General features: G+C 49.1%; 1 protein-coding gene across 7 annotated transcripts; it reads right to left on the bottom strand.

Moving 5' to 3' along the window:
* Positions 1-26,567: 26,567 nt before the first annotated feature.
* On the bottom strand, positions 26,568-106,290 carry UXS1 (UDP-glucuronate decarboxylase 1). 7 transcript variants are annotated; one of them, XM_059942363.1, is made up of 17 exons: positions 106,120-106,209; positions 99,702-99,828; positions 98,922-99,059; positions 90,041-90,068; positions 88,660-88,723; positions 87,560-87,603; positions 77,148-77,208; positions 59,163-59,343; positions 48,059-48,163; positions 45,229-45,288; positions 42,317-42,438; positions 36,112-36,231; positions 35,631-35,674; positions 32,111-32,171; positions 30,019-30,076; positions 28,318-28,421; positions 26,568-27,396 (listed from the first exon to the last, which is right to left on the bottom strand). In XM_059942363.1, the coding sequence occupies exons 3-17, from the start codon at positions 99,028-99,030 to the stop codon at positions 27,265-27,267; spliced, it is 1,293 nt and encodes a 430-aa protein (XP_059798346.1). In that variant the 5' UTR covers positions 99,031-99,059; positions 99,702-99,828; positions 106,120-106,209; the 3' UTR covers positions 26,568-27,264. The 7 variants fall into 7 exon arrangements, with proteins under 7 accessions (XP_059798346.1, XP_059798348.1, XP_059798347.1 ...); XM_059942365.1 differs by lacking the exon at positions 106,120-106,209 and having other exon boundaries at positions 88,660-88,708; positions 99,702-99,795; XM_059942364.1 differs by lacking the exons at positions 98,922-99,059; positions 99,702-99,828 and having other exon boundaries at positions 106,120-106,290.
* Positions 106,291-144,179: the final 37,889 nt, after the last annotated feature.

Here is a 144,179-nt window from a genome sequence, read left to right as displayed (position 1 = left end):
TAGTGATTCTCAAACTTGAGAGTGCATCAAAATACTTGGAGGGCTTGTTAAAACACAGCAGGCGAGGGAGTGAGATGGGGTATTCCCAGAGGTTTTGATTGAGTAAGTCTTCGGGGTGTGAGAACTTACATTTGGTGGGATGTTATAATTTTCTTTTCTAGCATGCTCTTACGTGATATTCATGCTGCTGGTCTGAATACCACACTATGAAAACCACTGCTCCAGTTCTTTGGTCCTTAAACTTGGTGTCTTATTGAAACTACCTAGAGAGATTTAACATTACCACCCCTTCACCTCTCCCTTCCCACTCTAACCCAAGTCCCTGAGATTCTGAATGGTACAGGGTGTGGCCTGGTCATAGGAATTTTTCATGCAGGTGATTCATATTTGCAGGTATGATCACTAGCCTCTGAGGGGTCATTTTAGATAGAGATGAGGAAATCCATCTCAGGAGCTGAACAACAGGGACGGGATATGACTCAAAGCTATCAAGAGTATTCTACACTGGTAGCTTGCTTATTTCTGTGCCACATCAGCAAAGCTCTTTGTGGGGCAGTAAAAACTCCTAAAGAAAATCACACTATCTGTATGAAATGGTTACTGCTAATATTTTTTTAAAAATCTTTACATCCTCTAGTAAAACCAAACATATAGTCATCATCTGAGCAGGAATTCATAGAACCAAGTTTCTTTAGATTAGTACTTCTCTTACCTAGAGGTCTTGTTAAAACAGAGTCCTATCCCCAGAGTTCCTGGGAGTGGGGGCCATGAATTTCATTTCTATTTCTAAAAGTTCCCAGGGGATGATGGCCAGGTACCATACTCTAAGGAGAATTACTTTGGAAATGAGAAGTTTAGCAAGACCCACAGTAAAAAGGCAGTTCTTGATATGTCAAAAACTAGACAAGTCATCTTGGCGATCTTACCCAATTGGCTTCTGGTGAACCAGGAATCATTAGTGAAGGTCACAGGGATGTATGTAGATAAGATAGAGACATTGTATACTAATACAATACATTGTATTAACTAACTATGAGCTTATTAAAAGCTGACAGTTATATATTACATACTAAAGTTTTTCTTTTAAATTATTGGCACAAAAAAACATAATATCATATATATTGAATAATTTGATGAATTTGAATTTAACTCAGATCCCTTTCTTAACTCTTAGAAATGATCTGGATTCCTAGTCTAAGGAAGGTAAGATGTCTAATGGCTAAGTTTTTACTACTGTCATGCTACCAAATCAGCAGTAGATCTTTTTGGATATCTAATATTGAAATATCTAATTTTTTTCAATAAATAAATGCTGAAATCTTTGAGTAGCCCCAAATTGGAGAACTGCTCTTTAGCGCATAATTCACCCATTCATTACTCAATGAACCAGACAATTCTGCTAGTCATTAATGATAAACTTGTCAATTAAAACCAGAAGACACTATGCCTGTCTTCATGGAAGTTAATGGGGAAGATAGGCATTAATCAAGTAATTCACTAAGCATATCATTGCAAACTGTGATATTGTGATGAGAAAGGTTTATAAGTAATTTACACGTTATGGGGAGTATTTGAAAACACACAAAACCACCCTGCGTTATCAAAGCTGGATAATGTTAAGGATATAACTAACACACCAAGAGGCACATTCTGTGCTTGAGTGACTGGCACATCAGGCCAAGAAGGTTCAAATCTCTGTCTCAACAAAATTATAAATCAATATGTGTCACTGACCTTCGGGGAATATTTCTAGTGATTGCAACTATGGATATTAAAGCCGCATATGGCAAGGGTCTACTGTGCTTGGCCAAGGTGATTTTTAAAGGGATATTTGCAATCTTTGTTAAAACTGTCTTTCATCAGTGAGAAATCTCAGGCCAAGTTTTTATTTTGGGGGGCGGGATTTTTTTCTTTAACATCTTTATTGGAGTATAATTGCTGCAATGGTGTGTTAGTTTCTGCTCTATAACAAAGTGAATCAGTTATACATATACATATGTTCCCATATCTCTTCCCTCTTGCATCTCCCCACAGGCCAAGTTTTATCAATCAAAATCAATACATGTGATAGTGACATTTTAGCAACAATCATGACTAATTTAGGTTGATTAGTTTTAATCCAACAGGTTATATTAATATTTGTACTCTAAATATGGTCGAGGATCCCAAGACATATGTTGTCAAGTAATTCATTATTGAATACAGCAATGACTATTATTGGGTAATGTATAATGACAGGCTTCACCATTTTTGTGTGTCTAGGAAATCTCTTCTAAGAATAATGCTTTTTAATACATAAAATACACAAGATTAAAAATGAAAGCAGCTATATTGGAAAAGATATCAACACTTTATTTTTTTATTTATTTAATGCATCCAAGGCATCTTCTTTGGGAAAATTATGAATAACACAGGTGATTGTGTGACAGACGTTTCTCCAGCTGGACGGGGAACCCAGGATGCGGATCACCACAGTCTGTGCCATGAAGTCCTCAGAGCCGCACACAGAGCCTGTTGGACCATCCGCTCTAGAAGGTGTGCGGGGTGGAGCCTGAGGGCACCCGGAAAGAAACAGGTGACGTAGTCTCACGTTTCCACGTGAGGACAATGGACAGAGGGGTAGATTGTCGCCTCCTAGACACAACGTGAGTTAGGAACAAAACGGGACCTATAGCTCACATTAGGTGGTCCTGCCCACACCATTTAATCTGCCACCCTCCCCGGGATAATCACCACCCTCTTACCTTCTCCATGGCCCCTGACCCCCACATGATAGGTTCCACCTCCTCCCTGCCGCCCACTGACCCCCCATAACAGGGTCCACTTCCTCCTTGGGCCCCTCTGACACCACATAACAGGGTCCACCTCCTCCCTGACCCCTCTTACCTCCACAATGACAAGGTCCAACTCCTCCGTGCCCCCTCTTAAATCCACTATGACAGGGTCCACCTCCTCCCTGCCCCCTCTTACCTCCACACTGACAGAGTCCACCTTCTCCGTGCCACGTCTTACCTACACAATGACAGGGTCCACCTGCTCCCTGCCCCTTCTTACCTCGACAATGACAGGGTCCATATCCTCCGTGCCCCCTCTTATCTACACAATGATAGGGTCCACCTCCTCCGTGCCCCTTCTTACCTACAAAATGACAGGGTCCTCCTCCTCCGTGCCCCCTCTTACCTCCACAGTGACAGGGTCTACCTCCTCCGTGCCCCTTCTTACCTACACACTGACAGGGTCCACCTCCTCGGTGCCCCCTCTTTCCTCCACAATGACAGGGTCCTCCTCCTCCGTGCCCCCTCTTACCGCCACAATGACAGGGTCCACCTCCTCCGTGCCCCCTCTTACGTCCACTATGACAGGGTCTATCTCCTCCGTGCCCGCTCTTACCTCCACAATGACAAGGTCCACCCTCTCCGTGCCCCTTGTTTCCTCCACAATAACAGGGTCCACTTCCTCCGTGCCCCCTCTTATCTTCACAATGTCAGGGTCCACCTCCTCCCTGCCCCCTGTTACCTCCACTATAACAGGGTCCCCCTCCTCCGTGCCCCCTCTTACCTCCATTATGACAGGGTCCACCTTCTCCGAGCCCCCTCTTACCTCCACAATGACAGGGTCCACCTCCTCCGTGCCCCCTCTTACCTCCACAATGACAGGGTCCCCCTCCTCCGTGCCCCCTCTTACCTCCACTATGATAGGGTCCACCTCCTCTGTGCCCCCTCTATCTACACAATGATACGGTCCACCTCCTCCGTACCCCTTCTTACCTACAAAATGACAGGGTCCTCCTCCTCCGTGCCCCCTCTTACCTCAACAGTGACAGAGTCTACCACCTCCGTGCCCCCTCTAACTTCCACAATGACACGATCCACCTCTTCCGTGCCCCTTCTTACCTCCACACTGAGAGGGTCCACCTCCTCCGTGCCCCCTCTTACCTCCACAATAACAGGGTCCACCTCCTCCGTGCCCCCTCTTACCTCCACAATGAAAGGGTCCACCTCCTCCGTTCCCCCTCTTAACTCCACTATGACAGGGTCCACCTCTTCCGTGCCCCTTTTTACCTCCACAATAAGAGGGTCCACCTCCTCACTGCCCTTCTCTGACTTCCCATGACAGGGTCCACCTGCTCCCTGACCCCTATTACCTCTACAATGACAGGGTCCACCTCCTCCCTGGCCACTCTTAACTCTACAATGACAGGGTCCACTTCCTCCGTGCCCCCTCTAACCTCCACACTGACAGGGTCCACCTTCTCCGTGCTGCCTCTTACCTACACAATGACAGGGTCCACCTCCTCCGTGCCCCCTCTTACCTCCACAATGACAGATCCACCTCCTCCGTATCCCCTCTTACCTCCACAATGACAGGGTCCACCTCCTCCGTGCCCCCTCTTACCTCCACAATGACAGGGTCCACCTCCTCCGTGCCCCCTCGTACCTCCACAAAGACAGCGTCCACCTCCTCCGTGCCCCTTCTTACCTCCACAATGACTGTATCCTTCTCTTCCGTGCCCCCTCTTACCTCCACAGTGACAGCGTCCACCTCCTCCATGCCCCCACTTAACTGCAAAATGACAGGGTCCACCTCCTCCGTGCCCCGTGTTACCTCAACAATGACAGGATCCACCTCCTCCATGCCCCCTCTTACCTCCACTATGACAGTGTCCACCTCCTACATGCCCCCTCTTACCTCCACTATAACAGGGTTCACCTCCTCCCTGACCCCCTCTTACCCCCCATGACATGGTCCATCGCCTCTGGGCCCCTTCTTACCTTCATTATGACAGGGTCCACCTCCTCCCTGACCCCTGTTACCTCCACTATGACAGGGTCCACCTCGTCCGAGACCCATCTTACCTCCACAATGACAGGGTCCACCTCCTCCGTGCCCCCTCTTACCTCCACAATGACAGGGTCCACCTTCTCCGTGCTGCCTCTTCCCTACACAATGACAGGGTCCACCTCCTCCGTGCCCCCTCTTACCTCCACAATGACAGGTCCATCTCCTCCGTGTTCCCTCTTACCTCCACAATGACAGGGTCCACCTCCTCCGTGCCCCCTCTTACCTCCACAATGACAGGGTCCACCTCCTCCGTGCCCCTTTTTACCTCCACAAAGATAGGGTCCACCTCCTCCGTTCTCCTTCTTCCCTCCACAATGACAGGGTCCACCTCCTCCGTGCCCCTTTTTACCTCCACAATGACAGGGTCCACCTCCTTCGTGCCCCCTCTTACCTCCACAATGACAGGGTCCACCTCCTCCGTGCCCCTTTTTACCTCCACAAAGATAGGGTCCACATCCTCCGTTCTCCTTCTTACCTCCACAATGACTGGAACCACCTCCTCCTTGCCCCCTCTTACCTCCACAATGACAGGGTCCACCTCCTCCTTGCCGCCTCTTACCTACACAATGAGAGGGTCCACCTCCTCCGTGCCCCCTCTTACCTCCACAATGACAGGACCACCTCCTCCGTGCCCCCTCTTACCTCCACAATGACAGAGTCCACCTCCTCCGTGCCCCCTCTTACCTCCACAATGACAGGGTCCACCTCCTCCGTGCCCCCTCTTACCTCCACAATGATATGGTCCACCTCCTCCGTGCCCCCTCTTACCTCCACAGTGACAGGGTCCACCTCCTCCGTGCCCCCTCTTACTTCCACAGTGACAGGGTCCACCTCCTCCGTGCCCCCTGTTACCTCCACAATGACAGGATCCATATCCTCCGTGCCCCCTCTTACTTCCACAGTGACAGGATCCACCTCCTCTGTGCCCCCTCTTACCTCCACAATGGCAGGATCCACCTCCTCCGTGCCCCCTCTTAACCTCCACTATAACAGGGTCCACCTCCTCCCTGCCCCCCTCTTACCCGCCATAACAGGGTCCACCTCCTCCGTGCCCCTTCTTACCTTCATTATGACAGGGTCCACCTCCTCCCTAAACCCTCTTACCCGCCCATAACAGGGTCCACCTCCTCCATTCACCCGTGTATCCCCACATAACGGATTCCACCTCCTCCCTGCCCCCTAGGACCCCACATAACAATGTCCACCTCCTCCGTGCCCCTTCTTACCTCCACAATGACAGGGTCCACCTCCTCCTTACCCCTTCTTACTTCTACAATGACAGGGTCCACTTTCTCGTTGCTCCTCTTACCTCCACTATGATAGGGTCCACCTCCTACGTTCCCCCTCTTACCTGAACAATGACAGGGTCCACCTCCTCCGTGCCCCTTCTTACCTGCACACTGACAGGGTCCACCTCTTCCGAGCCCCGTCTTACCTCCACAATGACTGGATCCACCTCCTTCCTGCCCCCTCTTACCTCCACAATGACAGGGTCCACCTCCTCCGTTCCCCCTCTTTCCTCCACAATGACAGTGTCCTCCTCCTCCGTGCCCCCTCTTACCTCCAAAATGACAGGGTCCACCTCCTCAGTGCCCCTTCTTACCTCCACAATGACTGGATTCTCCTCCTCCGTGCCCCGTCTTACCTGCAGAATGACAGGGTCCACCTTCTCCGTTCCCCATCTTTCCTCCACAATGACAGGGTCCTCCTCCTCCGTGCCCCCTACTATCTCCAAAATAACAGGGTCCACCTCCTCGGTGCACCCTCTTACCTCCATTATGACAGGGTCTACGTCCTCCGTGCCCCCTCTTACCACCGCAATGGCACGGTGCACCTCCTCCGTGCCCCTTCTTACCTCCACAAAGATAGGGTCCACCTCCTCCGTGCTCCTTCTTCCCTCCACAATGACAGGGTCCACCTCCTCCGTGCCCCTTCTTACCTCCACAGTGACAGGGTCCACCTCCTCCGTGCCCCCTCTTTCCTCCACAAAGACAGGGTCCTCCTCCTCCATGCCCCCTCTTACCTCCACAATGACAGGGTCCACCTCCTCCGTGTCCCCTCTTACGTCCATTATGACAGGGTCTACCTCCTCCGTGCCCGCTCTTACCTCAACAGTGACAGGGTCCACCCTCTCCGTGCCGCCTGTTTCCTCCAAAATAACAGGGTCCACCTCCTCCGTGCCCCCTCTTATCTTCACAATGTCAGGGTCCACCTCCTCCCTGCACCCTGTTACCTCCACTATAACAGGGTCCACCTCCTCCGTGCCCCCTCTTACCTCAACAATGACAGGCTCTACCTCCTCCCTGGCCCCTCTTACCTCCACAATGACAGGGTCCACCTCCTGTGTGCTCCCTCTCACCTCCAGTATGACAGGGTCCACCTCCTCCCTGCCCTGCTCCATGCCCCCTCTTACCTCCAGTATAACGTGGTCCACCTCCTCCCTGCCCCCTCTCACCTCCACAATGACAGGGTCCTCCTCCTCCGTGCCCCCTCTTACCTCCAAAATGACAGGGTCCACCTCTTCCGTGCCCCTTCTTACCTCCACAATGAATGGATTCTCCTCCTCCGTGCCCCGTCTTACCTCCACAATGACAGGGTCCGTCTCCTCCGTTCCCCCTCTTTCCTCCACAATGACAGGGTCCACCTCCTCCGTGCCCCCTCTTACCTCCAAAATGAGAGGGTCCACCTCCTCCGTGCCCCCTCTTACCTCCACACTGACAGGGTTCACCTTCTCCGTGCCGCCTCTTACCTACACAATGACAGGGTCCACCTCCTCCATGCCCCCTCTTACCTCCAAAATGAGAGGGTCCACCTCCTCCGTGCCCCCTCTTACCTCCACACTGACAGGGTTCACCTTCTCCGTGCCGCCTCTTACCTACACAATGACAGGGTCCACCTCCTCCGTGCCCCCTCTTACCTACACAATGACAGGTCCACCTCCTCCGTGTCCCCTCTTACCTCCACAATGACAGGGTCCACCTCCTCCGTGCCCCCTCTTACCTCCACAATGACAGGGTCCACCTCCTCCGTGCCCCTTTTTACCTCCACAATGACAGGATCCACCTCCTCCGTGCCCGCTCTTACCACCACAATGGCACGGTCCACCTCCTCCGTGCCCCCTCTTAGCTCCACAAAGATAGGGTCCACCTCCTCCCTTCTCCTTCTTCCCCCCACAATGACAGGGTCCACCTCCTCCGTGCCCCCTGTTACCTCAACAATGACAGGATCCACCTCCTCCATGCCCCCTCTTACCTCCAGTATGACAGGGTCCACCTCCTCCGTGCTCCCTGTTACTTCCACAATGACAGGTTCCACTTCCTCTCTGCCCCTTCTTACGTCCACAAAGACAGGGTCCACCTCCTCCGTACCCCATCATACCTCTACAATGACAGGGTACACCTCCACCCTGCCCCCTGTTACCTCCACTATGACAAGGTCCACCTCCTCTGTGTCCCCTCTTACCTCCACAATGACAGGATCCACCTCCTCCGTGCCCCCTCTTACCTTCACAATGACAGGTCCACATCCTCCGTGCCACCTCTTACCTCCACAGTAACAGGGTACACCTCCTCCCTGGCCCTTCTTACTTCCTCAGTGACAGGGTCCACCTACTCCGTGCCCCCTCTTACCTCAAAAATGACTGCGTCCACCTCCTCCGTACCCCCTCTTACCTCCACAATAACAGGGTCCACCTCCTCCGTGCCCCCTCTTACCTCCACAATGACAGGGTCCACCTCCTCCGTGCCCCCTCTTACCTCCACTATGACAGGGTCCACCTCTTCCTTGCCCCTTTTTACCTCCACAGTGAGAGGGTTCACCTCTTCACTGCCCTTCTCGGACCTCCCATGACAGGGTCCACCTCCTCCCTGCCCCCTCTTAACTCCACAATGACAGGTCCACCTCCTGCGTGCCCCCTCTTACCTCCACAATGACAGGGTCCACCTCCTCCGTGCCCCCTCTTACCTCCACTATGACAGGGTCCACCTCTTCCTTGCCCCTTTTTACCTCCACAGTGAGAGGGTTCACCTCTTCACTGCCCTTCTCGGACCTCCCATGACAGGGTCCACCTCCTCCCTGCCCCCTCTTAACTCCACAATGACAGGTCCACCTCCTGCGTGCCCCCTCTTACCTCCACAATGACAGGGTCCACCTCCTCCGTGCCCCCTCTTACCTCCACAATGACAGGGTCCACCTTCTCCATGCCCCTTTTTACCTCCACAATGACAGGGTCCACCTCCTCCCTGGCCCTTCTTACCTCCACAGTGACAAGGTCCACCTCCTCCCTGGCCCTTCTTACCTCCACAATGACAGGGTCCACCACCTCCGTGCCCGCTCTTACCTCCACAATGACAGGGTCCACCTCTTCCGTGCCCCCTCTTACCTCCACAATGACAGGGTCCACCTCCTCCCTGGCCCCTCTTACATCCACTATGACAGTGTCCACCTCCTCCGTGCCCCCTCTTACCTCCGCAATGACAGGGTCCACCTCCTCCGTGCACCCTCCTACATCAACAATGACAGGGTCCACCTCCTCTGTGCCCCCTCTTTCCTCCACAGTGACAGGGTCCACCTCCTCCGTGCCCCCTCGTACATCCACAGTGACAGGGTCCACCTCCTCCATGCCCCCTGTTACCTCAACAATGACAGGATCCACCTCCTCCGTGCCCCCATCTTAACCCCCATAACAGGGTCAACCTCCTGTCTGCCCTCCTCTGACCTCCAGTAACGTGTTCCACCTCCTCCTTGCCCACTCTTATCTCCACTATCACAGGGTCCACCTCCTCCATGCCCCCTGTTACCTCAACAATGACAGGGTCCACCTTCTCCGTTCCCCCTCTTACCTCCATTATGACAGGGTCTACCTCCTCCGTGCCCCCTCTTACCAAAACAATGACAGGGTCCACCTCCTCCGTGCCCCGTCTTAACTTCACAATGACAGGTTCCACCTCCTCCCTGCCCCCTGATACCTCCACAATGACATGTTCCACCTCCTCTGTGCCCCTTCTTACCTCCAAAAACACAGGGTCCACCTCCTCCGTACCCCATCATACCTCCACAATGAGAGGGTCCACCTCCACCCTGCCCCCTGTTACCTCCACTATGACAGGGTCCACCTCCTCTGTGTCCCCTCTTACCTCCACAAAGATAGGGTCCACCTCCTCCGTTCTCCTTCTTCCCTCCACAATGACAGGGTCCACCTCCGTACCCCTTCTTACCTCCACAATGACTGGAACCACCTCCTCCTTACACCCTCTTACCTCCACAATGACAGGGTCCACCTCCTCCATGCCCCCTGTTACCTCAACAATGACAGGGTCCCCCTCCTCCGTGCCACCTCTTACCTACACAATGACAGGGTCCTCCTCCTCGGTACCCCCTCTTACCTCCACAACGACAGGGTCCACCACCTCCATACCTGTTCTTACCTCCACAATGACTGGAACCACCTCCTCCTTGCCCCCTCTTACCTACACAATGACAGGGTCCACCTCCTCCGTGCCCCCTCTTACCTCCACAAAGACAGGGTCCACCTCCTCCGTTCCCCTTCTTACCTCCACAATGACTGTATCCTTCTCCTCCGTGCCCCCACTTAACCTCCACAATGACAGAGTCCACCTCCTCCTTGCCCCCACTTATCTCCAAAATGACAGTGTCCACCTCCTCCTTGCCCCCTGTTACCTCAACAATGACAGGATCCACCTCCTCCGTGCCCCCTCTTACCTCAACAATGACAGTGTCCACCTCCTACATGCCCCCTCTTACCTCCACAGTGACAGGGTCCACCTCCTCCGTGCCACCTCTCACCTACACAATGACAGGGTCCACCTCCTCCGTGCCCCTTCTTACCTTCATTATGACAGGGTCCACCTCCTCCCTAACCCCTCTTACCCGCCCATAACAGGGTCCACCTCCTCCATTCACCCGTCTATCCCCACATAACGGGTTCCACCTCCTCCCTGACCCTATGACCCCCCCATAACATTGTCCACCTCCTCCGTGCCCCCTCTTACCTCCACAATGACAGGGTCCACCTCCTCCATGCCACCTCTCACCTACACAATGACAGGGTCCACCTCCTCCGTGCTCCCTCTTACCTCCACAGTGAGAGGATCCACCTCCTCCGTGCCCCCTCTTACCTCCACTATAACAGGGTCCACCTCCTCCCTTCCCCCCTCTTACCTCCATTATGACAGTGTCTACTTCCTCCGTGCCCCATCTTACCTCAACAATGACAGTTTCCACCTTCTCCGTGCCCCCTCTTTCCTCCACAGTGACAGGATCCACCTCCTCCGTTTCCCCTCTTACCTACACAGTGACAGTGTCCACCTCCTCCGTGCCTCCTCTTACCTCCACAATGACAGGGTCCACCTACTTCCTGCCCCCTTTTACGTCGACAATGACTGAGTCCACCTCCTCCCTGCCCCCTCATACCTCCACTATGACAGGGTCCACCTCCTCCGTGGCCCCTCTTGCCTCAACAATGACAGGGTCCACCTCCTTCGTGCCCTCTCTTAACTACACAATGACAGGGTCCTCCTCCTCCGTGCCCCTCTTACCTCCACAATGACTGGATCTTCCTCCTCCGTGCCCCCTCTAACTTCCACAATGAAAGGGTCCACCTCCTCCTTGCCCCCTCACCTCCACTATGACAGGGTCCACCTCCTCCCTGCCCCCTCTTACCTCCACTATGACAGGGTCCACCTCCTCCGTGGCCCCTCTTGCCTCAACAATGACAGGGTCCACCTCCTCCGTGCCCTCTCTTAACTACACAATGACAGGGCCCACCTCCTCCGTGCCCCCTCTTACCTCCACTATGACAGGATCCACCTCCTCCGTGCCCCCTCTTACCTCCACAAAGACAGGGTCCACCTCCTCCGTGCCCCCTCTTACCTCTACAGTGAGTGGGACCTTTTCCGTTCCCCCTCTTACCTCCACAATGACAGCGTCCACCTCCTCCGTGTCCCCTGTTTCCTCCACAATGACAAGGTCCTCCTCCTCTGTGCCCCCTCTTACCTCCACAATGACAGGGTCCACATCCTCTATGCCACTTCTTACCTCCACAATGCCTGGATCCACCTCTTTCCTGCCCCCTCTTAACTGCACAATGAGAGGTTCCACCTCCTCCGTTCCCCCTCTTACCTCCACTATGACATGGTCTGCCTCCTCCCTGCCCCCTCTTACCTCCACTATGAGAGGGTCCGCCTACTCCCTGCTCCGTCTTACCTCCACTAAGACAGGGTCCACCTCCTCCATGCCCCCTCTTACCTCCACAATGACAGGGTCCACCTCCTCCGTGCCCCCTCTTACCTCCACTAAGACAGGGTCCACCTCCTCCCTGCCCCCTCTTACCTCCACTATGAGAGGGTCCGCCTACTCCCTGCTCCGTCTTACCTCCACTAAGACAGGGTCCACCTCCTCCATGCCCCCTCTTACCTCCACAATGACAGGGTCCACCTCCTCCGTGCCCCCTCTTACCTCCACTATGACAGAGTCCACCTCTCCGTGCCCCCTCTTACCTCAACAATGACATTGTCCACCTCTCCGTGCCCTCTCTTGACTCTACAATGACAGGGTCCACCTCCTGCGTGACCCCTCTTACCTCCACAATGACAGTGTCCACCCCCTCCATGCGCCCTCTTACCTCCACAATGACAGGGTCCACCTCCTCCGTTCCCCCTCTTACGTACACAATGACAGGGTCCTCCTCCTCCGTGCCCCTCTTACCTCCACAATGACTGGATCTTCCTCCTCCGTGCCCCCTCTAACTTCCACAATGAAAGGGTCCACCTCCTCCTTGCCCCCTCACCTCCACTATGACAGGGTCCACCTCCTCCCTGCCCCCTCTTACCTCCACTATGACAGGGTCCACCTCCTCCGTGGCCCCTCTTGCCTCAACAATGACAGGGTCCACCTCCTCCGTGCCCTTTCTTAACTACACAATGACAGGGTCCTCCTCCTCCGTGCCCCTCTTACCTCCACAATGACTGGATCTTCCTCCTCCGTGCCCCCTCTAACTTCCACAATGAAAGGGTCCACCTCCTCCTTGCCCCCTCACCTCCACTATGACAGGGTCCACCTCCTCCCTGCCCCCTCTTACCTCCACTATGACAGGGTCCACCTCCTCCGTGGCCCCTCTTGCCTCAACAATGACAGGGTCCACCTCCTCCGTGCCCTCTCTTAACTACACAATGACAGGGTCCACCTCCTCCGTGCCCCCTCTTACCTCCACTATGACAGGGTCCACCTCCTCCGTGCCCTTTCTTACCTCCACAATGATTGGATCCACCTCCTCCCTGCTCCCTCTTACCTCCACAATGACAGGGTCCACCTCTTCCGTACCCCCTCTTTCCTCCACAATGAGAGGGTCCACCTCCTCCTTGCCCCGTCTTACCTCAACTATGACAGGGTCCACCTCCTCCGTGCCCCCTCTTACCTACACAATGACAGGATTCCCCTCCTCCGTGCCCCCTCTTACCTCCACAATGACAGGGTCCACCTCCTCCGTGCCCCCTCTTACCTGCACAACGACTGGATCCTCCTCCTCCTTCCCCCCTCTAACTTCCACAGTGACTGGGTCCACCTCCACCGTGTCCCCTCACCTCCACTATGAGAGTGTCCACCTCCTCCGTGCCCCCTCTTACCTCCACTATGACAGGGTCCACCTCCTCCTTACCCCGTCTTACCTCAACTATGACAGGGTCCACCTCCTCCGTGCCCCCTCTTACCTACACAATGACGGGATTCCCCTCCTCCGTGCCCCCTCTTACCTCCACAATGACTGGGTCCTCCTCCTCCGTGCCCCTTCTTACCTCTAGAGTTAGTGGGACCTTTTCCGTGCCCCTTCTTACCTCCACAAAGACAGGTTTCATCTCCTCCGTGCCCCCTCTTACCTCCTCTATGACAGGTTCCACCTCCTCCCTGCCCCCTGTAACCTACACTATGACAGGGTCCAGCTCCTCCCTGCCCCCTGATACCCCAACTATGAAAGGGTCCACCTCCTCCTTGCCCCCTCTTACCTCCACAGTGACAGCGTCCACCTACTCAGTGCCCCCTCTTTCCTCCACAATCACAGGGTCCACCTCCTCCGTGCCCTTTCTTACCTCCACAATGACTGGATCCACCTCCTCCCTGCTCCCTCTTACCTCCACAATGACAGGGTCCACCTCTTCCGTACCCCCTCTTTCCTCCACAATGAGAGGATCCTCCTCCTCCGTGTCCCCTCTTACCTACAAAATGACAGGGTCCACCTCCTCCGTTCCCCCTCTTACGTACACAATGACAGGGTCCTCCTCCTCCGTGCCCCTCTTAACTCCACAATGACTGGATCTTCCTCCTCCGTGCCCCCTCTAACTTCCACAATGAAAGGGTCCACCTCCTCCTTGCCCCCTCACCTCCACTATGACAGGGTCCACCTCCTCCCTGCCCCCTCTTACCTCCACTATGACAGGGTCCACCTCCTCCGTGGCCCCTCTTGCCTCAACAATGACAGGGTCCACCTCCTCCGTGCCCTCTCTTAACTACACAATGACGGGTCCACCTCCTCCGTGCCCCCTCTTACCTCCACTATGACAGGGTCCACCTCCTCCGTGCCCCCTCTTACCTCCACAAGGACAGGGTCCACCTCCTCCGTGCCCCCTCTTACCTCTACAGTGAGTGGGACCTTTTCCGTTCCCCCTCTTACCTCCACAATAACAGCGTCCACCTCCTCCGTGTCCCCTGTTTCCTCCACAATGACAAGGTCCTCCTCCTCTGTGCCCCCTCTTACCTCCACAATGACAGGGTCCACCTCCTCTATGCCACTTCTTACCTCCACAATGCCTGGATCCACCTCTTTCCTGCCCCCTCTTAACTGCACAATGAGAGGTTCCACCTCCTCCGTGCCCCCTCTTACCTCCACTATGACATGGTCTACCTCCTCCCTGCCCCCTCTTACCTCCACTATGAGAGGGTCCGCCTACTCCCTGCCCCGTCTTACCTCCACTAAGACAGGGTCCACCTCCTCCCTGCCCCCTCTTACCTCCACTATGACAGGGTCCACCTCCTCCGTGCACCCACTTACCTCCACAATGACAGGGTCCACCTCCTCCGTGCCCCCTCTTACCTCCACTATGACAGGGTCCACCTCCTCCCTGCCGCCCTCTTACCCCCCATAACAGGGTCCACCTCCTCTCTGTCCCCCTCTGACTTCACATAACGTGGTCCACCTCCTCCTTGCCCCCTCTTACCTCCACAAAGACAGGGTCCACCGCCTCCGTGTCCCCCTCTGACCACCCATAACGTGTTCCACCTCTTCCCTGTCCCCTCTGACCCCCCCATAACATGGTGCACCTCCTCTTTGCCCACTCTTACTCCACAATCATTGGGTCCTCCTCCTACGTGCCCCCTCTTAACTCCACAGTGACTGGGACATCCCCTGTGCCGCCTCTTAGCTCCACAATGACAGGATCCACCTCCTCCGTGCCCCCTCGTTTCTCCACAAAGACAGAGTCTTCCTCCTCCGTGCCCCCTCTTAGCTCCACAATGACAGGGTCCACCTCCACCGTGCCCCCTCTTACCTGCACTATGACAGGGTCCACCTCCTCCGTGCCCCCTCTTACCTCCACTATGACTGGGTCCACCTCCTCCCTGCCCCCTCTTGCCTCCACTATGACCGAGTCGACCTCCTCCCTGCCCCCTCTTACCTCCACTAAGACAGGGTCCACCTCCTCCGTTCCCCCTCTTACCTCCACTATGAGAGTCCACCTCCTCCGTGCCCCCTCTTACCCCCCATAAAAGGGTCCACCTCCTCTCTGCCCTCCTCTGACCTCCCATAACCTGGTCCACCTCCTCTTTGCCCCCTCTTACCTCCACAATGACAGGGTTCACCTCCTCCGTGCCCCCTCTTACCTCCACAAAGACAGGGACCACCTCCGCCGTGCCCCCTCTTACCTCCTCTATGACAGGTTCCACCTCCTCCCTGCCCCATCTAACCTACTCTATGACAGGGTCCACCTCCTCCCTGCCCCCTGCTACCCCCACTATGAAAGGGTCCACCTCCTCAATGCCCCCTCTTTCCTCCACAGTGACAGGGTCCTCCTCCTCCGTGCCCCTCTTACCTCCACAATGACTGGATCTTCCTCCTCCGTGCCCCCTCTAACTTCCACAATGAAAGGGTCCACCTCCTCCTTGCCCCCTCACCTCCACTATGACAGGGTCCACCTCCTCCCTGCCCCCTCTTACCTCCACTATGACAGGGTCCACCTCCTCCGTGGCCCCTCTTGCCTCAACAATGACAGGGTCCACCTCCTCCGTGCCCTCTCTTAACTACACAATGACAGGGTCCTCCTCCTCCGTGCCCCTCTTACCTCCACAATGACTGGATCTTCCTCCTCCGTGCCCTCTCTAACTTCCACAATGAAAGGGTCCACCTCCTCCTTGCCCCCTCACCTCCACTATGACAGGGTCCACCTCCTCCCTGCCCCCTCTTACCTCCACTATGACAGGGTCCACCTCCTCCGTGGCCCCTCTTGCCTCAACAATGACAGGGTCTACCTCCTCCGTGCCCTCTCTTAACTACACAATGACATGGTCCACCTCCTCCGTGGCCCCTCTTGCCTCAACAATGACAGGTTCCACCTCCTCCGTGTCCCACTCTGAGCACCCATAACGTTTTCCACCTCTTCCCTGCCCACTCTGACCCCCTCATAACATGGTCCACCTCCTCCGTGCCCCCTCTTACCTCCACAATGACAGGGTCCACCTCCTCCGTGCCCCCCCTTAACTACAGAATGACAGGGTCCACCTCTCCGTGCATCCTCTTACCTACACAAGACAGGGTCCTCCTACTCGATACCCACTCTTACTTCCACAATGATTGTGTCCTCCTCCTCCGTGCCCGCTCTTACCTCCACAGTGACTGGGACCTACACCGTGCCCTCTATTACCTCCACAATGACAGAGTCCACCTCCTCCGTGCCCCCTCTTACCTCCTCTATGACAGGTTCCACCTCCTCCCTGCCCCCTCTAACCTACACTATGACAGGGTCCACATCCTCCCTGCCCCCTCATACCCCCACTATGAAAGGGTCCCCCTCCTCCTTGCCCCCTCTTACTACCACAATGACAGCGTCCACCTATTCAGTGCCCCCTCTTTCCTCCACAATGACAGGGTCCTCCTCCTCCGTGCCCCCTCTTACCTCAACAATGACATTGTCCACCTCTCCGTGCCCTCTCTTTTCTCTACAATGACAGGGTCCACCTCCACCGTGACCCCTCTTACGTCCACAATGAAAGGGTCCACCTCCTCCGTGCCCCCTCTTACCTCCACAATGACAGGGTCCACCTTCTCCGTTTCCCCTCTTACCTACACAATGACAGGATTCTCCTCCTCTGTGCCCCCTGTTACCTCCACAATGACTGGGTTCTCCTCCTCCGTGCCCCCTCTTACCTCTACAGTGAGTGGGACCTTTTCCGTGCCCCCTCTTACCTCCACAATGACAGGGTCCACCTTCTCCGTGCCCCCTCTTACCTCCACTATGACGGTGTTCTCCTCCTCCCTGCTCCCTCTTACCTCCACTATGACAGTGTCCACCTCCTCCGTTCCCCTTCTTACCTCAACAATGACACGTTCCTCCTCCTTCGTGCCCCCTCTTACCTCCACAATGACAGGGTCCACCTCTTCCCTGTCCACCTCTAACCCCACATAAGAGGGTCCACCCTCTCCCTGCCCCCTCTTACCCGCCCATGACAGGGTCCACCTCCTCCCTGCCCTCCTCTGACCCCCCATAACAGGGTCCACCTCATCTCTGCCCCCCTCTTACCTCCCATAACGTGGTCCACCTCCTCCGTGCCCCCTCTTACCTCCACTAAGACAGGGTCCACCTCCTCCCTGCCCCTCTTACCTCCACTAAGACAGTGTCCACCTCCTCCCTGCCCCCTCTCACCTCCACTATGACAGTGTCCACCTCCTCGCTGCCCTCCTCTAATCCCCCATAACAGGGTCCACCTCCTCCCTGCCCCCTCTTCCCTCCACTATGACAGGGTCCACCTCCTCCCTGCCCCCCTCTGACCCCCCATAACAGGGTCCACCTCCTCCCTGCCCCCGTCTGACCTCCCATAACAGGGTCCACCTCTGCCGTGCCCCCTCTGTCCTTCCATAACATGGTCCACCTCCGCCGTTCCCCCGTCTGACCCCCCAGAACAGGGTCCACCTCTGCCGTGCCCCCCTCTGAACTCATATACAGGGTCCACTTCTGCCGTGGCCCCCTCTGACCTCCCATAACATTGTCCACCTCCTCCTTTCCCCCTTCCCCCCCCCCCCATGGCAGGATTCACCTCCCCCTCAATGTATGCCTCATGGGCCTGCAGTTTCATGAGCCTGTACTGAGCCTGGAAATAGCAAAGTAGTGTTTCCTCTTGACATTGCACTGACGGTCAGCTGCCTTCTGGCAGGAGCTCCCCATGTCTAGATGAGTACTTGAGCTCCCATTAGGTGGAATATTCTCTAAGTTTGGTCAGTGGCCCTGGGCCAAGTGCTTTCCGAATCACACCACCTGGTCCTCCAAGCATCCCCTTTAAGTCAAGAAATACTGTCTTCCTCTATGGATCAGAATTACTTTCCTGGATTTTATACCAACCATTTTCATATAAAGCTTCAATAAGGGACAGAAGTTCCCATTGGAAGAAGATACTGACCAAGAGCTTTATTAATTTTTATTGGAGTGTATTTGCTTTACAATATTGTGTTATTTTCTGCTGTACAGAAAGTGAATCAGCTATACCTATACATGTATCTACTCTTTTTTGGATTTCCTTCCCATTTTGGTCACTTCAGAGCACTGAGTAGAGTTCCCTCAAGAGCTTTAACTCTTAAATTGGGCATGGGAGGATGGCATGGCCTAGACACTGCTGCTTCCTCCTCCTCCTCTTTTTTTAAAAATTGAAGTCTAGTTGATTTATAATGTCGTGTTACTTTCAGGTGTACCGCAAAGTGATTCAGTTATACACATATATCTTTATTCTTTGTCAGATTCTTTTTCCTTTTAGTTTATTACAAAATGTTGAGTATAGTTCCCTGGGCTATACAGTAGGTCCTTGGTAGTTATCTATTTTATATATAGTAGTGTGTACCTGTTACTACTAATTTATCCCTCCCCATCCTTTCCCCTTTGGTAACCATAATTTTTTTTTCTATGTCTGTGAGTCTGTTTCTGTTTTGTAAATAAGTTCCTTTCTATCATTTTTTCAGATTCCACATGTAAGTGATATCATGGTATTTGTCTTTCTCTATCTGACTTACTTCACTTAGTATGATAATGTCTCAGGTCTATCCATGTTGCTGCAAATGGTGTTATTTCATTCTTTTTTATGGCTGAGTACTATTTCGTTGTATATATGTACCGCATCTTCTTTATCCATTCATCTGTTGATTGACATTTAGGTTGTTTCTACGTCTTGGCTATTGTAAAAGTACTGCAGTGGACACTGAGGTGCATGTATCTTTATGAATTAGAGTTTTTATCTTTTCCAGATATATGCCCAGGAGTGGGATTGCTGGGTCATATGGTAGTTCTATTTTTAGTTTTTTAAGGAACCTCCATACAGTTCTCCATAGTGGCTGCACCAATTTACATTCCCACCAACAGTGTAGAAGAGTTCCCTTTTCTCCACACCCTCACCAGCATTTATTATTTGTAGACTTTTTGATGATGGCCCTTCTGACTGGAGTGAGGTGATACCTCATTGTAGTTTTGATTTGCATTTCTCTGATAATTAGTGATACTGAGCATATGCCTGTTGGACATCCTTTGGCTTCTTTGGAGAAATGTCTATTTAGAACTTCTGTCAATTTTTTAATTGGGTTATTATTATTATTATTATTGCAATTGAGCTGTATAAGCTGTTGATATATCAGTATTTTGGAAATTAATCCATTGTTGGTTACATCATTTGCAAATGATGATGATATTTGCAAATATTTCTCACATTCTGTAGGGTTTTTTTTGTTTATGTTTTCCTTTGCTGTGCAAAAGCTTTTAATTAGGTCCCGTTTGTTTTTGTTTTCATTACTTTAGGAGGTGGATCCAAAAAGATACTCTGCTCTTTATGTCCTCTATAAAGTATCCAGTCTTACATTTAGGTCTTTAATCTATTTTGAGTTTATTTTTGTATATGGTGGTAGAGAATGTTGTAATTTCATTCTTTTACATGTAGCTGTCCAGTTTTCCCAGCACCATTTATTGAAGAGGCTGTCTTTTCTCCATTGTATGCTCTTGCGTCCTTTGTCATAGATTAGGTGACCATACGTGCATGGGTTTATCTCTGGGATTTCTATCCTGTTCCATTGATCTGTATTTCTGTTTTTGTGCCAGTACCATACTGTCTTGATTACTGTAGCTTGGTAGTATAGTCTGAAGTCAGGGAGCCTGATTCCTCCAGCTCCGTTTTTCTTAAGATTGCTTTGGCTATTCAGGGTCTTTTGTGTCTCCATATAAGCTAAAACTTTTTTGTTCTAGTTCTGTGAAAAATGCCATTGGTAATTTGATAGAGATTGCACTGAATCTGTAGATTGCCTTGGATAGTATAGTCATTTTGACAATATTGACAATATTGACTCTTCCAATCCAAGAACATAGTATATCTTTCCATCTGTTTATGTCGTCTTTGATTTCTTTCATCAGCATCTCACAGTTTTCAGAGTACAGGACTATTTCCTCCTTAGGTAGGTTTATTCCTAGGTATTTCATTCACTTGGATGCCATGGTAAATGGGATTGTTTCCTTAATTTCTCCTTGTGATCTTCTGTCATTAAGTGTATAGAAATGCAACAGATTTCTGTGTATTAATTTTGTATCTGCAACTTTACTGAATTCATTGATGAACTGTAGTAGTTTTCTGGTTGCACCTTTAGGATTTTCTATGTATAGTATCATGTCATCTGCAAACAGTGACAGATTTACTTCTTCTTCCCCAATTTGGATTCCCTTTTTCTTCTCTGATTGCCATGGCTAGGACTTCCAAAACTATGTTGAAGAAAAGTGGCGAGCGTGGACATCCTTGTCTTGTTCCCAATCTTAGAGGAAATGCTTTCAGCTTTTCACTGTTGACTGTGATGTTTGCTGTGGGTGTGTCATATATGGCCTTTATTATGTTGAGGTAGGTTCCAAGCTCACTTTCTGGAGAGTTGTTATCATCAATGGGTGTTGAATTTTGTCGAAAGCTTTTTCTGCATCTATTGAGATGATCATGTGGTTTTTATTCTTCAATTTGTTGTGGTGTATCACACTGATTTGTGGATACTGAAAAATCCTGCAGCCTTGGGATAAATCCCACTTGATTACGGTGTATGATCCTTTTAATGTGTTGTTGGATTCGGTTTGCTAGTATTTTGCTGAGTATTTCTGCATCTATGTTCATCAGTGATATTCACCTGTAATTTTCTCTTTTTTGTGGTATCTTTGTCTGGTTTTGGTATCAGGGTGATGGTGGCCTCATATAATGAGTTTGGGAGTGTTCCTTCCTCTGCAATTTTTGGAAGAGTTTCTGAAGGATACGTGTTAACTCTTCTCTAAATGTTTGATAGAATTTGGCTGTGAAGCCATCTGGTCATGGACTTTTGTTTGTTTGGAGTTTTTTAATCAGTTTCAATTTCAGTACTTGTGATTGGTCTGTTCATATTTTCTATTTCTTCCTGGTTTAGTCTTGCGAGATTGTACCTTTCTAAGAATTTGTCCATTTCTTCTAGGATGTCCATTTCTAGGTTGTCCATTTTATTGGCACATAGTTGCTTGTAGTAGTCTCTTACGATCCTCTGTATTTCTGTGGTATCCATTGTAACTTCTCCCTTTTCATTTCTAATTTTATTGATTTGAGCCCTCTCCCTTTTTCTTGATGAGCCTGGCTAACGGGTTATCAATTTTATCTTCTCAAAGAACCAGCTTTTTAGTTTCATTGATCTTTTCTGTTGTTTTCTTAGTCTCTATGTCATTTATTTCTATTCCAATCTTTATGATTTCTTTCCTTCTACTAACTTTAGGTTTTGTTTGTTCTTCTTTCTCTAGGTGCTTTAGGTGTAAGGTTAGGTTGTTTGAGATTGTTCTTCTTTCCTGAGGTAAGATTGTATTGCTATAAACTTCCCTCTTAGAACTGTTTGCTGTCTCAGGTTTTGGATCATCGTGTTTTCATTGTCATTTGTCTCTAGGTATTTCTTGATTTCCTCTTTGATTTCTTCAGTGATCCATTGGTAGTTTAGTAACACATTGTTTAGCCTCCATGTGTTTGTGTTTTTTAGCTTTTTTTCTTGTAGTAGATTTCTAATCCCATAAGTGTTGTGGTCGGAAAAGATGCTTGATATGATTTCGATTTTCTTAAATTTACTGAGGCTCGCTTTGTGGCCCAGCATGTGATCAATCCTGGAAAATGTTCTGTGCGCACTTGAGAAGAAAGTGTATTCTGCTTTCAGATGGAAGTTCTATAAACATCAATTAAGTACATCTGGTCTAATGTGTCATTTAAGGTCTCTGTTTCCTTAATTTTCTGTCTGGATGATCTATCTGTTGATGAAAGCAGGGTGTTAAAGTCCCCCACTCTTATCGTGTTACTGTCAATTTCTCCTTTTATGGCTGTTAGCATTTGCCTTATATATTAAGGTGCTCCTGTGCTGTCTGCATATATATTTACAGTTGTTATGTCTTCTTCTTGGATTAATCCCTTGATCATTATGTAGTGTCCTTCCTTGTCTCTGGTAACATTCTTTGTTTTAAAGTCTATTTTATCTGATATGAGTATTGCTACTCCAGCTTTCTTTTGATTTCCATTTGCATGGAATGCCTTTTTTCATCCCCTCACTCTCAGTCTGTATTTATCCCTAGATCTGAAGTGGGTCTCTTGTAGGCAGCACATATATGGGTCTTGTTTTTGTACCCATTCAGCCAATCTATTTCTTTTGGTTGGAGAATTTAATCTGTTTACTTTTAAGGTGATTATCAGTATATATGTTCTTATTGCCATTTTGTTAATTGTTTTGGCTTTGTTTTTGGAGGTGTTTTTTTCTTCCCTTCCTCTTTTGTTCTCTTGTGATTTGATGACCAACTTTAGTGTTGTGTTTGGATTCCTTTTTCTTTTTTGTGTGTATCATCTATTATAGATTTTCGGTTTGCAGTTACTATGAGATTTTGATATAGCAGTCTGTAGATAAACAGGATTGTTTTAAGTTGCTGGTCTTTTAATTTCAGATGCATCTCTAATATCCTGTATTTGTGGTCTCCTCTTGTCACAATTGCTAGTTTTGATATATTTGTGTGTGGATGATTTCCTACCTGTAGTGTATGTTTGCCTTTACCAGTGAACTTTTCCATTCATAGTTTTGTTTCTAGTTGTGTCCTTTTCTTTTGTGCCTAGAGAACTTCCTTTAGCATTTGTTGCAAAGCTGGTCTGGTGGTCCTGAATTCTCTTAGCTTTGACTTGTCTGTAAAGCTTTTGATTTCTCTGTTTAATCTGAATGAGAGCCTTGCTGGGTAGAGTATTCTTGGTTTAGGTTCTTCCCTTTCATCACTTTAAATATATCATGCCACTCCTTTCTGGTATGCAGCGTTTCTGAGAAATCAGCTGATATAACTGATAACCTTATAGGAATTCCCTTGTATGTTACTTGTTGCTTTTACCTTGCTTTTTTCTTTTAATTTTTATGTATTATTTGTTATTTATTTTTGGCTGTGTTGGGTCTTCGTTTCTGTGCGAGGGCTTTCTCTAGTTGCGGCAAGCGGGGGCCACTCTTCATCGCGGTGCGCGGGCCTCTCACTACCGCGGCCTCTCTTGTTGCGGGGCACAGGCTCCAGACGCGCAGGCTCAGTAGTTGTGGCTCACGGGCCCAGTTGCTCCACGGCATGTGGGATCTTCCCGGACCGGGGCTCGAACCCGTGTCCCCTGCATTGGCAGGCAGATTCTCAACCACTGCGCCACCAGGGGAGCCCTACCTTGTTGCTTTTAATATTTTTCCTTTGTCTTTAATTTCTGTCACTTTGATTACTACGTGTCTCGGCGTGTTTCCTCCCTGGGCTTATCCTGCCTGGGACTCCCTGCGCTTCCTGGACTCGGATGACTGTTTCCTTTCCCATGTTAGAGAATTTTTCAGCTATTACCGCTTCAAATATTTTCTCAGGTCCTCCCTCTCTTCTCCTGGGACCTCTAAATGCAAATGTTGGTACATTTAATGTTGTCCCAGAGGTGTCTTATTAAACTGTCCTCATTTTTTTTCATTCTTTTTTCTTTATTCTGTTCTGCAGCACTGATTTCCACCATTCTGTCTTCCAGCTCACTTACCCATTCTTCTGCCTCAGTTATTTGCTATTGATTCCTTCTAGTGTATTTTTCATTTCAGTTATTGTACTGTTCGTCTCTGTTTTTTAGTTCTTCTAGGTTTGTCATACATTTCTTGTCTCTTCTCAATCATCTGTGCCTCCCATTCTTTTTCCGAGATCTTGGATCATCTTTACTATCATTTCTTTGACTTCTTTTTCAGGTAGATGGCCTACTTCCTCTAGTTGTTCTTCTGGGGTTTTATCTTGTTCCTTCATCTGGGACATATTTCTCTGCCATCTCATTTTGTCTAATTTTGTGTGATTGTGGTTTCCGTTCTGCAGGCTGTAGGGTTGTAGTTCTTGCTTCTGCTGTCTGCCCCATGGTGGAGGAGGCTGTCTAAGAGGCTTCTGCAGGTTCCTGGTGGGAGGGACTGTTGCCTCCATTTATATTTAATGTATTATGTTAAGGCTTAAATGTGCCACTTTACTTTTTGTTTTCTGCTTGTCTTTTGTTTCTATTTTTTCCTCCCTTCACGTAGTTTAAATTAAAAAAATAATTTTTCTTTTCTTTTTTTTTTAGAATTCTATTTGGGCATTTGTACAGATTTTTAGTGGATGCTCCAGGTATTACAGTATATATACACATAACTTCTCAAAATCTACTGGTGTCAAGTTTTACCAGTTTGGAAACATTACTTTCTTTTACCCTCCCGTATCTATAATATAGTTATTTTATTTCATTTATATACATTGAAAACCATAAAACTTATACAATTTTTGCTTCAACCATCAAACGTAATTTAGAAAACTTTGAGAGGAGAAAGAAAACCCATTATATTTACCCATATTTTTGCTCTTTCCTTGTTTCTTTCCTTCCTGATGTCCCAAGTTTCCATATTTTATTGTTTCCTTTTTGTTTAGGGAATTTTACTTTAGTCATACTTCTAAGGTAGGTCTGCTGGTGAAAACTTTTCAGTTTTACTTCATGTGAGAATGTCTGTCTTGATTTCCCCTCCATTTCTGAAGGATATTTTCATGGGATATAGAATTCTGGATTGAGAGTTCTTTCAGCCCATGAAAAATGTGGCCACGTACTTCTGGGGCCCTGGTTTCTGAGGAACTTGCTGCCATTCTGATTGTTTTGAACCTGGAGGTGATGTGTCATTTCCCTCTGGCTACTTTTGAGATTCTTTTCTTATGGCTTTAAGTTTTGAGTTTGACTATGACATCTTGGTGTGGATTTCTTTGGTTTTATCTCATTTGGGGTTCACTCAGCATTTTGAATCTGAACCTTTATGTTGCTTTGCCAAATTCAGCAAACGGTCAGCCCTTTTCCTAGGAATATTTTTTTCAGCTCCCCCCTCTCTTCCTTGTTCCATGAGTATATTTGATGAAAACTGTGGGGAAGAAAGTCGAAGGAATGAATCTCATAAAGGAATTCTAGATATTCCTATATTCTAGATATAGCAAGTAACGAGGTAAGAGAATTCTGGAGCCTGGGGCTTTGGGGCTCTCCCTACCTGCACTGCACAGCTGAGCTCCACCAAACTCCCTCCATGCCTACACTCTTTCCTCAGTGCCTGGCCGTCACTGTTTGTTAGTGGCTCCCAAACAAGTTTCTGTTCACCCCCTCTCAGTAAATGGTGTCACTTAGTTCAGGCCCAAATAATGACAAGTAAATATAAGAAGGCATCCTGAGTCCTCTCCTTCTCACACCATGTCCACTCTCTAGCATCGACCTTCAGTTCCAGAATCTTTTGGGGACCTTAGCACAACAAATAAAACAAAACCACAGCTTCCTTGGTCTGACCCCAGAGATTCTGACTGATTGGAAAAACATGCCCAATTAAAAAAACAGATATCCTTAGGAGATTTAGAAGGACAGACAGGCAAGCCTAGTTTACCCTGGTTAGTATGGAGATGAGCGCAGTGCCCCTGCTTGATGCTTTTATCCCCTTGGTGTCCTTGCAGCATTTGTCACTACCACATGGAGCCAACTGACTCGAAAATGTGTAGCTTTAACTAACTTTCTATGTGTTCTTCCATTTGTTATAAAAGGAATTAAAAAACCCTACCAGTAAGCCCTACCACTAAATCTTGGAAGAATTCTTCTTAGTGAAAATGAAATGAAAGCTCTCAGTTTCTACTCCACAGGCCACTAATGACATTTCCTTTTCTCCATCTGCTCCATGCTTCCAGGGAAGGACACACAATGATTCTAACCCTGGGTGAGACCTGAAAATCTCTCCACACTGCAGTGAACACCGTTTGCACAGATTCAGCCCCAGCAGCACAGAAATGTTTCCACTGTCCACTCATCATCAAGTTACATATTATACCAACCTGGATAGTTACAGAATTTTCTTTAAAATTAAATTCTCCAATATTTTTCTTAGCCATCTGATGATGCACAATGCAAAGCAGAAAGCCAACCTTTAAAACTGAGAGTGAGTTTCAATATTTTATTAAAATAGCATATTTAACCACTGTTAACCAAGAATATGTTAACTCCCCACCCCCACCATATGCAGCACAACACAGTAGTGATTGATTTCAAATATCCTGGATTGTGATAACCAACAGAAACATTTCAAAGTCAAGTCTGCAACTAAAAACTAGACGTTGGAAAAATTCTGAATTAGAAGAAACATAAAGCTCTCAAACAGAATTTTTTTATCTGCCCGAGAATTAATGCGGTACGCCACCCACCTACCTGACAATACTGCTGGTCTGCTTTTTCTCCTCTGTGCATAGTATAACGTCTCATTTATAAGTACCCACTTTATAAATAAATCAGCATTTAATCACCCCATTTAATGTTCCTTTTCAGCTTCACAAAGAAACCAGTAAATAAAACTGTCGATGACAGTCACGACATAGGCTCTCACGGCAAGGTAAAAAATTTGAAAATACGCAGAGATGCAGCAATGCTATTTTACATAAAAAGACAGATTTAAAAAGTGCAAGGCAAAATCTGCAGTTTTTTTAGGGGAGTTTTTAGGCACATCCATTTCTTAAAGCAAGCTTCAGAATGAATTCCAGTTTGTTCTTCATGATACCTGTTTAAGTCTTTCTTTTAAAAAAAAGAAAAACACATCTCGTCAAGTGTGAAACAGGGCATCTCCCGTCCCAAAAGGCAAGGTTTTCAGTTATGGCGCGTCCGTCCTTTTTTTATTCTTGCGGGCTTTGGTTTGGGGATGTACTGATTATTCGCCTGGTACTCGAGTTCTTTCCGGAAGTAGTGAATTGCTTTGTTTAACCCTTCCTCCAGCGGGACCTATTTAAAGAGAGAGCAAGAATGAGGGGCGCGGCCGGGTCCCCCGAGGCTGTCTGCGCCTGTGCTGTGCACCCTGACAGACTGCACTTGAACGAGCTGCAGCCCCAGAGACCCACACTTCCTCCTGCCGGTTGGGAGTCTGTTCCAGTTTGAATCAGTCACAAAAGGCACCCTTAGAATAATGCCCACGTGCGCCCTTCTCTCAGAAGTCTCCGCGGAGGAAGAGGCTTGGAAGCATCCGTATCCAATCCACATGCCTGATTCTCTGGGTGACACTTACTTACTCTCTGTACTTTCACCCCTGGGGACCTACAAGGGACCCATGACCTGGGAAGCCTCATAGTTTAGAGCTGCCCTGCAGCAAACAGGAAACAGAAACCGAATCAGCTGCCCATGTCCTCTCTGCGGACATGACCTCTCAACTGAGACCTGAAAGAAAGGAATGCAGCAGCCACGCCCAGCCCCGGGGACCGTCAGCCTGGGGGACAGGCATCCCGGGCCTGGCGAGGCCACACCCACCAGGCTGATGGACTCTAAGCGTAACAGAAAGGTGGGGAGGCCCGTGGTCTCCCCCCTCCAGCCCCTCACACTCCCACCCGGCTCCGCCTGCATGGGAACCGGGGTGGATGAGCTCGCCCACGTCGCGGGCATCATGGCCAGCCCTGCACGTCCATGACACCCTGGCTGAGTGGACGGAGGCCAAGCAGGGCTACCTGGGGCCAAGCCATTCCCCGTAACAGAGGACGAGGGGCACAGGCTACAAGCCCCGTGTGGGCCTGGAGAAGACACTGCTGGGGCCACCCCGACCCCCAAGCCCCCAGGCCGCCCCACACAGCAGCACCCCCAAGGAACAGACACGGCGCGGGGGTGGGAGGCCTTCTCCACAGGGCAGTGGGACCCCCCCCCCCAACCACCACTTACCACGGGCTCCCACCCCAGCATCAGCTTCGCTTTCTTGATGTCTGGTTTCCTTTTCTGGGGGTCATCCTGGGCTTCGGAGAGAAACTGAATTTCACTCCCACTGCCTGTAGTATTGAAAAAAAAAAAAATGTCAGAAGAGAATCAGGAACCACTGGGACGCGACTCACCACACACACCAAAGGCCCGCCAGCCAGGTACACAGGTGCAGATGGAGTACTGTGTCCCAAGTCACCTCGGGCCCCCACCAGGGGACTGTGCCGCTGGCCACACGGCGCTTGCCGAGGGCAGGACACCGGCCTGAGCCACCCCGAGGGGAAGGAGGGGGCAGGCCCCGCGCACACCACCCCCCTCAGCAACACAGCCGCGTGCCCGCTGCCGCCAGGGGGGCTGTGACCCTGACGCCCCGATGAGCCACCCCCAGGCGTTCACACCCTGCGGGGAGCCCCTCACCTGCAGCCAGGCTCCCTTCAGCCCGTCTAACGGGCAGAGTGCCGGGGAGTGACCATCGGCCAGCCCAGGCTGACACCTTCCGAGGGCCTGCCACCTACGCCCTGCCAGAGCCACCCTGAGCCAACAAAAGATGTCCAGCCACCCTGCCGGACAGACCTCAAGCAGAAGGACAGAAGCCCGGGCGGTCCAGCTTCCTAGGACCAACAGAACGAAGCCAGCCCAGTGACCACTGGCCAGGCCTGATCACAGAATCCGGAGCGAATAAAACAGCTGCTGTCTGAAGCCAGTGGTCTGGGTCGATGTGTTACACAGCCATCCACCCAGGCTTCAGACAAGCTTCTCAACTTCAACGTGAGCACGACCACCCGAGGAGTCTGGCAAAACGCAGATTCTGATCCGGGAGACCCGAGCAGGGTGTGTGACTCCGCATTTCTAACAAGTGCCTGACGGTGGTGAAGATGCTGTGGTTTTCATCTCAGGAGGACCATCCCCTGTCCTGTCCGACTGTCCAGTGCCAGGAAGGACAACTGCAGCGAATCCAGCCTGCTAAGCGTAGGGTCTAGACGGGCCCACATCACGCTCGCCTGGTCTAGCCAACCCCACTCCAATCTGGTTGTGTCTGGACTCTGATGTCTTGATCAACCCCTGGGAAGCAGACAACCCCCAACCCGAGCCCCAGGAACCTGACCCTGTGACCAAGGGCACAGCCCGTAGACACCGGCAGCCCACGGCTGGCTGAAAACGCACAGACTTCTCATGGCTTAAGAGCACGCCCTCTCGGGGGCCTGGCCCAGTGTCCACACCGCCTGAGACACCCCGCAGCCAGGCTGGCCAGAACTGCACGTGGAACCTGAAACTCGCCACCAGATTCCACCAGAGTCACACAAGCCCCGGTGTCGCTCTCCTGCTCCCTGAAACCCTGTGCTCGGCCCAGCTGGCGTCTGGAACCAGACAGTGGTCACCGGGGCAGAACTGCCGACCACAATCACGTCTTGAGCACAGAGGACAGACGTACCATTTCTGCTCCACACAGGCCTTCTGTCACAAGGGCGCACAAAGCTGGCCCCCTCCCCGCACCCCTTCACCTTTCCGTCGCTTAGAATTACGAAGCGGTGAGGCGCTCCTGAGCAAGTTCTGCTTCTCTTCCAATTCAATTAGCGTGTATTCATTACCCACCGTCCAGGCGAGGCGTTATTAACCGACAGGGTAAGCGCGGCCGCTCACACGCAGGAAGGCCTCTGTCCTACTTACCAACGAGGTTTTTAATTAGCTGAGCGAATTCCAGGATCGTATGTTCTTCCGGGTTCCCCTAAGGAAGAAAGGTCTCTGGTTAGAGGTGTAAACGCAACGGCGACGGCACGCCCTCCCGCCCCACGCGCACGCCGTCCCCGACGCCGGGGGCTGGGCAGGGTCAGCAGACGCCCGCCCGTGTAGCGGCGCATCAGGGCGCTGCGTCCCCTGGCCCAGGTACGGGACGGTTTCCAGACGCAAAGGTACTGTTGGCTCGGTGTCGCTCTGCAGGAAAGCCTGGTTCTGCGAGCTTAGCTCTCCCAGGACACTCTTGCTTCCCACTCGGGGCGCCCTGCTTGCCCCCTCGGTAATGAAGACGCGTGAGCCTGGCCAGGAGTCCCAACGGACGCGAAGCGCGCTCGCAGGGGGGGCCCTGGGCAGCCGGTGCGAGACCCAGGATGTGGCTCTACGGCGGGCTTACTTTGGGGGCCTCTGAACGCCCCTCCGCCTCTTCCTGCCGCCCTACCTTCCAGCAGCCGCGGCCCAGCCCCTCCCCGAGCCTGCTCGTCCCGTCGGGAGAGAGCACCGTGAAGTCTGGCAACTGTACGTCCCAACACTCTTCATCCCCAATCTCCTGGTTTCGTCTGAGACCAAAGGTAAAAGAGGCAGGAAGGGACCTCAGGCCTAATTATGAGCACCCCGGGGCTACCGGCAGACACGCCCCTAAACAAGACAGGTTTCTACAGGAGTCGGACACTCCAGCACGGCTCTGTGCCGAGGGGCAAGAAGGACGCGACACTAACGCGGGGAGTGGCTGCTTGGGGCGACCACTGGTTAAGACGCACACTTGGAAGGGCGAGAAGTGAAAACACAGGGTAAGGGCGGTGAAGGCTCAAGATGAAGTGAGGATCACGAGACACGGCTTATGCTATTTAACTGCCTGTTTCTTCGAAAATGCATGACAACAGCGCTGGCTGGGTGCTTGCGGCCGCCGGTACCCATGAATTGGTCAAAGGTCCCACAGGGAGTGGACCTCTCCAGGGCCCGTCCTTCGCCGTTGGTAGGAACTCCCGCCCAACCCAGGAGAAATGAACGTTCCAGAGCGTGCTTCAGACTGCTGGTCATGAAGAAAAGTACACGGAACGGTTTGCGAGTGAAGTGCTTTCAAGAAATGAGCAAGCACGTCCACACCTGTGAGCTTAGCCCCTCCCAGGGAGGGGAGGGGGCCGAGGTGGTGAGAGGGGCGGGGCTCCCCCAATGCGGGGAGGGGGGGTACGGGGGCTCGGGTCAGCTGCCATCGGCAGAAGCGGACCGTCTAGAATGACGGGCAGTCTACACTGGACACCTCACATTTTAAACGGGATGGAATGAAACCATTCAGGAGACTGGGACCAAAAGGGTCAGAGGGCTCTAGCCCAGCCTGATCCCTGGAAGAGCTGGAGAGGAGACTGGGGAAGTCCTGGGGAAGCTGTCACATCACAGCGGCATAGACCAGCTCTGGGGGGTCCCCACGGAGAAGGCAGGCCCGTGGGCAGGCACACAGAGGACGAGGTTTTACCTCTAAACAGAAGGAAAAACGTTCTGCCAGTGAGAACCGGCCAAGGACAGGACAAACTGCTCTGCAGAGAAACACATCCTCCAGCACTAAGAGTGAGCGAGGCTGGATCAGAGATCAGGCGGAACCAGCTCCCCATCCCTCCCGGGAGCGTCTGGGCTGCAGGAAGTGAGGGAGGAAGCGGCACGAAGGGGGTCTGGGCGCTCACAGACATGACAGTGAGGGAAACTCTCCTAGCCACTCCATCTTCTACAGCCCCGGAAAGCAAGCCTGATCGAGACCAACTGCACATTCAGTGATGGACAAAGGACACACAGAATGTCACCTACAACCACCAAAGGCTCCACGAATTTCTAGACCTGGCCCTTCCGGTGGACGGAGCGGGGTTAGTTTATCCCAGATCTTACTTCTCTGTGGACTGCCGTTTTGTTCTATTCCGTCTATCTTCCTCTAGTACTGGGCAAGCAGCAGACTGGCACGTGCCCTGAGCGTGCTGACGGAGCGAGCGAAGCGGGAACCGGCCTGCCGGGGAGGGAGTGGGCGGGGGGAGGGACTCACCAGGTTGACGGGGCTGCTGACGTTGCTGTTCATGAGCGCCACGAGGCCGTTCACCAGGTCGCTGGAAGAGAGGCGCGGCCGCTCAGCTGCCCGCCGGGGCCCGCAGGCGCCGAGCACCGGGCACGAGCCGCCCACCTCCCGGAAGGAAACCAAAACCCCCGTGGGGGACTGGACGTCAGAATGAAACCCTGCGCGTAAGAGGGCGCAGAGGACGCTCAAGTGTTCGCGGCTGGGATGGCGTGGCGGCTGGGATCCGCCTTCCGCGGGCGGGCGTCGGCACGCGGCTGAGCAGGACGCAAGCTCAGTGATGGGGCTGAGCTCCCTGCTTTGTGTATTTCTGAAACCCTTCAGCAATTAAAAAATGAAAGTAAGGTAGGCACACACCCAAAAAAAGATGGCGTTTATGCAAGTTTCTGAGGAAAGTCCATGTTTAACGGGAACCCAGGTAGTCGGCCCATATGGAAAAGCAGACGGTTTTTTAAAAAATAAGGTCTCCTGCAATGAAAGAACTCCAGTATGTAAGTCTCATACTGGCAACTCACAGAGAAAGCCAGACAACCCTGAGTGTTGAAACCAGCTCCCTGGACGTCTGGCCCCTCACCTCCCCCCAGGAACCCCAGCACCCGGATGGGACGGGCGGGGGCGTCTGGGTGTTGCAGACGGATGGCGAGCGAGCGGGCCGTGAGGGTGACGGTCAAGAGGCGAACTTCCGCTTACCAAGGTTTGGTTCTTATTTTCAGAAACGTTAAAGGGTGGTTCTGTCAAAAACAAGTGACTTCGGACACATGACACCTCGCTGCTACACGAGCACTTTTACTAGGTCACTTTCACCAGCTGTGCCTCACGAGGCTGTGAGGGCGCTGCTCCGGGGATGCAAAGGCGGCCGCCTGGAACGCTCTCCCCTCCTCCGCCGTAACCAGCAAGGAGCAGGTTACTGTGCTAAACTTCCAAAAGGAAACCTCAGGTTTTGCTTTCCTTTTCACTGAAAAACAATTTGGGGGGGGGGGTAATTTAGCAAACAAATGATTTTCTGGGTTTTTGCTTACAGCCAATGGGCATTTTGCAGGAACACGCCTAAAGTCCGTTCTGCTCTCACGGATCAAGCACAGATGCAAAGAACCGCTGACTTTAGATGATTCCTCGCTTCTAGAAACTGGCAAAAAGTCCCTTCATCACTATGGCCGTTAACGACCACATCCCAACGCGTCCTCTGACAGCACACATCTCTGCATGTTTGGAAAAGACGTTAAAATGTGCCATTCGGTAGCATCCACAAACATTTTTAATGGGGGGGGGTCCATATTAAGCTGGAAGGTGACGGACACTTATGTAATCATCCTGGGGGGAGGGGCATGCATCTTTTATGCAAAAAACTGGCAACTTTTAAGGCCCAAAGTGCACAGATCACATCCAATTTAACCTGAAGCTCTTTAAAAGTGTCATTTTGACAAAGTGACTTTTTAAGACAACACAGCATGCTCCGTGATGGGGTGAGGATGTAACCTGGCCACGAGAGCACCAAGCACAGTCACGCCAGGATGTCAGCGCACACGCCACCCAGACACCGCAACGGTCACCCAGAAACGGTGCAACGCTGCCGCAGGGCAACCGTGGATTTTGGAAATGGGTAATTTAGTTCAGTAACTACAGATCCAAACGTTGTGCATTTTTAACTGTGAAGTAAAAGAGCCTCAGTTTCTACAAAATAGCTTCTTTAAAACAGCCCAGCGTTGGTAAGTTAACTCTCTCAGCCAAGCCTTGAACAATGGAGAGCGAAAGCCAGGAAAGCTCCTTCCCCGAGTCTGGTGAAGTCAGGGAACCTCAGCACGTCAGAGCCCACTAACTCAAGATGTGAGACCAGCAGACGGCATGGCCTCACGAAGAAAGGGTTTGCCCGAAGGGCCCCCAACACCACTTTTAGTGACACCACTGAGGTCCCTTCCAGGGCGCACCCTGGTGTCTGGGTCGGTGACGGGGCGCGTGGACCGCACAGGCCGGCCAGCGAGGCACGTCCTGTCGGGGATGGAGTGCAGCTCGTGCGTCACTCGATGCTTAAAAGGTTTCAACCAGCAGCAAAAACAAGCACCTGAGAGGCTACTTGAAATGAATTTTCTATCTGACGCCTTTGAAATAGCAAGAACGGGTTGTAACTGATGCCCCTTTCACTGCACAGTCTCTGGAATACTCCACGAGGTGGTACGGCTGGAGGAGTCTGGGGGCCTTGATGAGGCTGTTGGAGGAGATTCAACGTGACTGAGACGTCAAGACCCCCCCACCTCGAGAAAGTGCGCAGACGGGGGCCGGGGGAGGGCAGGCGGGCTGGACACGTGTCACGATGAGGAGACGGTACCCGAGCGCAGGATCCCAGGAGCACGGTCCCCACACAGACACGGGCCGCCATCACTTCCTTGCAGCGCACGGCTCCCGGGTTAAGTGCTCTGACATGAGAACAGGCCAGCTAGCTCCTGGCTGAATCCCTTCTTAGACTATTTGGGCAACAAAGTGGGCCAGTGACGTGATGGTCCCAGGCTTTTGCCCTGCTGGGCAAGATACTAACTGATGGGGAGAGAAAAACCACTGTTCATTATAAGACACTTACTCAGCTTTCTTTTGGACTAAATGTGAAAATTCACAAACACTTGCAGGGAAAAAAAAAAATCTACAGTGGTTGTGTTTTTTTTTTCTTCTTTTAAACCAGGCAAAAATCGTGTGGTTGCTCGGGCCGAGGTGGGGTGGGAGCCCCCCAAGACCTGCCACCACTTCGCCTGACAGCATCCCTGGGGTGGCCGCAGGCACCAGGGACAGCATTTTCTGATGGACAGGCAGTCCAGGGTATTTGTACTGAAAAGTGCAAGTATACGGTCCCAAAACATACAGCTAGATTTTCCAATGACTGAGGACACCGCAAACCTGTGCAGAATTCACTATCACTGTGCCACGTGGGAAAATATTTCGGTAGATGTTAACTGCTCATACAATAACTCTTCTCTCAGAACCCAAACCGCACTTTAAAACTTGCCACCAACCGAACTGGCCGACAAAAAACTAGATTGAGGAGCACTACCAAGAAAACAGTAAATATGACCGAGTGAGACTGTTCAACAAAGTTCTTAAAATATTTTTATCTGCATTTAGTTTGGGCACAAAATTTATCAACATTAGGCCTCTTGACCTTCTTAATGATGACGACCTCGTCCACCCCAGAAGGCACGTCTAAAGGGTCTGATTTCGGCATCTGCAGGTATGCTGGATGCCTGAGGCCATCACCTCACTGGCCTGAACTGGAAGCCCTGGGTGACCCTCGGGGCTGGCAGGTTGGCCGACAAGACACTAGGTGGCAGCAGGAGACCAGCACATCCGACCTCTATTGGCAGAGAACCGGGAGCGGGGGGTGGGGGGGGGCCGCCCACAGGAAGGGCAGAACTAACGTCAACCCAGCTGCTTCACCGGAATGAACACAGCACAACGAGCAAGTGACCCAGACGTGACTGGACGGTCCTCGCCCGCCTGGGGGTCTTACCTGACGTACTGGAAGGCCCTTGTCTGCAACCCGGATCCGTACACCTGGGGGGAGACCACACTGAGGGTCCCGGAACCGCGGACTACACGGGAGCCTTCAACCACCAGGGGCGTAGCCTGACCTCAGCCCTGACAACCCCAGGGTCCGGCCGTGCCAGGCCCTCCACCAGGCCCGGGGCCTCACCCAGGGGCACCCTGAGGCACCCTGTGGACAGAGACGCCCCTGGGCACAGTCATGGGCCAAGAGCACGGCGGGAGAGGCCTTTGCAGGCAGGCCCTGAGCCCGAGGCACCAGGGTGTCTGCAGCTCAGGGAGCAGGGTGACCTGAGCCCCGTCCAGGGTCACGGCTCCCGTGTGTTCCCTCCACGCACCGCCCCCTCCCTCTCTCCCTCCAAGGGCAGCGGGGACTCCTGACTTCAGGGCAGGCACCCGCCCCACACACCCGATCGGACGCACTCCCCCCGCGCCCGCCCGCCACCCACCGTGAGCGGCTCCCCCTGCAGCGCCTGCAGGATGAAGTTGCTGACCACCCGGCCGTCGTTCATGTGCATTCGGGGTCCGAAGGTGTTGAAGATCCTGGCCACGCGCACCTCCACGCCTTCCTGCAACACAGAAGAGGGTGAGCCCTGCGGCCCCGGCGCCCCACAGATACCTCTGCTCTTCCTTCCAGACACAGGCGCTTTTCCGTCCAGATGAGATGCTGTGTTCCCTGTAATCAAATCTGGAGGCTGCGAGTTACACCAAACTCACATGAGCCCCGGTTCCCACCACCTTGAGGCCCCCGGCATGAAACGTGCTGCAGAAACCTGAGAGACAGCTAAAGCAGTGCAAGGGGTAAATGATGGGTATACATTTCTTCCCCAGTAAATAAATATCTACTTTCTTAACTAGGACCAGGCTATGCATCTCTTTCATCATCTCTTTCACGTAATATTCTGTATGACTTTATCACTCAACAGAGATTTAAATGTTCGTGAATGTTTAATAGCTGATCTGAAGAAAAACAAGAGAGCACTTTGTCCTGGGAAAGGAGGGGCAGGTGAGCGTTCCGAAAGGGCTTCATTGTACCTACTACATCCCCAATCTGTTCTGCTGGAAAACTCATCCGTTCAGTGAAAAACCAAAGACAATCTGGCACCTGATACAGGCTATATATAGCTAAACAGCCTGGGAAGATGCCAACGTACATTGTTTACAAAAACGGGTGTTCCAGACCTTCACAGACTTTCCCGCTTGTACTTTTAATGTTTCTATTTTTATTACGATAAACATCTCTTACTTTTGTAATTGGGGAAAGCATATTTTCAAACATGTAATCAAGGAAAGTATATTTTTTTAAACCCCAAAAGCCTTCTGCGAACTATCTCGTTTAATTATCAATTTCACAGACTACTTCGTCAGTGATAAAAAGTTAAATGTTTCTATCACACTCTGACTCAGCGGACTCTTACAGCAATCCATCACCCATCAGACAACAGATGTGCATTTCCGGGTGTCAGAGGGCTGGTGGGGTGGGCTTGAGCCCCAGGGCTCAGTGGCCAGGCCGCGCTGTCTGTCTCTCCTCGCCGGGGAAGCGGGAGAGGGCGGGGCTCGTGTACAAGTCAGCCTCAGCACAGGCCCAGTGATGACAGCTTAGCTGCTGCCGGGGTCCTGCTGGTCGACACAGTTCTTTCCTGACTCTATGTATCAGAGCCGGTACAGGCTGGGACCTGAGGGACCCGTGGCTGATGGGGCTGAGTTAGCACAGAATTTCTCCACCAGAAGTACGGCGAGTGAACGGCCATGGGCTGCGGCATCCCTAGGGCCCCACCAGGCCTCCCAGTGGCTGGAGCTGCCAGCCACCTCCGCCCGCAGTGGTCTCATCCAGGTCTCCACGTGTGCCGACGTGCAGTGGCTGGCAGGCGTGGACCCAGCCCAGGTAGCTTTCAGAAACCGGAGCTGCCACATCTCTGCTAAGCCCCAGCAATACACCGTCAAGCCTTCCCATGGGCATTCAGACTCCTAGGACTACGATGTGAGCTGTAATTCCAGGTCCAGGAATAAACCAACCCTGTTCTCCTCTGAACTGACCAGGGAGCATGTCAAACACGGGGGGTGGCGTAGGGAGGAGCAGAGACGCTGCTCTCACTAGAAAACAGCTCCCAAGTATCCACCTGCAGTCACTTGTTAAGACGACAAAATCCGAAGTGAGTGAAGGTGGCTTTATTCCAAGGAGAGAGGAAAAGCTCAGCACATTCACAGCGGTCAGGCCGCGTGCCGGCAGGGCGCCTGGGGGGCTGTGCTTTGCTCCCCGCCCCCCTCCCCCAGGAGCGTTGGGCTCTGCACACATGAGCTGCAGCGCAGAGGGACCTGCCTCTTGTGACCTGTCCACCTGGGTCCGGGACCTCAGGGGACAGGCAGCTCCTCCCGACTATCAGGTGCGGCTGACACGGGCTTCCCAGGAGCCCCGGCTCTCACGCTCGTTCACACCCTCTCCGCTGTGCCAGGTCTGCCCTGAGGGAGGCGCCCAGGACACGTTCGCCTGCAGGGAGCAGGACACACAGAGAGCGGAAGCCCCCAGAGACGGCAGGCCCCCAGGAGAAGGACATGCCATCCCTAAAGTAAGGGGGTCACGGGGGGTTCAGCCCCGAAGGCTGAACCACACGATTCCCCCCGGCCTCTCATAAACATAGCTTCGTGGGGTCTGCTCCCCGCCTGGGGACGAGACCGAGGCCATTACAGAAGGCAGAGCTCAGCTGCTGAGCAAGATGCCCGAAGGTGCAGAAGAGTTCCCGTTCACGCTGGGTGGTGGCAGAGGGAGGCCACACAGGTTTGGGGACAGCGGGATGCCTGCCTGGCAATTGCCCTCAACGGTCCCGCCAGACCCTTAACATTCAGGCCAGAGCGGTCACTAGGCCCAGGCCACGGCCAGCGGGGAGTGGGCACCAGAAACAGGCCTGCACTGGGGGTTCCAGGCCATGGGCTTAATTAGCCCCTTGGGGTGAACCCCGCTCACTGGACATTTGACGTCTTCTAGCTGGTTGCTGAACACTTTTGTTAACTAAAGTATAATACGCATACCAGGCATTTAATTTTAAGTATTCTGATGCCAGAAAATAAAACAAAACCATACCCTCAAGGCCCTGGACGAGAGGGTTTCTGAGTTTCCTTTCTTTCTGCTCTGCGGTCTGTGGTTTTAGGAATGGCGGCCTGTTTCGCAGACCCAGCCCCGTAGGTCGGGCTTAGACCCCTGAGGGTCAGACGCAGGCGGGGCCACGAGCTCCAAAGCACACAAGCGCTGACTGCAGCCTTCTGGACAAGTCCGCACGTTTATGAAACCAGCACGTCCAAGGGCACGGACGAGCCCAATGTAACTTCTCTGACAAGTTCAAAGTGTTCTTGAAAGATGCGATGCCCTTTGATCCCAACTGGCAGCTCAACCCATCCCCTGGAGGAAGACTCAAGGGAGCCCCTCTTTATGTAAGAAACGTGCCCTGAAATGTACCTGCGATAGATTTTTCTGGGAAATCAAATTCTACTTTGAAAACATTTTAGGATATTTAATTCACTACAACAAACCCAGAAGAGAATCCTTTAAAATCTTTTATAAAATGTGTATTCATCCCTGGATTTATCTTGTTTATATTCTCAATCCTTATATATTAAATTTAGTCAGAGAAAGATACATCCACATACCATATGTGGTCTTTTCAATAAAATGATGATTTATACTTAAGAGGGAACATGCCTTTATGTATTAAAAAAATTTTTAATTATTAAAATAATTAACTAAAAATAGGCCAAAGGCATTCTATTCCACATGGTTCATCATTTTACTGGCCATTATTTTTTCATTTGCCTCCAGATAGCAAAAACTAACACCCAAAGTTTTGAAGCAGGAGAGCTGGAATACTGAAAATCAGTCGCTCTGCTGTTTGAACTCCAAAGATGGTCTGATCTGCCCCAAACTGGGCTGTGCCCACAGGGGCCAGCCCAGTGTGGCAGGAGGGACTCTGACTCACCCCCTGCCGCAGCTAATATAAAATCCCAAGTGAAAGAATTGCCCTATTTTTCCCTTCCGTTTATCTCTGAATGGGACCGCGGGTGGTAGTATTTTTTCCTTCTTGCTTATCTGTGTTTTCTTATTTCCTATCCTGGCAAAGCAACCTGCAGTACGAGAATCCCAACACCCCTCAGCTGTGTGGTGTCTGGCCCTGTGGACAGAGAGAGAAGATGCCCACGGTTCCCCCCCTCAGCACGACTCGGACAAACGAGGGACAGCGAGTGCAGGGGCACGGCTTAGCCCCAGCTGTGGTCACAGTCTTGGGCCCACAGCTCCCCCTAGAAGGGGACACAGTACGTGCAACATGAATAACAAGGCATGCGAGGTGTGAAGCTCACGCTGGGCCTTCTTCAAGGCCACTCGGAAGCGGGCGAGACCACAGGGACCTCCACCCAGGCCCAGGCGCCCAGCCCTGCTGTCCTGCATCAGCCTGTTGGCCTTGCAGCCACCGGAACCAGAGAGGACTCCGCCAGCCACAGGGCCAGAGACACGGTCACTCCTGGACCTAAGGGCCAGCCAGCAGGAGTGGGGTTGGGACTGTGGGGAGAGCGGGACCCACACCTGCCTCCAAGGCCACAGGGGCAGGCCTTCCACGGTGCATTTCCAGATGCCCGGACGGCACTGCTGCCCTGGGCAGACGGGAGTCCTGGGGCAGGTGTGCCGAGCAGAACCCACAGGTCACACGGTGCTGCTGGCCTAGAGCCGAGCTTCACAAAAGGTGCTGAGCCCGCGTCCGAAAGCAACCCTCGGCCCTGACACCGTGACGGGGAGCAGTCTGTGCACTGTCCTCAGTGAGAAGCCCACTGTCACCCTAACCACCAGGTGACTTCTGCACACAGGTGACATCATCTGCTGGGGCCCCTGCAGCAGAGGCGTTCTGCAGCGGGCGACACCCTCCCGCCGGCCACCGCCGGCCGGCCGCACACGGGGCTCCTAGAGGATACCTTACGGGGAGCACCACCTGTGCGAGCAGAAATGCAAACGCTGACAGTCCCCGGGTGTGGAGGGAGCTGTGATCCTGCGCTCACGAGCTGGACGGCGCTTACAGATCCCGGGTCAGCACGTGTGCAGTGGAACCCACACCCCGGGTCCTGGCATCCAGTCAGTGCTCAGTAAATGTTGGCTACGCTGTTACTAAACACCATAGGTATCATGAGCTCATACCTTAAGGTAACATGAATACTTACATTATTAAGTTACACTACTCATCATTTAACAAGAACTAAAAGTTCAATGAAAATGTCCTACTTGCCCACCAGCTTTACCTACACAAAAACTCACTATGAAACACACCCACAGACTGAAAGCGAAACAGCCGAGAACCCTATTGATTTATGTCCCCTCACACACTCGAGTTAGTTTTCTTAGGCACCAACATACACAGAGGTTGTTCTGTGTACCTGGGAGACCATCTTATTAAACTTTTGGGTCAAGATATTCTGGGCTCCAAAATGATATAGTTTGTCTTTTCTAAAACTGATTAAAATAAATGGATACTACAAGCCAACTGCCCAAAGTGGCTTAGAAAACAATCAGTTCTGCTCCTGGCCAAGAAATAAGGCAGAAAAACCTAAATAACAATACCTACCTCAGCACAAGATTATTTTGTGGGTCGTCAATATTGGTATTTCATTAAAAATATAAGAGAAAAAAGTCTCTGCCACCTGCCCTCCAAAAAACAAACAAGGCGCGCAGTGCCCCCAGCCCAGCCGTGAGCTCTCAGCACCGGGTACCCAGGCAGGGTCCCCCATCACACAAAGCCCGTGGCCAGCTGACCTCCGAGTGGGCCGGCAGGAGGAACCCTTGGCCTGAGAAGGCTTCTCCAGGATGGACACTTGCTCGTCTCTGAGTCCCGGAGTGTGGCCACCACGCCTCTGTCAGCAGCCTGTCCTGGAACCACCCCCGTCCACGGTTATTCACCTACACGTCCCTCCAAGGGCATGTCTGTGAGGGTCCCAGAGCTGGTCAAGCACAATGGATGGCCTAGCTGGGCCCCATCTGGACGTCTGATCGGCCCCTGCACAGCCCTCAGGCAGGCAGGACAGGGCCCTGTGACCAATGGGTCACGTCTCCGGAGTAGACAGTGGGGATCCAGGTGGGAACCCAGACCCCCGCCTCTCGGCTGTAGGCTCTACCTGCTCCAGCGTGGAGGTGAGCAAATCTGGAACTTGGAAAGATCCACAGGCAAGCCCCAGCACGGCCATGATTAAGGAAGCAGGGAATCAGAGTAAGTATAAATAACCATCCCTGAAGAGACCCATATTAAAGCCAGAATGAATTACACCCATTAGAAAACAGAAAGAAAGGTAAAAAGAAAAGTAAAAAAAAAAAAAAAAAAATTCCACCGATTGGGAGGCTTTGGGAAAACAGAGGCTCTCATTAACTGCTGGTGGGTGATGAGGAATAAGGCTGACCCCAGTCACTCGAATCGAGGGTGTTCCAAACCTAAGGCTTCATGCCTGGAAATCATTTTTCAAAAAAGGAGACACATGGGGAAAGCTGCTGATGGCACCACTGATTTATGACAGTGGGAAACTGGGGAAACACCCACCCCCGGGCAGGGTCAGTCACGGTGCTTTATTCCAGCACAGTCCTGGTCTACAAAGCTGTGTGTACACCGCCAGCCCCAGAGCCGCGTTGGATACCTGCTTCATGTAGGCATAGCACATGGTCTCGGCGACGCGCTTGCCTTCGTCGTAGCAGGCTCGGGGTCCGATGGGATTCACGTGGCCCCAGTAATCCTCGGTTTGAGGGTGGACTTCAGGGTCTGCGGGGGCGGGGAAACAATAAAGAAGTGCTTTCAGAGTCTCCCTTTGTTCCCGTTCATAGCCGCTACGAACAATGGATACTGACAGTGCAAAAGGGAGCTTGGGAAAGACCAAGGTGAACATCTCACCTGGAGAGACACCTACCAGAGGAGCACCTTCAGCACCCCTCGGTCCACCTCTAACGAGTCCAGAGGGATGCGCTATTCTGACCGCTCGTATCAGTGATGACAGTTTTTACAGGAAAAAAATTAATTCAAAGAGCAAAGTCTCTCAATTTTAAGTCTCCCCACTCCCGTAAACTGTTCTTAACTTCTAGATTACTATACAGACTAAATTAAACATCTATGTGAAAAGACATAGGGTCCAATTTCACATTTATAAAATATAGAATTTTATAAAGCATGGACTTACTGAAAATATTTTAAGAGCCTCTCTCTGGAACACAATGGCTTTCACCTGTGCTGTCACCAGAACTACCTGACAGCCTCAGTGACACACCTGAGGACCTGGTCGGCCCTGGTCCTCTAAGCACAAGCATGCAATGCAAAGAGCTCTTTCCCCAGCACGCATTGTGTACTTCCCAACGCCTGTTTTTTTGGTGTGTAAATCAATCACACTTTAAGATGTACCAGAGGAGTGGACTATGTAAAGAAACCTAGTCACAAATTATTATTTTTAAAAATATTATCTTGACTTTTTTTTTCTTTATTTTTGGCTGCGTTGGGTCTTCGTTGCTGCGTATGGGCTTTCTCTGGTTGCGGCAAGCGGGGGTTACTCTTCGTTGCGGTGCACGGGCTTCTCATCGTGGTGGCTTCTCTTGTTGCAGAGCACGGACTCTAGGCGCGTGGGCTTCAGTAGTTGTGGCACGTGAGCTCAGCAGTTGTGGCACGTGAGCTCAGCAGTTGTGGCTCACGGGCTCTAGAGCGCAGGCTCAGTAGTTGTGGCGCACGGGCTTAGTTGCTCCGTGGCATGTGGGATCTTCCCGGACCAGGGCTCGAACCGACGTCCCCTGCACTGGCAGGCGGATTCCTAACCACTGCGCCACCAGGGAAGTCCCTAGTCACAAATTCTTTTTAACACAAGTGCATTTTTGGAATCAATTAATACCTGATTTATCCGGTACAGCAGGAATTTTACACAACTATGCTATAAAATGCATAAATCTTTGCCAAGAAACCTGAATAAGGTTCACAATTCCTTTCTGCTTATGTCGGAGCTGAAGCTCGTGGGCATGACGGGACGTGAGCCGGGACAGGACGGGACCCAGACCTCTACAGTTGCTGCTGTGCTTAAAGTTCCCTGAGGAGAACAGCTCAGAGGCAAACAGGCCCTGAGAGAAGAAAACCAGCGACGGGACTTCACGTGGATGTGCTGATGACGCGAGACCTCTTCAGGGATTTCTGCCGAGGGCTGGGCAAGCTGGACTCCCAGAGAGAGACCCTGAACGTGGCAAAGGACCAGAAAGAGAAGAGTGGGCACAGGCACCGCCCCTCGACTGGTACCGTCCAGGCGGACAAGCCCGAGGCTCAGGACACACAAAACCACCTTGCTACGACAGAAGCGAGGGTGCAGAGGGACACCTCGTCTGGACTCTGTGTCCCCTGTTCAGCATCGGGGAGGCTGGCAGACCAGGCACGGAACCCACAGGAGGCGGGTGCCTGCAGACCGGGGCAGGGGGGCCTCCGTGAGTTTCCCTGACGTCACTCACAAGCCCTGAAGACCGCGAGCTGCCGTCAGAGATGCAAAGCTGAGGGGGGGGGGGGGGGGCGGGGGAAAGACATCAGGGGCCTGGACGGGTGCCGTCAGCACTCTGAGACGGTGACAAGGACGCAGCCCCGACGGCGTCGGCACCAATGCTGCTGGGACACGTGACGCGATGGGCCACCCGGTGCCACTCGGGTACCTGATGGGCCTCTGCAGAGGCTGGAAGCGGGGAGCACGGGGACGGGGAAGAAAGGTCCCCCTGCCTGCCCCACTCCCAGAGCCGGGGGCGGTGGGTGCTTTGCCTTCCCACTGGGGTGGCAAAGAGCAGAACTGCGTCAGTAGAATTGCTGCCTCTATGGGTTTTTCCATCTGGTTCCCTTATTATTATTATCTTTTAAAAAGTCATCTCTTCCCATGTTGCCTTCTCACTTCCTTTCCGCGACAGTAATGCAAGGAGAAAATTGCATCGCATTAGCACGTGGCTTCTGCTGCGTCAACTAAGCAGTTCTCCAGAACCCTGCGCCCAGCTGGCGGGGCCGAGCAGGAAGCCCCATGAGAGGACAGGTGGCCCTCAGCCCTCTCCGGACGCTCACTTCCTCAAGGCCTGTGGAGGGCAAAGCAGGCGCCTGGGTTTTCTGGCTCCACCTACTTAAGACTCTTCCAGAACCCATCCTCCTACAGGTGAGGCAACCAGCGCACGTCTCCCCACCGAGCAGGCTCTAAAGCCGACCCCTGAGCTCCCGGTGGGCTGGGCGGACCCTGCTCTCACTGGAGCAAATGCTCCCGCTAAACTGGCGAAGTCCCCAGGGACCTGACTTCTGGGGCACCTGTGGCGCAAAGACACTCTTGTGGATCGGTAAGTGGTGGGTGCTCGCGGGCAAAGTGACACGACACCGTCCTCAGGGCGTGGTCGTTCAGCAGGAGAGAAAGGCTCGCCCCAGCCGGAGGAGGGAGCCCCTTGCTGCCACCTGCTGGAGAGCAAGAGCCAGCCGGGCCTTCCCGGAAATGGAGTGCAGACTCACTGGTCCCTTCTCCGCCTGAGATGGGATGCAACCGTCCAGGGGGCCGGAGCGACACCCACTCACCTCCGTACACCTCCGAGGTGGAGGCCAGGAGCAGACGGGCTCCGACTCGCTTTGCCAGCCCTGCAGAGAGACACACACCAGGACACCGTCACCTTCAGGGAACAAGGAAAACACGCGTGCACACGCTCATTTCCGTAGCCAATTTAAGCAATTTTTTAGTATTAACTGTATCTGATCATCCATGCATCTTCCGTTACCCACTCTTATTGCATCTACTTTGGAACCAAAATTAAAATAGTAAGGAAAGGAAGCACGAATGAACCTCCAGAAGCACAGTATTTAGCTGGACACTTGTGACTGAAAGCAGGGCCAAATGCAGAGTCTGTGGGTTTGTTGTAAGTCACGACTTGAGTAGTTTCATAAAGATTCCTTGGCCCGAACGTACCACCCGGTATTTCATCAGGTAACTCCCCCCCACCCCCGCAGGGAGAACGCAAGGCCCCTCGAGCCTTAGCCCCCCCCCACTGTCCCCCTCAATGGTCGGCCGCCTGCCCCCGCTCCCCACACGCCCCAGGCGTCTCCCACTGCCCCCGAGCCCGTCTCCTGTCCGGGCACCTCCGCCCCGCACCCTCCCTCCTTTGAGGTCCGGCTTCCAGAGCATCTTCTCCAGAGCAACTGGCCACATCCTCGTGCTGCTCTGAACCCTTCCCGGGTTCGCCCCACTCCATGCAGAACGGACTAGAGCATCGTCACCTGCAGTGCCCAGGTAAGTCCTCCAGATGCTCCCACAGTCCCAACACAGCAGGCCCTGCCCCAGGGAAACCCACCGCCTGCACTCAACCCCCTGCTTCCCAAACGACTCCCCCACGGAGCCTCTGTGCACAGACGCCACGGGATGAAGGGCCGGCCGTGCCACTCGCCGGGCGCTGCTCAGGGCAGAGGGCCAACTCGGGCCGTCAGGTGCACCGGAGGGAGAGGCTCAGGGCGCACGCCAGCTGCGGGCATCCCGGGGGTGTCGGGGGGCGAGACAGAAGGGTCCCAGCGTGAGTGTGTAGGAGCATCTGGCGGAGCCCTGAGGATGACTGCAAGAACAGAGACCAGCGCTGGTGAAGGTGCAGACGCCACGACGAGCTCGAGGAAGACAACGGCAAACGGGCTGCAGCTGAAGTGGAATCTATAAGCTCACGGCACTGCAGGCCCACCTCCCATGTTCCCACCCCACAGACGCCGGCCAGGTGGACCCCGCCAGACCCACTGCTGCACAGGGACGGTGGGAGTCACGAAGGATCCTGAGGTCTTTTTTTTTTTTTTTAAATTAAACTTCCAGTGTAGAAAAGCGTAGGTTCAAATGCAGTTGTTACAAGTAATCCAGACAGATGCCCTTCGCCCGGCTTCCCCAACAGTAACAATGTGCAAGACCAGCACACCATCACAGCCAGGATACTGACAGGGATACAGTCACAGAACACCCCTCACCACGCGGCCCCCTCCTGGGGCGAGGCCGGTGTTTGCACTGAAACTGGACGAGGTTTCACCAAGACGCAGCCGCGCTCAGCGCCGGCAGGGGGTGACGCCACAGAGGGAGGGCCCCCCAGGCTCAGAGCACCCGCCCCGAGTGCGGAAGAGCTAGTGACACTGCACCCCGCTCAGAAAACCAAGTCCCACTGAGTCTCCTTCCAGCCTGGCCACTGTCCCCCTGCAGCCTCTGTCCATGTCGCCCCTGGAAGACCCTTCCCCACACCCGCTTCAGTCCTCCAGGCTGCCTTCACTCGTGGTTCCAGCCCCAGCCCGAGCCTTCCCCCCGGAGCTCTAAGGGCACTTCAGGGCGCCTGCTCTGGGAACCTGTCCGTCCCCCATGGTCGCCAAGCCCGAGTGTAATCCTCATCTGAGCGCCCCCAGTGGACGGGACGGGGGGGAGGCAAGTCGTCTTTCTGAACAACTCCGTGCACATGAGGCTGTTCCCGCACTGCCTCTGGCTCTGTGTGGAGGAGGGGCTGGGCGGCTGGAGAGAGGGGGCAGGCGCTTGCAGCGCTGAGAACGGGGGATCTCCACCAGGCGCGCCTGTGAGCAGGGTCGGGCTCTGTTCCGTCCGCAGGCCGACGCCCTCTCTGGGTCAGAGGAATCACCCTTCACTTCCTGCACAGCCTGCTCCCCCGAGGGCTTCGTGTAAGAGGCGGAGCGCCCAGCCCCACCGCCCTTCACGCCCGTCTCCCAGCTTCGCTCAAACTAAAATGCAGCGCTATTTCCCAAACCCATTTACGGAACCTGTCTTAAATGTTCCATAATTAAATCCACTTTTTACTTGACATTTAACGAAGTGGTTCCTCTCTTCCACTTTGCACCTAACCAAAAGCCCTGGTTTTCTAAACCTGTGGGAACTGAAGCGCCTGATTTCAACCATCCACGTGCACACGGCCCAGACTCCGGGTCTCAGGCCAGCTGTCCGTGGATTCACACGTGCGGCCACCTGGGACGGTGCTCTTGCTCTCACCTCCCGCTTCCAGGGCGAGTCCTGCGGTCAGTCCAGGGCCAAGAGCTCAGCTTCCACCACCCCACGAGGGGCGCTCTCCCCATCCTCCCAGGGCCACCACCCAAACCGCGTGGGCTCAGTCCACCCACCCCATCTCGGATCAGAGCCGCCGAGGCACACATGCCACAAGTCCCGGAAAGCGCAGGAGGGGAGGGCGGCCGCTCGGGGGCCAGGGGATGTCACTACTGACCCCCATGACAAGTTCTGATGGCAAATCAAGTCACACCAAGGGCACGGACGGAGACGGGGGGTGTGGGGCGCCGGCTGAAGACCAAGATCAAACTGAAACAGAGCAGTCAGTGACCGACGCTGGACCAAGACAGCCCGACAGCAGCTGCAGAATAAGGGAGGCCGACTCACCCAGCATGTTGAGGGTGCCGATGGTGTTGGTCTTCAGCGTCTTGATGGGGTTGTACATGTAGTTGGGGGGCGAGGCTGGAGAGGCCAGGTGGTAGATCTGGTCCACTGTGGGGGGCAAAACCACGTCTGTTACGTCCACGGAAAACACTGAACACCTGAACCCCTAAGAATCAGACCGTATCATACGGGTGTTCGTGTGTCTTCCGCTGAAATTCTAGTTGTCACGTTTCCTTCTTCCTACAAACTAGTTTACATTTGCGATGGGAAGAACTTTAAACAAAAATAGAAAGTCTCATTAATCTGGAACAAAAACGTGCTGGCCCCTGACGTGGGCTGTTCTCCTCTAATCAGAAACGGTCTGATTACCAAGCTGATTGCTTTCTGAGAAGATCTGTCCCAAATAAAGCATTCAAATCGGAAGGCAGACTGATTCTTCAGACAGAGTTAAGCATGAATATTAAAATAAACAACATTTTAAACTTATAAAACAAAGCTGACACAAGGGGCACAAATGTGTGGGAGAAGAGAGCCTTTTGCTCTGTTTTTATTTATCCTGCGTATAAACAACAGACCCAGAGGTGACAGTCGGAGGGTGGTTTTTAAGGCCACGAACGGGGAAATGTCTGGATTCCGCACGACCTGAGGAATGTCACCACCTGCGACCCACCCTCACTCCCCCAGGGTCAGGCGACCCCTGCCCCACAGCAGAGGCCGGCAGGGCCGTGTCCCCTGGGGGAGCCACCCCTGCAGACACACCGTCTGTGATGCCACCCACTGCACTACAGTCAAGGGAAACCACCCCCGCCGAGGCCAGCCGGGGGACGGGGTCCGAGACACCACTGCCAGTGGGAGCCTCCCTCCCACACGGCTCGGCCCCGACATGAGCGCCTGCAGGGACCCTGCCCCTGCACCCCTTGTCCCCTTGCCCCCCCATCCTCTTCCCAGCCAGGACCACTGCTGTCCTTTGAGGTCAGGGCACCTCAGAGGCCAGGTTTCAGAAATGATGGGTGGAACAGGCAAACTTGAAAAAAAAGGTCCCCATGATGAATTCTGCAGTATGACGTTCTCAGAGAGCAGCCCCCGTCCAAACAGTGCCCAACCTGCCCACATCACACACCCCTTGCCCCCCTGAAAGTCTTCTGTCACCCCCGGGGCGGCGTGGGCACCACTGCAGTGCTGTCTGGGACCCGGGGCTGTTTCCCGACACATCCACCCCAGGGTGAGCAGTGGATGATGCTTTCTCATCCTCAGACCAGGAGAGCCTGGTATTCTAGGCAGGGGGCTTGGTCCCACTCAACTCACCCCAATGATCATGGTCTTTCAAGCCCTAGGGCGTCTGGGGGACAGAGGACACGTGAGCCACCAGGACCCGGATGGTTCTGTGCACACGGCATCTTTGGGAAGGGGTTCTAGGTGAAGACAGACTCATGGTATAACCTGGTAACCACGGTTTTTCCTATACCAGGACCATACACCAAGGGAGGCAAGAACTACGTGTGCAAGGCTGCAGGTCCTGTCTTCTGGGTGTTTACTGACGTGGCTTCTTGCTTTGCTAAGAGCTTTCCAGCAAACTCCTGATGGGATTTTTATTTTTTAAAGTCTTCTTATTTTAAAACCAATACTCTGCAATATCATCTCCATCAAAATCTCAACAGCATTTTTTTTGCAGAAACAGAAAAAAATTCATCCTAAAATTCATATGGAATCTCAAGAGTCCAAATAATCAAAACAATTTTGAAAAAAAAAAAAAAGTTGGAGGACTCCTATTTCCTGATTTCAAAACATATTACAAAGCTACAGTAACAAAACAGTGTGTTACTGGCATCAAGACATAAAGACCAATGGAACAGAATAGACAGCCCACAAACAAACCCTTCTGTGTATGATCACACAATCTCTGACAAGGGTGCTGAACCAATGGAGAAATGACAGTCTCTTTAGCAAACGGTGTTGGGAAAACTAGATATCCACATGCAAAAGAATGAGACTGGACCCTTATCTTACACCCCACACAAAAATCAACTCAAAATGGATTAAGAACCTAAGTATAAGACCTAAAGTAATAAAACTCCTAGAAGAAAACATAGCGGGAAAGCTGCATGACACTGAATTTGGCAAAGATTTCTTGGATGTGACACCAAAAGCAAAGGCAACAAATGCAAAAACAGACAAATGAGACTACATCAAACTTAACTTTTCTACCAAGATCAAAGGACACGATCAACAAAGCAAAAAGGCAACCTACAGAATGGGAGAAAATACTTGCAAATCACATATGTGATAAGCTAATATCCAGAATATATAAAGAACTCCTACAAATGAACAAAAAATAAATAACCAAATTTAAAAATGGCAAAGCACTGAATATACAGTTCTTCAAAGATGATATACAAAAGGCCAACAAGCGTATGAAAAAATGCTCAATGTCACTTATCAGAAACATGCAAATCAAAACCACAATGGGTATTATTACCTCACACCCATCAGATGACTACTTCAAAAAAACAAAACAGGAACAGAAAGTAACAAACGTTGTTGTCAAGGATGTGGAGAAATTGGAACCCCTGTGCGCTGCCGGTGGGAATGTAAATGCTGCAGCCACTGTGGAAGACAGTATGACATTTCCTCAAAATATTAAAAATAGAATTAACATATGATAAGACATTCCGCTTCTGGGTACATAGCCAAAGGAATTAAAAAGCAGAGTCTCTAAGAGATACTTGCACACCCATGTTCACGACAGCATCATTCACAATAGCCAAGACATGGAAGCCGCCCAAGTGTCCACAGGCAGATGGACCAATAAACAAAATGAGGTAAATCCAAACAGTGGAATATTATTCAGTCTTAAAGTGGAAGAAAATTCTGACACGTGTTACAGGACAAATGAACTTTAAGGACATTACTCCAAGTGAAATAAGACAAACGCTCTGTGATTCTATTATGCACGTGAGGTCCCTAGAGCAGTGAGATTCAGAGAGACAGCAAGCACCAACAATTTGCCAGGGGCTGGGGGAGGGCCTTACTGTTTGGTGGGTACAGGGTTTCAGTTTTGCAAGATGAAAAAGTTCTGGAGCTCTAGTTCACAACAACATACTTCACACTGCTGGTTAGTGCACTTAAACTTGGTGACGATGGTAAAAACAGAAAAAGAGGCTTAGGAGCAGTGAAAGCAAATGCAAAGAAGAGGATCAGTGCCTTTACCAAAGCGGAGGTGGAAATGAGTAGTTGTGGTTTGTGCATTTGTTCCCCTCCCTTTCTACCCCCCACCCTGCCAGCCTGCAGAGGGTTCTCCTCAGTCCTCGCTCTGCAATCAGAGCCCCCCCAAGGAAGCTTCTGAATAAAAGGGGCCCGCACCCCTGGCATCCTGCCGCAGACACTCCAGGCGGGGAGACTCTGGACCTTTACTTACATGTGTATATTTATGTATTTTGTAAAACCACGTTTTAAAACTACTGGGTTGATTTAAAAATGGAACCCATGCTGTTCAAAGAATAATCCTTTTTCAAGAGACTAAAAAAACACAAAACCTTTTAAAATGGTTTACAGTCTGTCGATATGGGAATTCATTGAAGGGGTCAATCTAATTAAGAGGAAAATCCTGTGAGTGCTTTCTGACCCCCAGAAGTTCTTCGGAGTTGACACACAGATAAAAATTAAAAAAAACAGAAGTTCTATGGAAATTGTAAATTAACAAGATAGTTCTCACAGAACCCCGTCAACCTCAGCTGACTGACAGCTCCATAGGTAAGAGGCTGGATCAGCTCCCGCCCGCCTGCTAAGAGGCCCGGGGGCTGCATGCAGGGGGCCCCAGCAGCCCAGGGACAGGTCATCACTCCCCGCTGCTGCGCGAGCGAGCGAGTGGGGCAGCGCTGGGCTCCAGATGGGCTGCAGAGCGAGGGCCACGGCGTGGGGCCTGCTCGGCGTCCCTCCCGGTTCACAGGCCCCCAGCAGGGCTGCAGACGGCGTCAGTCGAGGCGTACGGGCTGCGACCTCCTGGCACAAATCATTCACCACTGGTTTCACACTGGAGGCGACAACATATACAGTGAAAAAAAAAGGAAACGGCATCAAAGACAGAGGAAAAGGGCCACTTCAGAGAGCGAAGTTCAAACGCGAGCCTCCGCGCGTGCACCCTCTTCCTCACCCACGCTGGCGCGATCCAGGCGTCAGGGCGTGCGTGCGGTCAGGACCTCACATGTCACCGCTGGCGGCCTGGACCTCGGGTTCCCAATCCCTCCTCCTGCCTCAGCGAGGGCTCCACACACGTCCTTCCTCACGATTTATCCGCACATGGCCCCGCTCTCTGCAGGACGGCAGACTAGAGCACGTGCAAATGTAGATTCCCGGGCAGACCCAGGAAACCTGCAACTGGAAACATCCCCTGCACGGCGGGGCTGACGTGGGAGCAGTGCTCAGTGGGGTCAGCCAGTGTCGAGATGGGCTGCACACTGGGGGTTATTTCATCCGAAGGCCGTTCCATCTGGTTTGTCGCGTTCTCCATCATCTGACAGCTTAGCCCAGCGGCTGTCCCCACCCACCGCAGCTGGAAGGACTAAGACACGCCCCGTAAGACCATTCCTTGCATTGATTTAAGCAGCGCCTCTTTCCTACGAGGCTGTCCTGCCTGCAACAGTAAGGACAGCAGCTCCAGCGCCCGTCCCAGGAGGACACAGCGCCAGTCCCTGACAGAGTCTTCTGGAAGGAATTACGAGGAGGAGAGCGGGGCAACTTCAGAACAAGCGTAAATGATCAGCCACGAGAGGTGCTCGGAAAATACGAAGAAACGTTAACAACAGAGCAGCAGGGTGAGCCCTCACAGCCCAGGAAAAAAGCCCTCAAAGCCTGCCAACTGCACGGCACAAACTGCACCAAACATGAGCGCGGCGTTCAAGCGTCCCAGCTGGGGGAGGAAGAACGGCACGGCCATTCGTGCTGGCCGTCGGCCGCCAAGCAACCCTCCAGAGGCCCTGTCCCATTTACAAGGCTGAGTGCAGGAACCACAGCTGGGGCAAGAGGAACCTTGAGAAATGAGTCTGAAAGAGCTCAAATTAACGAGAGACTAAACAGAAAAGCAAAGGCGTGTTCTCCTTTTTCACATAATTTCCTTAAATAGGTTCAAAGCAGCATCCTGGCAGGTCTGGGCATGTTATTTTTATGTTGGGGAGAGGATGGGCCCGGGGTGGGGTGGCCGCAGCACACTGGCCCCCCTGTGAATTCTGATACAGAAAGATCACCGGGATACAAAAAGCAGAAAATCAACAAGATTCAGAGCAATATAGAAATTGCTACTTTCTCTACCCACAGGGGAGAATTATGAATACCTAGATGTGTTAAGTGGGTCACATAAACTGCAGATGAACAAAGAAATGCTAAGAGCAGTTTCTTGAAGGTGAGTTGCGACCTGGGAAGACTGGAGACGGAGGCAAGAGAAAGACTCTTTACGGAATATCTTTTTAAATTTTTTTAAAAATAATTGAACCATATAATTATACTGCCTATTAAGCATATGTTTAATCTAAAAAAGATCACATTTAAAGAAATGATTGGATGTTAACAAGAACAGAGTATTTCTGGGTATTCCTCCTCTAAAATTCTCTTCTTTTTTATCCTTTTCCAAATTTTCTGTAGCATGCATGTATAACTTTTATCATCAGGAAACAATCGTCTTTCGAAAAGAGAAAAAAATTAAGATTCTCTTCCATGTTATTCTTTATCAAATACATAAACACAAAACCCAGTTCTTTCATTTAGTTCACAATATATTTAAATTTCTCTTGAGATTTCTTCTTTGACTCATGTTATTTAGAAGTATGTTGTTTACTCTCCAAATACTTTGTGGTTTTCCGTCTATCTTTCTGTTACTGATTTCTAGTTTAATTCCATTGTGATCTGAAAGTACATTTATATAATTTCTATTCAATTGTTTTCTACTCTAGTAACAAACTTAAAAGGTTGTCAAGGTGTACTTTCTGGGCCAGAACGTGGTCAATCTTGGTAGACGCTCCATGTAGCTCGAGAAGAATGTGTTCTCTGTTGTTGGATGAACTAGTCTGTACACGTCCATCACAAGCTGTTGATCAACGGTGTTGCGAGAAGCCATGTCCTCACTGATCTTCTGCCTGCTGGACCCGTCCTTTCTGACGGGCGTGTCCAAGTCCCCAGCTATGACGGTGGTTCATCCCCTCCTCCGTTCATTCCATCAGTTCCGAGCTCTGTGAAGTGCACATACAGGGAGGTCCGTGACGTCCTCCTGGAGAACTGACCCTACGTCAGGATGCGCTGGCTTTACCGTGGTAACTCGCCTTGCTCTGCGGTCCAGTTGGTCTGAAGTGAAGACACTGACCTCAGCTTTCTTCTGATTCGTGTCAGCATGCTTCACCTCTCTCCATCCCTTTAATCTATCTCTATCTTTATATACAGTGTGGGTTTCCTGCAGAAAACAGAGAGTTGGGTCTTGTTGTTTTTTAACCTCTATGACGATCTGTTTTTCAACTGGCGTATTTAGAGCATTCATATTTAAAGTGATTATCAATAGACCTGGATTAATATCTACTATATTTCTAGCTATTTTCTACTCATTTCCTTGTTCTTGTCTTCCACTCCTCTTCTGCCTTCTCTCGTTTTATCTGAGCATTGCCTATGATCCCGTTTTCTCTCATCTTTTGGCATATCAATTATACCTTTTAAAAAATCCCTTTAGTGGTTGTCCTATAATTTACCACATGTGACTGACCTACAGGCAATCAGGTGCCTCATATAAACAGAGTATCCCCAACTCCTCCTCCGTCTCTGGTGACACTGCTGTCATTCTTTCATTTATCATGAGCAGTAATCACCCGAGAGCTATTATTATTTTGAACAAACTGTTACCTGTTAGATTAAGAAAAAGAAAAATGGAAGTTTTAATTTTACCATCACATTCCTCCTCTGAAAATCCTTCTTTCTTTATGCAGATCCGAGTTTCAGATCTGCATCATTTTCCTTCTCTAAAGGACTTCTTGGAACACTTCCTGCAAAGCAGGTCTACAGGGGACAGATCCCTCAAAGTCTTTATTTCTCCTTCACACGCGAAGGACAAATTCACAGGATAGCGAATTCCAGGTTGGTGGGTTTTTCTTTCAATTATGTAAATATCTCCCTCCACTCTGCACGCTTCCTGAAGAGAGTCTGCGTGACCCTCAGCCTTGTTCTTCTACGGGTGAGGTGTGACCCGCACCCCGTCTCAGCGTCTTTCAAGGTTTTCTGTTCATCAGTCATTTTCTACAAGTTCAATGCGTAGATTTTGGGGGTGTATCCTGCCTGGTGTTCTCCAAGCTCCCTCAGCCTCCGGCGTAGTCCGTGTCACTAACTTTGGAAGATTCTCAGCCGTCCTTACGTCACACGTTTCTCCCGTTCTTTCCTTTCTTCTCCTCTGGGAATCTCCCTGTGTGTACGTTACACCTTCTGTAATGTGCCCACAGCTCTTGGATAGTCCGCTCTGGATTTTTATTCTTTTTTCTCTCTGTTCTTGACTTCGGGAAGTTTTCACTGACACACCTTCAAGCTCCCTGTCCTTCTCCTGGGCTGAGACGAGCCCATCGAAGGCCCTCTTCATTTCTGGCACAATGCTTTTTATTTTGGGCATTACCCTTTGATTCTGAGAGTTTCCACCTCTCAGCTTCCATGACCCACCTATCCCTGCAGAGTCCGTTTTTCCCACCAGCATCCTTTGCACGTTGACCATAGTTACTGAACCAGCCCTCGTGGTGACTCCAAGTCTCTGCCACGTCTGTCCGGGTCTGATGTTTGCTCCGCCTCTTCAGACTGTGCTCGTGCCCCGGAACACGCCTGCAGTTCTTCGCTGAAAGGCACACACGCTGCACCAGGGGCGGCGGTAACGGGCCTCGGCACGAGGTCCGAGCTCGCTTGCTGCCCTGCAGCCCTCGGGGTCGGAGGCTGTACCTCCACCCCGTGCCCCTGCTTGATGTCCCCGCTGTCCCCGGCTTTCCCTAGAGACCCCTCCTTACCTGGGCCTGGGCCCGTGCCTCCTCTGCTTCTTGTCACCCTCGGGGTCTCCACTGAGCGCCGGAGCCCCCCAGTCCCAGGCCCGCATCTCCTCTTCGTCGGTCAGGCCCTGGGGGAAGTCCCCCTGCGAGGCCTTTGGGGGAAAACAGGGCGCTCTGGGCGGATTTCAGGAAGGCTCGTTTCCCCTCCCCCAGCTGGAAGGCTGATCGTCACTGAGAACCTCGTGGGGGTCCTGGAGGTGAAGCTCACCACACAGCCCCCGACCCCCAGAACCGGGGCCCGGACTCGCGGCCCGTCCACGCTGTCCCTGCCCGCGGGCAGCTCCCACTCGCCTGCAGCCGCTTCTGCCCCAGTCAGGGTTCTGCGTCCACCGCCATCTCCAGCTCCCAGGCGGCAGCCTGCCCTGGGACCCTGTCCCCTGCTGGAGCCGAGAAGGGCCACGGGCCATCAGCTTGCTCATCTTCCCTGTTGTGAGGACGGGAGGGACTGTTCCGGGGTCCCGACAGGTCAGACCAGAAACCTGAAGTCCATCCAGCCGCCCGCGAAGACGAAGACGAAGACGAAGATGGCTCCTCCCCGCTACGTGGTGCTCCCTGCTCCCTTCTGCAGTGTCCCGTCAGCCCTTACAGCCCGGTCACTGCCCGCTGTCCTGTGCTTCCCCGGGGCCCCCTCCCCAGACAGACGCCCGCCCGCGTCCACGGAGCTGTCCTGGGCCACAGCTCTGCGATCACCACCGTCCCAACGGCCTGGCGTCCACCCCCCAGACCACACACACCCTCTACCCGACACTGGCTTCTCAGAAACCTCCCGGCGTCCTGAATGGGTGGGTGGGAAGAAGAGTTAACTTTATCCCTTCCAGAGCCAGTTCGCAGGGTGGAGTCAACATCTGGAACTTAAACGCTGTGGTGGGTAAAATCCAGAGCTCTTTTAAAGCAACAGGAAATCCGATTAAGTTATCTCAATGATGACTTATGATTCCTTCCGAAGCAACGATTTTCTCCCCCAAACATCTAACCCACACAACGCAGAGGCCTCCGTCGTAAGCCGCGTGACAACAGTGCTTCCTGTCTGATCGTTTCATAGTTAAGTACACGAGGGGGCCCCCGGGGTCGCGGTGCCACCTCGGCTCCGACGTGAGTTACCGCGCTCACAGCTAACCTTCCACATCGACCACCCCACCCTGAGCCCAGACAACAGTTACTTTCCCACTGGACATACGGAAAGAGAATAAACCACGATGGTTACACTTTGAAAATAACAAGAGGAGGAAGCGTGTGCTGAGGAGAACTTAGTGAAGCTCTGCTGGGACGCTGCCAGGTCAGGCGACGCCACTGCTGCCACGTTAAAGCCCACACCTGTCAGCCCGGGAAACAGACAGACCAACACGATCCCGCGAAACACCTGCCAAAGCAGGAGGACATTCCTGCTATGCTGTAAATATCAGATCAACTAAGGCTGCTTCTATTAGGAAAAAGGTACCCACAGAGAGTAAACACCGAGTGTTTGTACTTTGTTACACACTCTCACCACGCAAAGCAGGGGGGCGGGGAGTGAATAATTCATGCCATGGAGCTAAGTTCAGCTGGTTAAATTCCTGCTGTGACTGGGACCTCAGTGGGTAGGAGGGATCACCACCTTTGAAAAGCACAACTGTCCCCGAACCATGGCCCTTCCACGCGAGGACCTCAGAGCCCGGTGGGCATCGTGGGACAGAGTGAGGAGGCGGCCGGGACGGCTGGGAGCGACCTGGCACTTGGAAGAAGCCCGTGCGCTACAGGGGGCGGGAGAGCGAGGGGCAGGGAGAGTCCATGCAGAGAGAGAGAGTGTGTGTGAGTGTGTGTGTGTGTGTGTGTGTGTGAGAGAGAGAGAGAGAGAGAGAGTGAGTGTGTGTGTGTGGGGGGGCCCTCTACGTGGAGTCCAGCGCCAGAAGCGGCAGAAATGGCCTAGAACAGCTGTGGTGTCAGAGCTCAAAGCAGACAACTGAGTTACCACTGTTACTCAATTTGGTTGTCTACCTAAAAGGCAAAAGCCAGAAGGGGGCGGCGGTTTACTAAACAGGCACCAAAGGAGTTACATCCTTATGATGAAGAACTATTTGGATTTCCTCTGGGAATTAACACATTAGAAAGTCTAACCTTTTTAGTAACCAAAAAAATGTACACCAAACCATGGGTTTTCTACCAAATTAACAAACTATTTTTGTTAGTAGTTTTTTAAGGTAACACTCAAGGCTACTAATGTATTAGTGAAAAAGACACCACCAAACAACGAAGCAGACTCCTTAGTGCTGAGCACAATTCACGTTTGGACTCTTTACCAAGGATGTAAAATTCGAAGATATTTATAATGAAGCACTGGAGACCTTTAAATAAGGGAACATTTACATAAACCGCGGCGTACCTGCACAAGAGCACTGCTCAGTGATTACACGAGCTCTTCAAGGTTCCCCTTATGGACGGGGAGGAGGCCCATGATGGGGGGACCACGGGAAAAGCAGAGCCAGCTACCCCTGCAGTGTGTGTGCGGCCTCACCAGCCCCACAGCTGGGCAGCCCCCTGGCTCCAGGTTGCATGCACCAAGTACAGGTGGGTGCAGCCTCCCACCCTCAGGGCTGCAGCCAGAGCAAGTGAGGACGCATGTGAGGTGCACATCTTTTGGGGACCACCATCCAACCCACCACCGTCCCCCAAACCTAACTCCTTCAGGGTGGCAGAGTTACCGGAGGGCTCTGAACTCTGACACGGGGCGTCTCGTTATGAGCCCAGCATCCTCCATCAGCCAGCTCCCTGCAGGACAGAAGTGACTCCCCCCAGCCGGCAGGCATCAGACTGTGAGGCCACCAGGACCGGGGGTGCCCTGATCGAGCCCCCTCAACAGCCCACGAGGCTCGAACGCAGGGCTGCCACGTGACAGCGAATCCAGACTCCCCCGTCCCGGCTGTTCTCCATCGCAGGGGCCAGGGTGGTGCCTGGGACGCGGTGAGACCATTTCCAAAACAAGACAGGGACTCAGCCGAGTCAGCCGGCGCCCCAGGGCTGCCACCCCGTCAAGCCTGCCCGCCCGCCTGCCCGCCTGGCACGGGGCGACCCTCGCTCACCTTCGATGTACAGGGGCTCCACCACGTCGTGGTTGATGAGCTCGAAGTTCTCGTGGCCGATCCAGTGCTCCACGTTCCTCTTCCTGCCCGTGAAGAAGTTGTCCACCACGGTCACCTCGTGCCCGTCCATCATGAGCTTGTCCGTGAGGTGGGAACCCACGAAGCCCGCGCCTCCGGTGACCTGCGTGCGGACAGCAGGGGAGGGTGCGGTGACCACCCGTGCGAGCGATGGGTCCCGGTGCGGTCGCCACGGAACACAGGAGGGGGCGGGAAGGGGGACTGGGAAGGTTTCAAAGCGCGTCTCTTCTCACTCCAGAGGAGGGAGCCGAACCTTCCGAAACTTCTAAGCAGCCTGAAAATCTAAACCGCTGCCACTAAATAACACAGGAAAAGAGTAGTTACGAGTTTCAAAATCTGACATTATTAAAAGGTCCTTGTTTTACAGTGGATGGGATACTGAGCATCACTTACGTGGTTCTAATACTTTTAGAATCACTTTTTAAAAAACTGATCAGCAACACGCATCTATTTGGTGAACTACCAAAAAAAAAGGATGTGATACTGAAACTGGACTCAAAACACCTCATGAAGGGGTGGGAGGGAGACGCAAGAGGGAAGAGATGTGGGGATATGTGTATGTGTATAGCTGATTCACTTTGTTATACAGCAGAAACTAACACACCATTGTAAAGCAATTATACCCCAATAAAGATGTTAAAAAATAAAACTAAAAAAAAATTTAAAATAAAATGGGGAAATGATGAGTAAAACAGAAAAAAAAAAAACACCTCATGAAAAACTAGTATCTTCCAGACTGTTTATAAGAACAAATTAATAAGCAGCAGACACCGTGTGCAGACCAAGGCCCTAAATGATTCAGTTCTACTCTTTGGTTACCTAGTGTCAGCGACCCAGCCAAACAGAAGGCAGGCAGCTCTGAGGGGCCCAAGAGGGGAAGGAGATCACCACTAATGTGCTTCTAAAACTTAAACCCTCCAAACGCGTAATGGCAATTATGACTGGGAAAAAATTAAACTAATAAAAAGACTTTATTCAAATTAAATAGTGTCAGTGGAGGGGGCTAGATAAAGCGTATTTTGTTTTTGGAGGATAGGAGCGAAAAGAATAAACCCAGAAGACAGCCGTGGGATGGGAAACTATATTCTCTGCCTGTCCTGCCCTCCCCTCCCCTCTGCTCCTTCAAACTTCACATTCACATCACCCTCCTGTTCCAAACGGAAAGAATTAACAGCAGAAAAAACACCCACTCCTTTTAACCTAAAGAAAAAGCACCTTAACCTCTAGGTCTACGGTTTTAAAACATTTAATCTGCCACGAAGTCCTCTGTTCACATAAAATCTGATGTGTAATTCCCATGTTCATGGCAGGCAGGAGCAGAGCAGCCTGGGGGAGAAAAGGCAGACGGGGGGAGGGGGCGGGTAAGACCAGCCCAAGAAGAGCCATCCGTCCACCACCACCGAGAGATGTGGGTGCTCGGATGAAAAGACAAATACAAACACTTAGAACGTGCACGGCTGAGAAGCCCTGATGCCCGACAGTTTCCTATCAGCTGCGTCCATTCCTTATCGGGAGCCCCATTTTCTAAACCCCTTTGCTTTAGGGATGTGAACTGACATCTGGGGGGGTGGAGTTTTGGACCAAGATCCCCAGATCACCGGAATGACGCAATCAGCCCGGTCATCCTCATTTCATATTCTCTCCACCACCTGTCGACTTGTCTGGTGTGTGTCTTATCTTAGCACTCCTACACTTTACCTGGACGCCTGAATGATGATTTGAAAAAATAATTTTCTGGGAAAATAACTGGATTTCCAATCTGGCTCACCACTAGTGTTTAGCTCACGGGGCGAGATTTCATTTTATCTTACCTTTGTTTTACTGCATTTTCCCCCAGTTTTTAAATCAGAAAAATTACATCTTTTTTTTCTTACAAATTTTATTTTGTATGTCTCAAATTGTGGATGTTATATGAATATTTCTGCAAAAAATTACATCTTTTTAGAAGAAATTTAACCCCTCTTAATGTAACTCTATATCTATATGCAAATGTTTTCTAAAATAAGATGTTCTGTAGCTTGCTAACTTTATCTCTGCACCTAAAATAACCGGTAAGGCCTGGGAGCCAGCAGAAACGCAGGGCATTAAATCATACGCGATGGCTGGCAACACTTCACTAGTCTCAGTGGTGACATAAAATTGCTGGAAGCACCTTAGCCTTTCTTAAAATAAATTTAAAAAATTCTTTTTTCTTGAATAATTCCTTTCTATCTAAAATACTTAAGATTTATGTAACCTAGCTGGGTGGTTATAATATGTTTCTTGGGCTTCCCTGGTGGTGCAGTGGTTAAGAATCCACCTGCCAATGCAGGGGACACGGGTTCGAGCCCTGGTCCGGGAAGATCCCACATGCCGCGGAGCAACTAAGCCCGTGCACCACAACTACTGAGCCTGCGCTCTAGAGCCCGCGTGCCACAACTACTGAGCCCATGTGCCGCAACTACTGAAGCCCGCACACCTAGAGCCCGTGCTCCGCAAAAAGAGGAGCCACCGCAATGAGAAGCCCGCGCACCGCAATGAAGAGTAGCCCCCGCTCGCCACAACTAGAGAAAGCCTGCACACAGCAATGAAGACCCAATGCAGGTGAAAATGAAAGGATAAGCAAATAAATTTTTAAAAATTAAAAAAGTAAAAACAAAATAAAATAAAATGTTTCTCCTAATCAATTTCATCCCTTTAGGAAAGCATTTCAAACAGAAACAAAACGGGCAGAAGCTTAGCACTCAGGTAGCCTCCCCAGGAAAATAACCGCTGAACGCAGGCCTTTGAGTAACAGGGAGCGGATGGTGGGAAGAGGAGACACAGGCCTCGTGCACGGAACAGATCAGGCCGTGCACAGCTTTGCTTGGCTCTGCAGTCCGTGACCTCTGCCCCGTGCGCTGCTTGCTCTTGTCGGGGCCAACAGGCAGCTAGCGGGTCCAGCTCAGGGCAGCACGCAATCTCATGCCGCCCCGTCCATCAGCAAAAAAAAAAAGAAAGAAAAGAAAAAAGGATGTCTTTCAGAACAAAACTCTTCTTTGTGCGAAGGCTTCAACAATTACTGAAAAGGCTTTAAGTTTTAGCAACCATATGCCAGCCTTGGGCACCAAATGACTCGGAGATGTGACTTAACCTATGAGGCGGCAGATGAGTCAAAAACACTAGGCTCATGGATTGTGGTTATGCGTGAAGTGAAAAAAATACGACAGTGCCCGGCATCACAGGAAAACCATCCCACGTGGAAATGACGAGAACCCTAGCAAGGCCGTGCAGGGCTCATACATTTGCGCAGAGCCTCAGATTTTCTGATCACTCTGACGTGTGGCCGCAGGGAGATTAGGAAAACCAGCTTTTCTCCTCACTGATATATTTCTCAATTCATGCCTGAATACTTATACGTTTTTGATGTGATGGAAATAACCCAAAAGATGGGTGTACAACTGGCTTTACAGTCTACTCAGGGTGAGGTATAGCAGCCACCCAAAAAAGGCAAGAGACTGCCTGTAACTTCTAGAAGAAAAGGGAGATTTTGTACAGGCAACAGTTTAACACTGATTCACAAGTGTTATTCTGGTGTTTGGGATGCACGGTCTTACACTGGAGATGATGGCCAGGAACAGACACCCCTGTGTCCTAACCACTGATATGCCAAGGTCACAGATATACCAGGAGCTCCACAGACCTGGTGAAACAAGACAACCACAACAGGAGAAAATTAATTCAAAAGCCAATATTTAAGTCTCTGGATTTTGCCCTAAGGGCATACAGCAGATACGGAAACATTTATCCATGAAAATCTGGCAAAATTTAATAAGAACCGTGAGAGTCTGGACAACCGAGCCCCGGCTCACTCCGTCCTTCCACCCTCCACCCGGTGCAGAGCCGGTGAGAGTGTCAGGCGTGGCCAAAACCAGGGGCTCCCAGGGAAAGACGTAGCATCTCCCCAGGAAGGGCAGGGCCCCCGCATTTCACATTTCTCGTCCCCTTCGGCCTGGACTCCTGACCCCCAAGCCTGCTGGTCGAGCGCTCCCTTCCCCCAACCAGCTCCCACCCCCGACTCGGAGCAGAAGCTCCGCCCCAGGCATGGAAGTCTGCAACTGATCAGGCGTTACTGATCTCCCTAAAGGAACTGACTTGACTTGGAAGAGACAGTGGGGAAGTTCAAGCATAAGGGAGATGGCGGTGGCAAGCCGTGAGGAGGAGGCTGGCAGCTCTAGGAGAATAGCTGGCTTAGCAGACGGGACCAGGGAGAGACCCAAGAGCCTTCCCGGGTCAGAACAAGCCTCCAAGACTGCGCTCCAATCTCCCTCTGCAAAGGGGCCAGAATTTAATTAGGTAAAAGTGAGGAGCAATTTATAATGCAAAGCTCTGACGAAAGGACAGATCACCCCACCGGCCAGTTATCAGAGCCTACCACACAAGGCAGACAGCTCAACAGAGCAATCAGGGAAGGAGACCGTGACAAGGGCCCTGCTGGAACCACCGTCATCCAGGTGACCGTGTCCACTCCCGAGGCTGCAGCCTCTGAGGAGTGGCCACCAGACCTTCACACTCCAGGGGAAACAGACGTCACCAAAGTAAACCAGCCAGGCCTCCAAACAAATAAATAAGCACACCAAAGTAAAAACACGCCTCGGGGAAGGGGGGAATCAGGATCCAGAGCTGCTGCAATGAACTACCCAAAATGTCTAGTTTTCTACCAAAAATGTCGAGATGTGCAAAGCAACAGTTGCATGTGACTCATGCACAGGAAAGCAACCAGGCAACAAAACTGCCTGTGGGACGCAGGCGACGGACTCGACAGTCTCCAAAGCAGCCACCACAAATATACTCAAAAGAACTGGAGGAAACCAGATTAAGGAAGTAAAGAGAGACGAAAAAGAGAAAAGTTATAAGACAGAAACAGATGGAAATTCTATGTTGACAAGCACAGAAACCAAAAAGAAAAGTGGGCCAGAGAGATTCGACAATCTTCTGGATCTGGCAGAAGCACAAATTGGCCAACTTGACGCTGGACCAAGGGGGCTTCTGCACCGTGAAGAAGAGAGAGAAAGGGCTTCCCTGGTGGCGCAGTGGTTAAGAATCTGCCTGCCAACGCAGGGGACACGGGTTTGAGCCCTGGTCTGGGAAGATCCCACATGCCACGGAGCAACTAAGCCCATGCACCACAACTACTGAAGCCCGTGCACCTAGAGCCTGCGAGCCACAACTACTGAGCCTGCGTGCCAGAACTACTGAAGCCCGCGCACCTAGAGCCTGCGAGCCACAACAAGAGAAGCCACCACAGTGAGAAACCCACGCACTGCAAGGAAGAGTAGCCCCCGCTCACCACAGCTAGAGAAAGCCTGTGTGCAGCAACGAAGACCCAACGCAGCCAAAAATAAATAATTTTAAAAAAAACAGAGAGAAAATAAGGGAGAGTGAACAGAGCCTCTGACAAACATGAGACGCCAATAACCACCCCAACATGCATGTAATGGGAAAAAGGAAGAAAGAGGAACAGAAAAATGCTCAAGGAAATAAAGGCTGAAACTCCCCCAAACTGGCGAAACACAGTAATCTATACTTCAAGAAGCTCCACTAACTCCATGTAGGAAAATGTAAACACAGGTAGATGCACGCAGACACGTCACACTAAAAATGATGAAAACCAGAGACAAAGATGAAGTCTGAAAGCAGGTGCACTGGGTTGAATACTGTCCTGCAAAATGTATGTCCTTCTGGGAACCTCAGAACGTGACCTTATTTGGAAGTGGGGCTACTGCAGGTGTAATTAGTTCAGGTGAGGTCAGAGTGGACCCGGGTGGACCGTGAGTCCAGCGTGAGACATGGGGAGAGCAGCGCTTGGTGATGGAGGCAAAGGCTGGGGTGATGCCCCACAAGGCAGGGCTTCAGGGACTACTGGCCGCACCAGAGTGCAGAGAAAGGCTGGGAACGACTCCCGCCAGAGCCTCCAGACAGAGCAGAGCAAAGCCCGGCCGACAACTTGGATTTACACTTCCAGCGTCCAGAATTGGGAGCTCCTGTTGTTCTGAGCTACGGGGTTGGTGGAATTATTACAGCAGCCGCAGGAAACTGAACAAGAGGAAAAGAGAATGACCCCTGAAGTGCAGGAAACCCCAATGTGACTCACAGCTGATGTTTCATAACAAATGATGGAGAAAGCAGTAGAGAGAAACTACAGCCGAGAATCTTACAGACACCAAAGGTAACTTTTAGAGATAAAAAACAGAGAGGTAAGAAGTGAGAGAATTCATTGCTATCAGACCTGCCATACAAGAAATACTAAATTCTTCAGGCAGAAGGCAGATGATACTGGGGGGTGGGGGGAGAATAAAGTAATTGAGTAACTATAAAAGGCAATATAATTGCATTTTTTTCCTTTTCCTCTTAATTGCTTTAAAGACCAAACTACTTAGCACAACAATGTGGACACACTTAAATAAAGCCAAAGAACTATACGCTTAACAATGATTAAAATAATAAATTTTATGTTATATATATATTTTACCACAACAAAAAAGAAAAAGCCACTTGAACAAAATAATATATATAATAATATTATTTATCCTTATAAAATACAGAAATATATTTGACAACAATAGTGCAAAGAAGGTAGGTGAGAGCTAAGTTGTTTGCAGTAAGGAAATGACACCAAAGTTAACTCAAACCCACAGGAACAAATGAAGGTAGATAAAAACGTTATAAAAAGGTTAATGTAACAAATTCCATAAATATATCCTTTCTCTGCTTTATTCACTCAGCTTATTTAAAAGATATAAACTTGTATAAAGTAATAATCATAACAATGTGTTGGGTTTGTAACATGGATAGAAGTAATACACAGAACTAATGCGGGGGGCATTTCTACACCTCACTGGACCACAGTATAAACCTGGCGCAGAGTCATGAGTCAGGGCATATGTGGTGAGCACTAGAGCAACCAGGAACAAAATAAATTTTTGAAATACTGTAAAAAAAAAAAAAAAAATCTTTAAAGGAATTTGAATGTTATACAAGAGAAGATTCACTTAATGCAAAAGAAAACAGTAATGGAGAACAGAGGAACAAAGATGTGAGGCAAACAGAAAACAAAATGAAGTGGCGAAAATAAAAATCAACTATGTCAAAAATAACATTAAATGTGAATGGATTAAACAATTACTCAAAAGGCAGAACACTAGAAAAAATAAGATCCAACCACTGTCTAACGAGGACACTGTCGACTCAAAGATAGAATGGGCTGAATGTGAAAATATAAAACACAGCATAGAAACAACAATAAGAAAGACAGAGTGGCTACAATGCTATCAGACATAATAAACTTTAAAACAAAAAATGTTCACAGATAAAGAGGGGGCATTTTATAAGGATAAAAGGGTCAATCCATCAAGTGGATAAAACAGTTACAAACATTTATGCACCTACAACAGAGACCCAAAATACATGAAGTGAAGTTGAAAGAATCAGAGGGGGAAACAGAATTCAACAACAAAAACAGCAAACATCAATACCTCATCCTCGATACTGGACAGAACTATGCAGCAGATTAACAAGGGAATAAAACATTTGAAAAGCATGATAAGCCACCTGGACCGAACAGATGCCTATGGAACACTCCACTCAACAGCAGCATAATACACAGTCCTTTTAAGAGCACATGAAATATTCTCCAGGAGAGACTATATCCTAGGCCATAAAACAAGCCTTAACAAATTTAAAAGGATTCAGATCATACAAGGTATGTTCTCTGACTACAACGGAATGAAATTAGATATCAATAACAAAGATATCTGAGAAATTCACAAGTATGTAGAAATTAAATGACACACTCCCAAGTAACTAATGGATCAAAGAATGAATTATAAGGGAAATTAGAAAATACTTTGAAATGAATGACAATGAAGAAACAGCATTCCGAAAACTTAGGGTATGCAGCTAAAGCAGTGAAATTCCTAGAAAGATACAAACTACCAAAACTAACTCAAGAAGAAACAGAAAACGGCACAGGTTTGTAACAAGAGATTGAATTAAGCCTGAGTGCAGATGGCTTCTCTGGTGAACTTCACCAAACATTTAAAGAAGACTTACAGTTGACCTTCAAACAACTCAGGGGCCAGGGGTGCCAAACAATCACACGGTGGGAAATCCAAGATACCTTTACAGTCAGTCCTCCACATCTGTGGTTCCACATCTGCAGATTCAACCAACCACAGATCATGCAGTACGGACTGCAGTGTGTCTTTTTTTTTTTTTTTTGATTAAATTTATGTATTTATTTATTTATTTTTCTTGGTTGCACTGGGTTTTCGTTGCTGCATGTTGGCTTTCTCTAGTTGTGGCGAGCGGGGGCTACTCTTCATTGCGGTGCGCAGGCTTCTCATTGCAGTGGCTTCTCTTGTTGTGGAGCATGGGCTCCAGGTGTGTGGGTTTCAGCAGTTGTGGCACGCGGGCTCAGCAGCTGTGTCTCGTGGGCTCTAGAGTGCAGGCTCAGTAGTTGCGGTACATGGGCTTACTTGCTCTGCGGCATGTGGCATCTTCCCAGACCAGGGCTCGAACCCGTGTCCCATGCATTGGCAGGTGGACTCTTAACCACTGCGCCACCAGGGAAGCCCCTGTAGTGTGTCTTTACTGAAACAAATCCAAATATAAGTGCACCAGCACCATTAAAACCCATGTTGTTCAAGGGTCAACTGTAATGTCAAATCTTCAAAGTCTTCCCAAAGAGTAGAAGAGGAAAAAACACTGCCCCACTTATCCTACGAGGCCATTATTACTGATACAAAAACCAGAAGAAGACCTCATAAGAAAGGTAAATTCTATACCAATATCTCTTATAAACATAGACATAAAAATCCTCAACAAAATACTAGCAAATCAAATCCAGCAATATACGAAAAAGGATTATACATGGTAATCAGCTGGGATTTATTACAGATATGCAAGGTTGGTTGCAAAATGAACAAACTAGGAAGAGAAGGGAACTTCCTCAACCTGATGAAAGGCATTTCTGAAAACCCACAGCTAACATGGCCCTTGATGGTGAAAGGCTGAAACCTTTCCCCTGAGATCAGGAACAAGACAAGGACGTCTGCTCCTCCCACTTCTATTCAACACTGTATTAGAGGTTAGAGCAAAGACAATTAGGCAAGAAGGTGAAATACAAAGCATCCACATTGAAAAGGCAGAAGCTAAACCACCTATAATTACAGATAACACGACCTGCATGAAAATCCTAAGGAACCCACTTAAAACTATTAGAACTCACCAACGAGTTGAGCAAGGTTGCAGGACATTAAGACAAAAATCAATTGTGGGGCTTCCCTGGTGGTGCAGTGGTTAGGAATACGCCTGCCAATGCAGGGGACACGGGTTCGTGCCCCGGTCCGGGAAGATCCCACATGCCACGGAGCAACTAGGCCCGTGAGCCACAACTACTGAGCCTGCGCGTCTGGAGCCTGTGCTCCGCAACAGGAGAGGCCGCGACAGTGAGAGGCCTGCGCACCGCGATGAAGAGTGGCCCCCACTTGCCACAACTGGAGAAAGCCCTCACACAGAAACGAAGACCCAACATAGCCAAAAATAAAGAAATAAATAAATTTAAAAAATAAAAAAAAGAAGTGACTCTCATTAAAAAAAAAAAAAATTAATTGTGTTTCTATTTACCAAGAGAATATGCAATATAAAAATGGAACTGGCGACAGAAAGATAGACAAGATGAAAAGGCAGAGGGCTACATACCAGATGAAGGAACAAGATAAAACCCCAGAAAAACAACTAAATGAAGTGGAGATAGGCAACCTTCCAGAAAAAGAATTCAGAATAATGATAGTGAAGATGATCCAGGACCTCGGAATAAGAACAGAGGCAAAGATCGAGAAGATGCAAGAAATGTTTAACAAAGACCTAGAAGAATTAAAGGACAAACAAACAGAGATGAACAATACAATAACTGAAATGAAAAATACACTAGAAGGAATCAACAGCAGAATAACTGAGGCAGAAGAACGGATAAGTGACCTGGAAGACAGAATGGTGGAATTCACTGCTGCGGAACAGACTAAAGGAAAAAGAATGAAAAGAAATGAAGACAGCCTAAGAGACCTCTGGGACAACATTAAACGCAACAACATTCGCATTATAGGGGTCCCAGAAGGAGAAGAGAGAGAGAAAGGACCCGAGAAAATATCTGAAGAGATTATAATCGAAAACTTCCCTAACATGGGAAAGGAAATAGCCACCCAAGTCCAGGAAGCGCAGAGTCCCATACAGGATAAACCCAAGGAGAAACACGCCGAGACACATAGTAATCAAAATGGCAAAAATTAAAGACAAAGAAAAATTATTGAAAGCAGCAAGGGAAAAACGACAAATAACATACAAGGGAACTCCCATAAGGTTAACAGCTGATTTCTCAGCAGAAACTCTACAAGCCAGAAGGGAGTGGCATGATATACTTAAAGTGATGAAAGGGAAGAACCTACAACCAAGATTACTCTACCCAGCAAGGATCTCATTCAGATTTGATGGAGAAATCAAAAGCTTTACAGACAAGAAAAAGCTAAGAGAATTCAGCACCACCAAACCAGCTCTACAACAAATGCTAAAGGAACTTCTCTAAGTGGGAAACACAAGAGAAGAAAAGGACCTACAAAAGCAAACCCAAAACAATTAAGAAAATGGTCATAGGAACATACATATCAATAATTACCTTAAACGTGAATGGATTAAATGCTCCAACCAAAAGACACAGGCTTGCTGAATGGATACAAAGACAAGACCCATATATATGCTGTCTACAAGAGACCCACTTCAGACCTAGGGACACATACAGACTGAAAGTGAGGGGATGGAAAAAGATATTCCATGCAAATGGAAATCAAAAGAAAGCTGGAGTAGCTATACTCATATCAGATAAAATAAACTTTAAAATAAAGAATGTTACAAGAGACAAGGAAGGACACTACATAATGATCAAGGGATCAATCCAAGAAGATATAACAATTATAAATATACATGCACCCAACATAGGAGCACCTCAATACATAAGGCAACTGCTAACAGCTATAAAAGAGGAAATCGACAGTAACACAATAATAGTGGGGGACTTTAACACCTCACTTACACCAATGGACAGATCATCCAAAATGAAAATAAATAAGGAAACAGAACCTTTAAATGACACAATAGACCAGATAGATTTAATTGATATTTATAGGACATTCCATCCAAAAACAGCAGATTACACTTTCTTCTCAAGTGTGCACGGAACATTCTCCAGGATAGATCACATCTTGGGTCACAAATCAAGCCTCAGTAAATTTAAGAAAATCGAAATCATATCAAGCATCTTTTCTGACCACAATGCTATGACATTAGAAATCAATTACAGGGAAAAAAACGTAAAAAACACAAACACATGGAGGCTAAACAATACGTTACTAAATAACCAAGAGATCACTGAAGAAATCAAAGAGGAAATCAAAAAATACCTAGAGACAAATGACAATGAACACACGACGATCCAAAACCTATGGGATGCAGCAAAAGCAGTTCTAAGAGGGAAGTTGATAGCTATACAAGCCTACCTAAAGAAACAAGAAAAATCTCAAGTAAACAATCTAACCTTACACCTAAAGGAACCAGAGAAAGAAGAACAAACAAAACCCAAAGTTAGCAGAAGGAAAGAAATCATAAAGATCAGAGCAGAAATAAATGAAATAGAAACAAAGAAAACAATAGCAAAGATCAATAAAACTAAAAGCTGGTTCTTTGAGGAGATAAACAAACTTGATAAGCCATTAGCCAGACTCATCAAGAAAAAGAGGGAGAGGACTCAAATCAATAAAGTTAGAAATGAAAAAGGAGAAGTTACAACAGACACCGCAGAAATACAAAACATCCTAAGAGACTACTACAAGCAACTCTATGCCGATAAAATGGACAACCTGGAAGAAATGTACAAATTCTTAGAAAGGTATAACCTTCCAAAACTGAACCAGGAAGAAACAGAAAATGTGAACAGACCAATCACAAGTAATGAAATTGAAACTGTGATTAAAAATCTTCCAACAAACAAAGTCCAGGACCAGATGGCTTCACAGGTGAATTCTATCAAACATTTAGAGAAGAGCTAACACCCATCCTTCTCAAACTCTTCCAAAAAATTGCAGAGGAAGGAACACTCCCAAACTCATTCTATGAGGCCACCATCACCCTGATACCAAAACCAGACAAAGATACTACAAAAAAAGAAAATGACAGACCAATATCACTGATGAATATAGATGCAAAAATCCTCAACAAAATACTGGCAAACAGAATCCAACAACACATTAAAAGGATCATACACCACGATCAAGTGGGATTTATCCCAGGGATGCAAGGATTCTTCAATATATGCAAATCAATCAATGTGATACACCATATTAACAAATTGAAGAATGAAAACCATATGATCTCAATAGATGCAGAAAAAGCTTTTGACAAAATTCAACACCCATTTATGATAAAAACTCTCCAGGAAGTGGGCATAGAGGGAACTCTCCTCAACATAATAAAGGCCATATACGACAAACCCACAGCAAACATCATTCTCAATGGTGAAAAACTGGAAGCATTTCCTCTAAGATCAGGAACGAGACAAGGATGTCCACTCTCACCACTATTATTCAACATAGTTTTGGAAGTCCTAGCCACGGCAATCAGAGAAGAAAAAGAAATAAAAGGAATACAAATTGGAAAAGAAGAAGTAAAACTGTCACTGTTTGCAGATGACATGATACTATACATAGAGAATCCTAAAAATGCCACCAGAAAACTACTAGAGCTAATCAATGAATTTGGTAAAGTTGCAGGATACAAAATTAATGCACAGAAATCTCTTGCATGCCTATACACCAATGATGAAAAATCTGAAAGAGAAATTATGGAAACACTCCCATTTACCATTGCAACAAAAAGAATAAAATATCTAGGAATAAACCTACCTAGGGAGACAAAAGACCTGTATGCAGAAAACTATAAGACACTGATGAAAGAAATTAAAGATGATACCAACAGGTGGAGATATACACCATGTTCTGGGATTGGAAGAATCAATATTGTGAAAATGACTATACTACCCAAAGCAATCTACAGATTCAACACAATCCCTATCAAATTACCAGTGGCATTTTTTACAGAACTAGAACAAATCATCTTAAAATTTGTATGGATACACAAAAAGACCCCGAATAGCCAAAGCAGTCTTGAAGGAAAAAAACGGAGCTGGAGGAATCAGACTCCCTGACTTCAGACTATACTACAAAGCTACAGTAATCAAGACAATATGGTACAAAAACAGAAACATACATCAGTGGAACAGGATAGAAAGCCCAGAGATAAACCCATGCACCTATGGTCAACTAATCTATCACAAAGGAGGCAAAGATATACAATGGAGAAAAGACAGTCTTTTCAATAAGTGGTGCTGGGAAAACTGGACAGCTACATGTAAAAGAATGAAATTAGAACACTCCCTAACACCATACACAAAAATAAACTCAAAATGGATTTGAGACCTAAATGTAAGACCGGACACTATAAAACTCTTAGTGGAAAACATAGGAAGAACACTCTTTGACATCAATCACAGCAAGATCTTTTTTGATCCACCTCATAGAGTAATGGAAATAAAAACAAAAATAAACAAATGGGACCTAATGAAACTTCAAAGATTTTGCACAGCAAAGGAAACCATAAACAAGATGAAAAGACAACCCTCAGATGGGAGAAAATATTTGCAAATGAATCAACGGACAAAGGATTAATCTCCAAAATATATAAACAGCTCATTCAGCTCAATATTAAAGAAACAAACAACCCAATCCAAAAATGGGCAGAAGACCTAAATAGACATTTCTCCAAAGAAGACATACAGATGGCCAAGAAGCACATGAAAAGCTGCTCAACATCACTAATTATTAGAGAAATGCAAATCAGAACTGCAATGAAGTATCACCTCACACCAGTTAGAATGGGCATCATCAGAAAATCTACAAACAACAAATGCTGGAGAGGGTGTGTAGAAAAGGGAACCCTCTTGCACTGTTGGTGGGAATGTAAATTGATACAGCCACTATGGAGAGCAGTATGGAGGTTCCTTAAAAAACTAAAAATAGATTTACCATATGATCCAGCAATCCCACTACTGGGCATATACCCAGAGAAAACCATAAATCAAAAAGACACATGCACCCCAATGTTCATTGCAGCACTATTTACAATAGCCAGGTCATGGAAGCAACCTAAATGCCCATCGACAGACGAATGGATAAAGATGTGGTACATATATACAATGGAATATTACTCAGCCATAAAAAGGAATGAAATTGAGTCATTTGCTGAGACGTGGATAGATCTAGAGACTGTCATACAGAGTGAAGTAAGTCAGAAAGAGAAAAACAAATATCGTATATTAACGCATGTATGTGGAACCTAGAAAAATGGTATAGATGAGCCGGTTTGCAGGGCAGAAGTTGAGACACAGATGTAGAGAACAGACATATGGACACCAAGGGGGGAAAACTGCGGTGGGGTGGGGATGGTGGTGTGCTGAATTGGGTGATGGAGATTGACATGTATACACTGATGTGTATAAAAATTGATGACTAACAAGAACCTACAGTATAAAAACAAACAAAACAACTACTACTAAACTTTCATTGGGTTATTTGTATGGAAATATGTTAATATAAATGTTTCAGACATTACATGAAATTTCTGAAAATCTTATATGTTCTGGTATAATGTTATAAGTCATAATTCTAGTTATTACTTTAAAATGTATATCTCAGAAATAAAAAAAAAAAGATTAACTATGAGTTGAACCTGGATGATGGATACAGAAGAGTTCATTATACTGTTATTTTTGTTTATATTTTATTGTTTTTATTGTTTTCTATAATAAAATGTTTTTAAAAATTAATTTAAAAAAAAGAAAATGGAACTGGCAAAACAATTCAATTTATACTAGCATCAAAAAGGATAAGACATTTTAGAATAAATTTAACAAAGAAAGTGCAAAATTTGTCTTCTGAAAACTACAAAAAAAAAAAAAGTTAAAAGAAACTACTGAAGACCTAAATAAATGGAAAGACACCCCATGTTCAAGAACCGGAAGGCAATACTGTTAAGATGGCAATATTGTCCAAACTGACTTACAGATTCCATGCGTCTCTGTAAGAATCTCAGCCGGCTTCTTTGGAGAAACTGACGGGCTGGTCTTAAAATTCACAGGGAACTGTAATGGGTCCAGAACAGTCAAAATGATCTTGAAGAACAAAGGTGGAGGACCCACAATTCCCAGTTTCAGAACTTACTGCAAAGCTACAGTAATCAAGGCAGTGTGGTACTGGCACAAGGATAGGCATATAGATCAACAGACAGAATAGAGAGTCCAGGAATAAACATTCACATTTATGGTCAGTTCATTTGTGACAAGGGTGGCAAGACAATTCAACAGGCCACGATTAGTCTTGTCAGCCGACAGGGCTAGGCCACTAGGCAGCCACGTGCAAAAGGATGGGAGACCCTTATCTAAATCCATACGTAAAAATGAACACAAAATGGATCAGAGACCTAAATGTAAGACACCAAAGCTATAAAACTCTTAGGAAAACACAGGGCAAATCTTTGTGACCTTGGATTAGGCTATGACTTTTTTTTTTTTTTAATAAATTTATTTATTTATTTTTGGCTGCTTTGGGTCTTTATTGCTGTGCACAGGTTTTCTCTAGCTGCGGCGAGCAGGGGCTACTCTTTGTTGCGGTGCACGGGCTTCTCATTGCAGTGGCTTCTCTTGTTACAGAGCACGGGCTCTAGGTGCGTGGGCTTCAGGAGCTGTGGCACACAGGGCTCAGGAGTTGTGGCTCATGGACTCTAGAGCACAGGCTCAGTAGTTGTGGTGCACAGGCTTCTCAATGCGGTGGCTCCTCTTGTTGCGGAGCACGGGCTCTAGGTGTGCGGGTTTCAGTAGTTGTGGCATGTGGGCTCAGCAGTTGTGGCTCGCGGGCTCTAGGTGCATGGGCTTCAGTAGCTGTGGCGCACGGGCTTAGTTGCTCTGCGGCATGTGGGATCTTCCCGGACCAGGGCTCGAACCCGTGTCCCCTGCATTGGCAGGTGGATTCTTAACCACTGCACCACCAGGGAAGACCCTAGGCTATGACTTCTTAAATGTGACACCAAAGCACAAGGAACAAAAGAAAAAATAAGCTTCATCGATATTTAAAACTTTTGTGCTTCAAAGAATACCATCAAGAAAGCGAAAAGACAACCCACAGAATGGGAAAAAAATACTTGCAAATCATGTATCTGATAAGAAACTTAGATTTAGGATAAAGAACTCAATAATGAAAAGAAAGAGAACTCAATTTTAAAATGGGCTAAGTGTCTGAGTAGACATTTCTCCATGGAAGATACAGAAATGGCCAATAAGCCCATGAAAAGATGCTCAACATCATCAGCCATCAGGAAACTCAAATAAAAACCACAATGAGACAGCACTTCACACCTACGAGGAGGGCTACAAATAAAGACCTATAATGACAAGTGTTGACAAGGACGTGAAGAAATCGGACTCCTCATACACTGCTGCGTGTCATGGGATGCGAAACGGTGCAGCCGACGTGGCAAACAGTCTGGCAGTTCCTCCGAAGTTTAAAGAGCTGCCACATGACTCATAGGATAAATGGATAAATAAAATGTGTCCTATCCATACAATGGAATATTATTTGGTAATAAAAAGATATGAAGTACAGATAAATGCTGCAACATGAATAAATCTTAAAAACATGCTAGCTAGTCACAAAAGGCCAAATAGTGCATTATTCCACCTGTATGAATACCCAGAATTGGCAAATGTCCACAGACAGAAAGTAAATCCGTGGTTGCCTAGGGGTGGAGGGGCTGTGGAAATGGGGAGTGACTGCTCACGGGCTCAGGGTTTCTTTTGGGATGAAATGTTCTGAAATCGATGATGGTTGCACAACCCTGTGAATGTACTAAAAACGACTGAACTGTACACTTTAGGGGGTGAGTTGCACAGTACATGAATTATATCTCAACAAAGCTGGCACTTCTACAAAACGCCAAGGTGCCGATCTCTTTGGACACACTCTGCTGCACGCACATGGGGTTCTTTCACCAGTGAATTTGTATTCGCGTTGAACAAGGAGACCACTAGCCGAGGAAGCCCCCGGTGTATCTATCAAGGTGGTGTGTGAGCCAGCAAAGGGTTTAAAAACCACTGCTCCGGAAAGTTTCACATTTCCTCAGAAAGTTACAGACAGGGTCACCATACGACCTGGTAATTCCTCTCCTAGGTGTACGTATACCCAAAAGGAGAGGAAACCTATGTCCACAGAAACTTGTACCCACCCGTATGTTCACAACAGCATTATTCACAATAACCTCAAAGGAGAAACAACCCCAAATGCCCATCAACTGATGACTGCATAACCAAAGTGTGGTACGACCACACAATGGAATTATTCAGCTCTAAAAAGGAATGAAGCCCGGATTCGTCTACAGCACGGATGAACCTTGGAAACATTGAAGTTTAAGAAAAGACCACACATTGTATCATTTGAAATGCCCCAAATAGGCAAATCCATAGAGACAGAAAGTCATTCTCGTGGTTGCCAGGAGCTGGGGGGGCAGGGGGGTGGGATGGGAAATGACTGCTGATGGCTAAGGGGTTTCTTTGGGCGATAAAATGTTCTGCAATTAGGATGTGGAGCTGGTGCAGGACTTTGTGAACAAACCATAAACCACTGTATACGCTGAACTGTATACACTGTACCGGTGACTTTTACGGGTTGTGAATTACACTTTCATTTAAAAAGCAAATTCCTTGATTACAAATATGAATCAGATGTGTAAACTTACCAAAATTCTTTTACGGTCCTTTTCTGATAAAAATTTTACAGGCGGGTATTTCTGGGTGAAGCTGTATAACATAAAGAGATTATAAAAGAAAGAGTCAAACATCTCATGTGAGTATTTTCTCTACTTGCCACCAAAACAAATGCCGGATTTGAGAACTGTTACTGTCTGCTCCCCTCTCTTCTCCAAATGAGGGCTGCAGCAACCAAGCAAGCACTGGTTAATCTGAATTCAAGATCAACCTGCTCCTTGTTTACCATCAAACAGGTGTGACATGCGATGCTATCCCCTATCCCCGGGCAGGGAAAACGTCAGGAAGTACTAGCCACCGGCAGCCAGAGCTGAACACAAAACACGGAAGGGGCGGCGTTCTCGAGATGCCGTGCCCAGGCCTGGGAGGAAGAAATCGGCTGTGTGGAGTCACAGACCCAGCCCTGCCGACTGTACCCCCAAGAGGAAGAGAAGGTGTAAGTAAGATTCTTCCCCTGTTTGGGCAGTCTCACAATTCCAGCCTCCCCTACCCAGCCGGGGGCCCTGGACAAAGCGATTGGGCATCAGCCCTTTCTGCCCCCCGTGGTCCGTCTGAACCTGTCTGGGGTCTCACCTTATCTTTCAATGCCTCTTGCCCCCATCAAGGTGCCACCAGTCCCCAACCCACATGGATGTTCCAGGACTGGGGCAGCATAAAAGACATATAAAGTGTCAAAAGAGAGTTGATAAATATAGACTTGAAATATCCACTCTTAAAGTGATTCGGTCAGAAACAAAAGGGCTTTTAAAAAAAATGTGGAGAAAGCAGCTCTAGAGTTATTATTTTAACTGCAGATGTGCTGGGCGGGGGCCCCGTCTCCATCCCCTCCACACCCGCAGCCGGGACGCGGAACGCATCTCCTCAGCGGTGGCTGAACTTAACGGAGCAGGACAGGTCCTCAGACAGAAGACCTTGAAGCAGGTGCTTCCCTTCTCCTGAAGGAGTGAAGCTCGCTGACAACAGAGCTGGGGCGGGTTGGCAGTGCACGTGATCCCCCCGTAGGAGCTTCCAGACTCTCAAAAGGTCAAGTTCGCCATGCAGACGCCAAACACAGGCAGGCAGTTGGGAGACGCCCAGGGGATGGTGAGAATACCAGCCTTCCCGTGTCAGTTCTGTGACCCCGTCCACACCCCTGGGGCAAGACCCCCCAGGCGCTCTGGGCACCTCGGGGCTTCCTGCTCCCTCGAGCCAGGGGGCTGCCCACAAGCCGTCCTGGGACCCGGCCACCACAGTAAGGGCTTGATGAAGCGGGGCCGGGGCAGCCCTCCCACCTGCCCGGTACCCCGCTCTCCGCGGGCCCGACACCCCCGCTCCTGCCTCAGTCTGAGCTCCCCGCATCCGCGGGCCCAGCTGACTCAGCTCCATCCCACCCTCCCCGCGCTGCCCACCAGCCTGCTTCTCCTCCAGGCCGTTCTGACGCCTCCCTTCCTTCACCCACCAGGGTTCATCCCCTCCAGGCTGAAGGGTTTTAGAGAGAGTCACGGGGGAGGGCGGGCCAGGGCTGCACCCTGGGATGGAAGTGGGAGGAGGGAACACAATACAAGACTCGTGCCTCCAGGAGGAGGTGACCAATTTGTCCACTGAAACCGATTTTCATCCAAGTGGTGAGCTTAGAACAGCGCCTGCATGAAAGCTTAACATGAAACCAGATATGCTATTTACACCAGGCAGGAAGAGCAAACGGTTTTCTTATAGGAAATATACTTAAAAGAAATAAAACTGAAGCAGACACAGCCGCCTGACACAGTCACTGGTGCAGGATGACTAAGAAAACCACTTCAAACAGTGTGTGCTAATAAGCCCTTGATTTAAGAAACGCAACGCTGGCTGCTTTCGTGCCCTGTTTTTCTTCGACGTGTAACAACCAAGTTTCAGATTCCACATGGGTGATCATGTTACTGAAAGTTTAAAAAACGATCTCACGGCCCTCGTTCCTCGCTTTGAGGACTCAGGGCACAAAGCTCTAGGTGGGAGCCAGGGTCCTCCTGGGTGTGCACCCCCAGGCTGTGGTGACAGCCGTGTGACCGAGCTGGCCGTGCGAGGGGCTGAGCCCCGAGCCCCAAGCTGGGTGGGCAGGGCAAGGGCGAGGTGTGGGCTTCTTTCAGGCCGGGGCCCCTTTAAAATCCTACCCAGGTGCCGCTCACCCAGGGATTCGTGTGCTCAGGCACCTTTTCCGGAGCACCTGTTCCAGACCACGCCCTGCGCTGGGGACACAGCAGCCATGGGGCGGCGGCGGGAGGCCGCCCACCTGAAGCCTGCATTTCTGAGTGAGAAGCGGCAAGAAGGCAGAAGGAAGTGTGAATTCCGTAACGGACCTTTCCTTACCCCCCAGATGGATCCTATAGTCGTTAGTTATCGCATTCCCCACTCTAACCTTCCTGTTTGTTAGGAGAGCCTAGGTCCTTCTACTCAGAATTTTAATTAGCATTATCACCCGCTATCTATTCAAAGAATGTTCAAAGACGTGGAGATGGAATGAAACAGCACGCAAGCCGACTATCAGGAACTGGAGCGTGAGGTTAGGAGGACAGAAGGACCAGAGTCACAACACTGTCGATCCACTACACTTCAATAAAATTTAAAGAAAAAAAAATAGAAAGAAAGAAAAGAAATGCAACTTGCCTGTACATTAGAATGACTCGGGGAGATGTGCAAACCCCCAAAGCCCAGTCTGCATGCTGGGCCAATAAGAGCACCATTGCAGGGAGGGGGGCCCAGGTGTCAGTACTCTCTAGAAACAAAACAAACAAAACACCGCAGAGTCCACGACCCAGGCTGCTAGGACGGCACGGACCCCTGTGCCTCCCTGTGTCAACTGGTGCTGACCTGTCAACTGTGTCCTTATTTCTTGGGGCCCCTCTGCCCCCAAGTGACGATCACGTATTTCCTCCCAGTGACATTCTTATGCTGCCAGGGTCAGGATGGCTGTGTGAACATTCCTATCACACAAAGTCAGGAGGAATGAAACTAGACAGAGCTCCTCCAACTTCCACAAGGTCACGTCCGCACCTGACCTTCTGACTCACCCAGTAACCAGGGCCCAGCTGTCGCCTGAGTGGCTCACCCACTAGAGGGACAGAACCCTTTCAGGCTGAGTCACAGCAAAGCAACGCCGCGGGGCGAGCACTCACCCTCGGTGCCCAGCTTACAGGGAACTCTCACGGTTTCACAGGAATGAGTTACCAGAAAACTATTTAAGATTACAGTCATACGTGTGCTTCTCTTCCCAAGTTAAAAGGAACAAGAACATCACAGAAGTATCAAAGGGAACTGTATAATTCTCATAATTCAAGAGCTCCTGTGTGTAAAGCCACTGCCTTAGAAAAGTTACCTAAATGATTCACTTTCTTTTCATAAGAAAGTTCATGTTATTCTCTAAAGAAAATGATCACTGGTGGGCAGATTTTTTCTTTCTTTTTCAGCCAAGGTAAAACTTGTGGTGGGTTACTTCTTACTGTAAACAATTTATTTTTTAAAAAGCTTCAATTAACATTCCTCAAATTACAGCAGTCCTATCGAAGGCAGGATTTCTGGTTCCCATCCAATGAAATGTTACAGGCAGTGTCATTTCAGCACCGAATAGTGGCAAGAAAGATTAAAGCACAAATAACAGCCTTCTATTAGTGATGGAATCAGTTAAAAAAACAAGTAACAACGTCTGCTCCAGTTAAGAGTTAAAATCGATAGCTTGCTGACTGCATATAACTTATCAGCTGAGGGCAAGAAGAGAGTGAATGAACACATTTAGTTTGATGAATTTTCTCCATCCTCATTTCTCCTTGATCATTTAATGAAAACACCGAGATCAAAAAAAATTGCTCTCCATTGCTTCCTTCTTATTCTAGACTTGATAAAGGGCTCACACAAGGCTAACCACATTGTCCAAACACGTCCCAGGGGGAAAAAAATATACAAACTTTCATGAATGAATGTCTTCATTTTTCTTTTTTAAACCTCTTAAGACCCGACTGTTACCCCAGACACTTGGGAGTTTTCTACACACACTCAAGGGAGAGCTCCCTGTGCCCGAGGCCAAGACAGAGATGGAGCCAAAACAAAGCACGAGCAGGACCCAGGACCTTCCTCTGGACATGGATTCAAGTAAGAGTGTCCACCATCTAATACCATTCTTCCCTCCCAGCCGCTTCACCTGGACTCAGTTCTGGAAACTTCCCGATGTACTGGTAGTATGGGGACAAAAGCAAACAGATGACTGAATGGGACGAATCACAGGCTCCCCATCCCTAACATCCCATGGTGCTTCCATGTGGTCCTGGGTTCCAGGCCCAACAAATGGCATTCCTGCTTTGGAATCCTCTGAGACCGGTCAACAGGTGCTAGAAACCATCTGACCACCTGCTGGAGCCAGAAGAGGGCAGGCGTGGCCTCAGACCGTGTGCCACGAATCTGCAGGAGCTGAGAAGTCCGCAGGGCTCGGGAAAGGAAGGTTTCAAAGCCCCTACATCCTTCCTTCTGCCAACACTCAGACTATTTGGGAGTTTTATTGGCGGGGGGACCAATGACACTGATGTGGACATTTGTCTGAATTGTCACAGGTTGCAGAAATCAAACTGACAAAGGGCCTTAGAGGAAAGGCTTTCCCACAGGATCTGGGGTCAGGCTTCAGGAAGACTCCTGAAAAAAATCAATTAACTTTGTGTCTCCACACAACTAGGGCACCTACCAGGCACGAGTGGGGGGGCCACGGACACCTAAGGGGGCGGGAGGAACCCCCAGCGACTGGCTTGAGGGATCTCAGTTCCCAGGCCAGAGGCTGGGCCCAAGCTGCTGTGGTGGGAGCTCCGAGTCCAAACCGCTGGACTAACAGAGAACCTCAGACCCCAGGGAATAACAATCAGAGTGAGGCCTCCCAGAGGCTCTCATCTCAGCACCAAGACCCAGCTCTACCCAACTGCCTGCAAACTCCAGTGCTGGACACCTCAGGCCAAACAACCAATAAGACAGGAATACAGCCCCACCCATAAAAAACAAAAAAAAAATGAAATGACAAAAAAATATGTCACAGACGAAGGAGCAAGGTAAAAACCTACAAGACCAAATAAATGAAGACGAAATAGGCAACGTACCTGAAAAAGAATTCATAGTAATGATAGTAAAGATGATCCAAAATCTCAGAAACAGAATGAGGAAAATACAAGAAACATTTAACAAGGATCTAGAAGAACTAAAGAGCAAACAAACAGTGATGAACAACACAATAACAGAAATTAAAAATACTCTAGAAGGAACCAATAGCAGAATAACTGAGGCAGAAGAACGGATAAATGAGCTGGAAGATAAAATAGTGAAAATAACTACTGCAGAGCAGAATAAAGACAAAAGAATGAAAAGAATTGAGGACAGTCTCAGAGACCTCTAGGACAATATTAAACGCACCAACATTTGAATTACAGGGGTCCCAGAAGAAGAAGAGAAAAGGAAAGGGTCTGAGAAAATATCTGAACAGATTATAGTTGAAAACTTCCCTAACATGGGAAAGGAAATAGCCAATCAAGTCCAGGAAGCACAGAAAGTCCATACAGGATAAACCCAAAGAGAAACACACCGAAACACATATTAATCAAACTATCAACAGGTAAACACAAAGCAAAAATATTAAAAGCAGCAAGGGAAAAGCAACAAATAACATACAAGGGAATCTCCGTAAGTTTAACAGCTGATCTTTCAACAGAAACTCTGCAAGCCAGAAGGGAGTGGCAGGACATATTTAAAGTAATGAAAGGGAAAAACCTACAACCAAGGTTACTCTACCCAGCAAAGATCTCATTCAGATTCGAAGGAGAAATTAAAACCTTTACAGACAAGCAAAAGTTAAGAGAATTCAGCACCACCAAACCAGCTTTACAACAAATGCTAAAGGAACTTCTCTAGGCAGGACACACAAGAGAAGGAAAAGACCTACAAAAACAAAACCAAAACAATTAAGAAAATGGTAATAGGAACATACATATCAATAGGTACTTTAATGTAAATGGATTAAATGCTCCAACCAAAAGACACAGACCGGCTGAATCAATACAAAAACAAGACCCGTATATATGCTGCCCACAAGAGACCCACTTCAGACCTAGGGACACATACAGACTGAAAGTGAGGGGATGGAAAAAGATATTCCGTGCAAATGGAAATCAAAAGAAAGCTGGAGTAGCAATACTCATATCAGACAAAATAGACTTTAAAATAAAGACTATTACAAGAGACAAAGAAGGACACTACATAATGATCAAGGAATCAATCCAAGAAGATATAATAATTGTAAATATTTATGCACCCAACACAGGAACACCTCAATACATAAGGCAAATGTTAACAGCCATAAAAGGGGAAATCGACAGTAACACAATCATAGTAGGGGACTTTAACACCCCACTTTCACTAAGGGACAGATCATCCAAAATGAAAATAAATAAGGAAACACAAGCTTTAATCAATTGATATTTACAGGACATTCCATCCAAAAACAACAGAATACACTTTCTTCTCAAGTGCTCATGAAACATTCCCCAGGATAGACCATATCTTGGGTCACAAATCAAGCCTTGGTAAATTTAAGAAAACTGAAATCGTATCAAGTACCTTTTCTGACCACAATGCCATGAGACTAGATATCAATTACAGGAAAAAAACTGTAAAGAACACAAACACATGGAGGCTAAACACTACGCTACTAAATAACCAAGCAATCACTGAAGAAATCAAAGAGTAAATCAAAAAATACCTAGAGACAAATGACAATGAAAACACCATGACCCAAAACCTATGGGATGCAGCAAAAGCAGTTCTAACAGGGAAGTTTATAGCAATACAATCCTACCTCAAGAAAAAAGAAAAATCTCAAATAAACGACCTAAACTTACACCTAAAGCAATTAGAGAAAGAAGAACAAAAAACCTCGAAAGTTAGCAAAAGGAAAGAAATCATAAAGATCAGATCAGAAATCAATGAAAAAGAAATGAAGGAAATCATAGCAAAGATCAATAAAACTAAAAGCTGGTTCTCTGAGAAGATACACAAAATTGATAAACCATTAGCCAGACTCATCGAGAAAAAAAGGGAGAAGACTCAAATCAATAGAATTAGAAATGAAAAAGGAGAAGTAACAACTGACACTGCAGAAATACAAAGGATCATGAGAGATTACTACAAGCAACTATATGCTGATAAAATGGACAACCTGGAAGAAATGGACAACCTGGAAGAAATGGACAAATTCTTAGAAAAGCACAACCTCCTGAGACTGAACCAGGAAGAAATACAAAATATAAACAGACCAATCACAGCACTGAAACAGAAACTGTGATTAAAAATCTGCCAACAAACAAAAGCCCAGGACCAGATGGCTGCACAGGTGAATTCTATCAAACATTTAGAGAAAAGCTAACACCTATCCTTCTCACACTCTTCCAAAATATAGCAGAGGGAGGAACAATCCCAAACTCATTCTACAAGGCCACCATCACCCTGATACCAAAACCAAAGATGTCACAAAGAAAGAAAACTACAGGCCAATATCACTGATGAACATAGATGCAAAAATCCTCAACAAAATACTAGCAAACAGAATCCAACAGCACATTAAAAGGATCATACACCATGATCCAGTGGGGTTGATCTCAGGAATGCAAGGATTCTTTAATACATGCAAATCAATGTGATACGCCATATTAACAAATTGAAGGATAAAAACCATATGATCATCTCAACAGATGCAGAAAAGGCTTGACAAAATTCAACACTCATTTATGATAAAAACTCTCCAGAAAGTAGGCATAAAGGGAACTTACCTCAACATAATAAAGGCCATATACAACAAACCCACAGCAAACATCATTCTCAATGGTGAAAACTGAAACAATTTCCTCTAAGATCAGGAACAATACAAGATTGTCCAGTCTCACCACTATTATTCAACATAGTTTTGGAAGTTTTAGCCACAGCAATCAGAGAAGAAAAAGAAATAAAAGGAATCCAAATCGGAAAAGAAGAAGTAAAGCTGTCACTGTTTGCAGATGACATGATACTATACATAGAGGATCCTAAAGATGCTACCAGAAAACTACTAGAGCTAATCAATGAATTTGGTAAAGTAGCAGGATACAAAATTAATGCACAGAAATCTCTTGCATGCCTATACACAAATGATGAAAAATCTGAAAGAGAAATGAAGGAAACACTCTCATTTACCACTGCAACAAGAAGAATAAAATACCTAGGAATAAACCTACCTAAGGAGACAAAAGACCTGTATGCAGAAAACTATAAGACACTGATGAAAGAAATTCAAGATGATACAAACAGATGGAGAGATATACCATGTTCTTGGACTGGAAGAATCAACATTGTGAAAATGACTCTACTACCCAAAGCAATCTACAGATTCAGTGCAATCCCTATCAAACTACCACTGGCATTTTTCACAGAACTAGAACAAAAAATTCCACAATTTGTATGGAGACACAAAAGACCCCGAGTAGCCAAAGCAATCTTGAGAATGAAAAAGGGAGCTGGAGGAATCAGGCTCCCTGACTTCAGACTATATTACAAAGCTACAGTAATCAAGACAGTTTGGTACTGGCACAAAAACAGAAATATAGATCAATGGAACAGGATAGAAAGCCCAGAGGTAAACCCACACACATATGGTCACCTTATCTTTGATAAAGGAGGCAAGCATATACAGTGGAGAAAAGACAGCCTCTTCAATAAGTGCTGCTGGGAAAATTGGACAGATACATGCAAAAGTATGAAATTAGAACACTCCCTGACACCATACACAAAAATAAACTCAAAATGGATTAAAGACCTAAATGTAAGGCCAGACACTATCAAACTCTTAGAGGAAAACATAGGCAGAACACTCTATGACATACATCACAGCAAGATCCTTTTTGACCTAGCTCCTAGAGAAATGGAAATAAAAACACAAATAAACAAATGGGACCTAATGAAACTTAAAAGCTTCTGCAAAGCAAAGGAAACTACAAACAAGACGAAAAGACAACCCTCAGAATGGGAAAAAATATTTGCAAACGAAGCAACTGACAAAGGATTAATCTCAAAAATACACAAGCAGTTCATGCAGCTCAATATCAAAAAAACAAACAACCCAATCCAAAAATGGGCAGAAGACCTAAATAGACATTTCTCCAAAGAAGATATACAGATTGCCAACAAACACATGAAAGGATGCTCAACATCACTAATCATTAGAGAAATGCAAATCAAAACTACAGTGTGGTATCACCTCACACCTGTCAGAATGGGCATCATCAAAAAATCTACAAACAATAAATGCTGGAGAGTGTGTGGAGAAAAGGGAACCCTCTTGCACTGTTGATGAGAATGTTAATTGATACAGCCACTATGGAGAACAGTAAAGAGGTTCCTTAAAAAACTAAAAATACAACTACCATGTGACCCAGCAATCCCACTACTGGGCATATACCCTGAGAAAACCATCATTCAAAAAGAGTCATGTTCCACCATGTTCACTGCAGCACTATTTACAATAGCCAGGACATGCAAGCAACCTAAGTGTTCATCGACAGATGAATGGATAAAGAAGATGTGGCACATATATACAATGATATTATTCAGCCATAAAAAGAAATGAAATTGAGTTACTTGTAGTGACGTGGATGGACCTAGGGTCTATCATACAGAGCAAAGTAAGTCAGAAAGAGAAAAACAAATACCGTAACGCTAACACATATATATGGAATCTAAAAAAAAAAAAAAAGGTTCTGAAGAACCTAGGGGCAGACACGAATAAAGACTCAGACGTAGAGAATGGACTTGAGGACACGGGGAGGGGGAATGGTAAGCTGGGACGAAGTGAGAGTGGCATGGACATATATACACTACCAAATGTGAAACAGATAGCTAGTGGGAAGCAGCCGCATAGCACAGGGAGATCAGCTCAGTGTTTTGTGACCACCTAGAGGGGTGGGATAGGGATGGTGGGAGGGAGACGCAAGAGGGAGGGGATATGGGGATATACGTATGCATTTAGGTGATTCACTCTGTTATACAGCAAAAACTAACACAGCATTGTAAAGCAATTATATTCCAATAAAGATGTTAAAAAAAATCATTTAAATAAATTTTTTTTCTCAAGAGAACCCATAGCTTTCATCAGAAATAGTTTTTAATGACCAAAGGAAAAAAAGATCTAAAAGCACTGCATCCGAATTTTAGAGTAAAAATTGACGTTCTCATGGAAAAGTCCCTGTCTTCAAAGTGCCTTGTATGTTTGTAATTAGAGTTAATTACTCAGCTGAGATGAACTGACATTAGATACTGACCTTCTAAAATCAGTAAGATATAAGTATTTTCTTAGACACAGAAGAAAAAGCACACATACCTTTTTTCCAAATCTCTGATTTTCTCTCTTAGTGGTTCAACAATCTAAAACGAAAACAACCAGTATCAGTTTTAAAGCAGAAACCCAGTCCTCCGCCACGTTCACCCACTCTGATGTTCCCGACGGACAGGGCGTGATGTGAAACAGATTTTAATTCCTTCTACGATTCACCTCCAGCTCGAGGTTAAGTCAGACCCCGTGACTCACGATCCTAGAATCGAGATGCTGAACTGCGTGTGCTGGAATCTCTTACTCCAGAGACGCCTGAGCTCTCAGGAAGTTCACCTTTGTCCTTCCCGACCTCACGGGCAACGTCAAAGGTGGTTCAGGCTCGTGAAAAGAGGCGATCACCACCCCCGCTTCTCTTCAGGTGAGAGAGAGGACCCCCGGGTGCTGCCCCCGCTGTGTCGCCTGCCCTGAGCACCGCGCCTGCCTCGCGGGCCGTGTCCCCACCGCATTCGCGGGCCAGGGCCGGGGCTGCGCAGGACGACCGCCACGTGCCTCCACGTCCCAGCGAGCGGCCCCCAGCCCCCCGCAGCCCACACTCCAACAGGCTGTCTGCACCGCCACTGGACTAAAACACGAGCAATTATTTTAACCAGAAGGTGTGAAGTGGGCGAGAGTTGCCGGCTTTCAGTGAGGCAGGCCGCAGCCTCCCCTCCGCTCGTGCGCCCGCCCTGCTCTGTGTGTCCCCGGGTCCTCGCAAACGAGTTGGGCCGTGCTTCCTGTGGGCACCTGCTCAGGTGAGTGGAGGCCGGCCCCTGCCCCCATCCCTGGGGACGGTTCTCACCGCCGTTCCTCTAAGGAAGCCTGCAAAGGCTCCCCTGAAAAGTCACGTAAGAGCGTAAATCCATCTTGCCTGTAGGGCAGAGTGTAACACACTGCACCTTTACAAATGGACAAGTGCTGACACAGAGGTGCGGCCACAGCCTAACAAACAGAAAGTCTCTTCTTCAGTGAGGGAATGATTTCTTGCGAGATGGTTTCAGAATCACAGGTCGGCATCAAGCGGCCACAATAAAGATACCAGCGCAAGCAAAGGGACTGAAGTGGACAAATAAGCAGGAAAAGGAGGAGCAAACTTTGGAAAAGAGACTAACCTCTTCAATCTTGCTTTCAATCTTGAGTTCACCATTTTCCTGGATGGACCTGTTGAGTAGAAAACTACAAACCTGAGACCAATTAAAAGGCTTTGTGACTCCAAGGTGTATTTCTGACCAAATCACCGCAACACAAGCCGAAGGCTGCACATCACCCCCTCCTCCCCAAGAACCCGTCCCGGGCACCCACCCCCCAGGATGGGAGACCAGGGACCAGACAGCCGGCCGGGGAGGAGGGGGCTGGGGGTAGCTCCTCAGCCCCGCACCCCAGGCTCACCACCTCCTTACGGGGCGTTTCTGTTAAACTACCCCGTACCCCAGGCTCACCACACCTTACGGGGCGTTTCTGTTAAACTAAGACCATCTCACTTTCACATTCCACCCAACACGGGATTTTAAATTAGAGGCAGGAAGTGTGTCGATAGGGAGTACAAGTTTCTCTGCTGGGCTTTCCTGGGATTTAATGCAAAATGGAGTTTTTCCAAGTGCAAAGACAGAGCTCCTTTAATGGGACCTGAGCAGCCCTCCAGCCACACACAGGGGCCTCTGTCAGGACACACACACCAGCCCCCGTGGGAGGAACTGGGTCAACAGGGCCCCAGCCGCCCTGCAAGCCCCGCTGGACGTGAAGAGCCCAGGGGGGGCAGAGCTACCCTCCCCGGCTGCCCGCAGCTGCGCTGACTTCCCAAACCTGCTGTCACCGCAATGCCACTGCTGCTCTGACTGTCACACCAAGAAATACAAAGTGGAGGGGATTTTTCTTTAAATGTAAAACTGTACTCACGGCACCAAATTTGTTTTTACAGTGAATGCTTATAACTTTCGCGTATTTTTTTTTTTGAAGAATACTGACACAAGGATTGGACTTTTACAAGTATCCCTCATGCTCTGTTGAGCAGCACAAATAATGCTCACTCAGGCCAGAAGGTCCTCGGGCCCTCCCTCCCCGGGACGGACAGTGGTCTCAAGCATCCACTGGTCTGCTCCTGGGGGTGAGGGCGGCCTCGGTTTCCCTAAGAGGCTTTGGAAGGGTGCCCCTGAGTGCTCTGCTCAAGCCGCCCAGGAATGCCATTTACATTTCAGGAGCCTGAAAGCTCAGGTCCACCCTCTTCTGTCCACAAGGCCGGGAAGGCCTGAGGCGGGCACCACCGAGGAGCCGCCACGGCTGCCGCGAGATCCACCGTCACGTCTGAGCTGGACTTGGGTCAGCGTGATAACCAGAGCGTCCTCCAGAGCACCCCAGGAGAGAAGACGAGCTGGACGTGTGAACAGCAAGAAGCTCAGGTCCACTTTGACATCGTCCTCAATCAGGGTGTATATATAACAATGACGTGTGTCCTTTCAACCCAAACATAACAGCCGAGTTATTAAAAACAATTACCTCATGTTAACCAAGTTGCCCCAAATAGCTGTAAGAGAAAGAAAAAGGAAAAGTCAATATTTAAGTTCTCCAACTAATACAATATTAATTTTTAACCAATATCTTAAAGTTGGCTATGAAAACTATAGCTCACGAAGACAATAAAATGCACACTTTCAAAATAGTAAGTCCTGGGACTTCCCTGGCGGTCCAGCGGTTAGACTCCATGCCTCCAGTGCAGGGGGCGCAGGTTCGATCCCTGGTCGGGGCACTAAGACCCTGCATGCTGCGTGGCGCGGCCAAGAACACATACCTACGTACCTACCTACATAAATAAAATAATAAGTGCGACTAAACATGAGCGAAAAGATGACCCTATATACCCCTAACTCTGGCATAACCTTTTGGGGCCTGGAGTGCCATGGTGCACGTGCTTTGATACGCAGTACGTCCCCAGCCTTTGAGGAAGAGCCAGTCACGGGAATCAAAGAACTGCAAGAATAAAAGAGATCCCAGGGCTCAGTCCAACCTCTCCCCTCAAATGTCGACGAGACCGAGACCGAGAGAAGCTACAGGATGGCCTGGCCCTGTGGCCGTCCTCTCTCTCAGCCCTCACCCAGCTCCCCTATATCACAGCCTCGTCTGCTGGGCCACCTCCTTGACGGCAGACACCTGAGTAACCGCGTCTCAACCAGTCCGGCTGCCGCAGTGGATTTTACCAGGCGTGACTTTACAGACACACTAGACCACGACACGCACTTGAAGTTACCGACCAGAGGGTACCTCACGGAGAGACGCCCACAGAGAACGGTGTCGCTAAAGCTCTGTCCGCGTGCCGACACGGCCCCCACGTGACCACTCCCCCAGTGATGCACAGCTCCTGAGGCCAGGCGTGCTCAGGTGCCGCCAGATGCTGGGGAAAGCAGGGAGCAAACACACACACCCTGGAGTCCGGGGCTGGCAATTCTGTGAGCCTGGGAAGGCCCTGAGGTGAGGGGCGACCCTAGGCATGTTCTCACTGCATCTGCCGATACCCAGCGGGGGGCTAATAAACGTTTACTGCAGAGTTCTCAGTGTCCAAAATCATGCTCCTTGCAAGAGATCCCCATTGTGAACAAGGGGAATGACGAAACCATAAAAGCACAGCCCTCTTCAAATACAAGAAGAAACTATGATCAAAAAGATAAGCAATAAATAAGTAGAAAGTGTCAAGTAAGCAAGAAATGGGAGAAATTAAAATGAAGCTGTACTGTATTCATTACTCATTAGAAAACAAAGAATGTTTATGCCTTTGGACCATGTGATCTTACTTTTGAGGATTATCCTCAGGAAATAAGTATACACACAAGAAAGCTGCCTTCACAAGTCACGGCCTTATTTATAATTTAAAAGAAAAGAATAAACCAAAATACATTACAATTGGGGAACTATTATATAAATTATAATATAGCCATTCACGTGATGAAATCATAAAGTCATTAAATATGACTGTAACAATTATCAAAAAAGATAAGCGATAACAGACGTTGGTGAGGGTGTGGAGAAAAGGGAACCCTGGTTCACTCACTGTTGGTGGGAATGTAAACTGGTGCAGCCGCTACGGAAAACGGTACGGAGGTTCCTCAAAAAATTAAAAACAGAACTACCACACGATCCAGCAATTCCACTCCGGGGTATTTATCCAAAGGCAATGAGAACACTAATTCCAAAGGATACGTGTACCTCTATGTTCATTGCGGCACTATTCACAATAGCCAGGATACAGAAGCAAGCTCAGTGCCCACTGATGGATGAACGGGTAAAGAAGATGTGGTGTATATACGCAATGGAATATGATTCAGCCATAAAAAGATGGAAATCCTGCCATCTGCGGCAACACTGCTGGATCCTCAAGGCATTACACCAAGTGAAATAAGTCAGAGAAAGACAAATACCGTAGGATCTCACTTACATGTAGAGTCTAACAACAAACAACAAAAACCCAAGCTCACAGGTACAGAGAACAGATCAGCGGTTGCCAGACGTGGGAGGTGGGAGGTGAGGGATGGGTGGTGTGAAATGGGGTTTAAATAAGTCCTGGGGATGTCGTGTACAGCACGTGACTGTAGTTAACAACACTGTCCTGAGTATTTGAAGGAAGCTGCTAAAACGGTGAGTCTTCAAAGATCTCATCACACACGCACACAAATCTGTAACTGTGTGGTGACGGATGTTAAGTAAACTTATGGTGATCATTTCCCAATACACACGCACACTGAATCATCACATGTACACCTGAAACTAATAAAATGTTATATGTCAATTACACCTCAATAAAAATACGGCAACGAAACCATGCTGCAACGTGATAATGCAGGTGTGACAGCCCCAGACAAGAAAATATATCTGCTACTAAAAATTACACAGAAAAAAAAAGACCGTCTGAAGACACCAAAATACTGAGTTCAAGTGCTGACGTTGACTATTTTTTCCTTGTATCTATGTGCCTACCTTGCTTTGTAAAAAGGAGGGAAAAGATTCTTGAGCCCCTGCCAAGCTGCATGCCCCCTGTCCCCAGTCTCTATCTGGGTCACTGCTCACCTGGGATGCCAGGTGCCCGTGAACCAGGAGGTGCAGACCCTGGGACACTTGTCTTCACTGGGGACCTGAAATGAGTACCTTGTCTCACATTCTGGCTTTAGGATTAGCTCCTCATCAAAACAGCCCAGAAGCGTCCCCCTCTTTCTGTGCCAGGGAACTAACTGCACGCGAGAATGACCCACGCCCTAAGTTGCCTTCCGAGTGGTGACAGGCTTTTGACCATCTTCTCAAATCATCCCACGGTTATTAGTTCATTCCATTTTCTCCTTCTTAACCTCTTCTTGAATTTGTTTACAATGTCTATTTTGGAGACATTTCTCGGTCCTCCTGTGGTCACTTAGACCACTTGAGAGCAGGTAAGGCTGCCATCCCTCCCGGGAAGTAGACACACGGCCTCCCGAGTCATCCCCCCCTGCCCCACCAGGGCTCTGCTTCATCGTCTCTCCCTTGGGAAGCGCGGGTGGCCCTGGGATCTGCTGGGGAAGACGCCCACCGCAGGAGCTTCCCCGCCCTTTACAAACGGAAAATAAGGACCGTGGGCGGGTAATGCCCCTCCGCGGGCACCTGGACACGCACCCTCCTCCCCAGCTGCTCCTCCCCGTCCGGCCCAGGGCTTCGTGACCCCCTCCCCTCTCCTCACCAGCGGACCTCCTTGCAGCCCCTGCTCCCGCGGGACTCGGCCCCTCCTCACCACTTCAGCTCCATTTACAGGGGTCTCTGGGCACCTCGCCTGGGCACTCCATTTTCGGGACGCCCCCCCCCCCCGCCGCAGGGGATGTTGTGGCCCCCTGTGCTGCCATGGTGACCACGGCACCCCTCTTTTTCACTGGCGGCTCACGGTGGGTCTCCCTGCCAGGGCAGGAGTTTCCTTATTCACACTCAAAACACCAAGCACGGGCGGGCCAGGCACCAACACCAGCCAGACGGAGGTCAGGGAATGCTCCTCCTTTCTTACAAACATCACTTGCTTAGTCCTTTTTATCTTCAGAAGCAGAGCCACCTTCTGGGCTCACAAGGAGATGGATGGCCTGGGAGGAGAGGGCAGCAGAGGTCCCCGGGGAGGGAAGATGAGGCTGCAGGTCACGGTGGGCCTCAGGGGCTGTGTTCCCGACAAGCTCCCCCGAGGATTCTGCCCATGAACTGAACGTGGGCACCACTGCTTCCCCTTTGGTAGCTGGCCCGTGGTTAGCAGGTGACCAGCATCACTCAGTGTGGTGAAGGCAGCAGGGTTTCAGCACCAGAGGAAGCAGGGTGTGAGGGGCAGGGGAGAAGCGAGCTGAAAGCAGAGAACAGGGCGTCAGGATGGGCCGGGAGGTCAGGGCGGGTGGGACACGGGTGTTGTCACAGGGTAAGAGCTGGGGGGCGGCTGGGGGAGGGATAACGGCTGGGCCAAGCGCGCTCTCGGCTCCCCCTCCATCCCATGGTGACGGGGAGAGGTGTCTAACGGGGGGGCAGGAACGGAGGTCTGGAGCAGGAGGCCGGCAGCCCCAGCCTGGGTCTCGGGACAAGGCCGAGGTGGCGCAGGGACTCGGTGGCGCTGGAATCACCCCAGGGGCCTTCCGGGCTCACTGTTTCCAAGCCCGAGGTCACGCTGTCACTCCCACGTCACAGCTGAAGACCAGAGCCAAGAGGAGCACCTGTGACCTGTCAGGTCACCCCACAGCCGTGTGACCGGGCCATGCGGGGGCCTCGTTCCCAGGCCTGCGTGGCCCGTCTAGGGCCCGGGCTCATCCCCACTCCCACGAGACAGGCGCCTTGTTGTCCCCAAACCGGCTGCTAAGCTCATTCCCCCCAGACGCCCGTGGGACACGTGATCAAACCCAAACTGAGCATCGAGGCCTCGTGAAATCCTCAGGGCCACGCAGCCCACTGACCGAGGAAGATGCGCCACCTGCGCAGGTAAGAAACGCTTCATCCAGAGGCGGATCCACAATGGAAACCTGTACCGCCCAGGCTCCTGGGCTCATCCGAACCACACACCGTCTGCAGAGCAAGTTCCAGGACGCCGCAGGGCGGGTGCCTTCCCCCGGCCGCCCCTGCTCCTCTCGGGTCCCGAGACGGGGCTCAGCAGAGGCCAGGCCCAGCCCGTCCGCCGCACTCTGCAGCGTCAGCGTGACGTTCAGAGAGCGAGACCCTCCCTGGTGCCACAGCTGACACATCCCATCAGAGGAGGGGTCCTGGCCCTCCCCGCAGTCTGGGCAGCCGGTCAGAACCAGCGTGCACGTGGGCCTCGGTTGCTGAAACACCGGATCCTGCAGCCCAGGGCCACTCGGCAGGACCACGACCGCCCGAGGGCAGACAGGTCAACCACGCCGGCCGAGCTGTCCTCAGGGGCAGACTTGCCAGCCGAGTCTCCGGGAAGGGGACCCTCCAGCCCCGCTGTGTGAGTCCCAACCGTCAGGCTAGACGTCACCAGAGAATAGACTCTGCTTTTCAAATTCCCACCCCACAGACCCATGAGCGTGGTGAAACAGCCGCTGCTCTGTACCAGCAAGTCCTGAAGTGGTCGGTCACGCAGCGAAACAACCAGAACCAGAGCAGAGACAGGTGCTTTAATCTCCCATCGACCCAGGATCCCGGCAAAGTTCCTCCCGCCTGGGCAGAAAGGGTGGCTGAGGTCCCAGGGGGCCCCATCCCTACCACGCAGGCTGCCTGCCTTGTGTGATCACAGCATCAAACGCGCCCAGGAAAGAGGAGCCCTGCTCACCTCCCACGAACCCTGACAACTCCGGCCCCCGAGGAACAGATATAGACCCCGCGGTGGCTCAACTGAAGGCCTTCAAAGCAGACAAGGAAACGCATCCTAAACCGATCAGAGGGTTCACATCAGAAGATACTATTCTGTTTAAAATTCTCCAGATAAGGCAGGGGGCTGTCAGAGGAGGGCTTCCCCGCCTCCAGGTCTCCCTAAAACTATCAGGTGCTGAGGGTCAGGCAGCATCACACACGAAGGGCAGCAGCCACGGAACGCGGAGCCCTCCTGTCCCCCGACCTGAGGAGAGCTGGCCCGGAGCCCTGCCCAGCCGGCCGGGCCTGCGTTCGTGCCAGCCGTTACACAGAATGGAAGCTGCCCAGATGAGGCGGTCTGGGGACCCCCCGGCAGGCTGGCGGCTGGCGTCCTTCCCAGGCCACGCGCGGAGGCCCTGCACCAGCCCTGCTTCCCTCCCAAGACGCCTCCTCCAGGACGGCCTCCGGGACGAGCCCCAGCACAAGCCCTCCAGCTCCCCACCCCGCAGCCTCCAGAGTCCCAGCTGGCGGGTCCCAAAATTCGGCAAAGAACACCTTTAAGTGACTCACTCCTTCCCAGAGACTTTCCTAAGAAAGCTGCCCCAACATTTCCATGGGAAAAATTTTTGCCCCGAAGTGGTTAAAAACTCAAGAAACCGTGGACGTTGTAGATAACATCGGTCCCTTTAGGAAGTCTTTACATGTAAAAATGTCACTTATTAACTGAGATGAGAAACTTAGTAGAATCCATTTCTGCTTGTTCACACTAGACACACGCTTAAAACTTCATGCAGGCGTATTTACGCAGAAGACAGCCTGAGAAACATGAGGAAGGCCTTTGTAGGCTCTGGCATTACTGCAGTCTCCACAGCCGGCAGGGAGAGAGCCTGAAATAAGTTCCCTCAGGTCTGCAGAGGAGCCGAAGTGTTACTCCGTCCAGGTAGGGCAGCACCACGCTTGCAAAGTGCAGGGTGACCAATGAGATCCCCGAGCCGGTCAGTCAGTAGAGACCCCAAACCCAACTGTCATCTCGAGGACTCCCGCTGTTTGAGGAGCCTGGAGAGGGGACAGCCCCCAGCCCCCAGGACCCTCGAGGTAGACAGGGCAGAAGCTCATTCGGACCAGAGCTACACAGCGTTTCCCCGGGAGCCCGTCGGAAATGCAGATTCTCAGGCCCCAACAGGGCTCCCCAATCAGAAACTCAGGGGGTGGGGAGCCATCGGGGTTTAACAAGTGCTCCGGCCAATCTCCCCGCAAGCTGAGAGCCCACCTCTGTTCCCCTCCCTGCTCAAGGCCTCCGAAGGCTCCGTGTTCTAAGACAACCGTTAAACAACTTCTTCACAAAACAGAAACAGACTCTCAGACATACAAAATAAACTTAGTTACCAAAGGGGGAAGGGAGGGAGGGATAAATTAGGAGTTTGGGATGAACATATACACACTACTGTATGCAAAATAGGTAACCAACAAGGACCTACTGTATGGCACAGGGGACTATATTCGATACCTTGTAATAACCTACAATGGAAAAGAATCTGAAAAGGATATATGTATAACTGAATCACTTGGTTGTACACCTGAAACTAACACAATATTGTAAATCAACTGTACTCCGATATAAAATAAAAATTAAACTAAAATAAAAACAAACCGATGTCAAGAGCCCTCCCGCCTCTCCCTCTGTGACGGGCACAGCTCTGGATGCCCCCCTCGCCCCAGGTGGCCGGCAGACCCTCGCGGCTCCTCCCCCAGCGAGTCCCTCTAGCCCACGTCCCCGGTCCCGTGCCGGCCCCCCTCGTCAGGCTCTGGCCACCGCAGGACGCGCGTGGCTGTGCTTCCGTGTCCGCCCTCCCACGAGGCGCTCCTGCCTTCTCTCCAGGTGACTCGTCCTCGTCCCGCTCCTGCTCCGGATTCCAAGTCTCCAAACCACTCCCATCGCCCACTCCAGTGATCGAGAACTCTGGAGCGCGTGCCCCACGTGTACTACACGTACCGTATTATGTTCATCACAACACGGACAAAGGCAGAAAACGGAAGAGGATGAAGGGAGACGTGTACGCACACACGGAAGTTCCAGCGTGCGGGGTTCCGTGGGGCGCACCCCCGAAGCCAGCCCCACGGGACACCCCGCCCTTGACCCCAGGGCTCCCCCCGTCCCACCAGGCTCACACCTGCCAGCCCACGCCCGGCAGGCAGGAGCCCAGGAGGGTGCACAGCTGCAGGCGACACTCAGCCACAGGCCCGGGGGCAACGCAGGCGGCGTTTGGCCCCGAGTCTGAACATCTGGGGCAGGTGGATCACATCCTGGCTCCTCAGCTGCACGGCTCTCCTCCGACGGCAGCTCCTCTCGCTGAAGGGTTCCCACCGGGTCAGACCTCCAGCCCTGCCTCCTGGCCCCGAGGGCCCCCAGTCCCTGCGCCTGTCACCTCCGCCCTGGGCTCCAGGGTCCAATCCCGTGCACCTCCCAACCCGCTGACCCCCAGGCCTCCAGGGCACCGCACCCCTCACAGCCCAGGCCTCTCACCTCCCTCCAAACACCTGGACCACGTTCTTAAGAACCACGTGGGGAAACGGAAAAATCGTCCTAAGATCTGTTTCCACCCCCAGAACACCGCTGACCCCAGCGTGCGGGGTTTCCACACCACCAACCAGCTCTCCGGCCCCCTGGACGCTAACGACCTGCCCCAAGCGCTGACCCCGCAGGTGAGGGGCTCAGGCCCACAGGACAGCGCACTTCACCCCACCAGGCCCGGGGCCTCCTGTGCTTCCGACCAACCAACTGGCTGCAAGTCAGGGCTCCACGACCCCCTCCCTGGGTTTGATAATTTGCTAGAAAGGCTCACAGGACTCAGAGGGACAGTCTCCTTACGACGACCGGCTTATCAGCAAGGACACAGCTCAGGAACAGACGAATGGATAGTCTCGGAGGGACCAGAGCCTCCATGGCCTCTCCGGGCACCACCCTCCCAGCTCCTCACCCACCGAGGGGCGCGTCAGACCTCACTGTTGAGGACTTTTTACAAAGCTCCATCTCCAGCCCCCAACCCCCTTCCCGGAGGTGGGGGGGGGTTGAGGCTGACAGTGACCTGCCCCATCCCAGGCCAATCTAGGGCCCACCCTGAGTGACCCCCAGGCAAAAACTCAGGGTGATCAAAAGGGGCATCTTAGGAACAACAGAAGACACCCCTATGGCTCAGGAAACCCCAAGGGTTTTAGGAGCTCTGTGCCAGGAACGGGGACCAAGACCACAGATATCTTCCTCGGAACCACTTGAGGCGTGAGAAAACGGCTGCAGCCTACCTCACAAAGGACAGTTAACACCCCCGATGTGTTAAGAGCTCTTAAAAATGAGGGGAAAGACGACCAAAAACTCAACAGAAAAATGGGCAGAAGCTGAACAGTTCTCGGAAAAAGATACATTAGCATCCTTCAACACTTGAAAAGATGCTTAACGTCACTCCTGTGTAGAGGACGCACACCGAAGCAGGAGAGACCACTTCTGCCTGGTGAGTTGTCCACAAGCTCTGATGGGGGTGTGGGGAAGACAGCTGTTCCGGGGCATGGCTCGGGGGACCACACGCACAAGCTTACTCACTGCAGCAGTGCTTCCAAGAGCAGAGTATCTGAAACAAGGAAAATGCCTTGCTCAGGAGCCTGGTCACGGAGAACACAGGAGAGACACACAGAGCACAGGTGAGCTCCATACGCTGATACCAGGGCCTTCCAGGAAATACTGTGCAGGAAAGGAAAAGAGGGCAAGATGGTCTACGTGATTCACCACCTTCTGGTAACAATGAGTAGCAGGTGCGTGTATACACACGGCCTAATGCCTGGATTTGCAAAAAGAAACCAAAGATGCATAAAATGGACTAATGACAGTGGGAAGAGGGTGGAGGCCAGGGATTGCAGCAAGACACGTCTGCACATAGCTTTTTATTCAGTATGACTTCTGAACCATGGAAATGGCTTACACACTTTAACAATCAGAAAGAAAAAAGAAATCCTAAAATAAACGGAACACAAACAGAAAAAAAAATAAACCTGACTTGTATCAGGCATAGAAAAACATGTTTCACGGAGCTTTTGAACACAATAACTGTACCCCCTGAGCGAGAGAGAGTCTAAGGACAAAAAGAACTACAGAGAAATTCTGAATTTTCTTAAGCTTGTCCTTGGTACTGGTAATGAGGCAATGATTCTGAAACCGGTATGGCTGGTAGTACAGAGCAAATGAGTTTTTCCTGATGTCAGAAACAAGATTTTCATAGTGGGAGGGAGGCAATAGCAATATGGGAAGTGGGCAGGGGAGGAAGAACCCCATTATGATTTAAACTGGGGGCACTGGCATAAACTCACAACTGGAAAATATTCGTACCTGTCCCGGCTCTGTCCACTGCAAGAGCTGGAAGCAAGGACACCTCAGTGAGTGCTCAGACCCGAGTTCTAATGCACGCTCTCCACTGAAAGGAAGCAGGGCTCCTTGGAGAAATGGCTGAGTCCAGCTTTGGGGCACAGAAAACACAAGATGAGCCTGGAGTATCTGGAGATCAAGGAAGTGCTCAAAGATAGAGAGAACCTCTAGTCCTTAGTGACAAAAAAAAAAAAAGAGGGGTATAAATTGATGGTGGTCCTCAAAATATGTTCACATCCTAATTCCGAGAACCAGGGAATCTGACCTTACTTGGAAAAAGGGTCTTAGCAGGTGTAATTAAGGATCTTGAGACCAAAAGACCACCTCAGATTATCCAGCTGAGCCCTCGATCCCGTGACCAGTGACCTTATAAGGGACGGAGGGACCTGACAGACAGCAGGGGAGGGGCCACGGGACCAGCACCGGGAATGAAGCACCTGCAGCCTGAAGGCGCCTTCAGGGGACCACGGCGGCCCTGCCGACACCTCGACTTCTGACTCCGGCCCCCAGAATCGTGGGAGAATCAATTTCCCTTGTTTTAAAGCCGCCTAGTTCCTAGCAATTTATTACAGCAGCCCCCAGAAAGCTAAGAGAGAGAGAGGGAGGGAGAGAGGGAGGGAGAGAGAGAGGGAGAGAGAGAGGGAGAGAGAGAGGGAGGGAGGGAGGGGGGAGAGAGAGAGAGAGAGAAGGAGAGGGGGAGAGGGAGAGAGAGAGAAGGAGAGGGAGGGAGAGGGGGAGGGAGGGAGGGAGAGAGAGAGAGGGAGAGAGAGAGGGGCAGGCCTCGGTCTCTGTGTCCAGAAGAACGCCAGTTAATAAACAGAGGAGGATTTACAGAATTCGAAAGTGCCGTTTGTGTGATCCCCAATATAAACCTGACCCAGGCGAGGACTGGCATGGATGCGAGCGCACTGGCTTGTAAGTCTCCGGGAACCCCTGGCTGCGTCCTGGGAAAACGGATCCTGGAAATCAAGTGGCCGGCAGCCAGCCCCTCCCGGCATCAAACTCAGCACTGACAGTGGACAAGCCTGATGTAATGCAAATCGACCAGCGTTATCATAAAAATATTTACCTGAATTTAATCCTGAGGAAACAAGCAGGTAAGTCCAGAAGGCTGGACGTTTCTAAAGGACAACCAGCCTGTGCTTTTAAAAGGTAAATGTCATGAAAAAACAAGAGTTAGAGGCGTAACAGCGATGTGTAAACCCTGACAGGATCCTAGATTAAAAAAAAACAAAAAAACAAAAAACAGAAAAGGCTGTAAGGACATTTATGGTACCACGGGGGCGGGCGGAGGGAATTCAAATATGGACTGCATATCAGATGATACTATTTATTGTTAATTTTTAGACTATGATAATGGTGATCAGATTACATAGAAAATGCAGATCTTAGGAGACACATGTTGAAGTATTTAAACATGAAGTATTACTATGTCTACAACTTTCAAATATTTCAACAAAGAAGTATATGTAAAAATGAAAAGAATGAGCAAATGTGGGGAAAAAAAGAACTGGCATATGTAGGCCGAGGGTTATTTGGGTGCTTGCTGAATTATTTTTTCAATACAACAGAAATTAGGTGTGGAAACTCTTACAGTAGATGTCGAGGGTCAAAACAATTTCCAGATTGCCCCTCCCGGCCACCAAGAAGGTGGGGGGAGATTCTAGGCTCCTATTCCTGGGTCTGGGGGGACCCTGGGAACCTGCAGTGACAAGCATAGTGACCGCTGGGCTCAGGGGAATCTGGAAGCACCACTTACACAAGTTCGCCTGTTTTCCCCTTTTTTCCTCTCTTTTCCCCCAGGAGCCCACTGGCATCACCATCACCTATCTGCTGAGCGACTTAACGATCGCCAATTATGGAGGGCTCATCAGACCAAGGGCAAAACTACTCTCACTAAAGTCCCAGCTCAGAGAAACTTGATGTCTGTTATCACACGTGCAGAGCTAACACATGTAAAACATGCTTGCACGTGGTTTTCAGGGGGTGATTTAGCGTCTTTTTGGTGGAATAACAGGGACAGGAGAGGAAAGCACCACAAATACAGTGTCCTCCCAACAAAACCCAGGACACACCCAAACCTAAGTGAGCGCTGTTGCTGTCACAGCTCGGGATTTCAAGAGCTGAAGGAGTGCCTCTGAAACGTCAGCAAGCAAGCTTCGCCTTTGTTCTGTCGTTTCGGGTATAAACCAAGGTGCGCAGGGGGATGGGGACAAGCGCTTCTGGGAGGTGGAGAAGAAGGAAGAGGGCAGAGGAACCAGGAGAACGGGGAGCCGGGGGCGGGTCGCGTGGAGGAGGCTGGAGAAGGGCCCTGCCCGCTGCACACGGACGTGGGGCACCCTGCTGGCTCCAGCCCCCCCAACCCCCGGTCCCACCTCTGCAGAGGGGAGGGCAGAGGGTCTGCGGCACGGGGCCCCGTCAGCTGGGGGACGATCAGGGTACGGCTCAGCCCCGCAGCCCTGCCATATGCCCGGGAGAGCCGGCACCGCCGCCCGGAGGATGCTGAGCGCTCCACCAACCAGTGAGGCAGCTGAGGGTCCATGGCGCAGCCGGGGCCCCCCACCCGCCCAGGACCGATCGTGCCAACAGAGCAGACGGCCCAGCGTCCCGGGAAAGCCTCCAAGGAGAAAGGAAGCCACCGGGGGAAGAGACTCTCCAGGGGAAGAAAAGTGAGCCAACGACCACCGTGCAGAGGAGACCCTGACGCAAAGACCACGCTCTTTGGTTTTTTAAATTCAGGGAGAAAGAGAACGCTCATAAACAAAACATGGTAGCAAACATAAATGTCCTCAATCACTAAAAGAGTTAGATGACAAAGTTTCCAAAAAGTAGGGAAAAGTCTAAAATGACAGAAGAGACGAAAGGAAGAGGACTAGACCAGGCCACCCCACACCGCGGGGTAACGCTCCAAAGGACAGTTCGGAAGGTTCCCAGAACCGCAGAGCGAGGCTCCTGGGCGGCCAGGCTTGGAAGCACCCGGCACGTGGGCACACGTCACCAGCCGGTGCGCACCCCTGGGCGGGTGGGTGGGCACGCAGGTGCCCCTGACCCCCCGCGGCACGGAGGCCTCACTCTGGGAGGGGGCTCGACATGCCGAGCACGGTGGTCCTGAAGGAGGCCAGGTATCAACCGCACGTCCACAAATGCACACTCGGGGCACACCCGAGTGCGGAGGGGCCGAGCCGAGGCGTGCCGTGGAGGATGGCGCCGGGGGGCAGGAGAAGGGCAGGGCCTGGGATCTCCCGGAAAAACCAAGTCACAGAGAGCCGGGAGCTGGCTCGAGCCTCGGCACCAGGACCCAGAAGGGATGGAGGAGCCTCACCACCCACCTGTCAAGTACATGTGAAGACAGAGAAGACACGGCCAACGCCTCGCAATGCTCCTCCCGTGACCTCCAGCTGAAATGAGGCGGTGGCAGTCAGGGGACAGCATCTCCAGGCCAACGGGGCGGAGGGGCTGAGGCCAGGGCCACGAGGTCCGAAGGCCCCTCCTCAGGGAGCTCAGGAGGCTGCTCAGTGTCTTGGGAGAGAAAGACATGAGCAACAAAGCTTGCGGTCCAACAAGTATAGGGCCTGGAGAGTGGAGTCATTAGCTCCAGGAAAAAGAAAAGGTGCCGTTCACAGGGCTCAGGTGAACAACATTTAGTCATGCGCATAAACACTAAGCACTGAGCTCCTTAAAATCACACCGCATCTGCGTGGGTTGGTGGGGGAAAAGCAAGGAGAATAAACAATCGTCTTCTAAAGAAGAGAGCCACTAGGTAGTATCTAGAATTCTACGGCACAAGGACAAACACCAAAATCATCAGCTCAAAGAAATGAAGCGCTTGCCTCCGGGGAGAGGAAAACAGTGCCTGGGGACACCAACAAACCCGGCAAAGGCTAGTTGACTTTAACTCTAGCCCTGTCAAAAACACTAAAAGTAATTCCAGCTGAGTCTCTGCCTAGGGATCTACCTAGCAGGTTGGCATGACTTTCAGATCTCTGAGCTCTTCCAAGGAGCTAACAGCACTGATCTAAGTGCTACAAGGGCTGAAATCCCCGTTACCGAGAAGAAAACACACGCATGGAGAAGAACCTCAGTGCAGTGCGAGCTGGCCCAAGCTCAGCCCCTGCGCCTGGACCGAAGAATTATGTGCCAGCAAGGACGCTGGGCCCGCACGGGCACAAGAGCATTTCCAGAAGGGGCTGTGTGTCACCTGGGAGCAGGGGCGATTTCTCAAACAAAAGGGAAAGATTATTAACAAGGAGAGCAGAGACTAGACGTCACAGGCATCGTGGCTCACGGACGCCTTCCATGTTCTCGGATGCTCTCAGCAGGCAGCCACAATGTCATGCTTTTCCCTGCGAAGTGTCCGGGACTTACCATCCCTGCCTGTTACCAGCACTGCCTCCACCCTAGTCTAAAAACCGCACAGCTAAACTCACCCGCGTCGGGAGCTGGCACGAGGCCTCCGCCAGGCCTGCCTGCTCCAGCCCGCCTGCCAGGGCAGCCTCGTCGCTACTTCGTGTCCATACTCCAGCCACACCGCGGTTCTCCACATTCTGAGGACACGCCCTGCTCTCGGCCGCCACAGGACCTCTGCACATGCTGCTCCTTCGGAACCCACCCCTCCTCCGCCTGCCTAGTCACTCCTACACACACTTCACTTCCCAGCTCAAGCCCCCGTGCATTCCCTCCCTTCCTTCCTACCTGTTCGTAATTTAACCCTCATTTGGGTGAGCATCTAATTCGTGGCCAACTCAACTCACCTGCTTAGGCCACAGGTTCTAAAGTGGGGTCCCCAGACCACACCAACAGCATCTGAGGTGAAGCTATTAGAAATGCAAACGGCTGGGCCACACCCCAGACCTACTGAATCAGAAACTTGAGGGGAGAGGCGGCAACCTGGGTTCTGAAAACCCTCCAGGTGACTCTGACACAGAGCAGTTTGAGAAACACTGCCCAGGTGTTTTGCACTCCTTGGGGTCCTCGGGGACTAAGCAGAGGGACACGCAGCAGTAAGGGCTGCAAAGACAAAGGTTAGGGCTCAGTAGGATCTCCTGGTCTACAGAACGGTGAACGACATCCCACAACCCCCTACCTTCAGAGGACCCAAAATCGACATGGAGCTTGCTGCAGACCTGGGTTCCAGCCCCAGCTCCCCGGCCTTGCCGGGCTCAGGTCTTGGTCTCCACAGCTTATCATCTGTGTGGTCATCAGTAAATCTGCCTGATTTCTCTTGGCCTTAACAGACTCACCTCTAGAATGGGAATAACGACAGTACCTATTTCCTAGGATTGCTGAGATAGTTACAGGAGACAATGAAACAGGCTCACGCACCTACGGGGAAGCTCGCAGCCAATTTAGATATGGTAATTACTGTCCTAACGACAGTTACACAACTTAAAGCGGTCTTTCCCCTGGGTTCTCGGCTGTCTCACTCAAGACTGGCACAGCTTCAGACTAGCTCTTCCTCTCTTGAAGACTACTCCCAACTAACTGCCCCCAGCTGGGCTGCAGCAGACAGGCTGGGTCTCAATCACCCGCATCTTCCTAGAGCTCAACTGAAATCACTTCGCCGCGCCCCCCTCACCTCGGGAGTCAGATCTTGGTAACTCAACCGGTGAGCAGGTGTTTCGTTTCAGCGTGTATCACCTCGTGGCTAGGATTCAAACGAGCTCACTTGGTCCAATTCTGGTACTTGGGAAAGTATTAATAGCAACAATGAAAATACATTCCCATCGAATAGATTTTTTTTTCTTTTTAAAGGGACAGCTTCTGCCTCTAAGAAACCACAGGGTCTACTCTCTGCCTGCAAAGTGCCCCTCCTGCCCTAGGTCCGGCAGCCGCGGTGAGTGATGACGGGAGAACCACACAAACTGGAGCGGCGCCGGGATCCCCAGCGCTGCGCCTCCGTGCTGGGCCGACCGGCACCCGCACCCTCCGGTCCTGGGCGCAGAGACCCCTGGGCATCCGAACACCTAGGCGCCAGGACCCCGGGCGCGGACACCTGGGCGGGGGCACCCCCGGGCGTCCAGAAACCTGGGCGCCAAGACCCCGGGCGCGGGGACCCCCGGGCGTCGGACCCCTGGGCTCGGCCGCGGGCCGGCGGGGTCCGGCGACACTGGGCTTGCCCGGCAGCCAAACGCGGAGGAATTTTCCTAAGAGCGGGCAGCCGGCGCGGGGGCTCTGCCAGGCGACAGCATTCGCACCCCCTAGTCCAGCCCGGCGACGCGGCACGCTCGGGAACCGCTGCCCGCAGCCCCGCGTGCGGCGGGGCAGCCGGGCCGAGGGTCCGCGCCTCCAGTCCGGACGGCGGCCGCGCGCGCGGAGCGGGAGGGAGAGACGGAGGGAGGGAGAGAGTAGGCCGCGGGCGGGAAGGAATAGCCGGCGCACTCACAGGCCACGTAGGCGAGCAGCGCGATGCCCAGCAGCAGCTTCATCCTCCTGCGGCTGACGGCGGACGCGAGGCGCAGCAGCGCCTGGCTCAGCATCCCGGGCCGCGCGCTGCGGCCGCTGGGCTCCTTGAGCGGCTGAGGCGGGGGCGGCCCGAAGGCCCCGCCCCGCGCCCGCTTCCTGCCGGCGGGGCCCGCGCGCATGCGCCACGCCCGCCCCGCCCCGCCCCGCAGGCGCAGTGCGGCGGCCCCGGCGGGCGGCGCGTGCGCGTGCGCGGTTCCAAGCGCTAGTCGTGGGCCGCCGTGGGCGTTGTGCTTCCGAGCGCTCGGGGCGGACTCGGGGCTGGGCAGGTGTTGGGAGTTCTTTACCGCCTCCCTCTGAAAGCCGACTGTTCTCTCGGCTTCTTTACCTAAACACCAATGAAGTCCAGACCCCGTGCCTTTTTCCTTCTGATCGGCTGGAACGTCTTTCTTTTAAAAATGAGGAGTTTACATGCAGCTCAATATCGAAAAAACAACCCAATCCAAAAATGGGCAGAAGACCTAAACAGACATTTCTCCAAAGAAGACATACAGATTGCCAACAAACACATGAAAGGATGCTCAGCATCACTAATTAGAGAAATGCAAATCAAAGCTACAATGAGGTGTCACCTCACACCGGTCAGAATGGCCATCAACAAAAAATCTACAAACAGTAAATGCTGGAGAGGGTGTGGAGAAAAAGGAACCCTGTTGCACTGTTGGTGGGAATGTAAATTGATACAGCCACTATGGAGAACAATATGGAGGTTCCTTAAAGAACTAAAAATAGAGCCACCATACCACGCAGCAATCCCACTCCTGGGCATATACCCTGAGAAAACCATAATTCAAACAGAGTCATGTACCACAGTGTTCACTACAGCACTATTTACAATAGCCAGGACATGGACGCGACCTAAGTGTCCATCGACAGATGAATGGATAAAGAAGATGTGGCACATATATACAATGGAATATTACTCAGCCATAAAAAGAAACGGTGGGATAGGGAGGATGGGAGGGAGGGAGATGCAAGGGGGAAGAGATATGGGAACATATGTATATGTATAACTGATTCACTTTGTTATAAAGCAGAAACTAACACACCATTGTAAAGCAATTATACTACAATAAAGATGTTAAAAAAAATTAAAATTAAAATTAAAAAAAATAAAAAATAAAAAAAAGAAACGAAATTGAGTTATTTGTAGTGAGGTGGATGGACCTAGAGTCTGTCATACAGAGTGAAGTAAGTCAGAAAGAGAAAAACAAATACCGTATGCTAACACATATATATGGAATCTAAAAAAAAAAAAAAAGGTTCTGAAGAATCTAGGGGCAGGACAGGAATAAAGATGCAGGTGTAGAGCATGGACTTGAGGACACGGGGAGGGGGAAGGGTAAGCTGGGACGAAGTGAGCAAGTGGCATGGACATATATACACTACCAAATGTAAAATAGATAGCTAGTGAGAAGCAGCCGCCCGGGAGAAACAGAGTGGTCGGCAGCGCCTCTCACCTCTGGGAATGCCAGGTTCTTTTGCTGAACTTAATGGAATACCCTTCTTCAGCTTTGTTGTAAACCTCCAAGAAGAACACCACAACTAGCAATAAGGCAGTAATTGGTTACATCTTTTGAACCACTCAGCACAAATGCTGTGACTCTGTGATTCTAATACAACCTTCCCAATCCCAGGTCTGCCCATTAGCCGTGGAGAGTCATTGAGTCGGAGGAAACTTGTTAAGCCCCTCCCTGAGGATGGTGCCCACACCTGGAGTGGCCACCTGTCCGGATGCCCAGCCCTCCACCCTCCCCAAACCCCAGCCCCACCCCTGCAGTATCCAAGGAGAATGCCAGGTGACACTTCCTTTGGAGGCAGAGAGAGACCCCTGGGTAGTCTGCCAGAGCACACCAGCCTGGGACAAATCGCTTTTTGTCTGGGAGTCTTAGTTTCCTCATCATTAACATCTTGAGTTTGGGTTAAATCTATGATTTCTGCAAAGAAGTGCCTAGAGCAGGGAGCGCCCTGAGCTCCTCGGATCCTATGATTCCATGATTTTTATTTTTTAATTTTATTTATTTATTTATTTTGTGGCCGCACCACAAGGCTTGTGGGATCTTAGTTGCCCAACCAGGGATGGAACCCAGGCCCTGGGCAGTGAAACCAAGGAGTCCTAACCACGGGACCTCCAGGAGATTCCCCCATGATTTTGATTTTGATTTTATTTATTTTTATTTACCATGATCACTTTAATTTTTTTAAATTTTTTATTTTATACTGGAGTACAGTTGATTCACAATGTTGTGTTAGTCTCAGGCGTACGGCAAAGCGATTTACTTATACGGATTCATGTATCTATTCTTTTTCAGATTCTTTTCCCATATAGGTTATTACAGGGTATTGAGTATAGTTCCCTGTGCTATACAGTAGGAATTTCATGATTTTTAGATAAAAGGTGAGGAGCAGAGATGTGAGAAAAGATTTTGACACTTGCCCTAAGGCAAAATCAGATAGAAGCTGTACGTGGGTTCCAAGCGTGTTGGGTTGTAGGTGGGATTTTGTTGGTAGGTATTTATTAGTTCAAGCAGCCCGGAAATTGTGAAATACATGCTATCTCTGTACAGAACTCCCTAAACCCAGCAGTCCTACCTGAGCGTTTTTTTCAGCCACCAGACACTGCTGCCAATGTCTCCAACCGCGAAGGATTCAGTATATGGAAATACCATCAGCAGCTGCAGTTAGAGTAGCCACTGCTGTCTTATTACCACCCAGGAGACTGTGGGTGTGTGGCCCAAGACCCTGATTTCCAGCTCAACCAAAGCCAGAATCGGGGAGTAATCAACAGCAAGTGTGCGCAGAGCGAAGGCCCGAGGGGAGGGAGGTGCCATGGAAACGCCCCAGGCTCAACTGGGAAACCCGTGGGCTTAGGCAGGTCACTTCCCCCTTAGGCAGGTCACTTCCTGGTTCTTCCTTTCCCTCTCCTGCTGCCCACACCCTCTGCCCCAATAGGTTCTGGACTCACATCCCCTCCCTGCCTCACCCTTGCTATCAGCTACTCCATTTTTTCAATGGATACGTTAACAAGAATATTTTCAACCATGACTAGTTACAAGGCAGTGTTCTTGCCACTTGGGATGATTAAAAAATGAATCATAATAGGGCTCCTGTCCTAGAGTGTTAAAAGCCTAAGGAAGGTAGAAAACTGCAGTCTAGGGACCTTCCCTGGTGGCGCAGTCGTTAAGAATCTGCTTGCCGATGCAGGGGACAGGGTTCAAGCCCTGGTCCAGGAAGATCCCACATGCCGCGGAGCAACTAAGCCTGTGTGCCACAACTGCTGAGCCCACGTGCCACAACTGCTGAAGCCTGCGCGCCTAGAGCCCGTGCTCCGCAACAAGAGAAGCCACTGCAATGAGAAGCCCGTGCACCACAGCGAACTCGCTGCAACGAAGACCCAATGCAGCCAAAAAAAAAAAAAAAAAACCTGCCATCTATTAAACTTCTACCACGAGCCAGGGACTGTTGTACGAGATGCTTTCACGTGTTATATCACCGAATTCTGTAACAGCCCCAAGACACAGGGTTGCTGATGCTGCCGTGTTTAATAGACAGGAAACAAGCTCTGAAAGCTGTCAGTGTCCCCGCAGCTGAGAGTGTGGGAGTGGGAGCGCTTCAACCTGTGCCCTCCCCTGGGAGGAGAGCGAAGGCACGCAGAAGCAACCATATTTCATGGTAGAAAGCGGTGCCGGGGCAGGGGTGCAGCTCAGATGGGTCGCTAAGGCATTTCACAGGAGAGAGGCACCGCTCCCAGGGAGCGTGGTGTGCCCCGTCGGCTGGCTGGTACAGCTACAGGCTCACAAAGTTCACAGGCTCACAAAGTTCTCCACTCTCCCTCTGGGGGTGTGTATTCCATGGGAGTGAGCAATTGCTACAGATCAGGGCTTGTTTTGTTTTGTTTTCTTACCAGTACGCCTCCCTTCCAGGTGAGGAGAGCAAGCAGGAGGCTCTACAGAGCAGGCCCTACGTGAGCTGAATTTGAGAGCGGGAGTGAGGTACGCACACAGCGGGCAGGGCTGCTGGGGAGGGAGAGGACCCCACGGCACAGGGGGGATCCTGTCTGGCTGGGGGAGCCTGGGAGAAGAGAAGGTGTGGACAATGTTGGAAAGGAAAGATTCTGAAAGGCCTTGAGGGTTAGTACCAACCAAGAGTCAGCCGTGCCTGCCCTTGTCAGGGGTTACTGTCTCACCCTCTGTCTGCTCCTCTGGTCTCTTCTATCTGCTGGGGCTGGAGGGGGGTGATGGGGGCAGGGCGTGGTCCACACTGCATCTTCCAGCTCCCTGGCAGGACCCGCAATAGTCAGCCCTGGCGGAAGATGAGCAGGAAGAAGAGAGAGCGTCTGCTTCTGGCTGGTCCAGCGTGGCCCCGGCTAGTGGTTGCTGGAAGTTGCTAGCACTGGCCATTTGCTAGTGAGGGTGGGGGGATTCTGGGCCCCAGCAGCCCAGGGTGAGGAGGCATCTTTGCAAAGATCCGCCCCCCGGAATCAAGCCTCTTTTCTGGGCTGCCCCCGAGCTGACCGCCAGGGGCATCCCCAGCTTCTGACCGCTGGGCATCACCCGTTCTTCCTGCTTCTCCAGAATCCCTCCTCTTTGTGCTGTTCTCAACCCTGCGACAGCCCTGAGCCCAAACTCCCATACTGAGTGCCGTCTGTTTGAAAGACTCAGTAGTTTTCCTGACTAGACCTGGGCCGACACATTTCCCTCTAAGCAATCTGAGAAAGAGGCATTGGTCTCAGGTTAGCTCCTGAGCTGCCCGTCATGAAGCTGCTCCTCTGAGTCGTGCCAGCGCTGCTGTGGGTCACCGCTGTGCTCCTGCTGGCCCCCAGCCGTGATGCCTGCCCTGGAGTCCCGTTCTAGGGGGTATGACTCCCACGGGTCTCAGGAGGTGGGCCTCATTGCCCTATTGCCTCGTTTCCCAGTCCACTGTCACACCAGGATGAGATAGTGCATTAGACCAGGGGTCCTCGACCCCCTTTCCTCTCCTCTGTCCTCTGCTCTCCCACCTCCCCAGCCCCTGCTCCACCTCAACCCTGGAATTCCTGTTTATTTCTATGCCATGCAGTTTATTTCCCCTCCTAGCGAGCGGCCCCATCATTCTCATGTAAACCTGCTAATAAAAGTGTCTTTCTGAGCAAATATAGTTCCCTCCCTAAGAAATACTCTGGTGTCACCCTTAAAATATCTTCTTAAGCCTGATCAGAATAAGCATCTGGACTCTTAGACAGTGGGAGTGACTGTCCACCCCCGGGCAGCAGCCCGCATAGTCCAGGCAGGCTTCCTGGAGGTGGTGTCCAGAGTGAGAACAGTCACAGGAGAGGCACCTGGCGTAGAAGGCAGGTACAGCAGTCCAGGTGGGCAGGAACAGGAAAATGCTAGCAGTCCTGGTGGAAAGGGCGTGCAGACACATTTGAGGATTATTTCAGAAGTAGAACAATCGAAGTTCTAGTTGATTGTAGAGAGCAAAGGGGAAAGGATTAATCTGTAGGACTCTGGAGTCATATGCCAGGTGACAGGTCCTCCTGAGGTGTTGCTCAATGAGACTGAAGGTATTTTTCCGCCTAGGTGTTTGTGTTTTAATGAGACCCTGGACAAGGGTTCAAGCTGGCACAGAGGTTTCAGATGCACACCAGTCAGGCAGGAATGTAGCAGATGCCTGGAGCTCTGAGTTTGGAAGGGCTCCTGCATCCAGACGCAGCAGGAAAAGTGCTGTGATGTTGGTGATACCTGCATGACTCTGGGGGGGGACAGGGCCTGGGAGACCCGTGACTCTCGGTTGTCCTGGTTCTATCTGCAATTCCTTCCAGTTCAGGAATTTTGTGCTGAATTTCAAGTACTAAACCCTGCTATTGGAGGAAAAGCCTCCGTATCGTAGCCTGCAGGCGGCTCATTTCTTGTCTCGTCTCAGGCCGGTCCTGTGTCCCAGACCAAAAGAACCAGGAGCTAGACAAGGCGCTGGAGGAGGGTCTGGTAACAGTAGGGCCTCAGAACCAACCTGGGCTCTGCTCAGAGCGCTGTTGGACCAGCAAGAGCAAAGCAATCGGTTAATTGTGGATTAGCCATAACCACTACTAAGCTGTGCTTTTCAGCCCTTATGATACTTTAAGTCGTGCAGAAGGAAGCTTAAAATGACATTTTTTAGGCACAAAGAGCAGTCAGGAGAGAAGAACATTCTGTGTGCATGCATGTGTGTGCATGTCAGTATGCACATGCAAGGGGTCTTCAGAAGTAGAGTTAGGCCACATGGCATTTCGGTTGGAAGCAGAAAAAGGCTCCCCTTCCTTAATACCCCTGACTTCCATCTCTAAGGAGGTTGTCAGAGTAAATATATAAATTTATGTTCTGTATGATATTGTGCCTTTAATCAGTGCACAACCTACACAACTGTACATGGCATACATGGCCAGGACTAAGGTGTTGGATGTAATGATGCAGTGAGAAGGTAGTGGAGAAGACAGCAAGAAAACAGCTTCTCTGTATGCATCTGGGGCCATGGAGTTATAACAACTGGACTTGCTCTAATTGGGTTTTCTGGTGCATAACCAGTTATTGCCTACTCAGGCTCTGCAAGCAGGCATGCAGCTAATGCATGAAAATACTTACATAAAATGTTCTACATCTCACGTCCTCCACTTCCACTTTGCTGTCAGGACCCCAAGTCCAGGCAGCGGCAGGGAAGTTGGGATGTGACTGAAGTAAGGGGCAGAGGCGATACGGCTGTGAAAGCATGCCGTGACTGCAGAGCGCTGTTACTGGCAAAGTAGGTGTGAAGAGAAGTCCATGGACGTTTGAGAAGGTGATCATTTTGAAGGGCAACATGGAAACAATCAGTTACTTTACTGTACTCCTCAGATATGGCTTTATGATTGCTTTTAAATTACCAACATAAGGGGAAAGCAGAGATCTTGGGATGGTAGCACATCTCCATCAGGAGGTCATGTGCAGAACTCAAGGCCAGGACGGGGGAATTTTCAAATGTTAATGGGGTAAAACTAGAGCATTTTAGCAGAATAAGACATGAAGTAGGGAGGAAGACAGGAAGAAGATGCAGAGCAAGTAGACGTCAGTTTATTCATTTTAAAGATAGTGAGCCTGGTGTAACATACAGGTTCAAGGCGAAGCATGAGGACACAGCAGCTCAGGAAAGCCAATGCCTTTCTTCCTTCACATCCCAGAAGAGGCTGGTCCCGAATGAAGGCTCGATGTGCTTAAGGGAGATCTTTGTTGGAGAAAAAAACATTCAAAAGAGATATCCCTGGGTGAATTTCTAAAGAAAATTAAAGTAAAATAACACTACCTGAGTGGGTAAACACAATGTGGTCTCTCCATAGGATGGAATATTATTCGGCCATAAAAAGGAAGGAAATTCTGACAAAGGCTACAACATGGATGGATCTTGAGGACATTATGCTGAGTGAAATAAGCCAGACACCAAAGGACAAATACTGTAGGATTCCATTTATATGAGGAACCTAGAATAGACAAATTCATAGAGACAGAAAGTAGAAGGGTGGGTGCCAGAAGCTGTGGCAGAGAGGAATGAGGAATTATCATTTACGGGGGGCAGGGTCATTAAGGAAGATGGGAAGTTCTGGAAATGGATGGTGGTGATAGTTGTTTAACAATGCGAATGTACTGAATGATCTACTTAAAAATGCTTAAAATGGTAAATTTCGTGTTATATTTTACCATAAAAAAAGAGGATCACTCCTACTTTCCATCCTCACTCTAAAGTGATAAGTGGTCAAACTTCTTCAACTTGTAACTACGTAACAGAAATGTTAATCTTCTGACTTAGTATTCTCTCCTGCTTCATTGAATGTATGCTTACAGTAAAAAGTAATAAAGTCACTCGCTTGCATTTCCTAGAATTTTATATAAAATGATGTCATATGGTATATTCCCTGCTTTGTCTGGCTTTATTTAGCATAGTTCTTTTGAGATTTATCTGTGAGGTTACCTGGCAGGTCCTTGGTTGTGGAGGAGTGGGTATGAGACATTTCGTGGCAGGCAGAAGGGAGTGATCAGAGAAGAGTTTTGGGGGCCACAGATATGTTCCTTATTTTGACTGTGGTGATGATTTCATGTGTATGTGTATATATCTCTCACATTGTCTTCTTTAAATATATGCAGTTTATTGTATGTCAATTATACCTCAATAAAGCTGCTAAATATTGGGGGAAAAAAGTAATAAAGTAACACTAAAATATCCACCAAAGTCTTTTCAAAGGTGTCTGTCAAAATCTCCCAAGGGAAATTTTTCTGAATTATTTTATCAAGTGGAGGTGGTCATTTATTTTTGATTTGCGGAAATGAAAGCAATGTTATAACTATAAAGATACAAGGGCCTTGTATAATAGACCATAAGACTATAGCACCCCGTACACAATTTGTGTGGGCTGCTTCTTAGAAGTTTGATTTAATTGGCTTAATAATGTTTATGAAGCTTCACAGAGTGTAAAGGTCTGTGTGTGTCTGATTAAATTGTGGTCCCTTTCATGGAGGTTCCGTATCAGACCCTCCTGCCATCCTTACCACAGCATCTTTTTTTTTTTGAAAATAAGAGACAGGCCTATTATTGTGACTTATGTCCCCAAATACAGTAAGTCACGAGTGTGAAGCGTGACTGCACGATGCAGCGGTAACACCCAGGATTTTTCTGATCTCCGTACTCCTGTGTCCTCTTCTGCTGAGGAGGGAGACGAGACCCGGCATGTGAGCGTGTTTTATATAGCAGAGACCTCGGCACCCCCAGGCCAAGGACGGCCATAGCCACACTGCGGGCGTGGCGGGAAGGGCCTGATACTGTATTTAGGACTGGAGGTCAGGTGACCCCGGGTTCCATTTCTGGCCTCACCACCGATGAGACTCTGGATGTATTACTTCACCTCCTTGAGCCTCCGTCTGTACAATGGGTTGAATAACACATACCTTTCAGCGTTGCTGTCAGGATTCGGGATAATATATGTAAAATAGAACAGTGCCTGTTTTATCTCAGAATAGCTGTTACACCAATAAATAAGCACTGGCAAAACGTGTGCTTTTTCAAAACTTTTAGATTGATGCTATACTGAGAGTATCCGTAACTAGCCACTAACATTATTGGTTGATTTCAATACATTCCTTCACATCTGGATTTGTTAACTCTTTGAACTTTTCTGATAATTGTCTCTCAATGTTTTGCATTTTCAGAGACAGGAATATCATACAGAAAATGTTATGTGAAGGCCTGCTGACAGTTGCCTTCACTAGTGAAGAAAAGGGGAGTTCTGATTTTAAAATGTGTCATGTCACTTTCTAAGGACTGTCACAAAAGTACGGGTTGTGACTTAGTCGTCGGTGCCCCAGAAAAGTAAGTCGCCAAGAGAAACGCGATGTAGACTCTGGTCACTCCATCAGATTAGGGAGCCCTCAGGGCGGTGTCACTAAAGACATGCCTCTCTCAGCATTTGAGAAACAGAGGTTTTCACCCGATCTGAGGACGCTGGCAATTGATCAACGCAGTTTATTGTTAGGAAAATTATGTTGCAAATGACGAAAATCAACCCAGCCTGTCCCCAAGAGAAGGACGCTGGAACGGTTCACACAATCAAAGGGAGGACAATAAAACTGGGGCCTCACTAACTGTCTCTGATACGCACGCACGCGTGTGCACACACACACACACACACACACACACACACACACACGTTCTAATTCTCTCTTGTGCTGAACAGAACTCCCCGTGAAGGTGGGTCATGTGGTCCCAGCAGTTCCAGGATTACAGGACAGGCTCAACCAGCGGCAGCCTGCCGAACTGCTTTTGTGTGGCCTACAAGTGGAGAACGGTTTCACATTTGAAAGGGTTAAAAAAATCAATATTCCCAATCCACAGGAAAGCAAGGGGCAGAAGAATTAGAACATGTAAAACAAAATGTCTCATCAAGCAGAATTTCTGCACAAATATGCAGTAAGGCTGCCAAGTAAGTTTCCTAATAGCTCATTGGTTAGCTAAGCAAGGACAACTATTTACCAAGGATGAGTTAATTAAATCATATTTTATTGCAGCAGCTAAAGAAATGTGTCCAGAGAAAATAAACATATTTAAAGCTATTCACCTGTTGGTGAGAAATGATTCCTCACAGAGCTGGGGAATCAGTGGTCAGTTTGTCAAAAAGACAAATGATTTCAAGTGGTTTTCTTTTGCTCTTGAGGAATCAACAAATGTTACTGGTACGGCTCAGCTGTCGTTTATTTGGAAAGTCAATGGTGAGTTTGGGGTAAATGAAGAATCGGCTTCTGTGAATCATCTGTGTGGAAGAGCCAGGGGTGAGAATATTTCCAAAGAAGTTGAGAAAACACTGACTCAGTATAACCCAAAAGGGAATCTGTTAAGATGTGTTACATCTGATGGTGGTGTAAACGTGTGGAGCAGAAAAACAGCTTAGTTGGACAAATTTAAAAAGCTTGTGAAAATGTAAAGTGTTTAAAGCCTATGGTTACTTACTGTATTATTCATTAGTAGGTATTTGGTGGAAAATTTTTGACCATATATGTGCTATTGAAGCAATGGTGTCAACAGAGGACTTCAATCACTCTATTGAGCTTAAGCATGATCGGTTTCATGAATTTTTGTCTGAAATAGAAGCTGAATATCCTGAATGGCCCTACTGAACAGCAGTTCAGTGGCTTGGCAGTGGTAAAGTTTTACTGCAATGTTTTGAGCTCAGGGCTGAGATTGAGTTTCTGAACAAAAAAACCTACACTTAATCCCTATTATCAAACATTGAATATCAGCAGAAAATTAACTTCTGCTGTAGACTTGATTATGTTTATTAATGAATTCATCCTAAAATTAGAAGGCAAAACAACACTTACATGCCAAACAAACCACGGTAAAGCCATTCCAACAACCAATAACGTTTAAATCACACATAACATCAAGCTGCTTTGTACACTTCTCATGCTATCAAAAGTTAAAATAAGAAATGAGAAATGATATCTCTGTTCTCATGTGAATTTGCAGTGCATATATATATTTGAGCTCAAATTACACTTTTAGCAGTGTTTATCAGACCTTCCAGAGAGAATAGAGAGAAATGGGTGGAAGTAGTGCTTAAAGAAATCATGTCTCATAATTCTTCAGAATAGAAAAAAATAATGAGTACTCATATGTAAACAAAACCAAAACCAAAAAAAAAAAAAATCCATACTAAGACACACCTACTAAAGAACCTGTGAAACATCAATTCCAAAGAGAAACTTCTAGATGCTACAAAAGGTAAAAGACATAGCAAGTTTAAAAGAATAACAATTAGGTTAAGAGTAAACATCTCAACTACAAAAACTAGAAGTCAAAAGAAAATGGGACAATTTCAAAGTACTAAGGAAAAATAATGGTCAACCTTGACTTCTCTACCTAGCTGAGCTGTCATTCAGAGGGATGAATGAAGACATTCCCAACATACAAATGCTGAGTTTGCTACTCACAGACTGACACCAAGACTGGAAAAGAAGGAAAAACAGGTTCTGTGGGAAGAAGGGACAAATTTGATTTGGACACATTGAGTTTGAGACATGCACCCAGTGGAAAATGTCCAGTGGGTGATAAGAGTTAGAATCTGGAGCTCAGAAGAGCTGCCAGAGATGAAAACACAGGTTTGGTATTCGGCTGAATTTAATGATGGCAAAGCTATGGATGCATATTACTTTGCCCAGGGAGACAGACTGGAGCGAGAACAAAGGAGGACTAAAGACAGGACTCTGCAAAGGAAAGAGTAGAGAAAGCAGAGAGTGGAATTGCTGGAACCAAGAGCAGAGTGAGTAGGAAGATGGAAAATTGTCAGCAACACCGGATGCTACAGAGAAGTCAGACAAGAAGGTGGGAAGAGGTTTTGGATTCAGCATTAGGTCTCTACTGACAGTCTTACCTCAAAACCCAACTCTGTTCCATTCCTCTTGTTCTTAAAGGCCTCCTGGGGTTTTTTTTCCTCACTAAATAATAATTTGATTCAATCAGGGTGCAACCAGAAAAACAGAAACTACTCAAAAAAATTGGGGGGAGGGATTTTTTCCAGTTTTATTGAGAAATAATTGACATACATTATCAAAATACTTTAGACCCAGCAAATACTGGGGAAGATAATACAGAAAGTTTATAATTCTGGTGATGACTGGGATGGTGAGGCACCCCAGTGATTGGCAAGGGTGAAAAATCGCTCCCCACCCCCCCTGTATGGGCTGAATGCTTGTGTCCCCATAAAATTCATATGTTGAAGCCTAAATCCCCAATGTGATGGTATTAGGAGGTGAGGCCTTTGGTAAGTAATTAAGTCATGAGGATGGCGCCCTCATGAATGGGATTAGTGCCCTTATAAGGGGCTGAAACAACCAGTTCTCTTTTTCTGCCTTGGGGGGATGCAGCAAGAAGATGCAGCCTGCAGCCTGGAAGAAGGGCCTCACCAGAACCCAACAGTGCTGGCTCCCTGATCTTGGACTTCCAGCTCCAGAACTGGGAGAGATAAATGTCTGTTGTTTATAAGCACCCAGTCGGTGGTACTTTGTTACAGCGGCCCCAGCTTACTAAGACACCCTCCTTGTCTAAAGGACAAAGTCAGGAGCCCCTGTTACCAGAGCCCAGAATCCAGGGTCTCTGGCAGATGCTGTGAGGCGCTACATTCCTGTCCAGCAGGAGCTGGGGCCATGGGAGAAACAGCTGCTGCTGGAGCTGAGAAAGGGATGCACACACACCCGGCCTCTCTTCCTGCTGTGTCTTCTGGCAAACCCAGCTTGAGGCCAGCTGGCCAGGAGCTGGGAGATGCAGGTGGCATGCACAGTGCCCTGTGTGGTACTGAACGGAGCAGGGGAATGGCTAGCAATGGATATGAGAGCAAAGAGACCAGGCCCCCAACCCCTGTGCACTTTATCTGCTTTTCTCCCTCCTACTTCTTCCATTAACCCAACGCCAATCAAATGGAACCACTGTTCCCTGGGTCCTCTCAGAGTTGACTGACATGATGCTCTGAGTTAATTCTCTGCTCTTTTCTTTGCCCTTTGAAATCCGTCATTATCTACAACGTCCAGCTCAAACTCTGCTTCTTTTATGAGAGTTTTCATGATCCCCTGGTTAGAAATCATCCCTTTATGCTTTGCATTTTCTTAGCATTTTATGTCTAGATCTCTTATGGTGTTTATATATAGAAACTCGATTGTAATGATTAAGTTCACATATATTTTCTACTAATAGACTGAGATTGTTGAGGGCGGGGACACATCTTCCTTGTTTTCTGTTTTCCGTGGTGCCTTGGTCACCGCAGGCATTCAGCAAATTTGTTGCGTGGTAGAATCAATGCAGATAAGAAGCACCATCATTTGTATGGGTTAAAATGACCCCACAATTCAAAAGTAAAATGCCAATGCGTATTATAAGGAGGGGACTTATACACATTATAAACCTAGAGACACCCGATTATATTACTGCACAGAAGAGACTGTACCTTTTCTTCCTAAAGGCAATACCTCCAGCTCTGTGTGATTGCCTTCTGGTGTCTCTATTTTATTTTGATGGCTTCCCCATTGCTTGGTCTGTAATTTGATACTTGCTTCAATTGAAAGGGAAACTGATGATGATGAAGATGGTCATAATGAGTTATTCAGATTTTTATTTAGATTTTTGAGAACCATCGAGGCAGGTTTTCAACTTGCAGCACATCTCCTGGGGCATTTCTAAAACAATACCCCTCCACCCAGAGATTTAAATTGAGTTGCTCTGGGGTTGGCCCAGTCAGCTCTAATATGTAATCAACCATTGGGATTCTAGGCTTTTTTTAGAAGTAATACAATATATGTTCTCATGCAGCTGTCTGGCCATTTATTTATTTATTTATTTATTTATTTATTTTTGGCTGCGTTGGGTCTTCATTGCTGCGCGTGGGCTTTCTTTTTAGTTGCGGCGAGCAGAGGCTACTCTTCGTTGCGGTGCGCAGGCCTCTCATTAAGGTGGCTTCTCTTGTTGCGGAGCACGGGCTGTAGGTACGTGTGCTTCAGTAGTTGTGGCACATGGGCTCAGTAGTTGTGGCTCGAGGGTTCTAGAGCGCAGGCTCAGTAGTTGTGGCACATGGGCTTAGTTGTTCCGCGGCATGTGGGATCTTCCCGGACCAGGGCTCAAACCCGTGTCCCCTGCATTGGCAGGCGGATTCTTGACCACTGTGCCACCAGGGAAGCCCCCTAACCTTTTATAAGTAAAAGATAGGGAATCAGACAACTCCTTGGGTTCAGATCAAGGACTTTGGACAAATTACCTGGTACCTCAGTTTCCTCTTACTTTAAATGGGATCAATCATCGTACCTGCCGCACAGAGTTGTTTTATAGGTTAAATGAGTTCATACACGTAAAACACTTAGAAAAGTGCCTGGTGTATTAAAATGCTCAATTATATAAGATGTTATCCCAAGTCATTTGTTTGCAAGACAACCATCGAATCCCTAGCAGTGAGGAGGGTATGCTGATATAAAATTGTTAACTTCTATAACCTCCTTTCATTGTGTCCTTGTGATGGTCAAACAAGAAAATATATCATATATTCCCCCAATATAAGGCAAAAGTTTTTCCTCCCTAAAGCTCACTCCTCAGGAGTCACCTTATATTTAAGGCAGTACAAAGATTCATAAAATGGGATGCAATCTCAGTTAGTTTATTTTGAACACTATTTAAGCTTGAAAGGGCCTGAAAGTATCCTAGTTTGGGATGCTTGTAGAGGTCACCCGAGGAATCATTTATTTAAAGAAAAAAGAAGAGATCCCCAGCAGACTGATATTAGTGTGAAGGCAAGACCTGCCCTTGCAGCTACTGAACGTCACTGCACACAGGCTTTTTACAGATCAGTTAAGAAAGGAATAGCGTAATTATTCAAATTACAGAGATCACGTACAGGATGAACGAAAAAACAAGCAACTATCTTAGTTAATGATGAGAACGGATATTTGTGAATGGGGCTGATTTTTCCACTGGCAGTGTATGTACTGTTCAGAAACTTCCAGATCTCAGTTTAGTCAAGAACTGAAAGCTATGGGCTCTGGAAAATTGTTTTAGAGGCTCAGAATTGACTCCGGTGGTGATAGAGGCAGGTATGTCGAATACCACATGAAGAGTTTGTATAGAACTGAAGAAATGAAAGGCTGGAAAAATTGATATCTGTAAATTTATGTATTATTGAATGTGTTTTATAACACATATTACAGCTAAATTAATAAGTTAACTATTACGAGTAGACATTTGATCAAATCTACATTTACATCCCTAAAAGTTTCTACACTCAAGCTGCCTACAGGATAAACAAAAGATACTGGGTAAATATGAAAAGAGTTGAGCACAGGACCTGGTTCTTAGCCAGTGGCAATAAATGTTTCTTTGTTTTGAATAGAAATCTTGCTTCCTCAGACCCAGGTACACCCTGGTCTTTGAGGAAAAGAAGGAACACCGGTTCCTGCTTTTTCAGGTGGGCGTCACAGGGGCTGCCCCCGGAGCCGTGGTCTTTGACCCTGTGAGCGATGCTTAGTTACTGTTGGCAGATCAGGAGGGGAGGAGGTGGGACTTGCAAAACCAGCGTGAAGCCAGGGGCCTGTGAGATGCGCCTCCCCCCGCACGGCAGACGTCCAGGGAAAGAACCAGAGGAAAACACAAGAACACAAAGCAAAGAAGAGGGTTTTGGCCTCTTGATTTCTGCCTTCTCGTTCCCAGGGCCTGTTCCCTGCAGGGCCTTCCCTCCAAGCAGAGACCTGGCCTGGATCTGAGGTCAGGGGCACGAGGCCGGGGGCCTGGGGGAACCCTGACCCTGTGTGCCCCTCCCCATCTGACCGCACAAGGACCAGACTGGCACTCATGGTCTTCCTCCAGTCTCTTCTCACCGTGGCTTTAACTGGTGCACAAGGGAGTGGACAATCACCGTTTTACCTTTGGAACTTGCTGAGGAGGCGACAACACTGAGAACATACTCAGGGGGTGCAGCCCACCTCCCCCATGCCTACAAGTCCGTTACTGAAGGAACACAGAGCTGGGGCTGGGACTGGGTTTCCCGGGAGTCAGCGTGGGCTGTGAAGCGGTCTGTTCACTCAAGACAACAGGGAGCTCCAAAAACCCTAGGGATTGGGCAGGGCTGAGAGCCCCAGAGCACAGCTGGGACCACCCCGCCAAGCCAGACGAGGATCCAAGGGATGGTCCCAGCCACAGGGGATAAGTGGGGAAGCTCGTGACAGGGCCAGGAGGGGCCAGAGAGGGCCAGACTGTGAGCATGTGTCAGGGGATGTAGGAGCGAGTTCTGGGGCGCTTGCCTCGTTCCCTACTGGTGTCTGAGGTTGGCTTTCATGGGCGAGCGGGGTCCCTGGAGAGTGTGGGCAGAGGCAGACAAAGGGGCCAAGGACCTTGAAGGTCATGGTAGATCTCAGCTTGTTACTGAGTCCAACCTCGTCCTGCTCACCACACAACAGGCTGATACATCGAGAGACAAGCTATTAGGGCATTGAATGATGACTTTATTCAGAAAGCCAGCGGACTGAGGAGATGGTAGACTAGTGTCCCAAAGAACCATCTTCTCTGAGTTAGAATTCAGGCTTCTTTTATATCAAAAGGGGAGGGGTGTGGCTGGCTGTTGCAGACTTCTTGGTGTCGGAATCCTTTGTTCTTGCAGCTGTCGGTGTAGGTCAGGTCACCGATGTTCCTGTAAACCTCCAGCAGGACAAATGTTATTCTCTGTTCTGCAACTTTTTATCTCTCTATGAATGGAAAAGTGTTGTAGCTTTTTAAAGTCAGAGCCTTGAGAATGGGCTATGCTGTATATTTCAGACTACAGGCAACACTTCTTAACTTGTAGCAAAAGCAATAGAACACAAAGGTTAAAGTAAAAGAAACAGATCCAGCATGAGGTCAGATTTGTTCTTCCCTGTTACAATGTGACAGCTTTTCTGGTCGGCACCTCCCTGGTCCACCTGGCTGACATGCCCCAGAGCATCTGAACAGAGGGTTTCACTGGCAATCAGCTAAGACCAGGTTGAGAAGTAGATCACCCTGCTGGGACTAGTAATTTCTGAAGTGCTTAATTCCAGGCTTCTGTAGAACTTGAAGGATCTGCAAGGAGAAAATACAAGGACCTGTGTGTTGAGCTATTGTTGGTGAGCAGTGGAGGAGAGAGAAAGAAGCTGCCTTCCGGTACTCCTTAAGGCTCTCCCTCTGCATCCTTTTGCTTCACGGAAGCATAAACTGTGATTCCTATATCTGAGGGGTAACGTCGTCTCTCTGCTAGGGCCAGATTTCTGATGAGCAGGTAATAAATTCCAGTTGTGAATGTGCGTGCCAGCTGGAGTGTGAATGCCCAATGAATACTTATCGACCAACTGACTCCGGGGAAGTGGGTGATACAGGCAAATTATGTTTTCAATTTGTTATTTTGTGAAGTTTGCATTAGCCATTAAAGAGGTTGAATTCTCTGGGGTGTGTTGAGTAATTAACTTCCCATCAGCGAAGAAAAAAGTAGCTGTCCGATGTACAACATCACGATTCACAAAGTCTGCTCTTGACAATGGTTATTATCAAGCAACTGAGAGGCAGACACCTTGCCTTTTAAATAGGCACCTTATCTACTATAAATCTGTTCATTATTAGAAGTCCAATTAGTTTTTAATCACTCTAACTACACGGTTACATAGTGATACCAGATGATTTTAAGAGTGAAAACTCAAAAGCCTTGCAAAAAACAAAACAAAACAAAACAAAAAAACGTTAATAACCCGTCTTTGGGTCTTCCTTTCCCAGGAGGAGAAGCGAAACCTATTTGAAATGGAAAGAAGATTTCTGTAGCTGTTTGGAAAAGATGACACATTACCTAGCCACTTAACCAGTATCTAAATTGCAAATTAGTATCATATATCACCCTTTATGGGTGGGGGGGCGGGGAGGACAGCCTTGTAAACTATGCTTGGCCAAGTGGATTTGCACAATATCTGCCTCTCTTCTTTCCTTTAGCCAAATACCAATTGTGTGTGGAGTGGGCTGCTGAAAACGTGCTTCAGGACGTCACTTCGGCTCACCTAGACACAATTTTGCTTTTTAAATTAAAAACAATTTTGAAAAAAGAAAAGCTGTTGGGAAATTTACTGTGCATAGGGCAATACTTCCAATACTTTCCTCAGGATTACGTAGAAACGATACTGCGGTTTTCTTTAGCGATCGCCTCAGTGTTTTAAGGCAAGATAGAGCACTTTGATGAGCAATCAGAGATGGCACACCTGTTGGTGGAGTGTTTAAAGTGGCGGAGGAATGGTCCCCACTTGCCCACGATCGTGCAGGAAGTGGCGTCAGAATCACCTTCCTGCTGCGTCCTACTTAATCTGCCCTGGTCACCGAGGGACGATGCAGAGAAAACAGCCTCTTCCAGGAAAGCCTCAGCTCCTTGGACAGGCTCAGCTGGAAAAAAGCACAAAACCTCAACAAGGGGAAAAGAATTCATGGAAACCAGGCATCTGAGAACCGGAGGGGGTCATCCCGAGTCATCCTAGAGAAGGGATTAACCTGGAAGGACCGATCGTAAGAGGATTCTTCAAGAGATGACTTGGAATTTTTAAAAAAATTACAGGACATAGTATGACTGAAAGGACAAGGGGAAGGAGGAGGCACTTTAATTTTTTTTTTTTTTGGCTGCGCCGCGTGGCTTGTGGGATCCCAGTTCCCCAACCAGGGATCAAACCCGGGCCCTCGGTAGTGAAAGCATGGAGTCCTAACCACTGGATCGCCAGGGAATTCCCCGGAGGCACTTTCGAAAGTGATACAAAGTTATGCAGAGCTGGAATGTACGCTGGCTCTTCTTTCCCTAGGATCTCTGCTAAAAAAAATTGCAAATAATTTTAGACCTTTAAATCAAAACCTTTAAAACAATTCCAGTCAGGAGTCACCCATCATCTCCCAGGAGGAACCGTTTGCATGCTCTGTCAGCTTCCCTCTCTGTTCTCCTACACAGATGCTGCAAGCACGGGCGTGTTCCATGATGCTGATGGCTTGTTCCTACCTGTTTGTATTTTGGGGCACACAGGGATACCTTGTCCCCTAGTTTTGCTGTAAATGTTTTCTATGGGTTTCTCATTTTGATATCTAGTTACTCTGTGTCTATGACCACCGTCCTTCTCCCACCCTCACCCCATTTAAGGAACTAGCTCACCACCCCCCTCAGGGAGCAAGTAAGGGCACCTGTTACTTGTTTTCTCTCCCTGGTGCTGCAGCACGAGTCCCAGTAAAGCCTGGCCTGCATTACTCATCTGGCCTCAATTTCTATTGATTAAAGGGTCAAGGACCCAGGTTGGTAACACTTTGCTTTGTAGTAAGTGTTGAAACTGAGCAGCGTGAGTCCTCCTACTTTGTTCTTCTTTTAAAAGATTATTTTGGCTATTCTGGATCCATTGCCATTCCATAAGAATTTTAGAATCAGTTTATCAATTCTACAAGAAGTCAGCCAAGATTCTGATAGGACTTGCATTTAATCTGTAAATCAGTTTGAGGAATATTGCCATCTTAACAAGTCTTTGGATCCAAGAACACGGGATCTTTCCCCAATTATTTAAATAACATAATTTGTTTCATAGTTTTTAGCATATAAGTTTGTACTTCTTTTTAAAAATTTATTTCTAAGTATTCTTTCTGTTATTCTCTTTGATGCTATTGTAAATGAAAGTTTTTTTTTTTTCAATTTCATTTTTGGATTGTCCTGAAAGTTTTTCAGAAATGCTTTTTTTTTTTTAGAAATGCTTTTTGTTATTGCAAATTTGAAACATATGCAAAAGTTCATCATCAGCTTCAGCAATTATCAAGTCATGGCTGATCTGCTTTCATTTTTATCCCACCCACTCTTTCCACCCTTAATTTCAGAGCATATTTTAGACATGGTAGCGTTTCATTTATAAATATTTCAGACTGTATCTTTAAAAGATAAAGATCTTCAAAAAATCACTACAATAGTATTATAACACTTAAAATATTAACATTAATCTCTTTATATCATCATACATCTAAGCAGTTAATTCTCTCTCTAAGAGTACCTTCATCCTTATGTATGTATTTTTTTCTGTTTCACTACATAATTAACTGAAAACTGCTTAAGGAAAAGTATTGTGTGATTAAATGTCTGTTGAAAGAATGCTTCACAGAGTTTTCATTCACTTTTGAAGATTTGCTTAGAATTTACCAACCAACCGATCAATCAACCGACTCAGGAGTAAAACGAGTGAAAGAAGACAATGACATGAGGCCACATCTATTTTAACCCGACACATTTTGTTAGAAATTCCATCAGATTAACTGCCCAAAATATACAGGAAAACCACCAGACTGTTTAGGGAGTGGGGGGGGGGGGTTGGCCTATATGATTTTAAATTAAAGAAATACTTCTCCCCCTAAGTTGTCCTATAAGATGATTTAGCCCAGGAGAAAATATGGCTACATCTTGGTACAATTTCTGTAGATTTGGATCAGACTCACATTACTACTCAGGTCTTCTGAAGTCAAGGACTTTCCTTAGTGACTTGTTTTTGTTTTGAGAATGAATCAGAATCGGGTATTACAAGGTTGTTTGTTAAGTTTCCATTTCCTCCACTTTGTGCCTGTCTCCTGCATCCGACACAATCAAATTATATCTAGACAAAATATTAAATTACGTCTGACTCGGCTTCCTTTGGCCCGAGTTTTGTCTAAGGTTTGTGTGCATTGTCGTGGCGAGATTACACGGAAGACTGTATAAACTCAACTCAGAGGTGTGGATCCCTTCTAAACATTTTCATGGGAGCGTCAAAACTGTAGTGATGCTTTGCTGATGATCTGAGGGTCCTGCTGGTGACGCTCTTCCTGCAAACCTCCAATCTTACTAACGCTGGGAAAATTTCTTGGATACCAAGTATATATCACCTTTGAAGTATGAGAAAAGAATTGATTTCACCATTCCTCTGGAAGTCAAAATTTGGGGTGTTCTTATCTTTCTCTTGCATAGAAAACTCAGGAAGAGTTTCGATCTGAGGTAAGGGGGTGACAGTTCACAGTGGGGAGGGGAGATTCTGCCTTCCTAGGGATGGATCACATTATTCTTCATGAAGCGCCTGCTGTGAACCCCCCAGGACTTGCAGAATACAGAAGAGGGCAAAACTCAGCGATTCTGTGCTTCCTGTTAAGTCTCTATAATTATTTTTACTTGATTGCTCAGTTGTCCCTTGCAGCTCCTCAGCTTACTGGTTCTGCCATAACCTGCGCTAGCCTCACGTTGTATTAACGGTGACAGTCTGTATGTCAAAACCCCAGCAGTTTCTGAGAGAAAATCCCCAGTTGACAGGCGTGTACTTTCCTTTTCTTCCAGCTTTTCTGTGGTGTAATGGACATCACGTGTGTGTTCATCAACCGAGGGGCGGGAATTCGGAGCACTGCAGACTCCCGACCAGTCCCCTCTGTGGTCTCCCCACCTCAGCCAGGCCGCTCCCCCCACTGGCCCCCACCCCAGAGTGAGTTCCAGGCCCAGCGGGTAAAGAAGAGGAGCTCAGCAAAGGGCAGAGGCCGAGGAAGGAAGAAGGAACCAGAGCCGCTGGGAGATGACGGGCTGGTGAGCTCTCTCGGCCCTTCCCTCTCGGTGGGGAGGGCTACGTGCCCCAAATCCAGCCCCACAAGCAGGGTGCCCTTGGTCCTTTCTGGCCCTGGGAGGCCCTCTCCACGATGGTTCCAGGCTCTAAGAGCAAAGTGTGGACTCGGACACAGGAGGCCTGGGGTCCAATCCTGACCCGCTGTTTGGAGCAGCCCGGCCTCAGGCAGCGTACCGCACATCCCCGAGCTCAGGGACAGCTCCACAAGGGGCTGCGGGGAGGATTACGGGGCCCGGTGCCCAGCGCCCTGGTGCAGGCCCAGGGGCTTCTCAGCTCAGCGAAAAGCAGCAGGAGTCTCTGCCCGACGTCTAGACCCCCTGAGCTCTGTGGATCAGACACCCAGACGACAATTTGTGACCCTCGGACTGCCTGGCACACAAGGGGACCCCCACGGTCGGTGCTGAAGGGACACAGCTGTCCAGCCAGCCGTGCGCCGGTGCTGGGACTCCAGCCGCTGTGGTCGCTCTGTGCCAGCACGGCTGGTGCATCGAGCCTCTGCCCCGGGCACGGCCGCTGCCGCTTCTGTGTGTACGAGGAGCATAGAGAACACGCTCACTGACAGTGCTGTGGACGGAACTGTGTCCCCCGTCACACTCAGATGTGGAAGCCCTAGCCCCCAGCACCTCAGAATGTGACTGTCTTTGGTTATAAGGCCTCTAAGGGGCGATTAAATTAAAATGAGGTCATTAGTGACTACGGTTAACGATACTATATTTTATACTTGAAAGTTGCTAGCAGAGTAGATTTTTTTTTTAAGGATTTAAAATTGTTTTTTAATTTTTAAAAATTAATGTATTAATTAATTAATTAATTTTTGGCTGCGTTGGGTCTTCGTTGCGGTCCGCAGGCTTCTCACTGCGGTGGCTTCTCTTGTCGCGGAGCATGGGCTCTAGGCGTGTGGGCTTCAGTAGTTGTGGTTCACAGGCTCAGTAGTTGTGGCGCATGGGCTCAAGTTGCTCCGCGGCATGTGGGATCTTCCCGCACCAGGGCTCGAACCTGAGTCCTCTGCATTGGCAGGTGGATTCTTAACCACTGTGCCACCAGGGAAGCCCCATTTGTTGCTTTGGATCTGGCAACAGTAACACCCTAACCTGCTAATTCCATCTCCAAAGTCTGCAAAGTGTCCTAAACTGCCCAGTCACCGAATCACCCCGATCATATCATGTGTTCAAATACAGGGAAAAGCTAAATACAATATTTTGTTCACTCTTCTCAAAATAGCAGCAGAATAACAACCCGCTCCCCCAGATAAGTGCCTTTAATAATGCCTTAAAGAGACTACAGGATTAAACATTTAGCTGCTACCCTATGGGCAACTCTTAAAACAAAAACACACACACTGTGCAGGATTTCATTTCCTCCCATTTCCCCACGTCTGACTCTGACCCACGCCAAGCATCAGGTGGGTGATGTCAGATGGATGAATAGTTCCCGGCAGTTATGGGGGCGGCAGCGATGAGTGAGGCTGGAACTGGGCACAGTGGTTGAGCTCTTCCAAGAAAATCAACATAAAATATAAGGCAGTGACTTGCTCGGCAACCAGAGAAGATCACAGGAGCGTCTGACAGCTTCTCCTGCTCAGAAATTGCTGCGCAGCTGGGGCGACTGGCGCCGAGCCCCTCAGGGGTCTCCTGGGGTCATGCTTCCCTCCCACCCTGGTCTGGGGAGATTTTCCCAAGTTCAACGTGTACAGCATTTCAGAACCGGTTCCAACAACTAGAGGGATTTAAGACAACCTGAAATCAGCAGAGTAAATCAGCATTCCTCATAAATGGCGTCGCTTAGCTAAGCCCCATGTCACCAAACTGAGACCTCATTACAGTTTCCGCTCTCCCAGAAATGGAATCTTAACCCAGTGGGTCAGGACCTGCCTGACCAGCACTGGTCAGCTGCCTGGTAGACACCTGCCACCCGTCCCCTACGGGAAAGTGACCCTGTAACAACCAACCCGCTCTGGCCAGCATCACTTCCTTGTCCCTGCTCCCTTCTGACGATGAAAGTCCTGCATCTGTCCAGCTCCTCGAGGCGCCTCTCTACCTGCAGATGGGACGCTGCCCGATTCATGCACTGCTGAATAAAGCCAATAAGATCATTAACACTTACTCAGTTGAATTTTTAACACTCAATATAGACAGACATGTAGACAGGTAGAGAGGATGGATGGATGGATGGATGGATGGATGGATGGCGAGATGATAGATCGATAGACAGACAGGACAGGATGTACGTGTAAACCTTCAGATCACCATGGGCTGGGGAGGAGAAAGGAAGGGAGTGGAAGGCATTGGAGAAGCATGGGGAGGAGGTGCGAAAACGACTGGGTGTCAAGCAGGTCCTGTGAACTGCGGAGCTGCCGTGGGATTTAGTGAAAACACTGAGGTCTACTTCAATCATCAGACGTTACGTTTTACTCAACAACATAGCTTTCTCTAGATAATAGTAAGTATCTCGATTCCACAAGACATACAGACTTGGACGACCGATAGAATAAACATCCATCCTGAGATGATGAAACAAAACGGCACAAAGACAGTGGGCTCTGGATCTTCCCCGCTGCGTGGCGCTCCTTGCCCGGCCCCTCTGAGCTCCGCTGGCCGCTCTCTGGAATCCGGTGTTTATAACTGCATGTCCTTACCCCTCAGTACTTTTCTATGTGTCCATATACAATGTAGAGTATTCTCCTGCATGTTTTCAGGCTTTGGCATGAATAATATACTTCATGCCTTCCTCTGCAACATTTCATCTCATTTCAGCATATAATTGGGATTTATTCATGCTTCTCTTGTCTCGCTGTGGTTCATTATTTTCACGGATGTATAGCATCACACAAGATGAACGAACCACAGTTATTCTCCTGCTGATGGCAACTTGGGTCGTTTCCACATTTTAAGCTCTTGCAAACATTGTTGAAATAAACATTCTTCCATATAGTTCTGTTAGCATATGTGTGAACATTTCTCCAGGGTAGGAAAGCAGGATTGGAATTTCTGGGTCGAATAACAGCATAATTTTTCTGTTCTCTCCTTGTGATAATTCTCTTGATTGATCTGTATATCAGCCAAAAAAAGATTGTTATGGAACAGAGATAAAAAATGTCTAATTCAACAGTTCATTTAATTCATTACAGAGACTGCCCATACTTGTTTCCATGTGAAGAACTGTGAGATTGGAAATCCTTTGACTTATAAAGTCTACTAGGACTCGATTGAACTATACTGTGTTTTTTGGATACAAGGTAAAACATGAAATCCTGCTATGCTTTTTTATTGTCTGACACATGTAAGCAAATCCTTTTACTCCCGGCCAAGCTGTCATTCAAGTATAAAGTTTACGTGACAAACTCAGAATTCACGCACCAGCCTTCATGCACTGGAGGCGAGAGCTAGGACCCTGCAGTTCACTGCTAGGTGACTGAGTTCAACTTACATTAACTTTCAAGTCACTTTGTCTGTAAAAGTAAGAAATGCTTAATTTAGTGACGAATGATCAGATACCCGACATACAATAACTTCCCTGACAGAAAAAAAAAAAAAAAAGGAAAAAAGAAACAGGAGAATTAAGTCCAATGATGATAACATTTCTCTAAGTATCTAACTCCCAGTCTTTTTTTTTTTCCACGGGGTTTGATGATCACTGCTGCACGTGGGCTTTCTCTAGTTGCAGCGAGAGGGCTTCTCATTGTGGTGGCTTCTCTTGCTGCGGAGCACGGGCTCTAAGCGCGCAGGCTTCTGTAGTTGTGGCACATGGGCTCAGTAGTTGTGGCTCGTGGGATCTAGAGCACAGGCACAGTAGCTGTGGTGCACGGGCTTAGTTGCTCCGCGGGATGTGGGATCTTCCTGGACCAGGGCTCGAACCCATGTCCCCTGCATTGGCAGGTGGATTCTTAACCACTGCGCCACTAGGGAGGCCCTAACTTCCGGTCTTTAAGGAAACTTCACCCTGACTCTGCCTAGGATCACAACACTCTGTTGATTCATTGGTAATTGGCCCATGCCCCTTTCTTGACCATCTGCTAGGTACCCACAGTTTCTTTTTTTTAATTTTATTGAAGTATAGTTGATTTATAATGTTGTGTTAATTTCTGCTGTACAGCAAAATGATTCATTTTTACATAGGTATATATATATTCTTTTTCATATTCTTTTCCATTATAGTTTATCACAGGATATTGAATATAGTTATCTGTTGTTTAGCCATCTGTATATAATAGTTTGTATTTGCTAACCACAAACTCCCATCCATCCCTCCCCCACCCCTCTACCCCTTGGCAACCACAAGTCTGTTCTCTATGTCTGTGAGTCTGTTTCTGTTTCGTAGATAAGTTCATTTGTATCATTTTTTTAGATCCCACATATAAGTGATATCATATGGTATTTGTCTTTCTCTTTCTGACTTACTTCACTTAGTATGATCATTTCTAGGTCCATCCATGTTGCTGCAAATGGCATTATCTCATTCTTTTTTATGGCTGAGTAATATTTCATTGTATATATGTACCACATCTTCATTATCCATTCATCTGTTGATGGACATTTATGTTGCTTCCATGTCTTGGCTACTGTAAAGAGTGCTGCTATGAACATAGGGGTGCATGTATCCTTTCAAATTATAGTTGTGTCTGAATACCCACTGTTTCTTGAGGAAGACAGTAATTTCCCCTGACTTTCTTGGCTCCCCTGACTTCTCTTGTGCAAAGCCCTGCTCCTGAAGTAGCCTGTGGAGGCATCTCTGGGACCCTTGGCCCTGGCACAAGCCAGCTAGACCTGCGTCTGCCCTCGCCTGACCCCCCGGCCAGGTTCCAGCCTGTTAGCAGTTACTTTGCTGCTGCTGTTTTTGACCAAAGCCCCAGTGTCCTTTGGAAGCATCTGCAAGTATCTCTTCTTTCCATACGAAATCGTTTTTATCCAAGGAGACTCCCCCCAACACAATCACTGGATTCCAAACAAACAAATGTATCCCTCGCTCTAACACTCCTCCATGGGATCAGCACTTCTCTGTTTTCTCCTCTCTCTTATCTCTGTGTACTTTTCTTGTCTTTTTAGGTTTAACGTATGTTTTGAATCTTGTAGTCCATTTTGATCCGTTCTATATAAAAGAAGGTGTTTTATAATTCTTTTTAAAAATTTTTTTTTATTTTTGGCTGCGTTGGGTCTTTGTTGCTGCCTGTGAACTTTCTCTAGTTGCGGCGAGCGGGGGATACTCTGTTGTGGTGCGCGGTCTTCTCATTGCGGTGGCTTCTCTTATTGCAGAGCACGGGCTCTAGGCACGTGGGCTTCAGTAGTTGCAGCACACGGGCTCAGTAGTTGTGGTACATGGGCTTAGTTGCTCCACGGCATGTGGGATCTTCCCGGACCAGGGAACGAACCTGTGTCCCCTGTATTGGCAGGCGGATTCTTAACCACTGCGCCACCAGGGAGGTCCTATAATTCTTAATAACTAATACATTGAGTCAAATAAGATGAGATGTTAAAAGATTTCTGAGGCAAACTCTACTATTCCAGGTTTCTATCTACCTTTGTACTCTCCAGTTTTTACACACCAGTGACATCTGTGCTAAGATGTTACCAATGAAACTAATCCTGAACATTGAGCAAAGTGTATCAAACTGAAAACGTGCTTGGCATTTACTGGGGGCTCATGCCAGGCCTTTCAAAAATTTATTTGCCCGTCTTTTCTGTTAGAGCTGCAGGAAGAGGAATCCAGACAGACCATCAGGCTGGTAATACGAGCTGCGTGAGCAGCTCTCCGTATGGACCCATATCAGCTGCTGATGGCGAGTAGCTCTGAAAACGATGAGGTCATCACACAGCGCTCTGCCCAGCGCGTTCTTCTGATTTATGGCTGTGCCGGCCTTGACGCGGATAATGGTACAGCCTCCATCTCCGAGACTGCCTTCAAGGGGTCCAGAGTGCTTTGCTAATGTCTTCTTATCGATTTTCATGTCTCTGAGGCAGGGTTTTGAAGGCCCCAGAGGGAAAGGTGAATAGCCAAGCCAAGCTATTCAAAGTCAGTGAGAAACCCAGCTCAAGTGCCACCGCCCAGCCACGATGGGTTCCTCCCCAGCCGTGGTCCTGACCATCTTCGCTTCTTCCTCGAGCAAGAAGAGGCTTTGCAAAATGAGGAGCTCAGACTCATTACACGGGGCAGGGTTTCTCTATGCCTTCAGTTTGTTCAGTCCCCAAACCCATTTTATTATTATTATTTTAATAAATTTATTTATTTATTTTTATTTTTGGCTGCATCATTAGGTCTTTGTTGCTGTCCGCGGGCTTTTCTCTAGCTGCGGCGAGCGGGGGCTTCTCTTCATTGCGGTGCACAGGCTTCTCATTGAGGTGGCTTCTCTTGTTATGGAGCACCGGCTCTAGGCACACAGGCTTCAGTAGTTGTGGCACGCGGGCTCAGTAGTTGTGGCTCATGGGCTTAGTTGCTCCGTGGCATGTGGCATCTTCCCGGACCAGGACTTGAACCCGTGTCCCCTGCATTGGCAAGTGGAGTCTTAGCCACTGGACCACCAGGGAAGTCCCCCCAAACCCATTTTAAATGGCTGTTACTTCCTTTGGAGGGTTATCCTGGTGAAGGATTTCTCTACAGGGCAAAACGATTTCCCACTATCCAGACTGCTTTCTATTATCTACAACACAATGGACAATGGCAGACACTGAAGCACATGAGAAATTTTTATAAAAAAGAAGAAAAAGAGGACAGGAAGTTGTTTAGAAATCCCAAAGGAGATACTTCCTTGACTTTAATCAGCTTAAAATATATAAATATTTGACCTCTCCGAACAAATTAGAAGCAAAAAAAGCCTAAAGCGTTTAGCTTCCTGACCTGATAAAGAGTTGGTTTTCCTGAGACTGGAGCACAGCTCAGTGAGGGTCTCCAGGTGGGGCTGCGTGGAGGAGCGAAGCAGAGGCGGGTCGGAACGGACGTCTCCACACACCAGCTGCTGTGCTGTCAGGACCTGGCTTCTGGGAGGCTGCGTAGCCTTGACCCGAGAGGCCCGTGCAGCCTCCAAGGAAGCAAAAGGCCCTGCATCACACGCAGTTGCCAGCATCAGGACCAGAAATTCTTTGCTGTGGAGGGGATGGGGGTGGGGGGCATCCTGGGCTCTGAGAATGTTTAGCAGCATCTGTGGTGTCTCCTCACAGATGCCAGTAGACCCCCTCCTGGGTCTGCCAGGCAAACATGTCTCCAGACGTTGCTGGACGTCCCCTGATAGAGAAGCACTGTCCTTTATCAACCGCTCTGAAGTGTCAAGAACTAAACGTCCCAAGAGTTGGCTGTTGTCAAATGTCACCAAGAACACCGTCGCTCCGTGTGAGCTGACCCAGCACATCAGGAGAAACTCAAGGTGCCACCAGATCCACAAGATTCGCCCTTCCCTCCAGCTCTCTGCACACCCACCCGGAAGCAGCTGCTCTGACACCCTTTCCAGGGAAAGCTGGACGCCTTTCAAATGAAAACACTTGCTTCACTACCAAAGGCTTGAAGGATGAAGAACATGGTCCCCTAATTACAGGTGGAGGGAAGGAAAACTTTGCCCTCTTCCCTTCTCGGTTCTTTGGCTGGTCTAATAATTAAATTGACTTAAGGCAGATTAACAGGAGAAAAACAAATTTAATTTTGTACATACAGGAGCTCATAAAAAATAGGAGATTCAAAGAAGTGACCAAAGTGGGTAGCTTTGGTACCTTCAGACAAAGAAACAATACGTCTGTGAAGAACTGACCAGACAAAAGGGATCTGGGGTTGGTGTAGTGATGAAGGAGGAGTAACAGCGTCTGTCTGCACAAGCTTCTCAGCCCTGAAAGCCTCATCTCTGGTGATAAGAATGTCTTTCTACCTTCTTGCGCAGGGAGAGCACCTTCACACGGGAGATTTATCTTCTGGCTTCAGGGAGACAAAGTGCATCAGAGTGTCCTTCTTGTACCAGCTGTTTCTTAAGTAACTTTAATTCAAAAAATAACTGGGGGCTTCCCTGGTGGCACAGTGGTTGAGAATCTGCCTGCCAATGCAGGGGACACGGGTTCGAGCCCTGGTCTGGGAAGATCCCACATGCCGCGGAGCAACTAGGCCCGTGAGCCACAGCTACTGAGCCTGCGTGTCTGGAGCCTGTGCTCCGCAACAAGAGAGGCCGCGATGGTGAGAGACCCGCGCACTGCGATGAAGAGTGGTCCCCGCTCGCCGCAACTAGAGAAAGCCCCCCAACACAGAAACGAAGACCCAACACAGCCATAAATAAATAAATAAATAACTTAAAAAAAAAATTGCAGTTAAAAAAAATAAATAACTAAATAACCAATATGCCAAAATGGCATATTTTGGAGTGGCATATTCTGTTCCCCTACACAGGTGTTATTAAGAATTCACTGAAAAGTTACACTTAGCAATCAGTTTTAAGATGAGTCACTTTGCCCTTAAAAATGCATTAGTATTGGACTTCCCTGGTGGTGCAGTGGTTAAGAATCCGCCTGCCGATGCAGGGGACACGGGTTCAAGCCCTGGTTGGGGAAGATCCCACATGCCGGGGAGCAACTAAGCCCGTGCACCACAACTACTGAGCCTGCGCTCTAGAGCCCATGAACCACAAATGCTGAGCCCGTGTGCCACAACTACAGAGGCCCGTGCGCCTAGAGCCCGTGCTCCACAACAAAAGAAGCCACCGCAATGAGAAGCCCACGCACCGCGACTTAGAGTAGCCCCCGCTCGCTGCAACTACAGAAAGCCCACGCGCAGCAACGAAGACCCAACGCAGCCAAAAGTAAATAAATTTATTTTTAAAAATGCATTAGGATTGTAGGAAGGCTTAGTGATTCGCCAAGCAAGTTGACACACATTATAATCATGCTACCACACCACATAACTACCTGTCGATGACTAAATTATAGATCTCCAGTACAAGAGTAAACAAATTTCTTTGCATTTTATTATCTGACTGTTGGAAGTTTTTAAAAACATAAGTAATCAATCATTAAGAGGTTTTTCAAAGTGACTGGACTTATCGGTTTACAAGCGGTGCTATTATCATTAATTTGTTACAAGTATTAATTAATTTATTTATTTACCATTTCCTTTTCTTTGAAATGCTCAGCTTGGACAAAATGCAGCCCCACTGAACTGAGTCCGGTGGCTGCAGACAGATCTATCATTTATAGCAAAAACAACAAAGGCAGTATTTTCGGAGGGAAGGAGGCAGGACCCTGCTGGTAGAAACATTTTGATGCTGCACTAGTAAGAATATACAACCATACACAGTAGAACAAACAGCCCTGCAGGAAACAATGGGACTGCAGGAAACATTTTTTTAAACAGGATCAAAGAAAAGCTACAGGAGGCCAGGAGTTGAAGCCCAGAGCCTTAGAAGGAAACCTACAGTAAGTGAAGTATCAGCTATGTGCCATCACAAGGGCATTTCACCAGAAACCAGGAATTAACCAGCAGAGAAGGCTGCAGTGTGTATGCTCAATGGACTACAAGGAGAGACTCAGAGACCAGATTAGGATGTTTGTACGCTACTTGACAATTATTGGTCGGGTTGTAGCGTTTGTTCTGAGACTTGCTGGCATTGTGACAGAAACAGGGTAGTATGGTAGAACGGACACACCATAGCCCTCACCTGCCTTTTAACTAATAATTGCTACAGAGTCTACTTTCCAAAAAGAGACAGAGTGTGCTCATGGCTTGGAAGGGTCAGTATTGTTCAAATGTCTGTTCTCCCCAAATTGATCTAGAGACACAACATTGCTCCAATCAATCTCCCAGCAGGCTGTTTCCTTTCTGATCTGGATGTATAGATGTGTGTGTGTGTAGTTGTGTGTGTGTGTGTGTGTGTGTGTGTATGTGTGTGTAGGGGTGGATTTGGGAAGAGATTAGCCAGAGGACCTCACCTGTCCGGGTCTGATGAGGAAGTCTCCACTCTGCATTCTGGCTTCAAAGCAATTGCAGCAGCATTATCGGGGGCTTCCTGACTGCAGCAAGAGCAGGAAGAGGCACGTCAAGGATGCTGCCAGCAAAGGTCAGAGAAGCTGACGGTAAAAGCATCAGCCTAAGCACCAGGAGCGGTGTCCGGGAAAGGACTGGAATTCCGCCACCTCCACCAGCGGGAACTCCTGCAGGGCCACTGTGTCCACCAGGTTGGCGCCTGGGGAAAGATCTGCAAACCGTGCCCGTCCCACCAGCAGCTCCCGCCCCCCAGAGTGGGGACCCTGCTGCACTTCCCCTTCCAAACCTCGCTCATGTCTCATCCTCTGATTGTAACCCAGAGCCACACATGCAGGGAAATGTCCCCGACCTCAGATGAGAGGGGTGGATGGGGGTCAAATGACCACCAGCAATCCCACCAGGCACTTGTACGGTTTTACCAGATACATTCATAGGGTCAGAATCTGGGCGCGTGGCCCCTCCTCCTAAATCATGTTACCACCCCGATGGCTCCCCAGGTTCATCCAATCCCCACAGCGAACATCCACTTGGGAGAAATTGCCTTTAACACAATTACTGAAAATGTGACCGCAGTTCCTGTTAATTAACATCTCTTTCTTTTCATTTGAATAGAAATAGATTTCAGCAGATTGATGGGCATCTATTCAAATGAGTCACTAAAAGCCTGCTGTCAGCTGCTCACAAGGGTGATTGATTGTAAATCACCCCGCTCATAGTGATTTATGATGGAGGAAAGCAGTGCACCTCATGTGCTATTTTCTTTCCAAGTAAGATGCATGGGGGCTTACCCTCAGGACCGGTTACCATATGTATCGTTTTGCCATCTCCCCCTTCCGGCAGCCTGAATTCTTCCCCCTCCCAGGTTAGCAGAGCCTAGATTTCCTCTGAGACGGGTAAATTTGATTGATTCGAGGCACACCTGCACTCTCTCTTCGGGAATTGGTCCAGGCGACCCAACGAGCCTTGAGGGAATTGAGGGAGGTCAATGGGTGCTTCTCGGAAAGGTTTCCCTTGGTCATTAGAGAGGCCCGGGGAGGACAGCACCTCTCCTCCCAGCAGACCTCACCCTGTCTGGACGTGGTGCCCGGACAGCCATCATCATGGTGAAGCCGCGTGGGAAGTGGCATTGGGACAACGGCCAGGATGAGGGCAGCACAGAGAGGACAAGGCACCTGGCACCTGAGAACAGGACGGAGCCGCCGTGCCTGCCCTTTCTGCGGACTCGCGGGGACAGTGGACGCTCGATGTCTTTTGCTTTCCATCAATGGACCTGGGATTATTTGCATCCCAAACCATCTTACCTGATAACAACTGCTCTTATTAGAACCCTTAATTATGACCCTGGGTCTCCTTCGAAGTGAAATTTAATGATACGAGCAGCAGATCACATTAAAATCTAGACTTGCCACCTCCATAACCTCTTTTCCGTTCCTTTATTAAATAATAGTGATAACCGATATTCCCATTCTGTTAGGACTAGTTGCTAACTTTAATCCATCCTCGATGGATTTGAATAAAAACTGGTAACGAAATCAGGAAATCAGCCACATTGGGTCCATAAGGAATCTCATGAGCGGCGGGGCACACTTACATTGACTGGGTCACAAAGATTTTCCCACAGCAAGCTGGAAAACCTGCTACCCTTTGAACAGTTGGACACATTTTATTAGTTTTTATTGCTTTTATTGATTTTTTCTTTGCTTTTATGCTTCCGCAATTATAGGCTGCTTCAGTGATAAATATGTGAGATTTTTGCTTGAAAAAAGAAAAGAGTAGGCCGATTTATTAAGGTAACTGCTATTGGCAGTTCATCTTACCCCTCAGGATACAGCATGTGATGTTTTGCATATGTACGTGCTTAATCAACATACGAATGTGTGAGGGAAAGACACGCCCAGCCCTCTGGGTAGAGACAGGTTGTGGATTCTCCAGCCCCATCTCTGTGAGTTGGGGATCAGCTCTGGGCTTGGCCCCTGGCCTTGACACTTACCAACTGTGAGATCTGGGAAGGGGACTGAACATTGTCAACAAGCTGGAGTTTCCTCATCTGTACAGTGAGGATAGTAGCAAATATTTAACAAGCTAATACCTGCTCCCTGCCCCTAAACACACACACACACACACACACACACACACACACACACACACACACTAATGATGATATCATAATCTCAGGCTCAAGAAACCCCATATTCCAACCTCAGCTCCCTTGGGTTGCTTGTCGCCCCCTCGGGGAGTAGAGCAGAGGAACGGGTTCTTTGCAGACCACAGGGCTGTGCTTCCAACGCTCCCGCTCACAACCCCCCTACCCTCCCAACAGGCCCTTGCACTGACATCAGGTGGAAGCCGACCTTGGGGACCACACCGGTCACACTCCAGTGGGTCACGCTGCCACCACCCACACCGGGAGAAACACACTTCGGTTGTGCTAGCCTGGCTGGGAAGAGCAACATCCCAGCGTCAAGATAGAGATGCTGTAACCTGTCACCCGGGAGCCCCACGTCAAGACCTGTCTAATGTGATGACACTGAAATATTTCCACCTGAAGTGCCAACTTGAGAAATTTAAAGAATTTAGAGACCAGCAAGCTACTCACCCACAAATTATTAATGTAATCATTCAGTCAAGTCTGGAGATCAAAGGGTCGTCTATTCTCTGCTGATCTTACTCCTATACGAAATTATGAACCCTTTTTTTCCAGGGGACCCTGACCGAAAACCCTGTAAGTGAGGCCGCTGGGTCGGAGAGCTGAATCCCGACAGAGAGCGGTTCTCAAAGTGGGGTCCCTGGACCAGCAACATCACCTGAGAACCTGTTAGAAACGCAATTCTCATCCGCCGCCCCAGACTGACTGAAGCAGCAACTCTGGATGCAGACCCGGCTGTAACTGTGTGTGCCCTGGCCACCCCTTTCTCTCCCTTTAGTTTCCTGACACCCACTGTTTCTGAGGTGAGACACAGCTTTGCATCTCAGAACTGTCCTCTGTCTTTGAACCCTCCATCTTCCTCAGTCTCTGTTTCCTGTCTGTTCAGATAATCTTGAAGTTTCTGGCGCTCAGATCTATGAGTCTATTAAATGTTTCACTCAAAGTGAGAGTCAGAGGTCTTCCACGGTCTCGGGCTTGGGGTTGCCTCTTGGGCATTTCTGGTAGGAGCGTTTCTAGGGAGCTGAGCATGTGCCAACTTCCTGACAATCCAAAAAGTAAAGACATTTTATTTGATTTTCAAAACAAAGAAACACGGCAGCAAACATCAGAGATCTATTTGCTATAGTGATGGCATTGCCTTCACTAGGATTGTTTAGAACCAAATATGCCGTAGGGAGAGTCTTCCTGTGCTGAGGGGCCTGGACCTTCCCCAGGAGAGAAGATGGTGGCGGGGGAGGGGAGGTTGAGGCTCCGGTGCCTGGATTGGGGGCCCGGAAGTTCCAAGTTTTAGTCAACTTGTGATCTGAGGCTGGTCCTGCAACCTCTCCGCACCCTAATTTCTCTATTTGTAGATGTGCGATCACAAGTCTTGCCTCGTAGGATTGCTGTGAGGATTCAACAGAATAGCACCTGTATTAGTCAGCTCGGGTCCATGGCAAAGTACCGCAGCCTGGGGGCCTTAGCCCACAGAAATGTATTTTCTCACAGTTCTGGAGACTAGACGTTCGAGGTCAAGGTGCCGGCAGGGCTGGTGTCTCCTGAGGCCTCTCTCCTGGGGTTGCAGACTGCCACCTCCTCCCTGTGTCCTCACGTGGCCTTTCCTCTGTACACACACAGCCCTGGTGTCCTTCTGTGTCCAAAATGCCTCTTACAGGGATGCCAGTCAGATTGGATTAGGGCCTCACCCCAAAGGCTTGGTTATTCTTTTCACCTTTACTGAGATATAATTGACATATAACATTGTGTAAATTTAAGGTGTACAAGAGATGATTTGATACACTTGTGTGTTGTGATTTGTATGTTGTGAAATTACCATGATAGGGTTAGGGTTACCATCACCTCACATAATTACCATCTATATGTGTGTGGTGAGAAAATTTAAGATCTACTCTGTTAGGGGACTGCCCTGTTGGCGCAGTGGTTAAGAATCCGCCTGCCAATGCAGGGGACACAGGTTTGAGCCCTGGTCCGGGAAGATCCCACATGTTGTGGAGCAACTAAGCCCGTGCACCACATCTACTGAGCCTGTACTCTAGAGCCCATGAGCCGCAACTACTGAGTCTGTACTCTAGACCCCCGAGAGCCACAACTACTGAAGCCCATGTGCCTAGAGCCCATGCTCCACAACAAGAGAAGCTACCACAATGAGAAGCCTGCACACCGCATCGAAGAGTAGCCCCCGCTTGCCGCAACTAGAGAAAGCCCGCACGCAGCAGTGAAGACCCAACGCAGCCAAAAGCAAATACATAAATTAAAAAAAAAATCCCTGTTCAAAGCAAGAAATGTCAAATAGTGACCTTTAGTGCAGAACTTTCCAAAATGCTTTCACCTAGAGCATATGGATAAATGTGACATACGTCTACACAGAGATACGATCTTCACTGGGGAAGAGGATCTCGGGAAGACCTGAGATTTCCCCAAGTCCAAGACCTGGGTCTGTGCTTCACCCCCACCACCTCCAGCTCCTCTCCTCCATCTCTCGCACAGCTAGCGTGGAGCCGTCACTGAGCTGTGGATTAAACTCAGAGTTTCTAGAATATTGCACTTCAGAACGTCTTGCTTTGGAATTTGGTTGGCAGTGACTTAGGGACAGCTGGCGTCTGTACACTATTAATTATTTCCACTAAAGAACTAGGTGTATATTTCCATTTATTCAAACTCTCAGTGTCCTTCAATAGAGTTTTGCAATGTTCTACACGTACTGTACATCTTGTACATCTAAGTTTGTTGATGGGCAGACACTGGAGACGGCCCATCCCACACTCGCTCCCTTGTGGCACGTTTCCTGTAAAGAGTGAAACGCTGAAAACCATATATTTCACACTCACGTAGTCAGGGTTCTGCAGGTGACTTGAGTTCTACGGCGCAGAGGCAACTTGCTTTAGGGAGCAAGTCACACCTCTGAGACCACAGTGTGGTCCTCAGGGCAGCTGCCCTACTAAAAGCAGCAGAAGATAACAATATAAGTTGATTGTCTAAAGGTGGCCCTTAAGTAAGGTAACTTTTACTGCGGGATTTGTGTGTTTGTTTTATTTGTGTGCAGGCGAGTTAAAGGTTTGTAATGTGCTTTTAGTTCCATGATTACCTTCATGATTGTGGACACACTGAGATCTCTGCTTCTGATTCACAGCGTCGGACGGCATCTCCACTTCCGTCTCTGATGAAAATGACAACCTTTTGCCTTTACCCTTCCTCATGCGTTCTGTCCCCTGTGTATACAGCGTTGCAGTCAAGTAAAATTTACTGCTCTGATAGGTAGAAAAAGTGGCTTCATCTTAAATACTGAGCTTATTTTATTCTGGGGTCTCTATTTCTATTCAGTAAGAAAACAATACTAATAACATAAAACTTCCAAAGCACAATATTCCAACCCTGTTATTCCCAAAGAATCTTAAATATGTCCATTCTGGGTGCCTTAGGCTGATCCAGTTTAAAAGAGTCTCTGTGGGGCATGGTTGCCAGATTCAGCAAATAAAATACAAGACATGCTTATTTGAATGGGACAGGGAATTCCCTGGCGGTCCAGTGATTAGGACTCGGCACTCTCACTGCCATGGCCCCGGGTTCAATCCCTGGTCCAGGAACTAAGATCCCATAAGCTGTGCAGTGCGGCCAAAAAAAGAAGAAAAAAAAAAGAAAGAAAGAAAAAGAAAAAACATTGTTTACCTGAAATTTAAATTTAACTGAGCTTCCTGTGTTTCATCTAGCAACTCTCCTTTGGGGTAACAGAAGGTAAAAGTTTACCTCATCAGGAGCCTTCCCCTCTTGTCTCTGGGGGGCGTCTGGGCACTGGGGAGCCTTAAATTACATCTGTGGGGTCCGTAGGACTGTTGCTGGGCGGTGAGCAAATCAGAATTTTAATAACATTGGAGACAAATTTAGCTTCTTAAACAGAAGTGTTTTTTTGTGGTGGTTGTTTTGTGTCAGGAAGGAAAGAATATTTTTAAACAAATTTAATATAATTCATCCTCAATGGAGAAGTCATTCTGAGCGTGACAAAGCAGGAAAGCATATCTTATTTTCCAAGTTTTGCAGGATAAACATAAAGAATGCTGGCTTCCGGTTTCTGCGCTACACAGAGAGGGCTGGGGCCTGTCAATGTCACTTCAGCTCTAAATTCTGGGACTTTCTGACCGTTTGCTGCAAAATGAATATCTTCAATTTTTAAGACAAATGCCTGTAAAATTAGAACAGCACGCTTTCAGTTGTAACTAAGTGCTTTAACATTTAAATAAAAATGCATTTAACTCCATACACCCATCT

Source organism: Balaenoptera ricei, chromosome 13, assembly GCF_028023285.1.
Source record: "Balaenoptera ricei isolate mBalRic1 chromosome 13, mBalRic1.hap2, whole genome shotgun sequence".
Classification (NCBI taxonomy): domain Eukaryota; kingdom Metazoa; phylum Chordata; class Mammalia; order Artiodactyla; family Balaenopteridae; genus Balaenoptera; species Balaenoptera ricei.
This window is presented reverse-complemented; position numbering and strand designations above follow the sequence as displayed.

Bases quoted from the DNA above. Each gene is read 5' to 3' on its own strand.
- UXS1 (XM_059942363.1), bottom strand. From the start codon at position 99,030: ATGGAGCTCACCTGTGCTCTGTGTGTCTCTCCTGTGTTCTCCGTGACC. The intron at 77,209-87,559 runs GTATGTGTGCTT...TATGTTATACAG, and splicing joins ATCAGAGATTTGGAAAAAAG to CTTCACCCAGAAATACCCGC. The intron at 42,439-45,228 runs GTGAGTGGGTGT...CCGCCCCCGCAG, and splicing joins CACCTCGGAGGTGTACGGAG to ACCCTGAAGTCCACCCTCAA.